This window comes from Mytilus galloprovincialis, chromosome 7 (assembly GCF_965363235.1).
Source record: "Mytilus galloprovincialis chromosome 7, xbMytGall1.hap1.1, whole genome shotgun sequence".
NCBI lineage: Eukaryota > Metazoa > Mollusca > Bivalvia > Mytilida > Mytilidae > Mytilus > Mytilus galloprovincialis.
The window spans coordinates 79,973,891-80,095,786 of record NC_134844.1 but is presented as its reverse complement, the minus strand read 5'-3'; the positions used below and the strand labels follow the sequence as shown (position 1 = coordinate 80,095,786).

General features: G+C 33.1%; 3 protein-coding genes across 4 annotated transcripts in view; 1 reads left to right on the top strand and 2 right to left on the bottom strand.

Moving 5' to 3' along the window:
- Positions 1-444: 444 nt before the first annotated feature.
- LOC143083775 (CD9 antigen-like) lies at positions 445-27,710 on the bottom strand. Its single transcript, XM_076260093.1, has 8 exons — positions 27,302-27,710; positions 9,791-9,991; positions 8,667-8,741; positions 7,885-7,983; positions 5,643-5,732; positions 5,315-5,398; positions 4,084-4,145; positions 445-3,578 (listed from the first exon to the last, which is right to left on the bottom strand). The coding sequence occupies exons 1-7, from the start codon at positions 27,365-27,367 to the stop codon at positions 4,086-4,088; spliced, it is 675 nt and encodes a 224-aa protein (XP_076116208.1). The 5' UTR covers positions 27,368-27,710; the 3' UTR covers positions 445-3,578; positions 4,084-4,085.
- Positions 25,312-68,754, top strand: LOC143083771 (MAM and LDL-receptor class A domain-containing protein 1-like). Of its 2 annotated transcripts, none has more exons than XM_076260085.1 (17): positions 25,312-25,460; positions 32,906-33,064; positions 34,793-34,990; positions 37,705-37,857; positions 39,380-39,538; positions 39,697-39,891; positions 53,852-54,013; positions 54,365-54,508; positions 55,134-55,331; positions 57,412-57,573; positions 58,485-58,628; positions 59,080-59,336; positions 59,886-59,997; positions 61,427-61,626; positions 65,872-66,032; positions 67,062-67,258; positions 68,670-68,754. In XM_076260085.1, exons 3-17 carry the CDS (start codon positions 34,801-34,803, stop codon positions 68,714-68,716), a joined length of 2,481 nt encoding a protein of 826 aa, XP_076116200.1. In that variant the 5' UTR covers positions 25,312-25,460; positions 32,906-33,064; positions 34,793-34,800; the 3' UTR covers positions 68,717-68,754. The 2 variants fall into 2 exon arrangements, with proteins under 2 accessions (XP_076116200.1, XP_076116199.1); XM_076260084.1 differs by lacking the exon at positions 25,312-25,460 and adding an exon at positions 31,700-31,803.
- Positions 68,755-121,711: 52,957 nt separating this feature from the next.
- Positions 121,712-121,896, bottom strand: part of LOC143083762 (uncharacterized) — an 18,196-nt gene continuing 18,011 nt past the window's right edge. Inside the window, exon 6 of the mRNA XM_076260074.1 lies at positions 121,712-121,896. This exon is cut by the window's right edge and continues 442 nt beyond it. The gene's annotated coding sequence lies outside the window, so the exon portion shown is untranslated.

The following is a 121,896-nucleotide window of genomic DNA, read 5'->3' as shown; positions in this document are numbered from 1 at the left end:
CAGCAACGTTTTAACTCACTGCAAATATAATGTACATCTTGACGCCATCATATAAAATTGACAAACCATGCACCGTATAAATACATTTGCAAATTAAATACATTTACAAAGTGACAATCTGATATGTCTACAACTTGATATCACACTATAAAGGATATGAATATGCCATCAAACGGTAAACATACTATTCGTTATCTGATACCAAATAAACATGTATACTTCAACATACGACCCGACCAGCTATTTTTTGCTAGCAAGTTAGACAAAATGAACAGACATATGGCATAACAGGATACAACAAACAACTTTTGTTATCGAACTGAAATGTATATTTCTAGTCTGTACTCATAGACAAATTTATCACAATTTGTTGCATTGCAGACAAATTGCAAACAATAGTTATAATCAACCTAAATTCTTCATTTATAACAAATAAAAACAATATATATTACAACATCCTTTATTGCATTCAAAAAGCTTCCCAGGTTGGGATGATGAAAGTAACAATGACTGGTACACAAAATATGCAGATGACAAAATAAAATAAATAATGAATGAGTGCAGTCCAGTAAGCAGTAAGCTTGTTTTTCTGCATTTTGAAAAAAATATACATTATGTTTGCATAAGATAAAGTATTGAAATGTATAAAGTAAAAACAGTTGTAAAAAAATAATCAACTCACATATACAAGAGTTAAACAAGTAAAATTTTTAAAAAAATGGTACATATTTTCAAAAATTTGCAAAAGAAAGCAAGAAAAAGCTAAGAACAAACGCCTGACAGAAATTAGAACATTCCACATATTTTAAATCCTTTTATTTATTTGGATGTTGGTAGGCCTGAATTTGTCTTGTATCATATATTAGTTAATTAGTTTTAAATGCTTTTAATTTCTTTTTAATTATTATTTTCTAAAAGTGCATAATTCATTAGACTGTTCAAATACGAAAATCATTGTAAACCAATGTTAATTCAAATACGTATAACTTTTTTCAGTTTAATTTCATGTTGCCAATAATTTCCGACTTTTAGCAATACACAAAGCATGCAGAACAAAAATAAACAAAACCTCACAATATGAACATGATCAAAAGTAGATTGAATATGTTTCATAAATTAACCCAAAGACATTTTGTTTTGTATCGTAAAATCTGTCATGCATGCCCGTTAGGTGTGGCATAATCAAGACTCTACAAGTTGGTAAAAATGACCTAATTTCTTGTTTTTAGGCTATGAATGTGCTTCTTCTGACACTTAGTTACCAGTATTTATTCGACGAAAAATGCATTAACAAAGTTCATTTTCTTTTTGATATGTGATTTCTGGAATTTACAGACAAACACCCCCCAAAAAATAACTCAAAAATGTTTGTTTCAATAATTCTTCAGTTGAATGCTTTTAGTCTAAATTATAAAAAAACAACTATTATCCTGACTAATATTTTTTAAAGATAAATGTTTATTATGGAGTTGATTGCAATAGTTAATTAAGATGCACAAAAACTTATTTGAGTTATTATCTTCTCGTGTTAACCTTTTAGAAGAAAACTATGATATTTAATAGAGAGAGATGCGTTCAGAATGATAAATTATCATCATGACAATAACCCAAACTGCTTGGCATTTATAGCTCATTGACAAAATATTACCAGCTTAAGATCGACATATCCGTCTACATTGTTTTCCTACATTCTTGTGAAATTTAAACAGACTTAGAAAAATTTAAATACTCCAAAATACTGTTGATGTGAATTAACTGGAAATTAAAGTGTTATCTATAACAACCCTATCTCCAACCTGGGACATTATGCAGATATATCATAAAATATACTTAAAATCAGCTTTAAATAAAAACTAGTAGCATACTTTGTGTAACTGTACACACTTGAATATAAAACTCCAGAATTAAACATCTAAGATCAAAATTGACAAATGCAGTGAAAAAGGTTTATATATATAATTATCTATATCAATCCATATAATCTAGTTAGAGATCTTTTCTATGAATTTGTTGTGAATTTAAAAAAATAAGTTTACATGGTGATTAGCATCTTTTTGGAACTCTACAAATCATCTACATGCATTTGTACCATTTCAAGATATAAACATATACTCCGGTTCCTTAATACATAGTCATATACACTTTCTTTTAAGAGTCACAGTAACCTATTTTGAAGATGGGTATTGGTTAGCTTCACTTTAAGTCAAATAAGATTAATTTACTCATCCTTTTTTGAGTTTTCATAATCTTGCTTATAAGCATGAAGGTTTGAAAATTACATTTAAATTTGGTTATTAATAAGATAAAATGCTGCCATACTTCAAGAGGTATGAATTATAAGTGTTATTTATGTACATTTCAAATCAGTATACAATGAACATAACTATACACAACCTTTATATTAAAAAAATAAGTGTGTTTGGTTCCAATATTTTGTTGGTTTTAATTCTGTTATTAGTTTTTATCTGAATCTTTTGAATATTTATTCAAAAACGAATTATTTGAAAATAAGCATTTTGCATATCAAAAGTAGCAACTGCATGATTAAAGAAAGTCAAATTCCTAGTAGTCTAGGCATATTTTCGAAAATCAAAACCAAAACATGTTTTAACAACATCCTAACAAAAAAATATTCATCCAATGTTGAAATGCTATTTTAGTGTATAAAAAATAATTACCCACGGACTATGTAGATACTTAAATGGTTAGTCAAGTTCCAAGTATATATATCCAAAAGCAGTTGAACCGTTGTCTTAGTTATGTACATCAACTAGTGCTAAATATATATATATATATACAAAAAGTACAAAATATTATTGTACAAACGTAAAAAAAAACTGCTACATCATGTACATGTATACATATAAAATAAACGAAGCACTTACACATATTCATACAATTTTTACAGTGATACGATAAAAAATCTCATTCAACTAGAAATACTCAACAACATGAAACTGCCCTTTGATATTTCACATATTTTCATATACAGCAGAACGTTTGATAGACTGTAAAATGGCAAGAACTTTTCATATTGTTAACACCAACCAAAAAGATCGATAAAACGACAGATGTGAAAAACACGAATCAGTTTAAATCTATTTTCAAAATTCAGAGTAAAAACACAGTTTATACTAAAACCAGTGTCATTTTGAAACTGAAATATATCTCAATCAAACGATGACTGAGACATAAGCTAAACATTTCATCTGGTGTAGCTATGGTAATTGTATTCAAAATTTGATTTTTTTTTATATATTGACATTTCATCACCTTGAACAGGTTATTTTTCTGTATTACATATAAACTTAAACCCAAATAAGTTCTTTGTGTGAATAAAACAGATATACTAGAAAAATATATATTTTTTTAATTTCATACATGAAAGAATGAGATAAAGAAAAGTCTTGCCATTTTTACAACAAAAAAAAATTATTACCTGATTTTATAAAAGGTATGTATACATATAATCTACTTAAAACATTTATATTTCAAAAGGCAACAGTATTACAGCTAAACTTTTTTTCTGAATATTTCTGTCTTTCCTTTTTCTTTCTGGTTGGCTGTTGTTTTTTTAACTAAAACAAACGAAAAGATAATTTGAACGTATCATTTAAGAATACATTAGAAATCTCACTACACCCAAAGTGGCTTCATAGAAGTTGTTTTCAAAACTAGTAAAAGATTCCCGAAAATTTGAAGGTTTTAGATTGATACAATAATAATGAAAATCTGGATTACAAACTTAACATTATAAGAATATTTCCAAGAATTCCAGAATTGGTAAAGTGATGATATAAACATAAGAAAAGAAGCAAAATTTTAAAGGTACAAACAGAAATGTTAAATCTTCAGGATTATTTTCAGTGATATTTGATGACATGTAATATTGGACTACATGAGGGTAAAAATGTTCACCACTTTACATAAGGCTTAGTTAGGACTAACATACAAGACAATGATTTAAACTAAAAGGCAAAGTGCTTGTAAAAACTATGGCACCAATACAGTCAATGTGTTCTGTTGAGGTGAAGATTTCATGTCTAAAGAAATGAAGCTACCCAAAAAGACATGTATACCAACCTTTATGCGTGGATATCCCTGACAGCACAACACAGAATCATGGCAAACACCATTCCTAAGATCTGTAAATATACATAAAATGGAATGTTAAACATCAAATTGTAAAAAGACTTGTAGGGTAGCTTAAAAGTTGAGCAGGGAGTTTACAGGTCATATGAGTTTGCAGTAAGTTTGTTTTAATGTTGTGCAACTGCTCTGTAAGATTTATATCTCTTTAATGTTAAGTGCTACCTATCTTTTGAAAACAGATAATTTCACCTGTGAAAAAATGTTCTAATATCACTCCCCATACAACAACAATCGTTGCAAGACGTTGCATGTGACGTTTTATAGTCAAAATAAAACGAGATCCCCTAGAACGAGATCATAAAGTTCCTATTTTCTACTAAATTTACATTTAAAGATAATGAAATCAGGGTGTATGTATTAAAAAGAACCACTAACACATGAAGAGAACCATTAAAGACATGAACCTACAACCATAATAACTCACTCCTTCACAATTCACAAAGGACAGACATCTTATGAACTAAGAAACTGTTTTTCAAAGTCAAACAGGGGCCTTGGTGGCTGAGTTGTCTTATTAATCCAACTTCTGTATCATTAGCCTGTCAATATTTATGTTTCGAGTTCGAACACCACACATGGAATGTGTATCAACTCTAATCTTAATTGAGTCAGGTTCTCATTTTTTCTGTCGAATGTCGTAGTTCTCTCAAATCATTCTGGCTTCATCCAACCGTAAAAACTGACTGCCACGAAATGGCCAAAGGTGCTGAAAGTTATGTATACCACCAATCAATCCATCACAGTTAAACTGATCCCACATGAAATATGATCTCTTGTATGGGTAAAAGTAAACAGAATGTCCATATACCATTGTTGTTTCGAAAAAAATGATCCAGTAAATAATGGTAACAGTAGTATACCACTGTTCCATAAATCCATAAATCGATTGAAAGAAAACAAATATTGGTTACAACAATAAACCGAGTGAAACACATGAGCTATAACAGGAAAGTAATGAACCAACAGAAGCATTGAAGTGCTGAAACAAAAACAAACGTCAATGCAACATAAAAAGAAACATACTATTTAATAACAGCTGCCATATTCCGGACATTTTAAGAAAAAATATGGTGGACTGAACCTGGTTTAATTGCTAGCCAAACCTCTTGCTAAATGGTAATGTTATAAATCTAATGCAGTGATATCGGATAGAAATACCAACCAAAATAAGTGCTATTCCGAACAGTACACCTGCTACTACAACAAAATTCTTCTTTATCCATTCAGAAAATTTGGCAGTACAACCCTGTTAATAAATAAAGTAGTATTACTGAAAAACAATTATCAAATATGAAATTAAAATTTATTTCCTATATTATGCTAACGAAGTATTTATATTCTACACAAAAAAGAAGCAATAGATGCTTGCCTAAACAGAAGAATATATGGATGCCTTCTACAATGAAAATTAATAGAAACTTGTTATTTAATACTCTTTTATAAAAGAAATAAGAAAGGTCAAATATTTTCAACCAATTTCAAAAGCTTACCGTAGTATCAAATGTTTCTTCACAGATCATTGGATGAGCACATGATGTTGGTGAATAGTCTCTCAAATCGTCAGCTCCACAACATCGGAACTACAAAACAAAAATGTGCAATTTAATAAGCCATTTTGTGACAGTTTTATGGCATGTTTGTTTGAATTGTGATGTTTAAACTACTTTCTTTTATCTCCATGTCCCGGAATTGTCATCTGCTATTTAATATTCAGTCTATTTATATTTTCATAGTCTGCTAGGTGAACAATGGATACAGTTACACATCTTCTATCTGTGTATGTATGAGTGATTTATAAAATATCATTATAGCTTGTTATGGCAATATATGGTTGGGAGTAATAATATCTAATGTTTAACTTATAAATTTCTAACAGTATAGATCTACATAATTTGTATGACGTGTTATGTTCTTATCAACCTTAATTTCATACAATACTGATCAATACTAGAACACACCCGCGAAATCGCGGGCATTCAGAGCGTGGTTGAAAGTATGTAAAGTGTTGTAAGAAGATTTAATGACTTGAGAATTTCAGGAATAGGTACATGGGACAGGAAAATATCTTTTTTATCCCTTCTTCTTTATTCAAAAAATTCCCATTTTTTTTTTGTTTTCTATTAATTACAGTGTGAACATATATTTACTATATTATGAACATGCAAGTCAGGAGCCTGTAAATAGTGGTTGTTGTTTGTTAACGTGTTTCATATTTGTTTTTCGCTCATATTTTGAACATAAATAAAGCCGTTAGTTTTCCCGTTTGAATTGTTTTACACTGTACATAATTACGGGGCCTTTTATAGCTGATTATGTGGTATGGGCTTTGATCATTGTTGAAGGCCATACGGTGACCTGTAGTTGTTAATTTCTGTGTCATTTTTGTCTCTTGTGGAGAACTGTCTCTTTGACAATCCTACTACATCTTCTTTTTTTGTAATCAATGAAATTTTGTAAAAGATTTAATGAGTGGAGAATTTCAGAAAATGTATCAAAAGTCAAAGGTACCTTGGGACAGGACACATGTTTTCTAGCCCGGCATCTCCTTTTTTTCCCAAAATTCCCCCTTTTTATTTTCTATTAATTTTAATAACACATGGATAATTTTAACGCTTAAATGTATATTATGTACATTCATTACTATAAATTGCATATTTGTTTTTCGATAAGGCCTTTAGTTTTTTTACATTGTCATTTCATGCGGGCCTTTTTATGGCTGACTATGGGGTATGGGTTTTGCTCATTGTTGAGGGCCGTACGGTAACCTATAGTTGTTAATTTCTGTGTCATTTTTGTTTCTTGTGGAGAGCTGTCTTTTTGGCAAACATACCACGTGACATCTTCTTTTATTTATTGAAATCAATAAATTTTTGTAAAAGATTTAATGAATTTCAGAAAAGTATCTAAAGTCATAGGTACATTGGGACATGACAGTTGTTTTTCTAGCCTGGCTCCTCCCTTTTTCCCCAAAAATTCCCCTTTGGTTTCTAATTATTTTAATAACACATGGATAATTTTAGCGCTTATCTGTATAGTAATGTACATTCATTATTATAAATGGAGTGTATTTGTTTTTTACTTTCAATTCTCACTTTACTAATCGATCCACGGGCCAACGGTCATTGATATATTATACAGTCTATCAATTAATAAACTCTGTGACCGCTGTGGATAGTTAACCTGAAAATGATATCAAATAGAAAATACTCTTTATTCGTAGTAAATGTATGTTCAAAGTATAAAGAAAACGCAAACCGGAAGTCTAATCTGGCTTAAAATTTCGTCCAATGTCGGAATAATATCAGGACGCTTTTTTTCTCGTTTTTCTCCCAAAATAACTCAATCTGAATAATCATATGAATGGATGACAAATACGACTATGCCATGTACCTGTAGGACATAGAGGCATGATGCTTAATTTATTGTGGAAAGAAGAGAAGCGACACACAAAATGAGGTCTTATCGTTTAATAGTATAGATGTGTACATAAAAATTAACATGTAGTTTTTTACATAAGTTGATCGTTCATGTTCAGACTGTTATGATTATCATATTGTAGAGAATGTGCCAGTATTTGTTACGGCAAATAGTTATCTTAAAATCAAGTGACTTACATTTGACTTAAGACATTGTAAATTTCACATGACTTAAATTTTATGATAATGTTATGATGTATTGAACTATCGAAGCATTATGTTAACATTTTGAATAGGATGTTACGTCATAACTTACATTTTCCTGGATCACTTGCATGAAGTTTGTAGCTTCCTCATCGCCATCACAGGTGCCTTTAACCTTCTTCTTTAGAACTTCGGAGACTACATTTCGGAACTGTGGATATAAACAGGGTTTGAAAATAATGCATTATCATGTATGAACTGTTTAAACATGACGCAAAAGGCAATGTCACATACAAAATCATTAAAACCCTGTGAAGATAACTTATTTTTTGGTAATCATCCCAACCTCCAGCATGTCAAGTGATATTAAAAAAAAAACTTTGATAATTTTCAATGTGTTTCTCCCTTTTCAGTGATATCATAGAAAGACGAAAGATACTAAAGGAATTTTGAACCTCCTCTGTCGAAAACAAATTGATAACGAATTTTCCTTGTGACGGTAACATTTTGAAAATTGCTTTAGGTGAGTTTTCGCCTTTTGCCATAGCCGATCATTTTGTTTAATTATACCTATGGTATCTTCTCCTCTTTTATAATGTATATTTACAATTCTACACAGAATTCAGTCGTGGATGACCTCATAATGGCTAGATATATCATCATAGACATTCAATTTCATAACATAGTTCACAGATCATGTAAAAATAGGAACAAGTTAAATCAAATTCAAATAAACCATTTCTTCCAATATTAAAACAACCTTCAACATGGCGTGTTCATTTTTTTTAACAAAAAAAACATACGTTTTATTACATAAACTTTAATTATGAATTTATAAGTGGTGTGGTTTTTAAACTTATGCAAGCCAACATAAATGTATTCTATCAAGCTTACCCCGTCTTTGGCAACTATCATATAAATTCCTATTCCCAGTAGAGCACAGAATATGATAAATAGACAGGCGAAAAACTGAAAAATCAAATATAACGTAGATATTACTTTTAAGTCTAAAAAATATTTCAATATTAAGCACATTGTTTTATGGCATACATTTGACGTGGCTCAGTACTTGTACATCCCGTCGTTGCTTTATTGTGCTATGGTAATTTTTGTCTTTCATTTTTTCTTAAATGCTGTCTATATGACCTGTTTTGTTTCTTTGTTACAAATTTGTTTGTTTTTACACTGATTACGATTATGTTGAATGTTGTTCCCCTATTTTGACATCTTTAACCTATTATGTCTCTTTGTTTTGTTAACAGATCGTTGTCAATATAATGGAATTTTATGCGACTGTCATACAAGTGAGAGGTTAGCTATATAACCAGGTTTAATCGATCATAATAAAATGCCTGCACCAAGTCAGGAATATGTCAATTGTTATCAACTCGTTTGAACATGTTGAAGTGTTTGAGCTTTTGATTTTACAATTTGATAAGCGACTTTCCGTTTCGTATTTTCTTCGGAGTTCGGTGTTTTCCCGATCATTAGATCTATTTGCAATATAAGATCTGCTTATAAATAGATTGTATCTTAAAGGTCCATAAGAATTCTTATCGTGCTTTTGTTTAGTTAATACTTCAGATTAATACGTACATATGTGCTTCCCGGACATAAGATATATTAATTGTACAACCGAAAAGCTACGATTAAAACAAATAAATGCATTTAATACAGATGCTATATGATTCGTAAATTTATCTATACAATGGTGACTGTTGTGATATATTTTACTTGACTATCTCTCTTTGTTGTTACACGTGATTTCATTGTAGCCTAGGGTCAAAATATCATCTTTAAGATGAGCAAGACAGGATCCAAGGACAATATGTCTTGAGATCGATCAGATCTCTGTTGACTTAATCTTTCTTGCATTGTTTCATCGGCTGTTTTAAATTTTAACAAGTATTTTCTAGTTTAAATGTTTTCGATTTGGTATTTTCAATTTGGTAGTAGTGTTTTTGGGTTTTGCAAAGTAATGTCACTCATTATTGTTTCTCAGTTTTACAAATACTTACCAAAACTAACATTATCTGATTTTCCCTGATAGCTCCACAACATCCTAAAAAGCCTATCACCATTATTATAATGCCAACTACTATAACAACATAGGCTGCGGTATAAAGAAGGGAAAACTCGTCTACTCCGTCGGTGTACTTGTCAAACTCGTCATCAACTAAAATCCATATTCCAACTCCTAACATAGCACATCCTAGTAACTGGAAATTAAATCAAATTGTAAATAATAAACAGTATAAAGCTAATAGGCTAGTCCTTTGTCATACAATGATGACAATTGTGAATAATTAAAATTTGGATTTTAGAAAACGTCATACAACCAAAAAGGTTATGCCTATATGTATAAGTTTTCTTTACCCCCTTTCGTCCAGTCTAAGTGTATTTCACACGAAATATCATTACAAAGATACGGACCTGGAAATAGAAATTTGTCAGCTTAAGCCTTTATATAGTCATAACTCTGTGTGTTTTTTTTAGCAATGTATACTCCGTGAAAGCATGTTTTGGGAAAAGAACACTGCATGTTATATAGTATGAAAGGTTTTCCCCCACGAAGACTGGTAGTCAATTTACTTGTTTACATCGTGGATCTGTGGCTCACGTACACGTGTTGAGTATACTATATACTATATCATTTGTGAAAAATACTTTCATCGTGGACATAATATAAAACTTCAGCAATGACTGTTCTGCACTAGGATGGAAAAGATTATAAGATTGATCGCCTTGTTTGAAATTGTTTCCATTTTGTAATCTTTTCACTTCCGTTATCAGTTTGAAATCGACAACTTAGCATTTTAATGAATTAGGTTTTTTAAACAGTATTTTTAAATAGCTGATGTAGGTTGATAAATACGAATCGCATGCATAACTTGTTCATGATACTATATTATCATATGCTAAGTCAAAAAGGATTTTGCCAGATTATTTTGTACTTATATCACAATAAGCGAATTTTAGTCAATCAATCGGTATCGTGTAATTGAACGTTAGTGGTGGGAGATTGAATGGAATTTGATGGCTTCCTTAATGGTTAAGAGATGCAAGAGACCATAGGCATCAATGCCAACATCGTAAAAAAGCGTGATCACTTGAGTATGTAAAGAATAGTACAATCAAACACATGAAACAAACCAAAGTAAAATCATATACACTTGTGACAAAGAGGAAACAGAAGATCGGTTACGACATCAAAAACAAATAAGAGCTATGAACATGAAAGCGACAAGGTGTAGACTTATTTAAACTGTGATTTCGTCGCTGGGCTTCCAAAATGTTGTAAATTACAAATTTTTCAAGAAAAAAATATCTCACAAACAGGCTTCGAAAATTTTGACAAAATGCATGCTTCCAAACTGTAGTATGTGAACTTAAACATTTTTGTAAATAGCAGTGAAATAAAAACTTTGACATTTCTGGATTATCCGAGAACTTAAATTATTTTCACAGAAATAAATAAATGTACAATTATTTTATTCCCAAAACCATTATACAACCGTTTTCAATTTTTCATACAACTTTTGGAAGCAAACTTACAAACAACTGACATTGGCAATTTTGTAATATGTCTTATTTCAAACGTTTTGATTGGTCTAACTGTATGCTATTTTGTAATATCAAAGATTTCCTCCCGCCCAGATCATTGGTGTCAAAAAGCATTTTTAGCCAAAAAAGTCATATACAACATTTTGGAAGCCCATTCACCATTCATACTCTTAAAAGAAACCATCGCTTTAACAATCAGTGTTTACAATTGACTTTTTCATCAGCAAATTAATTAACATCATATTAACTTCATCATGTTCATTCTGATTAATTTACCATGTGATATCCATGTTGTCATAGTAACAGTAAATAATTAGACAGAAATATGGCAGACTGATATGTCGAAACAGTTGTTATCAGTTGTGTAAGAAGATAGTTATACCATGGAAGTATTATATCTTACTTCCATCATTATACACTAAGACATGTTCATGCTATAAATATCGAAAGATACATTCTGTCTAGAAAAAATCTTCTTGACGTTCAACTTTCACGCAAACTTTTAAAAAAATCGTCCGGTACTAGTATGTGGTTTAAAGTTTTTGTTACAATATGCTTAGTGGAGCAAACACCAACAAGCATTTACCATCTGAAAAATAAAAGGCAATGTGTTTTATACCGTTTCGGATTTTGTTTGTGCTTGCGTTGCTCGGTCCTGAGTTTTCTATAACGGTGGTGTTTTTGGGGACTTGTTGGTCTTCCGTCGTCTGTTTTTGTAGTGGAGTAAGTCTTACTTATAATAACGAGTTTCGAATGCATCTTTGGTTTCCATATTTATATCTTTTTGGGGGTATAGGTTACATGATATATACTCGGTTGTATAATCAAATGTACTAGAACACACCCGCGAAATCGCGGTCATTCAGAGCGTAGTTTAAAGTATGTAAAGTGTTGTTGGAAGAATTTTGTAAAATATTGAATGACTGGAGAATATCAGCAAAAGTATCATACTAGTAAGTCATAGGTCATTATTTCCAAAATTCCCAATTTTTGGTTTTCTATCAATTTCAATATGAACATACATTTAGTATGTTATGAACGATTTAAGTAAGGAGCCTGTAATTCAGTGGTTGTCGTTTGTTTATGTGTTACATATTCGTTTTTCGTTCATTTTTTGTGCATAAATAAGGCCGCTAGTTTTCTGGTGTGAATTGTTTTACATTGTCAGTTCGGGGCCTTTTAAAGCTGAGTATGGGGTATGGGCTTTGCTCGTTTTTGAAGGTCGTACGGTGACCTGTAGTTGTTAATTTCTGAGTCATATTGGTCTCTTGTGGAGAGTTGTCTCAACATGGCAATCATACCACATCTTCTTTGTTTTTTGTAAAAGATTTAATGACTGGAGAATTTTAGAAAAGGTATCAAAAGTTCACATGAATATTTATAGCGCTTATCTAGAGTTGTCTCAACATGGCAATCATACCACATCTTCTTTTTTTGTAATCAATGAATTTTGTAAAAGATTTAATGACTGGAGAATTTTAGAAAAGGTATCAAAAGTTCACATGAATATTTTTAGCGCTTATCTGTATATTATGAACATTCATTACAGTAACTATATAAATATAGTGTAGTAAGTTTACTAATCGATTCATGGTGGTCATTTGTATAGTATACACACGTTAGTATACCGACTCTCTCTCTATTTAATAAACTCTGTGACCGCCGTAGATAGTAAATTCTAAGTTTACTAATCGATCCATGGTGGTCATTGATATGGTATACAGGCTCTCTCTATTTAATAAACTCTGTGACCGCCGTAGATAGTAAACTTGAAAATGATAGCAGATAAAATTCTGAAAATACACTTTATTCTTTGTATATGTATGTTCAAAGTATACAGAAAAACGCAAACCGGAAGTCTAATCTGACTTAAAATTTCGTCCAATGACGGGACAATATCCGGATGCCTTTTTTCTCGTTTTTCTCCCAAAATAACTCAATCTGAATAATCATATGAATGGATGACAAATACGACTATGCACTGTACCTATAGGACACAGAGGCGTGTTGATTAATTTATTGTGGAAAGAAGAGAAGCGACACCCAAAATGAGGTCTTCTCGTTCAATAGTATAGATGATTGCATAGCAATGCTTGAGGGCACAAATAAATAGCCAATGTTATTTACAATCTTGAATATGTTGAACATATTGGCTTTTTAAAAACTGAATGAATTCCGACAATCTTATGACATGTCTATTGTCCAGAAATTTTCAATTTAAATAAATGCGGATAAACATGATAAAAGTATCTATCTATCTATCTATCTATCTATCTATCTATCTATCTATCTATCTATCTATCTATCTATCTATCTATCTATCTATCTATCTATCTATCATATTTTAACAAAATGTCTATGTACATATGTATGTTTAGTTCAGCATTATGTCTTAAGTATGTTATTCAACTGATTTGAATAAATTTTATCCCTATCATGCCTATCGAAAAACACATTCTAATCTTTCATGCTTGCATGGCCTAATTTATTATATCTTCTTACTTTATTTGGGCGTTTTAATACAAAAAATACTCTTATCAAAGTTAATAAAACACTATCTTAAAATGTTTCGATACACATGATAACATTTGTGCTTGATTCTAGGTCTCAAGGTTGTTTCATCATGTTATGATTTTTATAAACATGAAATAGTATATGTAAGTTGTTTTTATTTACAACTCTTTGACACAGCCGGGTCTGATGTTAAGGACACACGTTGTAGCTGGTATAAGAAAATCAATTACATGAATATAGAACGGGATTTTTCTACAATGATCGTTTCAGCCCCTGTGCTTTAATATATCTACAAGTTGTCGATCTTATTGCATATATGAGAGTACCAAGTAGAGACTATGGTTATGACTATAATGAACTCTTTATCTAACATGGTTGCATATACATATGTATACTCTGACTATGGAACACTAGATGTGTGCTTCTATAGGAATGGATTAAAGCTGTGTGGAAGCAGTAAAACAGTCCCTGTGTTTGTATGCCATTATATCTCAAGTTATATTTTGTAGCATGGAAGTTATATATGAAAGAGAGTCAATATGATACTTCCGTGGTTGTAGTAACGGTTTTAGCTTGTGAGCGAGTTGTCTTATTGGAAATCATCAAGTCTCCTAATTTTATATTGATAGAATGGTTAAATGCTCGTCTGATTATTATATTGTGCCATGAATAAGTAACCCAAATCCTTCCTTTCCAATTAAGCCTACATTTCTTTGTGCACTTTACATATCTAACTAAGCTCTTATGAATATGATGAAAAAGTTATTATAAAACAAATGATTCCAATAAGCTCTCGCAACAAACTAAATCCGATACAATAAACAATAATAAAGTTGTTAAAATTCTACAATCTATGTATAATTAATTTCGCAAGGCTTCATTGATCGCCTAACAACTCTGAGTCACAAATGCTTTTTATAGGAAGAAATGATTAAAATAGAACCACGGCAAGAAATTGGAATGATAAATATTGTCAATTGAGGCACAACTCGCATATTTATTATTGGACGTTGTAAAACAAATCTGTTAATCATGCTATGCTGATCAGTTCATAAATAATCTCGTCTTGTCCGATCTGCTTTTATTGAATGATGAAATTCATTTCGATAAAGCATGTTTTAAGCCATTGGCCCATATGGGCGTAAAGTGCTTTTCAATGAAGATAAAGAATCCAATGGCAAACATTTCGTGCATATTCGTTTCCTTAAAAAATAAAGATCCTTTAGCTTAATTTCTTACAGCAGTGGTATCATTTTTGTTCTTTTATTGAACATGTTGAATGCAGATCGAAAAGAAACCAGTGACAAATATTTCATGGATATTTATGACCAATCATATCAATTTAAAATGAGTCAAAATATCGTTAAAGATAGCAGTTGAACTCATCTAAAACGGGCATACATTATCATAAAGCTGGGAAAATAGGAACTTTTTTTCACTGGTCAAATTATGTACATAAATATCAATACACATTCATGTAAGCGTTGTGTGCATTCTTGTAAACAGTGCACATATTTCTATGCATCTTGATTGAAAATGTGTAAATCTCAGCCAATGATTCACTTCACTGGATTATACTAATGGTAGTACATCTATGTGACATCCTCTCTATTTATAAAGATTTTTGTTATGTTTGACTACACAAAAATCTTACACTTTATACCGAATTATCGCGTTATGCAAATAAGACCTTATTGAATATTTAAGTACTAATGCAGTGATACGTGTATGATATAAGATCGTAGGCGTGAAATATGAGGGTCTTCATCACTTTAATGTATAATTGCCATAAACGGACAAGGCTCCGTGTTGAAGGCCGTACTTTGACCTATAATGGTTTACTTTAACAAATTATGACTAGGACGGAAAGTTGTCTCATGGAACTCATATCGTATTTTCTTATAATTATTGATAAAAGAGAAAAAATTACTTTGTACTTTAAAAAATCAAGTTATTTTTGTAATTACGAGCTATTAAACGTACAGATGGCAAAAAGCAATCAACAAATGTTAAAGTACATATAGCGTGTGTAAGTCAGAGTAAACTGTATACCTAAAGTATTTGAGGGAAACCAAGAACCCAAATATTTTATATACGGGATATGACCACTTACATAATTGCTTTGTTAAAATTGCTAACACCAAACGCGTGAAAAGATATCTTTGTATTGTCCAATATGAATGATATATACATGTATGAAACCACGCATTGTGTTTTGTGATGTTTAACTATACCTCCGATAACGTTAACTATTTTATGTTTTTCTTACATATGATTGAAGGGAATATATGGAATAATATAGTACACATAAAACAGCTACGAAACAACACAAAATAAACGAGGCATAGTAGCCATGATTTTAAAACAATAAAAAATCACCCATATCGCCATAAATATAAAACTAGGACACACCCGCGAAATCGCGGGGAAATAGAGCGTATGTAAACTGTAAAAAAAATATACTGACTGAAGAATTTCAGGAGAGATATCAAAAGTCAAAGGTACTTAGGGACTGGGCACATTGTTTTGCCCTCCCCCTATTTTCTAGGACACACCCGCGAAATCGCGGGGAAATAGAGCGACTGTAAACTGTAAAAAAATATACTGACTGGAGAATTTCAGGAGAGATATCAAAAGTCAAAGGTACTTAGGGACTGGGTACATTTTTTGCCCTCCCCCTATTTTCTAGGACACACCCGCGAAATCGCGGGGAAATAGAGCGACTGTAAACTGTAAAAAAATATACTGACTGGAGAATTTCAGGAGAGATATCAAAAGTCAAAGGTACTTAGGGACTGGGCACATTTTTTGCCCTCCCCCTATTTTCTAAATACCGATTTTTATACCTTCTGTTTTTCTGTACTCTATGAACATGCATATATACTTTAATTACTATACAGAGAATTTCAGGAGAGGTATCAAAAGTCAAAGGTACTTAGGGACTGGGCACATTTTTTGCCCTCCCCCTATTTTCTAAATACCGATTTTTATACCTTCTGTTTTTCTGTACTCTATGAACATGCATATATACTTTAATTACTATACAGAGAATTTCAGGAGAGGTATCAAAAGTCAAAGGTACTTACATATATATATATATATACATCAGTGAACGCCCCCCCCCCCCCCCCCCCCCCAGATGACCATTGGAATTTATAGTAAATTATAACAAATACAGTTATTCATAGTAAATGTATGTATACAGAATTATATCCGTAGTGACCGCCGTTGATAGTAAACCATTGGCGGATCCCGGATGGGGGGGGGGGGGGTCGTTGAAAAATTTTTGTTGATTATATGGGGAATCACTGAAGCATGAGAGGAACGCCCACCCCACCCCTTTTAGGTCAGTCAGTGCCCCCTCCCTTATGAAAAGTTCTGGATCCGCCACTGTAAACTAATTGATAGTAAATAGCAAATATTCTTCATTTTCGTTTTCCTCCCAAAATAACCCAAACTGAAACACTTAAGCAAGTATGATAAATGCTAGAACTCAAAATGATAGCAGAAAGCAAATTTATATACTTTATTCATAGTCTTTGTATGTTCAAGGTACAGAAAAGGAATTTATAGTAAATTATAACAAATACAGTTATTCATAGTAAATGTATGTAAGTATGTACAGAAATATATCCGCAGTGACCGCCGTTGATTATAAACCATAGGCGGATCCCATGGGGGGGCCTGGAGGCCCTGCCCCCCATTTCGTTGAAAAATTTTGTTGATTATATGGGGAATCACTGAAGTATGAGAGAAAAGCCCACCCCACTCCTTTTAGGTCAGTCAGTGCCCCCCTCCCTTATGAAAATTTCTGGATCCGCCACTGTAAACTAATTGATAGTAAATAGCAAATATTCTTCATTTTCGTTTTCCTCCCAAAATAACCCAAACTGAAACACGTAAAGCAAGGATGATACATGCTAGAACTCAAAATGACAGCAGAAAGCAAATGTATATACTTTATTCATAGTCTTTGTATGTTCAAAGTACAAAAAAACACAAACCGGAAGTCTAATCTGACTTAAAGTTTTGTCCAATGACGGGATTCATTCTTTTTCGTTTTTATCCCAAAATAACCCCAACTGATGGACGACAAATGCGACTATACATGTTACCTATAGGACACAGAGATATGATGATTAATTTATTGTGGAAGGAGGAGAAGCGACACCCAAAATGAGGTCTTCTCGTTTAAAAGTATAGAAATAGAGTTATTATTCTGTGAAATTATAGTCTGACCGGTAGGACAATCTTTACAATCAATTTTATATAAAAGGGGGATATTTATGTTGTCAATATTGCGTAGCCTAAAGCCTGGGAGAAACATCAACATATTTTATGTAATATCTATTTTGATGTCTGATAACAATATTATCCTGTATATTTACTTATTACATAATATCATACCGAGATAATCATAATAAATCTGACAGATCAATCATATTTCTCATCTTAAGGATAGATGATTGTTTGTAATATAAGATAACATTAATGTCATAAAAGAGTTTTAGGACAATAATCTACAGGAAAACGTATATACTGTTAAGAGTATGTTCCGTTTGAAATATTATTGGATACTTTGTACAACATTTACAATCTGACAATAACTTTCTTTCCTCATTTGATTAATTTCGAAACACTAATGTACATCGGCAATATCAAGGTCTTTCCACTACATTAGGAAAGACCTTATTGTTTTTCTATATCTATATTTAAAATTGTTCGATAATTTTTAACCCAGTATTTGTCTATATAATTTGGAAGCTTGGAATTATGTCCAACTTGTTTCACAGGATTTACAAGATCGACAGGCATATATATAGATAATCAGATTAACTGTAAATGATTCTTGTAACGTTGAAACAAACGTGGATTTAAAGATCTTTAAAGACACTAAGGACATACTGTAGTGTCCTTATCATACTGTAGTGTCAAGAAGCAGGTTAATCTATAAAAATTTAAGTATATTTAATAACAAATTTCCTATATCAGTAGTGGTAGGAAACTGCAAGCTTAAGACCTAAATGAGCTGACCTGAATTTCGTATACGAGGGTTTGGATGGGGTTAAATGATTAGAGAATAATGCCCTTAAAAAATGAAGATTAGAGAATAACGGGCAAAAAAAATAAAGATTAGAGAAATGCGTGGTCTAAAAATATAATGAATATTGAATGATTAATAAAAGAAAACGCTAAAAATTAACTGCTAACAGAATTTTCCCTTCTTAAAATTTAAAGAAAATTATCAAAATTAGCATTGTAAAAATATGATTAAAGTGAAAACAAACTTGGTAAACCTTTTTTGGTTTCGTGATAGCAGACTATAGGATTCAGTCAATTTGAACTGGTTTCCGATACTTCAACTCGGACTTTTAATTCAGTGGCGGATCCAGAGGGGGCGTAGAGGGCGAATAAAACATCTTTTAGTCATTTTGAAATTCAAATTACAGAAACACATTGCGTAGGCTGAGGATGACAATCGTGACACCTTCAAAGCGACACAGGATTTAGCAAGAACATATTGACTTCTATTTCGCTATTCCACCAAACAGAAAGTAATGCTCTATAGACTATTACACTCTCAAGAAAAAAAAGTTCCACAGCAATAGTATCTAACTACGGAAACATGTTTAACCCCAAACGCCCCAGCCTATTTTAAAATAATATAGCTGAATAATGATCCCCAGTCAGCATAAGCTCTATATAGATTTAAAGTCGTAAGTACGAACCATTTGATTTGAGGAGACAGTCTTAGATATTTGAGAGAAAAAAAATTAACTCTGATTTTTGCCTTAAACAAAAATTCTAGACGCAAAACAAAAATCTTGTCCATATTTTTGCTATTAGAAACGAAAATTCCCAACAGAATTATTTAGCATTAAATGAACATGATGAATAAAAGCGGGCATATTTTTTTGTGGCAGGGGTTTTCATGTCTGACCGGAATGTCTGTTTCGCCGAACTGATATATAGAATACTTTTTTCAAGACCAGACTGCAACCTGCCTGCTGGGTGTGGCCTTTATGTCTTCATTTGTCGGCCGGCATTTATAAATTCGTTGTCATTTCAGACTCATTCTTAGCCTTTGATTGATTTGGAACCCTTTATTTCCCTTAATGTTGTTGAGTGAAACATATCAACCAAACATTTCAGGGCCGTAACTACCTATGAGGCAGGGGAGGCAACTGCCTCCCCTGAATTTTCTACAACAAATTTTTTTTTTTAAATAATAAAATGAAATATTGACAATATGTACACGAAGAACTTGAATTTATGATATAAGCAACCTAAGTTTACAGTTTTAACAGTGTTCTCATGATACGTGATATATGTCATTTTCCGGATTTTTGATCGATAGTGAACCGTTTCAGTATTTGTTTTATTTTATTTTTTCGTGTGGCCTTCCGTCTGTTATTCAGTATTCGTACTAGAACACATATATGAAACTTTGCTTTCGACAATTTTGAATAAAACTTAACTATTCACATTTATTTAGGGGCTCAATTAAGCAGAGGAAGTTCCCTTTGTATTGTGAATCGGCTGAATCAGCTGTTGGATCATTTTTTTAACGTCTCCCGATCGTACGAGAACATTTTGATCAATGCCTTAGTAGTTAAACACTCCCATTCGTTGTAGCAGGGACTTTCTATACTAAGTATATACTAGTATAGAAACTTTCAAAGTCCTTGGTTGTAGTTATATACATGTCTGTTCAGCTTTCAACAATATTGAAATTCAAGGTCCTCGATAAAAAAGATATCTTGCGTTCTATGATATCGCTTTATATGGGTTTTTTTTAACTTACCAGTTTGATTTCTAACAAAAATATCTTTAAATACAGATGATAATTGTTTGCATAAAAATTACTTCCAGGTTCCAGCAATACTGATGTTTCTTAAAGTAAGGAAATCGAAGGAAAACGGGTCATTTTAGCCACTGATTTTATTGAGAAAAAATTCTGCGGTCACAATGTATTTAATGTTGATTCTTCAGGGCCGTAACTACCTATGAGGCAGGGGAGGCAACTGCCTCCCCTGAATTTTCTACACCAAAATTGTTTGAAGTAAAAAAATAAAATATTGACAATATGAACACGAAGAACTTGAATTTATATTATAAACAACACAAGTTAACAGTTTTAACAGTGTTATCATGATACGTGCTATGTCTGTCATTTTTCGGATTTTTGATCAAAAGTAAACCGTTTCAGTATTTGTTTCATTTTTTTTTTCGTGTGGCCGTCCGTCTGTTATTCAGTATTGAGGGGGTCAGTATTCCAGAATCCGTATGAGAACACATATGAAACTTTGCTTTCGATAATTTTGAATAAAAACTTAACTATTCACATTTATTTTGGGGCTCAATTATTTAAGCAGAGGAGGTTCCTTTTGTATTATGAATCTTTTAAGATATCGGAAATTCGTTACCGGCTGAATCAGCTGTTGGATCCTTTTTTAAAGTTTTCCGATCGTACGAGAACATTATGGTCAATGCCTTAGTAGGTAAATACTCCCATTCGTTGTAGCAGGGACTTTCTATACTAAGTATATACTAGACTAGTATAGAAAGTCCCTGTTTAATGTTATATACATGTCTGTTCAGCTTTCAACAATATTTGAAATTCATTATCCTTGATAAAAAAAAAAATATCTTGTGTTTTATAATCTTGCTTTATATGTTTTTTGAACTTACCAGTTTCTAAAAAAATATCTTTAAATACAGAAAATACAGATAATAATTGTTTGCATGAGAATTGCTCCAAGGATCCAGCAAAACTGATCTTTCTTAAAGTAAGGAAATCGAAGGAAAACGGGTAATTTTAGCCATATCATTTGAGAAAAAAATCCACGGTCACAATGTATTTAATGTTAACAATTATAGGTCAGAGTACAGCCTTCAAGACGGAGCTAGCCTTGACTGATCACGAACAGCAATCTCTGCTTGTTTTTGCATAAAAGTTGCTTCCAAGTTCAAGCAATACTGATGTTTCTTAAAGTAAGGAAATCGAAGGGAAACGGGTAATTTTTAGCCAATGACTGAGAGAAAAAGATCGGCGGTATCAAAGGAGGCTCAATCGGCGGTCCCCAAACCCCTGCCTCCCCTGAATTCGAAACCTAGTTACGGCCCTGCATTTAGATAAAAATTGCTTCTTTGTCTTTCTTAACTCTTGTCGGTCGTATTTCAAATTCAATCGAATAGCCCAGCGTATATCTTGTTAACAACAAGAACTCTGTGAGTTTATTCTAACTTAACTTACAACAAACGTGCGAGAATTTTCCATGCCTATGTTTTACTGACAAATCACACATTAAATGTATCAGTACATAGCTCTTGGATCCAAAGGGAGATACAGCATCTAAAATGTCCAACCCTTACACCTTACCAGCAACTACAAAATATGCATGCCCCACACCAGGAACCGTTTAAAAAGTGCATATTTCACTTATTTAATGTTTTTAGTCCTAAAAAGGGGCCAAAACAAAATTTCGCCTCGCTCCGCTCGGCGATCTTTAGAAACTACGACCCCTCTTTCAATAAACCTGAATCCGGCCCTGTTTAGGTATCAGACCACCAATTACTCCCTCCAATTTAGAACGTATAGTAGTCCTACTTTGACACAAAATAGTGCTTTTGATGTCATTGTTTACTTAAACTAACCAACAAATTTGCAGAAATGAAACTTTTGGTGAAAGGGAAATATATTTAGACCATTTTGAGCCAAAATTCACTTGTCTATGAGTTTGCATTAAAAATTCAGGATTAATGCGCTACATAGTACACTAATTTAAGATTTCCAGAAAACCGGGAGTTATTTTGGTAGTACCTGTCTTTTCAAAATCAGAAATTTGTTACAAGACTTTAAACATTGGTTGAAAATTGGCATGTAGGAAGGTGATACATGTACAATTCAGGATATACCTGGTTTCCTTGAAGTTAAACTTAAGATAAAATATTTAGAAAGCTGTGAAAATTGCAAAATTTGGTTGAACAGATAGGGATTTTTAATTGGTGGTCTGACACCTTTATAGCTGACTATGCGGTTGGCTTTTATTCATTGTTAAATGCCGTAAAGTGACCTATAGTTGTTAATTTATGTGTCATTTGGTTTCTTTGAAGAGTTGTCTCATTGGCAATTACACCACATCTTCTTATATGTAGTCAAAATCACTGGAAAGAACTGATGAGAATTTGGACTTGTTACTTCAAAGAACTAGCCACAGGCACTTGTTTCTATCCATAGGAAGGTCGACTATCCATATAAATAAATCTATGCCTATGGATAGAAACAAGTGCCTGTGGAACTAGCACTTTATTCATGCAGAACAATACACATCAACACGTCATTGTTGAGAAACAAATGAAAGCCTTGCTGTTGTTTGGAAATCACCGTTCTCATTCATTTAAAAGAATGTTTTTTTACTTTTTTTTTAAAGATTAAAGAAAATTGGGGAAAAAATTAGAGAATAATGCATAAAAAATCACTTTTAAAGAATAGACTTATTTTTTGAAGATTAGAGAAAAAAGGGGTGAAAATTAAATGTTTACAGAATAAACCCCCCCCCCCCCCCCCCCCCCATTCAGACCCTCGTATACGGACAATAGATCATAAACCTTTACCTTTTTATTACTGATTGCGCCATCATAAAAAGCAGACAGCCGATTTAAATTTCGAAGTTGTATGACTCCATTTATATACAAGTCCGCACTAAACTACCCTATAAATTTAGCTTTATCTTAATGCCTTTTATATTGAGTTAAATTCCCCATTGTAAGACTCCGACAAAATTTTGTTACAACATTATACGGTTCAGTAAATCTACATAATAAAAATCTACACAACCTGTTTTAAAATATTCAATACCTCAATCGATATCGTAGTAGTTCTACAATCATGCACACTTAAATCAATTAATTCATTACTATAGCAGTTACTATGAGATTTTTATCAGGAAGATGGAGACATCAAATACATCCGGGACCCTGTCCCTGTTATCAATCGTGTGTTGTACGTCTTCTTTGATATCGTTCCAAGCTGATAGAACAAATGTACTATAATGAGCAATACTTTATTGTATTTGCCAGCATCTTGTTTGAGTCATTCCAGTTGGGAACACGCAGAGGGGAGGAGCGTAGATAGTTAACAACTCAATATAGCAATACAAGGGTATTGGATATGTAAAGGTTTTAAATGCATGAAATGTCATGCAAAGTTAACCCTTCTATGTATAAAGAAAGACGAGAAAGCAACACAACTATGTTTATTCCAAAAGTAAAGCTGTGCGACACATTTTTACAGACGAAAGCGAAGGACAGACTTAAGCACAAATATTGCATTAACCTTAAATTGGGCAGTTGGTATTAAAAAAAAAAAACACCTTTAAAACTCTATATAACAACTAAATTTACAAAAATATGGCTTTGCCCATATCATATCACAAGCATATCTTTAAGGCCACAGGTAGCAGAAGGAAGTGTTTTCTTTTACCGTACAGGAATAGAGCCTGGTTAGGAAAGATCCGGGGTGAGAGATGAATGTGTCTTAAACAAAGCTGTAGATAATTTATGCACTAGTTTTTTTTACAAATATTTCTTAATATACATTTGCTAGAAAGGGTCGTGGTCCTTTGTTTACGGCCAGATGGGAAATATCATACCAAGTTTAGTAGCATTGATCGGCTATGAAATAAGTCATGTAACCAGTAAGATTTTCACCAATGCTGTTTTCAAAATGTCCTTGTGTTTTCAATGGACCTATCATCTTTAATGTTTTCATTTTATTTCTTGTTCATTTTCTAACGAGACAAGGTCCGTTGTCACCTTACATCAAAATTTCAGACCAAAATAACAATGTACGCCTTTGCATTCTTGGTCAATTGTGTTTTTTTTTTTATTATTAACTTTAATGAGATCTATACAATGCATACGTCTCTATATCAACATTTCGGAAGTTAGTACTTAGCTGTGGAATAATATGCGAAAAAATATATCTAACAGCCTAAGAATGTACTTGAGTTAAGTTATTTAAACTAAGAAGCCAAGCATTAAGGTGAAATACATACACAATCCTTTCTGTGTATGCATTTTGAATTGGTTGTTAGAATTTAAGATTCTCCTTCAATCTTATTGAAATATATAGATCTCTGTAGTATAACGAAATCAGAGAGATCGGTGTAGTATCTATAATACTAAAATTACGAGGTCCAATTTGTCAGCCGTCATCACGTAAAAACGACGAATCACAGAATTCAACTTTATATATAACTAATATAGTACAAAGGTGTAGATTAAAAATTACACCACTCCAGGACCTTTTGTTTTCCACGTAATTAATATTGCCAATAATTAAGAAGTTCCGGGTCGAGTCCGCTACCGATACCAATAGTATATTCACCTGTTACCTATTACCTTATCTGTACGTTCCGCATCTGACAGGAGCACCACCAAAAGTTGTATTCAGGATTAATATGCTATATACACGGGTCGTAACCACAGGGTTGACACTACTAAATTGTCAAATTGTTACCTATTGTAGTATTTTAATCAGTAAGACTTTCTAAGATAACAATACGAATACTGAAAATCTGGACTAAAAATAAGGCGTATACTGAGGTACGTACAGTTTTCAATTTGTTAATGGGCATGACGTAAAACAGCGAAGCAAAGAATTCAACTTTATTTATAACTAATATAGGACAATGCTGTTGATTAAAAAATACTCCATTCCAGGACCTTTTGTTTTCCAAATAATTAATATTATTGTTTCAGTTCGACGGGCTCAAACAGAAAGACTTGAAAGCACAGAAAAACTGTGTATCTTATAATCGGCATGACTTTATCAGATGACAATACTAATACTAAAATAAGGCTTGCGCATAGTTATATACTTTAATTCAGTCATGGACCCGTGATATCACGGGTGTGTTCTAGTATATATATAGCGTAGTTTAGCGAAATCAGAGATCTATATTTGAATTAGATTGGATTCTCCTAAACATTCATTACTGTAATGTTTACTGCTTGAGTGTTCAATATCTAGTCAGTGCCAAATATTACATGCTTTCATATTCACAACAAATAACCGAGCTCTTTCGCCAAACCTAAGAGGTACGTCTTACAGTCTAAGTGAAGAAGAAAATTTGGAAAGCCAACAAGCTACACGTATCTATATATTGTGTTACAAATGCAATTTGCAGAAGCATATGAACATGATTGCGTTATTGATAATATCATCACGTAAAGCCAAATTGAGACCCCTCTTCACAACTTATGCATGGGTCAGCCTAAAAGTACAGACATGACAGATAAGCAGATTATAGACAGATAATTGAAGGAAAAAACACCATTTCCTATTTTTGCTGAACAAAGTAATTTGCACATAAAGATGAATAAACCGATTACGACAAAATTCTGACATAATTGCCTAGATATAATTTCTGACAAAAGGAACTCGCCCTTATCGCCTGAAACAAGATACTGACACAGAGATGTCGGAATGTATTTACATCAAAAGAACATACTAATATGCTCCAGGAAATCTTATTAAAAATGTATACACATTAAATATATATACATATACCATACGTACCGATGTTCTCATACAATGCCATTGTATGAGAACATACTTCTGTACGTGCAAATGGTATACATTACTGCAAGATGTTTTATCTTATTTAAGCCATTAAAACAATCAATTCAAAAAATCCTTCAACTATCCATTCCAGAGAGTAAAAGTTATCATTTTAATAGAGTACAGAAATTAAATAAAAAGCTTTTATTTTTTGGATTATAAAAGTGTATACGTGTAAGCTAACAATTACGAAGAATAAAACCCCACTGTTAAGTATTCATGATATTGCACATCAATATATTTTGTTATTATCCTGCTTATTGTTCAAACGACTTTTAATGTTTATTTATGAATAACCGATTAAATGGATGGTCTACACCCATTTAAACTTTTAACACTAACACGCAAAGAATTTTCGCAGAGGCGTAAAGATTTACGTTATCGCCAATTTATCAATCAATTTAAAGATTAAAGTATATATATACGTGCTGTAGTTCTGAGCGTTTATTATTTACTCAGGACCTCCCGTCTAGAGCCTGAAACGCATTCTATGTGTATTCGTGCAGGATTCCAATCTATTTATAAAGCCAGAAAATAATCAATGACTCGGCCGATCAATATACAAGCGATATCTTCATGAACAATTTCCCGCCATGGTTTTCCAATGAAAATGGCGAATGTAGGTCATATTTGTTTTGATATTAAACTGGCTATGCCATTTTTTTCTTTTGTTCTAACCTGAAATAGATTTATAAATAAATATCACAAAATAACGTTATAAAGAATAATGCAAACAAATTTTTAAAGGGCATGCATTTAAAATGATATGCCAGGTTTCTTTCCAGCTTCCAGTGTATTAGAAATATAACGTATGTATACATACCCAAAATAAAAAGTTAAATCCAAACATTAAATATTTAATGCACGTATGACAACTTCCGAGCGGCATGATTGCAAATTTAGTCTAAAATCCTAAAAAATGGATAGAATAACACACACTAACTCCTTGAAAATATATCCCAGCTACCTGTGTAACACGATCAAGCGAAACGTTCTCGCGTCAATAACTACGGGGATTCAGAGCCATAACACTGGTGCAGATCTGCGGTCAACAAATACACACCGACGCAAATGCTTGTTAAATGTTATCATAAATAATTATGGCAAAATTATAATAGTGAAGTGAACTAATAGCTTATGAATTATGCAGATCTAATCTCGGCAATGTTACACTTATGATTCAAATTTAGAATTTATGTGTACAGTTGTATAGGCGATACAAATCTAATACATATTCTCATGAGGGTCTTTAATCTTTCAAATATATCTGTTATTGTTATTAATCGTCTTGTTAATATATGAATATATATAGTACATGTACATAATCACACAAAACTACATGTACATGGATTATGTACTAAAATGACGTAACCTAGGCGTATCAAATGTCTTTACCTTACATGGAAGGAATGAATTAAAGGTGATCTAATTATAGTGAAAATGTAAGTGTCTATTGTCCACTAACAATAGATTTGAAGAAAGTGAAAAACAGACAGAAGAACATTTCATAGTCAATTTAAATACGATATATTGACTAATATATTATGTTCAACAACAGCGACAAATGTTTCAGGCATAATCGGACATACGACGGTTTGATATTCACGAATACTATTCTTCATACGTATCTAATTTTAATAAGATTGTCTACCTTCATACAAAATTAAACAATGCTATAATGCTACATGGTACTTGTTGCTTTTGGACCCTCTATTCCCTTGGGAACAAATATTGTCACAGTGAATCCAGATCTAGAAGATGTAATGTTTCAGAATATATTTTCCGTTTGGGTCGCATCTATTCGACCACCCTTGCACTAGATTGATTTTAACGTTCTATCTCTCGAGGCAACAGTCCTATCTCTCGAGGCAACAGTCCTACGGAAAGATATGCCACAAAAGAGTGTATTACTCCTTTTTATTTCATTTAATTTGGTAAACTGTTCCATATTTGAGAACCTGAATATGTAAATGTTTTCCAACGGAAAGATATGCCATAAAATACTTGATTCTGAATCCTAACCAACCAGTCTTCATCTGGCTTATATAATATAATGATTTGAACCTAGCGCATACTAACCAAAAAGAACGCCAGTGAGTAAAACACCGAATCCTTAAAAAAAACTATTGCCAATCGCTGTGTCTCTCGATAGGAAAACACTATAAATATCAGTTGAAAAAGGCAAAAATCCTCAGATGGAGACATATAAAAATAAATAGAACAAAGACACAGAGTAGACGTGGACGTGTACTTGTACATCCCAAAAACAAAAAGACACTTGTTACAGATTAGATATTGCAGTTACTGAAAGCTCATTTAAAGTCAATAAAAAACGAATAAAAAAATCAAGCATTTAAGACAAAATTTAATTAATTTTCAATTCGTTCTCGTCCTGCTACTGCGTGAAATATTAGTTCTTGAAGTTAAGAAAATAAAAATCAATCTAAGGGGAAAATGGTGCGATTAACATGATCTTCGTAAGAATTTGCCTAAAATCAACGTCGATATACAGTGACATTTTCCATGGAATTTGGTAAAGATATTTCGATAACAAATTCATAAAAAAATCTATTCAATTTCCTCAATGAATCAGCGAGAAATAGAACAAAGAAATTCTTCATTTTATTGAATTATTCAACATGACGATACAGTTGACCTAGGATACCTCGGATTTACCGGTTTCTAATGGTCGCCATAGTAACACGGTTTTCAAATCGGATTGAATTCTGTGATTGTCTGACATTATGAAATCCACCGATCGTTATATACAATCAAATATGTCAAAAAAGTTTTGTTTTAAAAACGTCAATAATGTTTAACGTCATGCATGCATTGTATGCGAGACGTAGATGAGGTCCCTCATGGGGTGTCCAAGTAATCACATAATCACATTTGTTTTTGACAATATAATCACATAATCAAAAATTCAGTCCTAGATTATCAAATTATCAAATAATCATGAAATATTTGGTCTGGTAATCAAATAATCACTATAAAAACTGCAACGTAATCAGTCGCATAATCAAATGATGAGGAGGCCCGTAGATATGTTCAATAAAGCAAGTGGGTTAGAGTTACACGCTCAATATATAAATGTGAATGAGCTACCGGCTCATCATTCAAATGTACATGTAGGAGCTCCAACCTCAACATGTAAATGTGACTGAGCTCCAACCTTTTGCAGTTTAGAGCTATCTCGAGTATGTTTTGTGCGTCACTCTTTCATAGTCTTTATATTAGAAGAATCAGATGTTGGTTGTTGGTATATATATAAAAAAGAAGCTGTGGTATGATTGCCAACTCTCCACATGAGATCAAAATGACACAGAAATTAACAACTATAGGTCACCGTACGACCTTCAACAATGAGCAAAGCCCATACCACATAGTCAGCTATATAAAAGGCCCCGAAGTGACAATGTAAAACAATTCAAACGAGAAAACTAACGGCCTTATTTATGTACAAAAATAAACGAAAAACAAATTTGTAACACATAAACAAACGACAACCACTGAATTACAGGCTCTTGACTTAGGAGAGGCATATACATACAGAATTTGGCGGGATGAAACATGTTAGCGGCATCCCAACCCTCCCCTAACCTGGGACAGTGGTATAACAGTATATCATAAGAACAAGCTACATACAAATCAGTCGAAAAGGCTGAACTCATCAGATCGACAAAATACAAGAGGTCGAAGCCGGGTACTTGTACATCCCAACACCAAAAAGACACTATATAGATACATATCTCAGTGGTGGATCCAGGGGGGGGGGGGGGTTCCGGGGGTGCGCACCCCCCTTTATTTTTGCCGATCAATGCATTTGTATCGGGACATATGTTTTGCACCCCCCCCCCTTTGCCCTGGGTTAGCACCCCCCCCCCCCCCTTTCGAAAATTCCTGCATCCGCCCCTGTATCTGAGAGTACTCGCAGTTAACTGACAGCTAGTTTAAAGCCACTAACAACTGTAAGTTTGTTGTAGGTATTGTCAATTTTAAATACATCCATTGTTGTATTGTTTGATATCTTTTGTTAACCCTGTTACATTATGATACTATTAAAACATTTTCCTCTCTTATAACGGAGAAGAAGGGGCATTGTGTTTGGTTCATGACAGGAAATACTTATACCATGGAAGCAATATTTAAAATATTACTTCCATGCTTATACACACCTGGCACAATAACAGGATCAACAATGCCTATAGTCTATTGTTGATATTAAAACAAGGAGATGTTTTTGTTATATGCATTTCTTTTTGTATCCATCTGATGAGTTATGACTTTTTCGACTGATTTTTATAGTTCGTTCTTATGTTGTTTATATACTGTTACACCAATGTCCCAAGTAATTGGAGGGTTGGGCTCCGACTTACATGTTTAACCCCGCCTCACTCTGTATGTATGTGCCTGTCCCAAGTCAGGATCCTGTAATTAAGTGGTTGTCGTTTGTTGTTGTGTTACATATTTGTTGTATGTACATTTTATTCTACTTTAATTAGTCCGTTAGTTTTCTCGTTTAAATTGTTTTACATTTGTGACTTCGGGGCCTTTAAAAGCTGATATCGGTATTGGCTTTTTTCATTGTTTAATGCCGTACAGTGACTGATAGCTTTTAATTTTTGTGTCATTTGGTCCCCTGTGGAGAGTTGTTTCATTGGCAATCATATCACATCTTCTTTTTTAGATTCGACGTAACTTGTTAAAAGTTAAAAACATCCTTTTGTTTACAATGCATATAAAAGTAAATTCACAGATAAGTCGACTAATTTGAATCTAACTATTTCTGACATGTATACTATGGGACATGCAGAGACCTCTGTTGTTCTCTGAACAAACATCAGTTTTTAGATGATATTTTACATGTCTCAATGGACGCATATATACACGTCATACTTTCATTATTTTTTATTGAGATCAGTAACCTCAGCTGAAATTATACATAAAAATTCACGTCCCAATTAGAACTTTAACTAAATAATGTCCAATGATTTTTTTTTTTAGAAAAAACATTAATGTTTTGTAAAAAGTGGAAAAGTTTTTATAGAAGTTTATCAACTATGGTAAGTTACAAGCTATTGACATTTTGGAGGTGAAGGTGTCCTTGAAAACATTGAGAACAGTCTAACATAATTTATATCGACCCATGAACTAATATTCAATAGTTTAATAAAATACAAAACATATAATGTATCAAATATCATAGAAATTACAGTATGTCGTGATCACCTTCCCGCCATTGTATTTTTTCCAAACTTGACAATATGGACATGTTCCTTTTAATACAACTAATTGGAATAATATCGGTGCTTTTGAATATTGGTGGGTACATCTTATAATAATGTTTACTCATATTACTAAAAAAAAAATCAGAAGAAAACCAATAGGTCTTTCCACGGAAAAGTGGAAAGACCTAATATATGCAATGGTTTTATACTCTAAAACAGCTCAAATTATTTAATTGTTGTTTCTGAAAATGCATGAAATATTTGCCACTTGAGAGAACGTAGACAACAGTATTTGAACATGTAAACATATTTTACATGTCTTTGAACGTGTATGTATAGAGTACATGTAAGTACTTCCTCTGATGAAACACAGTTATAATGCTTAATTTGTTTGCTTCTAATGATATTACAATGGTGCGGTTGTCTATTTGATGTTTGTATTATATATACTGCGGGGAAACCAATATGATTAATTTATTTCAAGCGAATGAATAACAAAATGAGACGAAGTACGTACATAAATAAATATAAGCTTCACATGACCATTCATCATATGTGTTTTGTTTACTTTTTTTCAATTCAATTCAAATTCAAAGTTTTATTGCCATATAAACTTTACAGTTTGTGACATATAACAACAACAAAAACAAATAAAGACAATAACTAAGTAACTCAATATATATACACAAATTCAGGTAAATATTAAAGGGTCCCCTGTCCTCAGTTCAATTGACTTTTTTTTATAAAGGATCCTAGTTTATTCACTTGTGTTGGTGTTGATGGGTATATATATAACTTTGTCATTGTCAGTAAGATTAGCAAATGAATTACTTTCTCTGTTAATGCAATTAAAATATGTTAATCTAATATTTGAATTATGAGAACAATTTATTAAGAAATTTTTTTAATGAAATCAATTAGATCTACCCTCCTTAAGATGTATGGTTTAGAGACGACAGTACGAGATTTTCAGAGCTCCAAATACACAGGGTCATTAACATTACAAGTGAAACAAATTCAATTTTTCAAAAACAAAATTCTAATTAACGATAATAAGGAACTTTTGATCCTAAGAAATTCAACTTTTAAATTGTTTTAAAAATAGTTCAATAAAGTGATGTTATTTTGAAAGTTTCTGCATCACTAAAGATAAGTTCATCAAGTCAATACATCACGTGCATTATCTTATTCTTCAGTTGATCCATGTGTTTCGACACCGTGTACATTCGAGAACTCTAATATATGTGGTTATAAGCAGGATAAAAAGGATGATTTTGATTGGACAAGATCAACGGGGGAAACTCCATCGACAGACACAGGACCTGACCACGATCACACAAAGAAATCTGATAAAGGTAAAACAATTAAACGTGTAAGACATCAACCCATCCACACAAGTACATAGGAAAAGCCTGATAGTCAGCTACAACCAAGAAGATCCAGAATTGGCGTTTTTTTATATAGATTGGACCGTTGGTTATCGTGTTTAAATGGTTTTACACAAGTAATATTTTGGGGCCCTTCATAGATTGCTGTTCGGAGTGAGGCAGAGTTCCATGTTGAAGGCTGTACCTTGATGGTTTACTTTTATAAATTGTGACTTTGATGGACAGTTGTCTCATTGGTACTATTACCACATCTTTTTATATCTATATATAAGTCTCATATTAAATCGATTAACATTAACATGTGTAATATAAATCTCAGTTTAAATCTCTAGAATTTTACTTTACTACAGTGACCAAGAGACTTGCAATTCACAATATTGGCTCCATTACTAATGAAGGGGTCTGTTTGATATTTTCCAGTATATGTATATGTGTTTTCATAGACGAGGCTCATAGAACATCTTAAGACACAAACAACGACTGTTATTCTATATCCTACAACTTTAAAACAGCTTTACGTAATTATAATCATATACTTTCAGTTCGTTACACGCAAATAATTACATTAGATGTATGTTTCATTATAATACTTTATTCTGATTGGCTAACTGTACATCACTAGTTATTCCGGAAACAGTTGCATTGCTCAATACAACTTTTCATTCATGATAACACGTGGACCAACAATAAAGTGCACAGGTGAATTAAATAACAAAATATATAAAATTCGTGTTTTCATGATCATAGCTAAAAAAATGTAATTATAAGTATTGAATGCTTCTTTTTGTAACTTTATAGGGTTGTAAAAGCGTTGACCGTGTGCACATTTTTAGAATGAAGCGCTTCCGCGCTTCATACAAAATGTACTTCGGTCAACGCTTTTACACCCCAATAAATTTACAAAAAGAAGCATTCAATTCTTAATTACATGTATCTACAGTATTCGGATATTATATATCCTGTATTTTGAAGCTGTTCATTTAAAGTGAACATGAATAAAAAGGACTGTGAGGTATACTTGACGGTAGATGCTAAAAGTGCTATACGGACGTCAGGCATATATAGAGTATTGTTTTCCTAATCAAACAGCAACTCAACAGCACAATTAAACATTGAAATAATTTTTTTTTTTTATATTGAATAAAATTGAGAAAGGAAATGGTGAATATGTCAAAGCGACAACCACCCGACCATAGAGCAAACAACAGCCGAAGGCAACCAATGGGTCTTCAATGTAGCGAGAATTCCCGCACCCGTAGGTGTCCTTCAGCTGGCCCCTAAAATATGCATAATAGTACAGTGATAATGGACGTCATACTAAACTCCGAATTATACACAAGAAACTAAAATTTAAAATCATACAAGACTAACAAAGGCCAGAGGCTCCTGACTTGGGACAGGCGCAAAATTGCGGCGGGGTTAAACATGTTTATGAGATCTCAACCCTCCCCCTATACCTCTAGCCAATGTAGAAAAGTAAAAGAATAACAATACGCACATTAAAATTCAGTTCAAGAGAAGTCCGAGTCTGATGTCAAAAGATGTAACAAAAGAAAATAAATAAAATGACAATAATACATAAATAACAACAGACTACTAGCAGTTAACTGACATGCCAGCTCCAGACCTCAATTAAACTGATTGAAAGATTATGTCTTCATAATCTTTCAATTATGTCTTCATGTCTTCTTGAAGGTTATTATATGCATATCGAGACTTCAAGTCCGCGACTTCAAGGTGATAAAGCCCGACTTGTTTCACTTGAACAAACCTCATCGTCGTCTGATCGATGTGTCACATTTTGGTATCACATGTACGGACAAGATACTGGTACTCTCAATGTTTATCTACAAACTAATGGCATCACTGGGAAACCAGTCTGGAGGAAAAAAGGTAAAGCTGTCATTTGTAAAGTAGGGATTCAGTAAGATCAGATATATGTAACTTCTTCTTTGTCTGTTCTGTGGAAGAAAAAATAACGTTGTTACCTTACTAAACAATAACATATTTTGGGTTAATTTGACCCCTTCTCGTAGTAACAGATTCGCCTCGATTGCGGATTGTCGTGAATTCAAAACACGGGTGGTTAGAAACTAAAGACTTTAAGATTAGTATTTTCTGCTCTTCCGCTTAAGCAGTCGGAATAATGTGCCTGTGTAATGCGGGGTTCACACATTGCCTATTATTGCTCCTGTTTGAGATCAGACAGCTATAAGACACGAAAAGTGAAAAAGTCGGATCACTATCCTCAATTTTCTGGAATGTCATATCATTGTCTGAACGCAGTCGTTTAAGTTAGTAACAGATTCCTACGGGTCGGAAGTGGTCCGGGTAGTTCAGCGAAGCACCAGTTAGGTGCGTAACATTCGGGGAAACTCAGCCGATTTTGTCTAGTCGGATTGCAAGCGTGACTATGTCGTGACAGATTTTGCGGTATTGGATCAAAATCCTAACAGTGTTCTTTGTTTCCTGGACGGTGTCCTGTGGAACGGGAATGATCTGGAGAAATTTTTCATTGCTGTTTTTCTGCCGATTGAGTCAAGATTGCATCCAGATCTTGTCGATTGCGAACTTCTTTGTCGAAACCGTTTCGGAACAATCCCGTTATTAATACGAAATTCGTAAAGAATACCCAAGTCAGAGTCAGGACAATTACAGAATACAATACGACTGAGACCAGACAAATCCGTTTATAAGGCGATAGAGCGGACCGTTATAGGATTACGTTCGGACAGTACCTGATCATCCCGAGTTTGCAGACAGTTTTCGAACGGATAGCTTCCGTCAGCGTCGGTTCACTGTCTGGCACTGTCTGATCTTTGTCGGATTACATTCGATAGAATCGGGACGCAGTCATGACAGACTCGGTCGAATTTTACCATGCGAAAGATACAAATCGAATCAGAAGCGGATAGAGAACGGGGTTATCGGGACAAATTCGCTTGGAAACGGTAGAATATCTACGCTTTCTGAACAATATCTGATTGTTGTCGTGATTAGATTATATTTTTAAAAATTTTAATTAAAGCTTGTATATCCATTTACGGTTCACAGGATCTTGATCAGACTTTTGACAAATTTTAATCGGGAATTGTCCTTTCAAGGACGGCAGTAAAAATCGTGAATGTGTGACACCAACTTAAGGTGATATGCGAACTGTTGCCATGTGAACTGTGACGTTAAAATTATATATATATTTTATATTTATACTTAAGAAATAATTCATGGGGGCTTGAATATATCGTGATTTTACCACGGGTTGGCCCTTTATGACAAATATTTTACCCCTGAGCGATAGCGAGGGGTAAAATATCGGCATAAAGGGACAACCCGTGGTAAAATCTAGATATATTCAAGCCCCCATGAATTATTTCGATTCTGATAGGACACATACGGCAATTCTTTTGGATCGAAGCGCTCTAGGTGTAGGCAAATATTTGCCGTTCCCATAAATAAACGCACTATTAAACTAGCGTAAAAGAACGGAGCAAACTGCATTAGTGACATGCTTAAACTATTTAAAATAATGTATTTAGACAGTTTTGGATGAATTTGAATGACAATTTATTCAATTCTAATATGATGTACAATAAAGGGCTTTTGCCACATTTTAAAATCATTTGTGTATGTTTCCTTGTGATGATTTTCGTATTCACAAGCGTGTATTTTCCCGTAAAATGCTTACATTCTAACGTCATTGTTCTATGACGTCGGGTATCTCATTCATAAAAAAGCATATGACGTGGGAGTACAATCGGAACAGCACTGGCAATATATTCATATTTTACCACGGGTGTGTACTCAAAGCGTTTGAAGGACGTCATGTTAGAATATGGTTTAACGTGTTGGTCGTGTACAAAAGACGGTGAATATTCAAATAACATTATAACGTCCTCGTCCGGAACATGCATGTTAATTTGCTACTGGACTTTGAAAGGAGACAAAAGAACGAGAGGGACATTCAAACGCATAAGTCGAAAAAAAAAACTGACAACGTCGTGGCTAAAAAAAACCCAGACAAACAGACAAACAATTAAAAAAAATCAAAGCCACAACACTTAAGATACTTAAAACTGAGCAACACGCAGCATTCATCCACCATCATTATCAAAGTTGCACCGTTTTGTAAATTTCATCTATTGACGGTTGTAAATTGATATGCATGATGGGTGTCTTAGCTTTGCTTTTTTTCATGTTTAGGCGATAATTTATGCTAAATATTGTTAGCTTTAGAATGTTTTCAAAAAATCATGGTTGGAATGTAGACGAGCTATTCGCTTAAATCAAAATTCTGACATATAAAATATGACAGATATTCTTTGGCATTTATTATGTAACCAATTTCAGTGTGTACTTGTTTCTGCAATAATCTTCTCTCGAGACAAACTGTTGGAAAGGCATAGCCGTAAAGCGTTTGCAAGTATAACAGAACGCGCCGAAACAGCACAGGGAAACACAAAATGTAAAGATAGCACATTTATATTTCCCGACATACATGATCAGGCAGTTGTCATTCATTATGGTGTTAATGTTATTGATCTAAAAAGATGTGATAGCTCCGTATGTTGGACTTTTGTATATATATTTGACTTTTTCTCTTGAAACAGGTGAACAAGGCAACGCATGGAGGTTGGGAGAATTTGATATCCCTGCCAAGTCTGGTCGTGTTTCGATAGTGTTTGAAGGTATCAGGGGTCTTGGTTACCGTGGCGATATTGCATTAGATGATGTTGACATAAAGAAAGGACCATGTTCACCGGGTAAGTACTGATATTCAATCAAATAGACGAAAACAATATGCAAAGGTTTAACATTGTGCTGTAAAACCGGAAAACGAAATTATCACAAATTCGTAAACTGATATTAACAACACCGAATTTACTTACGTTTTAACACCATTATTCTTTAAAATTTGAAAACAACTTCACTTGCATTTAAGAATCAGCGGCGGCGTCAATCTGAAGAAACATAAGATGCGTTATAAGAATACTTATCGGTCGCCATTTTCACCTTTATATTTTTTTCCTTGAGCACTTACATTAGATATCTTCTTTGAGAGTTGATTTCGTCGACTCTGTCTGTTATATTTTAACACGAATGCTGTAGCAGTATTTGAGTACCCTTCCAGCACACCACAGTTTTTACCTGAAAATTTTCACTTACTGTTTAATTTGGTTTGATATTTCTATGCGAAGTGTTTTATTGGGGTTTTTTTTCAGTTCGCCTTTTTTCAATTTTGACATGATGTTGATGTCCACTGACAATTGGATTTTAATTGACCCTTTTTTTTTATTTTACTGCTTTTTTTCAGCTCATACAAAATAATAACAACAATTAATGCGACTGCATTATTTGTGTTCACTCAATCTTTAAAAGGTATAAGAAGGCACCTCCGGGTGCGGGAATTTCTCGCTACATTGAAGACCTGTTGGTGACCTTCTGCTGTTGTTTTTTTTTCTATGGTCGGGTTGTTGTCTCTTTGGCACATTCCCCATTTCCATTCTCAATTTTATTTTATACATAGTATTTGTTGACTCCCTTTTCACATATTTTATTTACTTTTAAATTAGTTCATTATTTATTAATTGTTTATTAACATTAAGGAACTCCAATACTCACTTATACACTGTTATTTTTCTTCTTCTTAGAAATTGCTTGTTGTATTAATTGGTTCGATTGTTGTTTCATAAGCATTCGTTATATTATTTTTGTTTTGTTTTGTTCAACTGTTTATGTTTCAACATGGTTGAAATTCAATTCACATTCAAATTGGTCAATGTATTTTATATTTGTTTGTTTTCAGATTGTGACACAGTGATGACAGCTGTACCCATATTTTGACTATTTTACCTTTTATGTCTGTTTTGTTCACGCATCATTGTAAACATAATGGAAGTTTGATGCGAATGTCATACAAGTGAGAGGTTTAGCGCTATAAAACCAGGTTCAATCCACCATTTTCTACATTTGAAAATGTTTGTACCAGGTCAGGAATATGACAGTTGTTGTCCATTTGTTTGATGTGTTTTGTCATTTGATTTTGTTATTTGGTTAGGGACTCTCCGTTTTGAATTTTACCCTGAGTTAAATATTTATGTGATTTTACTTTATATTGTTTTCTCTTGGAAATTCCAATGATGGTGGAAGTTTAGAATTTTCGACCGACCGTGCAAGGGCTGTATAGCCAGTCAAGATCGTTAAATTTTTTTTGGAATGGCTATACAACCCTTGCTCGGTCGGTCTGAAATTCTAATGACAACTTATCATTTGTTTTATTCACAGGAAGTAAGAAGAAATCTTTGTCATGTGATTTTGAATCATCCAATCTATGTGGATATACAGAGGACAAAACAGATGATTTTGATTGGACAAGAACGTCTGGAACAACCCCGTCACCAAGTACAGGTCCGTTAAATGACCATACAGTCGGATCCATTGCAGGTAAACAACTTAGTTGAAAGATGTTTTTGGGTATTTCTTTATTTATGTTTTAACTTTTTTTTTCTGTTGTAGTCTTTGCTCATGAATTTGCAAACGATATTTTTGATTAAAACTAAATAATCATACAACTTATCATTTTTCTATCTTTATTAAAACAGGACACTATATTCACATTGAAGCATCTGATCCACGACAACTCGGTAACAAAGCTCGGCTGATATCTCCTGTGTCTCTCCCTGCGGAGGAAGGATGTTTGCAGTTTTGGTACCACATGTACGGGTCACATATAGGAACTTTAAATGTTTATGTGAAATCAAATGGTCTGCTAGGAATCGCTGTTTGGAGCAAAAAAGGTTTGTTTTGCAGATTAATAATACCCATTGTGTACAGAAAAATCATAACATATTTAACAAGTAAAATCCACCATCCTTGCTTATTTGTTTATGATAATTGTTAAGGTCAGGTTGATTATGGTAAGTATAAATGAAATACTCCAGAAATGGGAAATAATATAGAACTCGAGTAGTGAAGAAGTTTACATTTATCAATGTTAAACGCCGATTCTTTTAATAAGGAGAGGAAACATTTAATGGTCTTAATTTATTTTCATCTTGCCACAATTTATTTTATATTTCATTTACATATTATTATACACTATTTCTTGTAATATCAGGTTATGACCAAATGAATCCATGACCGTACTTATAATGTGTGTGTGTGTAAAACATGATATCCTGAGGATTCAAAATATCCTGTACGAAATATGGGCGTCAAGTTGGTTACCTATTCCCTATTCCCTATTCGTTACCTATTCCCTATTCCCTATTCGTTGCCTATTCGTTACCTATTCCCTATTCCCTATTCGTTACCTATTCGTTACCTATTCCCTATTCCCTATTCGTTGCCTATTCGTTACCTATTCCCTATTCCCTATTCGTTACCTATTCGTTACCTATTCCCTATTCCCTATTCGTTACCTATTCGTTACTTATTTGATTTTTAATATCCTTCCCCCTTTTTAATTATGGCATGGAATAGTTTAATATGGCTGCCGTTACCATGGAAACGGCACAATTGTGAAAAAAATGAGTTTTTGGTTTTTGGTGAACTGTTTGGATATGCTTCAACTCAGAATCATCATATTTTAAAACAATGTAGGTGCCCACTATATACAGGTGTTGGATGATTTTGGCGATCATTGGAACTACTATGTTGCCATGGAAACTACACCAAAATTTTCAAAATTCTAAAAATGCTCAAAACTTCATGAAACTTCACAGTAATGATGAGCAACATTGGAGTTGGAATTTCCAAAATAGGTCTTGTTACCATGGGAACAATGCAAAAAGGTCAAAAATTTCAAAAATAAGAATTTTCCGCAAACTGGATGAAACTTTACAGGAATGGTAACTGGCATAGGCAGAGTTGGATTTTGAAGTTAGAATTTTCAAAATGGCCGCCGTAACCATGGAAACAGCAAAAATATCAAAAATTCAAAATGTTCAAACTTAATGAAACTTTGCAAAAATGTTACTAAACATCTGTAGATGCTCTCTTTGACTTTGGAATTGTCAAAATGGCTGCCGCTCACCTGGTAATAGGGGGAAGGGGTGCCTTCCGTTATTGCTAGCAATTACAAATCTAGTTGTTAATAGTCTTACATATGGTAATAGTTCTGAATTGGTTGAGGTAAAATGATCTTTTTATGACTTATTTATATGTGTTTGTGCTCAACCGATCCTTTTACTTCATGTTCGATACGCATTTGTTCCTTACTTGTTTTTTATACGTTCTACCTTTTAACTGCTTTATGTCCGTATGTTTGAAGATGGATCTTGGTTCGACGGGATGAAATCACCGTGTTAGCGCTTGCTAAAAAACGAAGATGTGGTATGATTGCCAATGAGACAACACTCCACATTAGACCAAAATGACACAGAAATTATCAACTATAGTTCACTGTACGGCCTTCAACAATGAGCATAGCCCAAACCGTGTAGTCACCTACAAAAGGCCCAGACATGACAACCTCATACAATTCAAACAACAAAACTGACGGCCGTATTTCATATACAAAAAAATAAACGGAAATATGTAACACAAAAACAAACGATAACTACTTAATTTCAGGCTCTTGTCTAGGGACAGGCACATACATTTTTTTACTTACATAATGTGGTAGAGTTAAACATGTAAGCAGGGTGTACATCGTTTCGGAGCATGCTATTACCTTGTTTAATTCGTTCCATCACTCGCTTATAATTCGCTTATAATACGTGTATCTTACGTTGCACCTTTTAAAACATGATTTTCAATTGTTTTGTTGTCTCTGGTGGAAGATTTGGGCTCTTAGAGGTGATATAACTCTATAAGTGCATTTGTATCCGTTCCAGCGGTCGGATAATACCCTGTTAAATATTCGTTACTAATTCGCTTTTAAAAAGTTTGTTGTACGTTGCACCTTTTAGAAAAGGATTTCCAATTGTGTTCATATCTCTGGTGGTAATAATGTGTTCTTATAGATGAAATACCCCTATAAGCGCATATGTACTCGTTCCAGCGATCGGTTAATACCCTGTTACCTATTCGTTACCTATTCACTTATAGTACGTTTGTTGTACGTTGCACCTTTTAGAAAAGGATTTTCAATTAAATTCATATCTCTGGTGGTAACAATGTGTTCTTAGAGATGAAATGACCCCATTAGAGCGCATGTACCCGTTCCAGCGCTCGGTAAATAACCTGTTACCTATTCGTTACTTATTCGCTTTTAATGCGCGGGGTATACGGTGCACCTTTAAATAAATCGTGTTTTAATTGTGTTCATGTCTGGTGGTAACAATGTGTTCTTATAGATGAAATGACCCCATTAGAGCGCATGTACCCATTTCAGCGCTCGGTAAATAACCTGTTACCTATTCGTTACTTTTTCGCTTTTAATGCGCGGGGTATACGGTGCACCTTTAAATAAATCGTTTTTTAATTGTGTTCAGGTCTCTGGTGGTAAGAATGTGTTCTTAGAGATGAAATTACCCTATTAGCGCGCATGTACCCGTTCCAGCGCTCGGTTAATACCCTGTTACCTATTCGTTACCTATTCGTTACCTATTCGCTTATAATACATTTTTTTATACGTTGCACCTGTTAGAAAAGGATTTTCAATTATGTCCAGGTCTCAGACGGTAACAATGTGTTCTTAGAGATGAAATGACCCCATTAGAGCGAATGTACCCGTTCCAGCGCTCGGTAAATCACCTGTTACCTATTCGTTACCTATTCGCTTTTAATGCGCGGGGTATACGGTGCACCTTGAAATAAATCGTGTTTTAATTGTGTTCAGGTCTCTGGTGGTAAGAATGTGTTCTTAGAGATGAAATTACCCTTTTAGCGCGCATGTACCCGTTCCAGCGCTCGGTTAATACCCTGTTACCTATTCGTTACCTATTCGTTACCTATTCGCTTATAATACATTTTTTTATACGTTTCACCTGTTAGAAAAGGATTGTCAATTATGTCCATGTCTCAGGTGGTAACAATGTGTTCTTAGAGATGAAATTACCCTATTAGCGCTCATGTACCCGTTCCAGTGCTCGGTAAATAATCTTGTTACCTATTCGTTACCTATTCGCTTTTAATGCGCGGGGTATACGCTGCAACTTGAAATAAATCGTGTTTTAATTGTGTTCATGTCTGGTGGTAACAATGTGTTCTTAGAGATGAAATGACCCCATTTGAGTGCATGTACCCGTTCCAGCGCTCGGTAAATAACCTGTTACCTATTCGTTACTTATTCGCTTTTAATGCGCGGGGTATACGGTGCACCTTGAAATAAATCGTTTTTTAATTGTGTTCAGGTCTCTGGTGGTAAGAATGTGTTCTTATAGATGAAATGACCCTATTAGCGCGCATGTACCCGTTCCAGCGCTCGGTTAATACCCTGTTACCTATTCGTTACCTATTCGCTTATAATACATTTTTTTATACGTTGCACCTGTTAGAAAAGGATTTTCAATTATGTCCAGGTCTCAGACGGTAACAATGTGTTCTTAGAGATGAAATGACCCCATTAGAGCGCATGTACCCGTTCCAACGCTCGGTAAATAACCTGTTACCTATTCGTTACCTATTCGCTTTTAATGCGCGGGGTATACGGTGCACCTTGAAATAAATCGTGTTTTAATTGTGTTCAGGTCTCTGGAGGTAAGAATGTGTTCTTAGAGATGAAATTACCCTTTTAGCGCGCATGTACCCGTTCCAGCGCTCGGTTAATACCCTGTTACCTATTCGTTACCTATTCGTTACCTATTCGCTTATAATACATTTTTTTATACGTTTCACCTGTTAGAAAAGGATTTTCAATTATGTGCATGTCTCAGGTGGTAACAATGTGTTCTTAGAGATGAAATTACCCTATTAGCGCTCATGTACCCGTTCCAGTGCTCGGTAAATAATCTTGTTACCTATTCGTTACCTATTCGCTTTTAATGCGCGGGGTATACGCTGCAACTTGAAATAAATCGTGTTTTAATTGTGTTCATGTCTGGTGGTAACAATGTGTTCTTAGAGATGAATGGCCCCATTAGAGCGCATGTACCCGTTCCAGCGCTCGGTAAATAACCTGTTACCTATTCGTTACTTATTCGCTTTTAATGCGCGGGGTATACGGTGCACCTTTAAATAAATCGTCTTTTAATTGTGTTCAGGTCTCTGGTGGTAAGAATGTGTTCTTAGAGATGAAATGACCCCATTAGAGCGCATGTACCCGTTTCAGCGCTCGGTAAATAACCTGTTACCTATTCGTTACCTATTCGTTACCTATTCGCTTATAAGACATTTTTTTATACGTTTCACCTGTTAGAAAAGGATTTTCAATTATGTGCATGTCTCAGGTGGTAACAATGTGTTCTTAGAGATGAAATTACCCTATTAGCGCTCATGTACCCGTTCCAGTGCTCGGTAAATAATCTTGTTACCTATTCGTTACCTATTCGCTTTTAATGCGCGGGGTATACGCTGCAACTTGAAATAAATCGTGTTTTAATTGTGTTCATGTCTGATGGTAACAATGTGTTCTTAGAGATGAATGACCCCATTAGAGCGCATGTACCCGTTCCAGCGCTCGGTTAATACCCTGTTATCTATTCGTTACCTATTCGTTACCTATTCACTTATAATACGTTTGTTGTACGTTGCACCTTTTAGAAAAGGATTTTCAATTGTGTTCATGTCTCTGGTGGTAACAATGTGTTCTTAGAGATGAAATGACCCTATTCGCGCATATGTACCCGTTCCAGCGCTCGGTTAATACCCTGTTACCTATTCGTTACCTATTCGTTACTTATTCGCTTTATATACGTTTGTTGTACGTTGCACGTTTTAGAAAAAGATTTTTACTTGTTTTCATGTCTCTGGTGATAACAATGTGTAATCAGAGATGAAATGACCCTATTAGCGTGCATGAACCCGTTCCAGCGCTCGGTTAATACCCTGTTACCTATTCGTTACCTATTCGTTACCTATTCACTTATAATACATTTGTTGTACGTTGCCCCTTTTAGAAAAGGATTTTCACTTGTGTTCATGTCTCTGGTGGTAACAATGTGTAATTAGAGATGAAATGACCGTATTAGCGTGCATGTACCCGTTCCAGCGCTCGGTTTATACCCTGTTACCTATTCGTTACCTATTCGTTACCTATTCGTTACTTATTCGCTTTATATACGTTTGTTGTACGTTGCACTTTTTAGAAAAAGATTTTTACTTGTATTCATGTCTCTGGTGGTAACAATGTGTAATTAGAGATGAAATGACCCTGTTAGCGCTTATGTACCCGTTCCAGCGCTCGGTTATTACCCTGTTACCTATTCGTTACCTATTCACTTATAATACGTTTGTTGTACGTTGCACCTTTAGAAAAAGATTTTTACTTGTGTTCATGTCTCTGGTGGTAACAATGTGTAATTAGAGATGAAATGACCCTATTAGCGTGCATGTACCCGTTCCAGCGCTCGGATAATACCCTGTTACTTATTCGTTCCTTATTCGCTTTTAATGCGCAGGGTAAGTATACGTTGCACCTTGAAATAAATCGTTTTTTAATTGTGTTCATGTCTTTGGTGGTAACAATGTAATCTTAGAGACGAAATGACCCTATTAGAGTGCATGTACCCGTTCCAGCGCTCGGTTAATACTGTAAACCAACTTAATTTCGCGAGCGATTTATTTTCGCGATTTTCGCGAGTAGAAAAATAACGCGAAAATAAATCGTCGCGAATATGTAAAACTTGGATCTTTCCTTATTAAACTTCATCAAGTAAATCAGAAAATCGCGAAATTAAATAGCCGCGAATTGGTCAAGAAAGGGTAAAACGCGAAATAAAGTATTCGCGAAAATAAGTTGGTTTACAGTACCCTGTTACCTATTCGTTACTTATTCGCTTTAAATACGTTTGTTGTACGTTGAAATCCTTTTCTAAAAGGTGCAACGCACAACAAACGTATTATAAGTGAATAGGTAACGAATAGGTAATGAATAGGTAACAGGGTATTAACCGAGCGCTGGAACGGGTACATGCGCGCTAATAGGGTCATTTCATCTCTAAGAACAAATTGTTACCACCAGAGACATGGACACAATTGAAAATCCTTTTCTAAAAGGTGCAACGTACAACAAACGTATTATAAGTGAATAGGTAACGAATAGGTAACAGGGTAATAACCGAGCGTTTGAACGGGTACATGCACGCTAATAGGGTCATTTCATCTCTAATTACACATCGTTACCACCACAGATATGAACACAAGTGAAAATTCTTTTCTAAAAGGTGCAACGTACAACAAACGTATTTAAAGCGAATAAGTAACGAATATGTAACGAATAGGTAACAGGGTATCAACCGAGCGCTGGAACGGGTACATGCGCTCTAATAGGGTCATTTCGTCTCTAAGATTACATTGTTACCACCAGAGACATGAACACAATTAAAAAACGATTTATTTCAAGGTGAAACGTATACTTACCCCGCGCATTAAAAGCGTATAAGGAACGAATAAGTAACAGGGTATTATCCGAGCGCTGGAACGGGTACATGCACGCTAATAGGGTCATTTCATCTCTAATTACACATTGTTACCACCAGAGACATGAACACAATTGAAAATCTTTTTCTAAAAGGTGCAACGTACAACAAACGTATATAAAGCGAATAAGTAACGAATAGGTAACGAATAGGTAACAGGGTATTAATCGAGCGCTGGAACGGGTACATGCGCGCCAATAGGGTAATTTCATCTCTAAGAACACATTCTTACCACCAGAGACCTGAACACAATTAAAAAACGATTTATTTAAAGGTGCACCGTATACCCCGCGCATTAAAAGCGAATAAGTAACGAATAGGTAACAGGTTATTTACCGAGCGCTGGAACGGGTACATGCGCTCTAATGGGGCCATTCATCTCTAAGAACACATTGTAACCACCAGACCTGAACACAATTAAAACACGATTTATTTCAAGTTGCAGCGTATACCCCGCGCATTAAAAGCGAATAGGTAACGAATAGGTAACAAGATTATTTACCGAGCACTGGAACGGGTACATGAGCGCTAATAGGGTAATTTCATCTCTAAGAACACATTGTTACCACCTGAGACATGGACATAATTGACAATCCTTTTCTAACAGGTGAAACGTATAAAAAATGTATTATAAGCGAATAGGTAACGAATAGGTAACGAATAGGTAACAGGGTATTAACCGAGCGCTGGAACGGGTACATGCGCGCTAATAGGGTCATTTCATCTATAAGAACACATTCTTACCACCAGAGACCTGAACACAATTAAAAAACGATTTATTTCAAGGTGCACCGTATACCCCGCGCATTAAAAGCGAATAAGTAACGAATAGGTAACAGGTTATTTACCGAGCGCTGGAACGGGTACATGCGCTCAAATGCGGTCATTTCATCTCTAAGAACACATTGTTACCACCAGACATGAACACAATTAAAACACGATTTATTTCAAGTTGCAGCGTATACCCCGCGCATTAAAAGCGAATAGGTAACGAATAGGTAACAAGATTATTTACCGAGCACTGGAACGGGTACATGAGCGCTAATAGGGTAATTTCATCTCTAAGAACACATTGTTACCACCTGAGACATGGACATAATTGACAATCCTTTTCTAACAGGTGAAACGTATAAAAAAATGTATTATAAGCGAATAGGTAACGAATAGGTAACGAATAGGTAACAGGGTATTAACCGAGCGCTGGAACGGGTACATGCGCGCTAAAAGGGTAATTTCATCTCTAAGAACACATTCTTACCACCAGAGACCTGAACACAATTAAAACACGATTTATTTCAAGGTGCACCGTATACCCCGCGCATTAAAAGCGAATAGGTAACGAATAGGTAACAGGTTATTTACCGAGCGTTGGAACGGGTACATGCGCTCTAATGGGGTCATTTCATCTCTAAGAACACATTGTTACCACCTGAGACATGGACATAATTGAAAATCCTTTTCTAACAGGTGCAACGTATAAAAAAATGTATTATAAGCGAATAGGTAACGAATAGGTAACGAATAGGTAACAGGGTATTAACCGAGCGCTGGAACGGGTACATGCGCGCTAATAGGGTAATTTCATCTCTAAGAACACATTCTTACCACCAGAGACCTGAACACAATTAAAAAACGATTTATTTAAAGGTGCACCGTATACCCCGCGCATTAAAAGCGAATAAGTAACGAATAGATAACAGGGTATTAACCGAGCGCTGGAACGGGTACATGCGCGCTAAAAGGGTAATTTTATCTCTAAGAACACATTCTTACCACCAGAGACCTGAACACAATTAAAACACGATTTATTTCAAGTTGCAGCGTATACCCCGCGCATTAAAAGCGAATAGGTAACGAATAGGTAACAAGATTATTTACCGAGCACTGGAACGGGTACATGAGCGCTAATAGGGTAATTTCATCTCTAAGAACACATTGTTACCACCTGAGACATGGACATAATTGAAAATCCTTTTCTAACAGGTGAAACGTATAAAAAAATGTATTATAAGCGAATAGGTAACGAATAGGTAACGAATAGGTAACAGGGTATTAACCGAGCGCTGGAACGGGTACATGCGCGCTAATAGGGTCATTTCATCTCTAAGAACACATTCTTACCACCAGAGACCTGAACACAATTAAAAAACGATTTATTTCAAGGTGCACCGTATACCCCGCGCATTAAAAGCGAATAAGTAACGAATAGATAACAGGTTATTTACCGAGCGCTGGAACGGGTACATGCGCTCAAATGGGGTCATTTCATCTCTAAGAACACATTGTTACCACCAGACATGAACACAATTAAAACACGATTTATTTCAAGTTGCAGCGTATACCCCGCGCATTAAAAGCGAATAGGTAACGAATAGGTAACAAGATTATTTACCGAGCACTGGAACGGGTACATGAGCGCTAATAGGGTAATTTCATCTCTAAGAACACATTGTTACCACCTGAGACATGGACATAATTGACAATCCTTTTCTAACAGGTGAAACGTATAAAAAAATGTATTATAAGCGAATAGGTAACGAATAGGTAACGAATAGGTAACAGGGTATTAACCGAGCGCTGGAACGGGTACATGCGCGCTAATAGGGTCATTTCATCTATAAGAACACATTCTTACCACCAGAGACCTGAACACAATTAAAAAACGATTTATTTCAAGGTGCACCGTATACCCCGCGCATTAAAAGCGAATAAGTAACGAATAGGTAACAGGTTATTTACCGAGCGCTGGAACGGGTACATGCGCTCAAATGGGGTCATTTCATCTCTAAGAACACATTGTTACCACCAGACATGAACACAATTAAAACACGATTTATTTCAAGTTGCAGCGTATACCCCGCGCATTAAAAGCGAATAGGTAACGAATAGGTAACAAGATTATTTACCGAGCACTGGAACGGGTACATGAGCGCTAATAGGGTAATTTCATCTCTAAGAACACATTGTTACCACCTGAGACATGGACATAATTGACAATCCTTTTCTAACAGGTGAAACGTATAAAAAAATGTATTATAAGCGAATAGGTAACGAATAGGTAACGAATAGGTAACAGGGTATTAACCGAGCGCTGGAACGGGTATATGCGCGCTAATAGGGTCATTTCATCTATAAGAACACATTCTTACCACCAGAGACCTGAACACAATTAAAAAACGATTTATTTCAAGGTGCACCGTATACCCCGCGCATTAAAAGCGAATAAGTAACGAATAGGTAACAGGTTATTTACCGAGCGCTGGAACGGGTACATGCGCTCAAATGGGGTCATTTCATCTCTAAGAACACATTGTTACCACTAGACATGAACACAATTAAAACACGATTTATTTCAAGTTGCAGCGTATACCCCGCGCATTAAAAGCGAATAGGTAACGAATAGGTAACAAGATTATTTACCGAGCACTGGAACGGGTACATGAGCGCTAATAGGGTAATTTCATCTCTAAGAACACATTGTTACCACCTGAGACATGGACATAATTGACAATCCTTTTCTAACAGGTGAAACGTATAAAAAAATGTATTATAAGCGAATAGGTAACGAATAGGTAACGAATAGGTAACAGGGTATTAACCGAGCGCTGGAACGGGTACATGCGCGCTAAAAGGGTAATTTCATCTCTAAGAACACATTCTTACCACCAGAGACCTGAACACAATTAAAACACGATTTATTTCAAGGTGCACCGTATACCCCGCGCATTAAAAGCGAATAGGTAACGAATAGGTAACAGGTTATTTACCGAGCGTTGGAACGGGTACATGCGCTCTAATGGGGTCATTTCATCTCTAAGAACACATTGTTACCGTCTGAGACCTGGACATAATTGAAAATCCTTTTCTAATAGGTGCAACGTATAAAAAAATGTATTATAAGCGAATAGGTAACGAATAGGTAACAGGGTATTAACCGAGCGCTGGAACGGGTACATGCGCGCTAATAGGGTAATTTCATCTCTAAGAACACATTCTTACCACCAGAGACCTGAACACAATTAAAAAACGATTTATTTAAAGGTGCACCGTATACCCCGCGCATTAAAAGCGAATAAGTAACGAATAGATAACAGGGTATTAACCGAGCGCTGGAACGGGTACATGCGCGCTAAAAGGGTAATTTCATCTCTAAGAACACATTCTTACCACCAGAGACCTGAACACAATTAAAACACGATTTATTTCAAGTTGCAGCGTATACCCCGCGCATTAAAAGCGAATAGGTAACGAATAGGTAACAAGATTATTTACCGAGCACTGGAACGGGTACATGAGCGCTAATAGGGTAATTTCATCTCTAAGAACACATTGTTACCACCTGAGACATGGACATAATTGACAATCCTTTTCTAACAGGTGAAACGTATAAAAAAATGTATTATAAGCGAATAGGTAACGAATAGGTAACAGGGTATTAACCGAGCGCTGGAACGGGTACATGCGCGCTAAAAGGGTAATTTCATCTCTAAGAACACATTCTTACCACCAGAGACCTGAACACAATTAAAACACGATTTATTTCAAGGTGCACCGTATACCCCTCGCATTAAAAGCAAATAGGTAACGAATAGGTAACAGGTTATTTACCGAGCGCTGGAACGGGTACATGCGCTCTAATGGGGTCATTTCATCTCTAAGAACACATTGTTACCGTCTGAGACCTGGACATAATTGAAAATCCTTTTCTAACAGGTGCAACGTATAAAAAAATGTATTATAAGCGAATAGGTAACGAATAGGTAACGAATAGGTAACAGGGTATTAACCGAGCGCTGGAACGGGTACATGCGCGCTAATAGGGTAATTTCATCTCTAAGAACACATTCTTACCACCAGAGACCTGAACACAATTAAAAAACGATTTATTTAAAGGTGCACCGTATACCCCGCGCATTAAAAGCGAATAAGTAACGAATAGGTAACAGGTTATTTACCGAGCGCTGAAATGGGTACATGCGCTCTAATGGGGTCATTTCATCTCTAAGAACACATTGTTTCCACCAGACATGAACACAATTAAAACACGATTTATTTAAAGGTGCACCGTATACCCCGCGCATTAAAAGCGAATAAGTAACGAATAGGTAACAGGTTATTTACCGAGCGCTGGAACGGGTACATGCGGTCTAATGGGGTCATTTCATCTCTAAGAACACATTGTTACCACCAGAGATATGAATTTAATTGAAAATCCTTTTCTAAAAGGTGCAACGTACAACAAACGTACTATAAGTGAATAGGTAACGAATAGGTAACGAATAGGTAACAGGGTATTAACCGATCGCTGGAACGAGTACATATGCGCTTATAGGGGTATTTCATCTATAAGAACACATTATTACCACCAGAGATATGAACACAATTGGAAATCCTTTTCTAAAAGGTGCAACGTACAACAAACTTTTTAAAAGCGAATTAGTAACGAATATTTAACAGGGTATTATCCGACCGCTGGAACGGATACAAATGCACTTATAGAGTTATATCACCTCTAAGAGCCCAAATCTTCCACCAGAGACAACAAAACAATTGAAAATCATGTTTTAAAAGGTGCAACGTAAGATACACGTATTATAAGCGAATTATAAGCGAGTGATGGAACAAATTAAACAAGGTAATAGCATGCTCCGAAACGATGTACACCCTGCTTACATGTTTAGCTCTACCACATTATGTAAGTATGTGCCTGTCCCTAGACAAGAGCCTGAAATTAAGTAGTTATCGTTTGTTTTTGTGTTACATATTTCCGTTTATTTTTTTGTATATGAAATACGGCCGTCAGTTTTGTTGTTTGAATTGTATGAGGTTGTCATGTCTGGGCCTTTTATAGGTGACTACACGGTTTGGGCTATGCTCATTGTTGAAGGCCGTACAGTGAACTATAGTTGATAATTTCTGTGTCATTTTGGTCTAATGTGGAGTGTTGTCTCATTGGCAATCATACCACATCTTCGTTTTTTAGCAAGCGCTAACACGGTGATTTCATCCCGTCGAACCAAGATCCATCTTCAAACATACGGACATAAAGCAGTTAAAAGGTAGAACGTATAAAAAAACAAGTAAGGAACAAATGCGTATCGAACATGAAGTAAAAGGATCGGTTGAGCACAAACACATATAAATAAGTCATAAAAAGATCATTTTACCTCAACCAATTCAGAACTATTACCATATGTAAGACTATTAACAACTAGATTTGTAATTGCTAGCAATAACGGAAGGCACCCCTTCCCCCTATTACCAGGTAAGCGGCAGCCATTTTGACAATTCCAAAGTCAAAGAGAGCATCTACAGATGTCTAGTAACATTTTTGCAAAGTTTCATTAAGTTTGAACATTTTGAATTTTTGATATTTTTGCTGTTTCCATGGTTACGGCGGCCATTTTGAAAATTCTAACTTCAAAATCCAACTCTGCCTATGCCAGTTACCATTCCTGTAAAGTTTCATCCAGTTTGCGGAAAATTCTTATTTTTGAAATTTTTGACCTTTTTGCATTGTTTCCATGGTAACAAGACCTATTTTGGAAATTCCAACTCCAATGTTGCTCATCATTACTGTGAAGTTTCATGAAGTTTTGAGCATTTTTAGAATTTTGAAAATTTTGGTGTAGTTTCCATGGCAACATAGTAGTTCCAATGATCGCCAAAATCATCCAACACCTGTATATAGTGGGCACCTACATTGTTTTAAAATATGATGATTCTGAGTTGAAGCATATCCAAACAGTTCACCAAAAACCAAAAACTCATTTTTTTCACAATTGTGCCGTTTCCATGGTAACGGCAGCCATATTAAACTATTCCATGCCATAATTAAAAAGGGGGAAGGATATTAAAAATCAAATAAGTAACGAATAGGTAACGAATAGGGAATAGGGAATAGGTAACGAATAGGGAATAGGGAATAGGTAACGAATAGGGAATAGGGAATAGGTAACGAATAGGCAACGAATAGGGAATAGGGAATAGGTAACGAATAGGTAACGAATAGGGAATAGGGAATAGGTAACGAATAGGCAACGAATAGGGAATAGGGAATAGGTAACGAATAGGGAATAGGGAATAGGTAACCAACTTGACGCCCATGTACGAAATCACTTTTAAAAGATTTAAAAAAAACATTATTCTGAATATTGATTTGGGTTGATAAAGCATCAGATTGATGTTAGAATATCTTAATACTTATTACTTTCAAATTATTAACGGTTTACAGGCAATAAAGGTAATGGGTGGATTCGAGGAGAATTCCCACTTACAAAAATCAGTGGTAATTTCCAGATCGTGTTTGAGGGAATGCGAGGAACTGGATATCAGGGCGATATTGCAATTGATGACGTAAAATTCATGACCGATTCTTGTGCACGTAAAAGTTCAGGTAAAGCAGATAAACCGATCTAACTGTTTTGTTATTGTTATTTGTAAAGAAGAAAATGTCATATATCAGATTTATTTAAGTAATATCGATGCATTGGTATCGCATGTCCTACTTCTTTTGTTAAGTCAATTTAACTCCACAATTCCTTTAGTGATTTACCAATAAGTTTTTTTTATAATAGCGCATACAAATTGTTTCATGGTATGAACCAGTTTATATTACTCAGTACAACATAATCGCAAATTTTCAGTAATTTATAAAGAAAACAGTGACTATGAAGAAAATAATTAATTAAAACAGAAATACGCAATATAACTATTTATCTTCAATGATTTTTGTTCTGTTTTAAAGTAAATTGTGATTTTGAGAGCTCGGATATCTGTCAATTCGAGCAGGACAGTTCAGATGATTTTGATTGGACGAGACAGACAGGAGAAACTTCGTCTGTAGACACTGGACCAACGAACGACCATACATACAAAATGGAGAACAAAGGTATACATATAACACTCTACTATCGATGTTGAATTGTGTTCTACAAAACAAAGTAAAGAAGCGATGTTTATCAAAATAGTTCCAAGACATATCAGAATAATCTTATGCAACATAATCAGAATAATCTTATGCAACATAATTATAATAATCTTATGCAACATTCGCTTATCGTGCTGATTTAATTATTCAGATTTAAAGCAGTTGAACGTTAACCTTTTATCTCTTCTTAATCCATATTCTTGATTTTATAGCGAAATACTTTACATTGGACCTTCTCTTTTTCCTTTCAAGAATATGCTTATACTTTTTTAATGACAATCCAGCATTGTAACATGAACTTCATGAGGAAAATTAAATGATTGGTTTTTTTTTAATAATCCTTTGAATGTTCTAGAAATATGTTAAGTAAATTGAGTAAGAAAACTAGATCGAAATACTAATACTAACCAAAAAGTGATAAATGTACAGATCTTGAGTGTGCCTTCAGTTTTTTGAATTCTAAATTAAAAGTATCCAAGGGTAAAACATGTTTGATAAGGTTTGTTATTATCGCTTACACATTGTTGTCAATATAATGAAAATTTAGGCGACTAGCATACATTTTACTAAACCTTTCGCTCTGCAGGGTTCTTTATGTTTATTGAAACATCAAGTCCACGTGCGACAGGCGATATCGCTCGATTGATGACACCAGAACAGCCATCCCCATCATCGGACCTATGTGTACAGTTCTGGTATCATATGTATGGACAGACAATTAGCAAGCTTAATGTCTACTTGAAACAAAAGAAAAATCTAGGAAATTCGATATGGTCAAAAACGGGTATAATAAAGTTTAGGGCTGACAGATAATAATATTTACTGATGGTGCCATAGCCGATGGCATATTTCAAATATCATCTTTATTTATTAATTTGTTGATTAACTCATAAGAAGAAATTGAATTGTTATCATGATTCCAAACCTGTATCAAAAGTTAGCCTGGTACAATGTTGGCCTGTAGAATACATTATAAGCTACATAAAAAACGGATTATACAAATAGGAATTGAAAAGATTTATCTATAGAAACAGACATGCATTGTCCTTTTGCCTTTCTGAAAGTACATTCGAAACAAACCATTGCTTTATTTGTCATAATTTCAAACAAGAAATACATTTAACATAACCACTTTCACATTCTCTGATCTTTTAATTTATTAATTTATTTTTATACGATGTTTACTTACAAAGAAATGTTTCCTGTTTTGAATGGTATTACATAGAACTAATTGCATAACAGTGTGGTCGACAGTAAAACGTTTGTAGGTTGTAACTTGTTTGTCAACGGCTATGATTTTATGCTCACCCAGTCTGTCAGAGGCCTTCCAGTGGGGATTGAAATATTCACTTGTTACACATTCCGATACATAAAATGAAACTTTCTTTTTACAAAGCTTGAAAGGAATTTGTTTTAAATATTTATTATAATCATCACATACAACCGTGTCATTTATAAGAATAATAATGTTCAGAGATGATATTATTTAATAATAATAAAAAAAATAGGTTTATCCATTGTAAAAAAACCTATTAAGTTGATGGGGTTAATTAACAAAATATCTCATTGATTAAGAGCACAACTACTTCTACGGTGTGATCATTTAAGAATGGCCTACTATTTATTCAATGCGTATACATGTGGTTTTTGTTTGTGAAGAGTTCTGGATAATTAAAAAATCATTTGATTTCTTTGTTTAATACCATAAAACGATTCATTCTTTCAGATATTTGTCACTTTGCCTTATCTTCAAGTCCAACACAATTTCTCACGTTTCTTACAAAACTTATATTCTTGTGATGTATTCTTTTGTTGAAAAAAAAATGTATAGATATAGATAGATATAGGAAGATGTGGTATGAGTGCCAATGAGACAACTCTCCTCCCAAGTAATAATTCATAAAAGTAAACCATTATAGGTCAAGGTACGACCTGCAACACGGAGCCTTGGCTCACACCGAACACAGGCGCTTGGGTGCTGTTCGGTGTGACAGGCGTTTGGGTGTATGATACAGATTTTTTTTTTTGATTTTTTTTTTGCTGATTAAAATATTCAATTTTCTATATTTATAATACATATCTATCACTTCTGTGCATGTTTCACCTAGTTTCGAGTGTTTAAAACGACCCAGAGAAAATACCCAATTTTACTATCCATACTAAGAAACTAGTATGGATAGTAAAATTGGGTATTTTATCTGGGTCGTTTAAAACACTCGAAACTAGGTGAGACATGCACAGAAGTGATAGATATGTATTATAAATATAGAAAATTGAATATTTTAATCAGCAAAAAAAAAAATCCCCAAAAAAATTCTGTATCATACACCCAAGCGCCTGTGACACCGAACAGCAAGTTATAGAGGGCCCCAAAACTACTAGTATAAAACCATATGAACTACATAAACAGACGACATCATGCATTGTAACTTTTAAAGCCAATTAAGTAAAAAAAATAATCTGAAAGAACGTGCGATATCATATTAGGAAAATTGATGGTCAAACCATAACAAAAAATCAAGTAAAGAATTTTAAGTATTCAACCTTTATAGCTTGCTGTTCGGTGTGAGCCAAGACTCCGTGTTGAAGGCCATTTTTATTTATTTTCAAATTACAAAGGTTATTCCTGATTAGTATTTTTAATTATTTTATTTAGGCGTTTAGAACCTTTGGTGACCTCACAGTTTAAATTTCTATGATAAGTACGTCGTGAGCAGTGGGCATTACAGACGAACGTTCACCTAATTTTCCCCAGTCAATGAATGGCCATAGCTACACTGTTATGAATTTCATACTAATCTCTGTGCAATGTTTGTTTCATTTCTGTGGATCAAAGACCATTGATGGGTACATATTTTATATAGGTGACCAAGGAAAGAAGTGGTTACTGGGAGAAATTGAAGTGCCTGCGAACTTCGGTGCATTTCATATTGTCTTTGAAGGTGTTGTAGGCTCAGACTATCATGGGGATATTGCAATTGACGATATTCATATGAAGCAAGGAGGTTGCTATTCTGGAAAAAGTGGTATAAATACATATACATATGTCAAATCTCGTATCATTTTGAATAACACATCACCTTGATATTTCAAAGAGTCCAATAATTTCGGATGTCCTTGATAGATTTAAATAACAATTTTTATCCAATTTGATTATTTTTAATTTTACCATTACATTGTATGGAAATAACGTGTACGCTCGAAAAGATGTTCAGTTTTTCTTTTATGAAAAGTTAATCAATAGACCATTTTCGAGTTTGTCCATCTCCGGAAAAACTCGTCTATTATGCGCGCCTTTATGACGTAATTTACAAAATAGAGGGGGTCGCCTGTATCACTGCACTATTAACGTTCATCAAGCGTCTTAGTGGTCGTCATTGTGCAGGATAATCTAGATATAATGTTTGTTCTGTTGGTTCTTAATGACAATTCCATAATGACAGCAGTGCTGATTGTCAATTATCAGAATTCAATTTGCTGAATAATTCATGCAATATAGATAATAGTTTTAAAACCATTGGCTCAACATGGGAACAGAAGTGACGATGCCCCTAAACGCACGAAGAATTATGTTTAATCAAACCATGGTTTTTGACGGAAATGCGTCGAACTCGAAAGGTGTCTATTGCATGTGATAATCTTTGAAAGCAATGCCAGGTAAGAATATTTGACAAAGTGGATTATTGGCAGCAGTAAATCATGTTTGTTCGAAACAATATTACACAAGAAAACGAAAAAGTGCGTTATTATGTTCCACGTGTGCATATCAAAATTTAATTGATCAACTATTGAGTTCGAAATAACACCAAAAAACAGCCTAGACACAAAGATCCTTTAAATGTAAAAGATACTTTTGTAGAATGATCTGATGTGTATAAGTTTATCAATTTATTTACATGTAAGCTATTTTAAATATAGTTTGATACTATAACAATAGGTAACTGTACATTCGAATCTGGTCTCTGTTCCTGGACAAACGCCGTGGGATCAAATGATGATTTTGATTGGTCGGTTGGAATGGGAGGCACCCAAAGGAAAGACGCAAGTCCTTTTGTGGATCATACATACCACAATAAAACTGGTAATTGCTTTCTTTAGAGTTTCAAATTACCATACCCATTCCACACAAAACAAGCGTCGGAACACTAATAATTCTTATTTCTGATATCACCTATTCTGTGTATTAGTAACATTGGAAAGTACTGTTTCTGTTATAATACTTCAAATGGACAGTCAGAGAAAATGTCGAGAGAATTTCTTCATAGGGATCACAATACGTATTAGATAAGTTCTTGCACAAATATTAATGAATGCCAGTTACGTAAACACCATGACATCTACGGGCAGTTATGAATCAGTAAAATTATAGATGATTCATTCTAGAACATATTGCCTTAATTCTTAAAAAAAGTGTCTGATGTTGAAGATGTAAAATGATAGTCATGAAATAACATTATTGAAATCATATTTTTGTGTTTAGCATGTTTACTCTCAAAATTAAATCGGTTTAATGTATATTCGCTTGTTTTAAGGAAAATATCTTTATACTGAATGCTCACCACCCCAAAGTTTAGGGAACATCGCCAGTATACGAAGTACAAGGCTGGCACCTACAAATGGAACATGTGTTAGTTTCTGGTACCATATGGATGAAGATAGTATTGGTAAACTCTCTGTGTCAGTACATGTTAAAGGATCTAGATCTCCAGTTATATGGGAACTCAAGGGCCGACAAGGACAAAAGTGGAAGCTAGGTCAAATTTCAGTAGCCAGTGCTTTACATTACAGAGTAAGTGTATACGATGAAATGATATAGGTCTAAGTATATGTTTCATACGTGTGTTTGGATAGCGTATTATCTCCATCGTTGTCCGATGTGGTAATAAAAAAATACAGCATAGATACCCTGATTTACATTTGGTACTCGATGACGCATGAGTGACGTTCCATTTAAAAGAAGGTAAAATAACGTGTCGATTGGGAGAGCATATCAGAACGTCCCGATTACCCGGTACACCGAACAAAGTACTTAATATCTAAGAAACAGATTTTTTTCTTCTCTATTTTAGAATGCATTCTTACTTTACTGTTTTTTTCAAAATTATCAGTCAATAGATGTTTTAAAGGGATCACAAGTCCTTCACCTTTCTTTTGATACCTTTACAACTAAACTATTTTCAACATATTTTATATTTACACTAATACGTAGGAACTTTTTTTCTCTATTTGATAGGGAATGCATGTCAAAACTTTCCAAAAAATATAAAAAAAATATAAAAGAAATAAGAGAACTTTGCAAAATTACAAAGCTAAAATTTATATTACTTTTTTGTTATAGATTCTGATAAATGTAACCTGTAGTAAAGGACTCAAAGGAAACATAGGTATCGATGACGTCACAATAGATAACACCCAATCGTGTTCTGTTCTACCAAAGAAAGCTGTTAAAGGTAATAACTGTTTGTGATCTGTATTGTACATGTTCCAGACCGTATGAGTATTTGGACCGTACGCGTACGGTCTGGACCGTATGCGTACTTTTTCATAATACTCATACGGTCGGACCGTACGCGTACTTTATATTCTAACTATTTAAAAAAATCACGCTAATCAACTCTGTTGATCTTTTGTATTTAGCATATCAATCAGTTATACATTAACTGAATTATGATCACTGAAATTGAAGATATCTTAAGTAAACATAATTGTTGGACCCCCCCCCCCCCCTTTTTTTTGGACGATCAATGCATTTGTATGGGAGCATATAGTTGGAACCCCCCCCTTTTCTCTGGCCGTTGGAATTTCCCTTTTTAAAATGGCTGGATCCGCCCCTAATTTTTAATTGTAAAAAATATTACGTTACTCGTTGTAGCAAGTGTCACCTTGGGCGAGTGTACCAACATAAGATTCAGAAATAAATTAAACAAATGTTTAATTTCAATTGTTCGTTTGTTCAGTTTATCCATCTAATTGTAATAATAAAAATTTGTAAAACTAAATTTAAAGATTGTGATAAATTGTTTAAATATAACCCATATGATCCAATCGCATGTATGGTCAGCTCGTACTGGACCATACGCGTATACTCATACGGTTCGACCGTACGCGTATGGTCGGACCGTACGCGTACGGTCCAAATACTCATATGGTCTGGAACATACATAAAGGCAACAGTGGTATACTGCTGTTTAAAACTTATAAATCTTAATTTTAAAATCCAAAACTCTGGGTTACAAACTAAAACTGGGGGAAACGCATCAAATATAAGAGGAGAACAACGATAAAATAGAGGACAATGCTGAAGGAAATTATAATCTTGGATTTAAATTTCTTTTTTTAATAAATAAAACAAGAGGAGAAACTACTTTTCAAATGGCCTCATTTATATCTAGAAATGACTAAATATGTATCCGATTGATAAATGGCTAGCAGTTTTTTTTTATAAGAAATAGATATAATTAACAAAAGTTATAAGTCTCGATTATTCAGAAAGAACATCAAAGACTCACGTTAAGAAGTGATACAACAACATATTTCGGATGCTTGCTGGTAATTGCTTACATCCCCTTCATTTGAACTATGGTGAATCGTTGTCTCATAAGCAATCATACCAAATTTTCTTATTTTTATATTTTAAGATAAGAAATAAAAATTGCTGTGCCAAAAAGTAGTTAAGGTTTGTTGTATACGCAAATGTCGTCTCCATAAAACTCACTAGTTGCGAATCAAAACAATTGAAAGAACAAACCTATTCTGTAGTTGAATATATGTTGATATAATTTTTTAAACGTCGTTCTGAATAATTTGAACTAGTTAAGTTTGAAATGTTAGAATGCCGATGTAATATAAACTTTTAACAATGTTGAACAATAACTTCAGAATGGCATCTGGTATTCCTTGGAAAGAGTGGCAATGGTGACAGTATTTATGACAAATGGAGAAAACAAACACCTTCACTATGTACAATATCTAAAAACTGTTTACCCGAGAACGAAGATATATCAATATTCAATGTCAAATCCAAACATCACCTGAAGAGTCCTATTATTGATAACTGGTCTACATCAAACATCAAACAGGTAGTTTATCACTGTTATTGTTTGCTGTTCTTGTATGTACAAGACAGTAAACGATAACCATATGATAATTGAATGTGTAATACATATATTTTTAACAAATTATCTAAAACAAGTATATATTTTATATATCTTTGTCATTTATCGATGATACGGGTTGTTTAACATGGTAGACTGTAAACGTTATATAACCTGATTTCAATCAAACAAATATTTCTGTGAAATGTATAGGGCTGGCTTTTCTTTTGAAAAAGGATTTCATCCTCAAAACAACATAACAACTCTGTAAATCTTCAATTAATTCGTCCCTTTTAATCTTAGTAGTGCACCAAGGTTAAAACAAATTAAACCTTTAACAGACTTATTTGGAAAGGATATACAGATATAGTTACGATACTGTTGTCAAGTTATTAAGGGTAGCATGTTTTGGTAATAATAGAGATTCACTCATAGGGTCTTTGAATCGGAAATAAACACATTTATACTGAAACCAGTCGTTGGTAGGATACGGGTTATGTGCTTCTCATATATTTTATGATGGTATGACACTAAAACCCTTACGGGAGGGATTGTACTTGTTTTTCATACGATGAAGGCGTGATCTTTCAATCAGTTTAATTGAGGTCTGGAGCTGGCATGTCAGTAAAAACTGAAAATAACACGTTCGATAATTCCATTCCTTTGTTCATTTATGTATCATTGTCGTTTTGCTTAGTTTCTTTTGTTACTTATTCTGACATCGGACTCGGACTTCTGTGCGTATTAATGTGTGTTTCTTTATTCTACATTGGCTAGAAGTACATGTATAGGGGGATAGTTGGGATATCACAAAACAACACGTTGAACCTAGCTGCATTTTGGCACCTTCACAAGTTAGGCGGTTCTTGCCTTTGTTAGTCTTGTATGTTTTTTAATTTCATTTGAGCTTTTCACATCACTTGGCGTCCGTCGTCGTCGTCCGTCGTCGTCGTTAACTTTTTACATTTTGAACTTCTTCTAGAGAACCAGTGAATGGAATGAAACCAAACATGACATGAATATTCCTTATGAGGTGCTGATTGAATGTTGTTACTTTGTAGCCGGTCCATCATCCAAGATAGCCGCCAGCCGGGGACTTAGTTTAACAAAGGTCCCTATGGGAAATACATACAAATGACTTCTTTTAAATAACCACTGAATGGAATGAAACCAAACATAGCATGAATGTTCCTTATGAGGTGCTGACCAAGTTTTATTACTTTGTAGCCGTTCCATCATCCAAGATGGCAGCCAACGGAGAGTTTAACATAGGTCCCTATGGGAAATGCATACAAATGACTTTTGTTAGAGAACCACTGAATGGAATGAAACCAAACATAGCATGAATGTTCCTCATGAGGTGCTGACCAAGTGTTGTTACTTTGTAGCCGATTCGTCATCCAAGATGACCGCCAACGGGGGACTTAGTTTAACATAGGCCCTATGGGAAATACATACAAATTTTAACTTTTAGAGAACCACTGAATTGAAGAAACCAAACATGTTTGTTCCTTTCCTTTTGAGGCGCTGGCTAAGTGTTGTTACTTTGTAGCCAAATTATATCTTTTTATGCCCCACCTACGATAGTAAAGGGGCATTATGTTTTCTGGTCTGTTCGTTCGTCTGTTCGTCCATCCGTCCGTTCGCCCGTCCGTTCGTCCCGCTTCAGGTTAAAGTTTTTGGTCAAGGTAGTATTTCGGTCAAGGTAGTTTTTGATGAAGTTGAAGTCCAATCAACTTGAAACTTAGGATACATGTTCCCTATGATATGATCTTTCTACTGTCCGCTGAACATAGAAAATGATAGTGCAAGTTTCAGGTAAAAGTTTTTGGTCAAAGTAGTTTTTGATGAAGTTGAAGTCCTATCAACTTGAAACTTACTACAATTTCATGGTCCACTAAACATAAAAAATGAAAGTGCGAGTGGGGCATCCTTGTACTGTGGACACATTGTTGTTTTATATAATTTCAAAAAAACCAAAAAAGTCAGGTGAGCGATACAGGCTCTTGAGAGCCTCTAGTTATGTTTTGGAGTTTAATGTGACGTCCATTACCACTGTACTAGTACACACTTTTATTTAGGGGGCAGCTGAGAACCACAAACAGCTGCGGGATTATCTTGGTAGCCTTCTGCTGTGGTCTGCTCTGTGGTCGGATTGTTGTCTCTATTTTAATAAATAATTACGTACACGAATTTTATGATCTGTAGTTTTCTAGGTATGATCGAAGACGTGAAATAGACACTTGTTTCTGGTTAAATATTAAAATAAATAGATGTGGTATGGTTGATATGAATAAACTATCCTAAAAATTTCAAATCAAGTGCATGTAAGTAATTATTGGTTCGGTCTTTATTTATGAGAAAAATCCACATCGTTTAGTTAGCTATAAAAGGCCCCGAAATGAAAAATATGATGCAATGCAAAGACCGTTTGTAAACTTCACGACTTGAAAAATATGAAGTGAGATAAAGCTCGTGTGTAGACTTCACTATATCTTTTATATTATTTGTCGTTAGGCTTGAAGTTTCTGACTTTGTACAGGTGCAAAAAAAATGGCGGGACAACCTTAGATGTATTTTGCACAACGTTTTTGGAATTTTGGTTCTTCAATGCTGTTCAACTTTGTACTTGTGTGGCTTTATAACTATTTTGATCTGAGCGTCACTGATGAGTCTTATGTAGACGAAACGCGCGTCTCGCGTACTAATAGTTATCAAAGGTAATTAAATAAGCCTGGTACCTTTGATGATAATTAATTAAACAAGACTAGACAAGACAAGACAACTACTTTTAAATGTCTCACCACTTGTTATATTAAAATATACAGATTTTTAAAACACAAGTTGAGAATAAGAACCACTCTATAAAGAGTTATGAGAATCTATGAAACAATGTTTCTTAAATTATAATACAAGTACAAGTAAACTATCATGAGTATAAAACAAATTTTCGCTTATTTAAAATTTCATAGCAGATTTGGAATTATAAAATGCAATATTTTCATTTGAAAAAAGAAATATAAACTTTTCATAATCTGACATATGTAAAAAATTCTCATCAACACTACTAGCATGGTTAAAAATAACATTACGAATATCTGAATATACAGAACAGTTTAACAAAACGTGTTTTTCATCTTCAAAGTCATCAGTAAAATCATAATCTATTTTCAATATCAAAATTTTCATAACGACCAGTTTCCTTTCTGATGGGTGCTACACCACATCTTAATTTTGCTAAAGCACTCCTGTATCTACCTGGTATATTAAAAATCTAACATGTTTGTGTTATCTTAACCATCCCCTATACCTCTAGCCAATATGAAATAAAATAAAACAAAGCAAAATGCACAATAGAAATCAGATTAAAAGAAGTTTGAATCCGATGTAAGAATATGAAACAAGTAAAAAATATTCAAATGTCAATGATTGTCACGAATTCATAAAAGAGGGGCGAAAGATACCAAAGGGACAGTCAAACTCATAAATCTAAAACAAACTGACAACGTCATGGCTCAAAATGAAAAAGACAAACAAAGCACACACGACACAATATAGAAAACTAAAGAATAAACAACACGAACCCCACCAAAAAAATATGGGTGATCTCAGGTGCTCCGGAAGGGTAAGGGTAGGAGTTAAACGTAGACAGATAAATAGTTTTTTTGCGATTTTTTGTTGTTATTGGAGTGGTAGGCGGCTTACTTATATAGTCATTGCGCCTTAAATTAATAAAACATAGATACTTTGTACATGTACACTTAAATTCTTATATTTTGCCTTTAATAATTTATATTAAAATGTGATGGCAACCTTGACTGTGTTATAGTTGAGTATACATATGTGTATTTAAAAAACCATGAAAACAACTGAACATTTGCTATAGTGAGATTTAGTAGACATTGTGAAATACTTTCTATGCTTTTGGAACCTTGTTCAGAACAGACAATTGCGGTAAATATCTCTTAACCCTATTAACATATAAGATATTTACCTCTGTTTTGCAACACAAACAAACCTTATCTTTAAATCGTATCATTAATCTAGTCTCCAGAATGACATTGTACATACATTTAAATTTTTGAAGCGTTTAAAAACTGTGAAAACAGCAAATATTCTCCGTTCCTACTAGATATCTACGGAAATTACAGTAAAGTTTCATTTTGATGGAAACGAACGGGAACAAAATGAAGGAAATATAAATTAATCAATGTAATAAAATATTTACAGGTTAAATTAGAGCTGTACAAGAAGAAGGTACTAGTCATGTCTATGATATTTGACGGAACCAATACAAATAACATAAACTGGTTCTCTTCCAAAAACTTGATTAACAACAGTTTCGATGATTTGTATGGTGACGGTTGCTTTTTTAAATACCAACTAAATTCGTAAGTCATTTCGTCAATATTTTATATTCTATTCGAGCGTAAAACAATGTTTAGGAGATCATAAGCTTATAATCCATAAACTAAATTAATCAAAAGAAATTATAAAATCTTGATGACAAATTAGAGCTGCATACAAAGCGCTACTTGCTAAGATCTTCTTTACGTTATGATATTTTTTAGAAAGAATGCTTTATAAAAGCTGTTGTTTTGAGATTACAAGATACCACCCCTTTTATTACCTAAACATAAAAAAACACGTCTATGAAGACAGTGGTAAGTTTCCTCATTGATCTTCTAGATTAGTAAGTAAACAAAATTAATATGCAATAAGATATAAAGTAAATTTGATTTTACAGTAAAACCCAATTGAAAACCCAGTTGAAACTGCAGAGTGTGTTGCTCTTGCTGTGTTTATACAGTAGAATGTGTTCCTGTGCTATTGATGTGTGTCCTTATATTTTTCAATTATGGGTGGTTTGCCTGTGATATAGCTTGCTGTTCGGTTTGAGCCAAGGCTCCGTGTTGACTTATAATGGTTTACTTTAATAAATTGTGACTTGGATAGAGAGTTGTCTCATTGGCACTCATACCCCATCTTCCTATATTTATTGTACCAAAAACCAAATCATCTACATAAACATTGATATTTTATCTTATTGAAACATATTTGCAGTGTGTGCCATTAACAGTTTTATATATATATATTTAAGATTCATTTTGTTACATCTCGTGATCAATTTTATTTGGCAATCGCCAATGGCAGTCAGCAGGGTTTAAGAACATCAGTTGTTTGACCTGTTAGTCAAATGCGTTTTGTTTAAATATACTTTTTCACTTTTTTTGTTTTTTGGAAAATGTTTGTTTGTGCTGTATTTAGACCCTTCTACAACGAAATTTGTTTTACATGCACACGTATAAAAATTGCGGTTTTTATCCAACGCAATCATAGGTTTGAACGTAGTTTTCAATTAAAACTTATATATATATTTATATTATGAATCCAATTTATTTGGCTTTTTTAAACTGCAGATGGTACGCGTATTCGTTCATGACATTCCAAGATGGCCACCCATGTGATACCTATGCCAAAGGATGGTTTGCTGTCATTGATAAAGAATATAGTTCTTCCTCATCTTATCCTAGCACTTGTTTACATATGAAGCAACAACAGTACCCGGTGTTTGCTTATGCTGAATATAACCACAAAACAAAGTGGGTTGACAAAAGTAAGCATTTGGCAGGAAATGTATCCTTCATGAATGTCCATGAAATTAAATGTATAAATACCCTGAATGAAAAACATATATCATTTGGAAGTCATGGTATATCGATTTCTTAACCTATAGCTGTACAATTTAACCTAAGTGAGTGCAACCCGAGTATAAATCTCAATAACGGAAAATTATACCATAGCTATCCATGGTATAATTTTCACAATTATACCATGGTTTTGTTGTATAAGGTATTCAAAAGAAACAAACTGTCAAGACCTGGCCGCGGCCGCCTGAATATTTTGATAGAAACAACAAAGTCAGTGTGGGGCCACTAAGCTAAACTGCCCGCTTTGCACCAGCTGGAATAAATGATTGCTTAGGGTGGGAATCGAACCCACATACACCAACTCTGTTGTCCTATGTTTTAAATGAACCAAGATTCGCTCCCAGAACAAACAAATACAGTTTAAAACTATGTTGATTTTCGGTTATTAAATGGTAAACGTTCTATAGGCTCCACTGTTACATTTACATGAATCACATCTAACCGTTTGTTTGGCAAGGCGGGTTAGTTTTTAGGGGATGGAGGGGACAGGAAGCACGCCCCTTTTAAAGAACTTAAAATATGGTAAACAAATAACCTATTTAATAGTATTTTCATATGTTGGCTTGCTTTACCCCCACCCCCACTATAAAATTGTTTGATCCACACCCGTTTTATTAAACACTGCTGACATCTAGACTTTTAATGAGTTTTTTAAGTAAACAAACAAAAATATATGAAATACACAATTTTTAACAGCGAAAGATGCAATAGGTTAAAACAGATTTTTCATATTTTTTGGAAATATCTGTGGTGTTTCGTAAATTATACCATAGCTTTTGTTGAAACCCCGCCCCGGCAATAACCTCACGAGACAAAGTTATTGCCGGGGGTTTCAACTTCGTCTCGTGAGGTTATTGCCGGGGGTTTCAACAAAAGCTATGGTATAATTTACGAAACACCAGAAATATTTCCAAAAAAACTGTCCAAAAGATATGAAATATCTATAACTTGCCTTGATACTTTATTTAAATTTTCTCTGTTTTGTTAAAGTAAGATTTAACTTTTAATTGCAGACTAACTGTATCTTCTCATTTTCAGTTAAAAATAGAATAAGTATTTAAGTTACTTGGTCGCAAAAGAACATAAAAATGAAAGAATATAGCATCAAACAATTTCTTTAGAAACATATTAACTCGCTCTAAACTCAAATAATATCGATGCTTTTTTCTATTATCCTGGTTAATTTTTTTGTTTCCCGAATTTCAAAAGAGTTAGGACAACGAATTAGCTTCAATGGCAATATATATAAGAATTACGAACTTAAAATAAGTACATCTTTATGAATCATGGTTTAATATGGTTTAATACATATTTCAGGTTTTGGTTTGGCAGATACCTTGGCTATTATGGTAAAACGGATATAATTTGTCATCGAAGGAATTAAATAAAGAATCACCATGAACTATTGCATTTAACTTTTACTACCTTACAATGTTGCTGACTCCAATTCAAATAAATTTCATTGAATTTAAATTGATTTTAGAAGCATCGAATTCAGAAAGCATTATTCGCATTAAGGAAAACATCGCAATCATTTCTCAATTTACAGTAGTTCAATTACTGAATCGAGCCTGTTAACACTGATGTTGTGATTTCGGCCCCCCCCCCTCCTACGTGCAGCTCCCGTACGTGCGACTCTTATCTTTCTTGACTTGGGTTGTCAGTTCCTACCAAAGGTAATTGGTCACACCAATAAAAACTGGCTGCCGTGAAATATCCAAATATACTGAAAGTGGCGTTTGACACCAATGAATTAATCAATTAAATAATTAAACAGATTAAGAAATAGTTAATTCATGTCATGCTTTATGCTCAAAGAAAAGTGTAGACATTATAGTTTTTTTTATATTTATTCATACAGAGCGTTGTCGATGTGTAAATTATTGACAACAAGCATGTAGGACAGAAAGTCATAACGTATAGACACGCGAATCAATGAATGTGTTTGTAGATAGATGTTATTGTCTTCTGTTAGATTGTTCCTTTTAAAATTGATACACGATGATGACTGCTGTACCCATATTTTGACAATTTAATTATTATGTCTGTTTAGTTTACGCATCATTGGAAATATAACGGAATTTGACGAGACTGTCATCAAAGTGAGAGGTTTAGCGCTATAAAACCAGGTTTAATCCACCATTTTCTACATTTGAAAATGCCTGTACCATGTCAGAAATATGACAGTTCTTGTCCATTCGTTTTTGATGTGTTTTGTCATTTGATTTTGCCATGTGATTATGGACTTTCCGATTAGATTTTCCTCTGAGTTCAGTATTTTTGTGATTTTACTTTTCACAAGACAAAAAGTCACAGACAAAAAAATACGGACAAAAAGTCATTTCTTTGGACAAAAAAAAAATTGAAATTTTTTTTTTTAACTTAAAAAATGTATTATATATAAAGCAACTTTGTTATTAAAAAATGTATTCAATAGATATCAATAATGATAAAATCATTGTCATGAAAACTAAATGTCAAAGTAGCTTGGTACATAAATAGCTTCGAGGTGCCAATACTCTAGTTCAGGGAAGCAATGCACATGTGCAAGATCGATCGTGATTTTGCGTTATCGACTAATTAGATACGAGATTTGATAAACTGGGGGCATTATCAGTTTATTGATTTACCAGATCGGCATCGTTATTACTGTAGTCATATGCATAATCTATTTTCACATGCTAATATAGATACATTACAATGAAAATCTAAGTATCTTTCAAAACCAAATACTACTTTATATCGTTTATAAATACAAAGTTTGTTACATTCTTCTAAAGCTGAAGATTCCACTGACATATTAAAACAGACTATTCTGACCGTTATGTTATTGTTAGATATATGTAACCTGACTTTGAATGTTACCTTCACGCAAAAATGGACAGATTCATGCTGTGATGTTCACTTAGCAAATCGTCTGTATATTCAAGAAGGTACAGGTGCTATTTCATTACCATATCTGAGGAACTGATCTTAGGTCATAAAAATAAAAGTCAATCAACACCTAGGCCATATGGTATCATAAAGTTTTACCTTAAACTATTAATCTCACCAGGCGACAGTTAGAGACAATTTATATACCCTTAATAATCGTAATCATGTTCTGACAGTTAGGTACCATTAAAATATATGTTCAAAATGCTAGCCCTGATTGCATGCGTGTATTTACATAAATGTTTTGTGCTTAATTCAAATGCATCGGATATTGACAATTTTTGAAAGGAGGGGGAGATGGGTCGTTCAGCATTTTATTTTGATATATTGTGAAGCATACATAATATTGTATACAGAACATCTGGTTAATTCCAATATTAATTACATACTTTTAATGCACAGTACTGTCGTATATTTATCTTTGTGTCAGAAAATTCACGTCAGTAGGTAGAAAAATGATACTAAATGCGATTTTTTTTGTTATACTGCAATTACTATAGAAAAAAGACCCCCCCCCCTAGACAAAAAGACAACAATTATTGTCGTCTTGTCGAAAGCAAGGAGGTCTTTAAGATTTATGAGTGAAATAGCTGCCTACTTGGATCTTTTGACAAACATCCTTCTTTTTGACAAGTTTCGCGAAAGCGATGCTAGGTCCCGTCGTCAGCATTCACGCCGACTAATTCAGCATTTAGGTTCAGTCTGTGGTTAAAGTTTTGTTTTACATCAAAATCGTTGTCAAACATAATGGAATTTCGGGAAATTGGGAGCTTCTTTCAAAATACAGTATCCAGGGCAAAATTTTGCAAATATTTATTTTCATTTTTCCGTAGTTTACTACTAGATGGACTTCGTTTTTCATGAACAGTTGATTTCATGTTTTCTCTGAAGTAAATTTTTTCGTGCAGTCGTCAATAACCGTTTTGTTTAATCGTCCAGTTGCAAGTTAAATGCAAATGTTTTACATCAAAATCGTTGTCAAACATAATGGAATTTCGGGAAATTGGGAGCTTCTTTCAAAATACAGTATCCAGGGCAAAATTTTGCAAATATTTATTTTCATTTTTCCGTAGTTTACTACTAGATGGACTTCGTTTTTCATGAACAGTTGATTTCATGTTTTCTCTGAAGTAAATTTTTTCGTGCAGTCGTCAATAACCGTTTTGTTTAATCGTCCAGTTGCAAGTTAAATGCATATTCATGCAGGTCAAGATCATGATACTGATATATGAATGTTGAAACTATTTTGTTCTACATTGCGCTGGACTTTCACTCGTGTGTTCAAAATGCAACAGTCAGAGTAAAGACATTTATATATCTTATAAGTGGGTGCGGCTTTTTTGCTAAGATTTTAATTCCATTTGACGATCTGTATAGCTGTTTGATTTTATGGGAACTTTATATTTTTATTATGGTTTGAACAAGGAACGTATATACTGTACCAAGGTTTAACGGTCAGATTATTTATACAATATTGAAAACATAACATGATGTTTATTTTTTATTGAATACATCGCATAATATCATTCATTACGACTATGTGTTATGACCAGCAAAAACTTTTCAAAAAGCTCCGTCTTACATGACAATCATATGGTTTAGATTATTTATCTATATTCTCCCGAAAAAAGGCTAAAGAGAATAAATTATGTAGTGTCACCATTGTATGCTATACTCTTTTGGCAATTAATGCCATTACGCCAGCATGTTTCTGGAAATTATTCTCTATCAACAAAAATTATATTTCTGCACATAAACTTCATAGTTCTTAACAGCTTCCAGGGACTTGAAGGACCTCGTTCCTTCTATATCAAACATTTCGTTTTGGCTTTTTGCAAGCAGTAATTTCAATTTTCTTTTCCAATTTTCTCCCGTAATTTTTAAACACTATGTCCCGAAATTTTTCAAAATATTACTTATTTTACTTTATTACACATAAACATAAACAAACAAAAAACAGATGACACTCAACGACTTCACAGGTAAACGGGAAATCGACAGGCGTCCTAATAAACGCCTATTAAACACCGAATATTGATGTGTACCATATATGACTTTGCCCCCAGTTCAACCAAATCTCGTATATTCTCGCATGAGTTTTAATTAAACGCTTGACCCACTCAGAATTCTAGGTCGCGAACAAGCTTTCCCTGAACTACTGTATTAAGAAATATATCCTTTGAATGAATGAAATTTAATAAATCTATCTTATGAACAATTTCATAAACTTGAAATTACCGGCGTTTTGCATCTGCGCCGATCTGCATTTCATTTGCGCCAATTTAGTTTTTCATTTGCGTCGGTAAATTACAGTTGTATTTTTTTTTATCATCATAGACCTTTTTCGTTAGCCAGTAGTACAAATGTTATGAATTGTTGGTCAATTGGGATAGCTATTTATCAATGCCACTTAATTTGTCTTTATACTCTTGTGCTCAGCACAACAAACTGGGTTTTCCTGCGTCATTCTGAGACAGATGAAAACGACAACAATCTATTCTACATTGTGGAAAAGCATCCATAATTGTGTTATGCATTGCTTGTTCAAAGACATATGCATAACCTCGGCCACAAAGGAAAGTTGTTTTGACAGCAGAGTTCGCAAATTATTTTTCACATCACTTCATAACACTGTTCGTCTTTCGCTGGTGAGAGTGCGTAAATAAGAGAAGTAGTTTCCATTTTTATACGCCCGTCTTTTAGACGGGACGTATTATGGTATACCGTTGTCCGTCCGTCCGTCTGTCCGTCCGTCGTCCACACTTCGGACAATAACTCAAAAACACTTTCACCAATTTCCATGAAACTTAAGTGAATTATTTATATTTATTGACGTAAGCTCCCTTTCGGTTTTTTTTAAATTTCAGATTTTAAGTTTTGGATTTATGGGGCTTTATTCATAAAAAACGGGGGATTTTCAACACTTCGGACAATAACTCAAAAACACTTTCACCAATTTCCATGAAACTTAAGTGAATTATTTATATCTATTGACGTAAGCTCCCTTTCGTTTTTTTTTAAATTTCAGATTTTAAGTTTTGGATTTATGGGGCTTTATTCATAAAAAACGGGGGATTTTCAACACTTCGGACAATAACTCAAAAAGGCTTTCACCAATGTCCATGAAACTTTGGTGAATTGTTTATATCTATTGATGTAAGCTCCCTTTCAATTTTTATAAATTTCAGATTTTAAGTTTTTGATTAATGGGGCTTTATTCATAAAAAAAAGGGGGATTTTTAACACTTCGGACAATAACTCAAAAAGGCTTTCACCAATGTCCATGAAACTTTGGTGAATAGTTTATATCTATTGATGTAAGCTCCCTTTCAATTTTTATAAATTTCAGATTTTAAGTTTTTGATTAATGGGGCTTTATTCATAAAAAAAAGGGGGATTTTTAACACTTCGGACAATAACTCAAAAAGGCTTTCACCAATGTCCATGAAACTTTGGTGAATTGTTTATATCTATTGATGTAAGCTCCCTTTCAATTTTTATAAATTTCAGATTTTAAGTTTTGGATTTATGGGGCTTTATTCATAAAAAAGGGGGGATTTTTAACACTTCGGACAATAACTCAAAAAGGCTTTCACCAATGTCTATGAAACTTTGGTGAATTGTTTATATCTTTTGATGTAACAAATAATACTTAATAAAATCTGATGAAAACATAAAATTTGTAAAATCTTTAGTTCAATTTAAAACATTAAATTTCTTGTAAAAAATAGGTTCCATGAATGTCATACGTTTGTACTATTATTGAATGGTTGCAAGAGAAAGCACATTAGCAGTCCCTGAGATACTAACTGTTCCCTGAGGCATATATCATTTTAGGATAACATTTTTACTATCTAAGCTATGGATAAAAATCAAATACTGTTTTTGCATATAGGATGTTTTACTCTTGTTAAAATTGGTTTGCAATTGAAATCACAAATGATACCTTAGCATTGCAGCTTTTTTAAAGAGTTCGGTTTCGGTGGAAGGGTTGAGCGCAATAAAAAATGTTATAAAACATAACTAGTCTACAATAGCACATAATAAGTGAACAAGTGACAACATGAAAATCCTAACATGTGACTAAATATTCCTTAAATGTTAAAGGGTGTCATTTTATGAAAAAATAAGGAAATCAAGTCTCCTAAACATTTATCAATATGATCATCTAGTGAATATTCTAAACAATAAAAAGGTAATAATCATTATCCACCATATTAAGCACCATTTGAACAACTTTTGCATACATCTTTGTATAATTTAGTATGGATTCCTTACTGTGTTCAACAGAATCTAACTATGAGCAATATACCCCAAGAAAATTACCTTCTTTCAAACTACTATAAAATTTGGAAATCAGCCATAGAATTACTAAAACCCATAATCATATATCACTTTCCTTATATTGCTTTGAAGACTTCTATGTTATATGCCAATGTTAATGATATTTGTTTTTATGCTAAATATTGAAAAGCTGAACTAGGTTTAATCATCAGTGTCTTCTTCACTGTAATCAATGTCCTCATCATCAGAAAAATCGAAGGAATTAAATAAAGAATCACCATGAACTATTGCATTTAAGTTTTACTACCTTACAATGTTGCTGACTCCAATTCAAATAAATTTCATTGAATTTAAATTGATTTTAGAAGCATCGAATTCAGAAAGCATTATTCGCATTAAGGAAAACCTCGCAATCATTTCTCAATTTACAGTAGTTCAATTACTGAATCGAGCCTGTTAACACTGATGTTGTGATTTCACCCCCCCCCCCCCTACCTGCAGCTCCCGTACGTGCGACTCTTATCTTTCTTGACTTGGGTTGTCAGTTCCTACCAAAGGTAATTGGTCACACCAATAAAAACTGGCTGCCGTGAAATATCCAAATATACTGAAAGTGGCGTTTGACACCAATGAATTAATCAATTAAATAATTAAACAGATTAAGAAATAGTTAATTCATGTCATGCTTTATGCTCAAAGAAAAGTGTAGATATTATAGTTTTTTTTATATTTATTCATACAGAGCGTTGTCGATGTGTAAATTATTGACAACAAGCATGTAGGACAGAAAGTCATAACGTATAGACACGCGAATCAATGAATGTGTTTGTAGATAGATGTTATTGTCTTCTGTTAGATTGTTCCTTTTAAAATTGATACACGATGATGACTGCTGTACCCATATTTTGACTATTTTATTTATTATGTCTGTTTAGTTTACGCATCATTGGAAATATAACGGAATTTGACGAGACTGTCATCAAAGTGAGAGATTTAGCGCTATAAAACCAGGTTTAATCCACCATTTTCTACATTTGAAAATGCCTGTACCATGTCAGAAATATGACAGTTCTTGTCCATTCGTTTTTGATGTGTTTTGTCATTTGATTTTGCCATGTGATTATGGACTTTCCGATTAGATTTTCCTCTGAGTTCAGTATTTTTGTGATTTTACTTTTCACAAGACAAAAAGTCACAGACAAAAAAATACGGACAAAAAGTCATTTCTTTGGACAAAAAAACACTTGAAATTTTTTTTTTAACTTAAAAAATGTATTATATATAAAGCAACTTTGTTATTAAAAAATGTATTCAATAGATATCAATAATGATAAAATCATTGTCATGAAAACTAAATGTCAAAGTAGCTTGGTACATAAATAGCTTCGAGGTGCCAATACTCTAGTTCAGGGAAGCAATGCGCATGTGCAAGATCGATCGTGATTTTGCGTTATCGACTAATTAGATACGAGATTTGATAAACTGGGGGCATTATCAGTTTATTGATTTACCAGATCGGCATCGTTATTACTGTAGTCATATGCATAATCTATTTTCACATGCTAATATAGATACATTACAATGAAAATCTAAGTATCTTTCAAAACCAAATACTACTTTATATCGTTTATAAATACAAAGTTTGTTACATTCTTCTAAAGCTGAAGATTCCACTGACATATTAAAACAGACTATTCTGACCGTTATGTTATTGTTAGATATATGTAACCTGACTTTGAATGTTACCTTCACGCAAAAATGGACAGATTCATGCTGTGATGTTCACTTAGCAAATCGTCTGTATATTCAAGAAGGTACAGGTGCTATTTCATTACCATATCTGAGGAACTGATCTTAGGTCATAAAAATAAAAGTCAATCAACACCTAGGCCATATGGTATCATAAAGTTTTACCTTAAACTATTAATCTCACCAGGCGACAGTTAGAGACAATTTATATACCCTTAATAATCGTAATCATGTTCTGACAGTTAGGTACCATTAAAATATATGTTCAAAATGCTAGCCCTGATTGCATGCGTGTATTTACATAAATGTTTTGTGCTTAATTCAAATGCATCGGATATTGACAATTTTTGAAAGGAGGGGGAGATGGGTCGTTCAGCATTTTATTTTGATATATTGTGAAGCATACATAATATTGTATACAGAACATCTGGTTAATTCCAATATTAATTACATACTTTTAATGCACAGCACTGTCGTATATTTATCTTTGTGTCAGAAAATTCACGTCAGTAGGTAGAAAAATGATACTAAATGCGATTTTTTTGTTATACTGCAATTACTATAGAAAAAAGACCCCCCCCCCTAGACAAAAAGACAACAATTATTGTCGTCTTGTCGAAAGCAAGGAGGTCTTTAAGATTTATGAGTGAAATAGCTGCCTACTTGGATCTTTTGACAAACATCCTTCTTTTTGACAAGTTTCGCGAAAGCGATGCTAGGTCCCGTCGTCAGCATTCACGCCGACTAATTCAGCATTTAGGTTCAGTCTGTGGTTAAAGTTTTGTTTTACATCAAAATCGTTGTCAAACATAATGGAATTTCGGGAAATTGGGAGCTTCTTTCAAAATACAGTATCCAGGGCAAAATTTTGCAAATATTTATTTTCATTTTTCCGTAGTTTACTACTAGATGGACTTCGTTTTTCATGAACAGTTGATTTCATGTTTTCTCTGAAGTAAATTTTTTCGTGCAGTCGTCAATAACCGTTTTGTTTAATCGTCCAGTTGCAAGTTAAATGCATATTCATGCAGGTCAAGATCATGATACTGATATATGAATGTTGAAACTATTTTGTTCTACATTGCGCTGGACTTTCACTCGTGTGTTCAAAATGCAACAGTCAGAGTAAAGACATTTATATATCTTATAAGTGGGTGCGGCTTTTTTGCTAAGATTTTAATTCCATTTGACGATCTGTATAGCTGTTTGATTTTATGGGAACTTTATATTTTTATTATGGTTTGAACAAGGAACGTATATACTGTACCAAGGTTTAACGGTCAGATTATTTATACAATATTGAAAACATAACATGATGTTTATTTTTTATTGAATACATCGCATAATATCATTCATTACGACTATGTGTTATGACCAGCAAAAACTTTTCAAAAAGCTCCGTCTTACATGACAATCATATGGTTTAGATTATTTATCTATATTCTCCCGAAAAAAGGCTAAAGAGAATAAATTATGTAGTGTCACCATTGTATGCTATACTCTTTTGGCAATTAATGCCATTACGCCAGCATGTTTCTGGAAATTATTCTCTATCAACAAAAATTATATTTCTGCACATAAACTTCATAGTTCTTAACAGCTTCCAGGGACTTGAAGGACCTCGTTCCTTCTATATCAAACATTTCGTTTTGGCTTTTTGCAAGCAGTAATTTCAATTTTCTTTTCCAATTTTCTCCCGTAATTTTTAAACACTATGTCCCGAAATTTTTCAAAATATTACTTATTTTACTTTATTACACATAAACATAAACAAACAAAAAACAGATGACACTCAACGACTTCACAGGTAAACGGGAAATCGACAGGCGTCCTAATAAACGCCTATTAAACACCGAATATTGATGTGTACCATATATGACTTTGCCCCCAGTTCAACCAAATCTCGTATATTCTCGCATGAGTTTTAATTAAACGCTTGACCCACTCAGAATTCTAGGTCGCGAACAAGCTTTCCCTGAACTACTGTATTAAGAAATATATCCTTTGAATGAATGAAATTTAATAAATCTATCTTATGAACAATTTCATAAACTTGAAATTACCGGCGTTTTGCATCTGCGCCGATCTGCATTTCATTTGCGCCAATTTAGTTTTTCATTTGCGTCGGTAAATTACAGTTGTATTTTTTTTTTATCATCATAGACCTTTTTCGTTAGCCAGTAGTACAAATGTTATGAATTGTTGGTCAATTGGGATAGCTATTTATCAATGCCACTTAATTTGTCTTTATACTCTTGTGCTCAGCACAACAAACTGGGTTTTCCTGCGTCATTCTGAGACAGATGAAAACGACAACAATCTATTCTACATTGTGGAAAAGCATCCATAATTGTGTTATGCATTGCTTGTTCAAAGACATATGCATAACCTCGGCCACAAAGGAAAGTTGTTTTGACAGCAGAGTTCGCAAATTATTTTTCACATCACTTCATAACACTGTTCGTCTTTCGCTGGTGAGAGTGCGTAAATAAGAGAAGTAGTTTCCATTTTTATACGCCCGTCTTTTAGACGGGACGTATTATGGTATACCGTTGTCCGTCCGTCCGTCTGTCCGTCCGTCGTCCACACTTCGGACAATAACTCAAAAACACTTTCACCAATTTCCATGAAACTTAAGTGAATTATTTATATTTATTGACGTAAGCTCCCTTTCGGTTTTTTTTAAATTTCAGATTTTAAGTTTTGGATTTATGGGGCTTTATTCATAAAAAACGGGGGATTTTCAACACTTCGGACAATAACTCAAAAACACTTTCACCAATTTCCATGAAACTTAAGTGAATTATTTATATCTATTGACGTAAGCTCCCTTTCGTTTTTTTTTAAATTTCAGATTTTAAGTTTTGGATTTATGGGGCTTTATTCATAAAAAACGGGGGATTTTCAACACTTCGGACAATAACTCAAAAAGGCTTTCACCAATGTCCATGAAACTTTGGTGAATTGTTTATATCTATTGATGTAAGCTCCCTTTCAATTTTTATAAATTTCAGATTTTAAGTTTTTGATTAATGGGGCTTTATTCATAAAAAAAAGGGGGATTTTTAACACTTCGGACAATAACTCAAAAAGGCTTTCACCAATGTCCATGAAACTTTGGTGAATAGTTTATATCTATTGATGTAAGCTCCCTTTCAATTTTTATAAATTTCAGATTTTAAGTTTTTGATTAATGGGGCTTTATTCATAAAAAAAGGGGGATTTTTAACACTTCGGACAATAACTCAAAAAGGCTTTCACCAATGTCCATGAAACTTTGGTGAATTGTTTATATCTATTGATGTAAGCTCCCTTTCAATTTTTATAAATTTCAGATTTTAAGTTTTGGATTTATGGGGCTTTATTCATAAAAAAGGGGGGATTTTTAACACTTCGGACAATAACTCAAAAAGGCTTTCACCAATGTCTATGAAACTTTGGTGAATTGTTTATATCTTTTGATGTAACAAATAATACTTAATAAAATCTGATGAAAACATAAAATTTGTAAAATCTTTAGTTCAATTTAAAACATTAAATTTCTTGTAAAAAATAGGTTCCATGAATGTCATACGTTTGTACTATTATTGAATGGTTGCAAGAGAAAGCACATTAGCAGTCCCTGAGATACTAACTGTTCCCTGAGGCATATATCATTTTAGGATAACATTTTTACTATCTAAGCTATGGATAAAAATCAAATACTGTTTTTGCATATAGGATGTTTTACTCTTGTTAAAATTGGTTTGCAATTGAAATCACAAATGATACCTTAGCATTGCAGCTTTTTTAAAGAGTTCGGTTTCGGTGGAAGGGTTGAGCGCAATAAAAAATGTTATAAAACATAACTAGTCTACAATAGCACATAATAAGTGAACAAGTGACAACATGAAAATCCTAACATGTGACTAAATATTCCTTAAATGTTAAAGGGTGTCATTTTATGAAAAAATAAGGAAATCAAGTCTCCTAAACATTTATCAATATTATCATCTAGTGAATATTCTAAACAATAAAAAGGTAATAATCATTATCCACCATATTAAGCACCATTTGAACAACTTTTGCATACATCTTTGTATAATTTAGTATGGATTCCTTACTGTGTTCAACAGAATCTAACTATGAGCAATATACCCCAAGAAAATTACCTTCTTTCAAACTACTATAAAATTTGGAAATCAGCCATAGAATTACTAAAACCCATAATCATATATCACTTTCCTTATATTGCTTTGAAGACTTCTATGTTATATGCCAATGTTAATGATATTTGTTTTTATGCTAAATATTGAAAAGCTGAACTAGGTTTAATCATCAGTGTCTTCTTCACTGTAATCAATGTCCTCATCATCAGAAAAATCGAAGGAATTAAATAAAGAATCACCATGAACTATTGCATTTAAGTTTTACTACCTTACAATGTTGCTGACTCCAATTCAAATAAATTTCATTGAATTTAAATTGATTTTAGAAGCATCGAATTCAGAAAGCATTATTCGCATTAAGGAAAACCTCGCAATCATTTCTCAATTTACAGTAGTTCAATTACTGAATCGAGCCTGTTAACACTGATGTTGTGATTTCACCCCCCCCCCCTACCTGCAGCTCCCGTACGTGCGACTCTTATCTTTCTTGACTTGGGTTGTCAGTTCCTACCAAAGGTAATTGGTCACACCAATAAAAACTGGCTGCCGTGAAATATCCAAATATACTGAAAGTGGCGTTTGACACCAATGAATTAATCAATTAAATAATTAAACAGATTAAGAAATAGTTAATTCATGTCATGCTTTATGCTCAAAGAAAAGTGTAGATATTATAGTTTTTTTTTATATTTATTCATACAGAGCGTTGTCGATGTGTAAATTATTGACAACAAGCATGTAGGACAGAAAGTCATAACGTATAGACACGCGAATCAATGAATGTGTTTGTAGATAGATGTTATTGTCTTCTGTTAGATTGTTCCTTTTAAAATTGATACACGATGATGACTGCTGTACCCATATTTTGACTATTTTATTTATTATGTCTGTTTAGTTTACGCATCATTGGAAATATAACGGAATTTGACGAGACTGTCATCAAAGTGAGAGATTTAGCGCTATAAAACCAGGTTTAATCCACCATTTTCTACATTTGAAAATGCCTGTACCATGTCAGAAATATGACAGTTCTTGTCCATTCGTTTTTGATGTGTTTTGTCATTTGATTTTGCCATGTGATTATGGACTTTCCGATTAGATTTTCCTCTGAGTTCAGTATTTTTGTGATTTTACTTTTCACAAGACAAAAAGTCACAGACAAAAAAATACGGACAAAAAGTCATTTCTTTGGACAAAAAAACACTTGAAATTTTTTTTTTAACTTAAAAAATGTATTATATATAAAGCAACTTTGTTATTAAAAAATGTATTCAATAGATATCAATAATGATAAATTCATTGTCATGAAAACTAAATGTCAAAGTAGCTTGGTACATAAATAGCTTCGAGGTGCCAATACTCTAGTTCAGGGAAGCAATGCGCATGTGCAAGATCGATCGTGATTTTGCGTTATCGACTAATTAGATACGAGATTTGATAAACTGGGGGCATTATCAGTTTATTGATTTACCAGATCGGCATCGTTATTACTGTAGTCATATGCATAATCTATTTTCACATGCTAATATAGATACATTACAATGAAAATCTAAGTATCTTTCAAAACCAAATACTACTTTATATCGTTTATAAATACAAAGTTTGTTACATTCTTCTAAAGCTGAAGATTCCACTGACATATTAAAACAGACTATTCTGACCGTTATGTTATTGTTAGATATATGTAACCTGACTTTGAATGTTACCTTCACGCAAAAATGGACAGATTCATGCTGTGATGTTCACTTAGCAAATCGTCTGTATATTCAAGAAGGTACAGGTGCTATTTCATTACCATATCTGAGGAACTGATCTTAGGTCATAAAAATAAAAGTCAATCAACACCTAGGCCATATGGTATCATAAAGTTTTACCTTAAACTATTAATCTCACCAGGCGACAGTTAGAGACAATTTATATACCCTTAATAATCGTAATCATGTTCTGACAGTTAGGTACCATTAAAATATATGTTCAAAATGCTAGCCCTGATTGCATGCGTGTATTTACATAAATGTTTTGTGCTTAATTCAAATGCATCGGATATTGACAATTTTTGAAAGGAGGGGGAGATGGGTCGTTCAGCATTTTATTTTGATATATTGTGAAGCATACATAATATTGTATACAGAACATCTGGTTAATTCCAATATTAATTACATACTTTTAATGCACAGTACTGTCGTATATTTATCTTTGTGTCAGAAAATTCACGTCAGTAGGTAGAAAAATGATACTAAATGCGATTTTTTTGTTATACTGCAATTACTATAGAAAAAAGACCCCCCCCCCCTAGACAAAAAGACAACAATTATTGTCGTCTTGTCGAAAGCAAGGAGGTCTTTAAGATTTAGGAGTGAAATAGCTGCCTACTTGGATCTTTTGACAAACATCCTTCTTTTTGACAAGTTTCGCGAAAGCGATGCTAGGTCCCGTCGTCAGCATTCACGCCGACTAATTCAGCATTTAGGTTCAGTCTGTGGTTAAAGTTTTGTTTTACATCAAAATCGTTGTCAAACATAATGGAATTTCGGGAAATTGGGAGCTTCTTTCAAAATACAGTATCCAGGGCAAAATTTTGCAAATATTTATTTTCATTTTTCCGTAGTTTACTACTAGATGGACTTCGTTTTTCATGAACAGTTGATTTCATGTTTTCTCTGAAGTAAAGTTTTTCGTGCAGTCGTCAATAACCGTTTTGTTTAATCGTCCAGTTGCAAGTTAAATGCATATTCATGCAGGTCAAGATCATGATACTGATATATGAATGTTGAAACTATTTTGTTCTACATTGCGCTGGACTTTCACTCGTGTGTTCAAAATGCAACAGTCAGAGTAAAGACATTTATATATCTTATAAGTGGGTGCGGCTTTTTTGCTAAGATTTTAATTCCATATGACGATCTGTATAGCTGTTTGATTTTATGGGAACTTTATATTTTTATTATGGTTTGAACAAGGAACGTATATACTGTACCAAGGTTTAACGGTCAGATTATTTATACAATATTGAAAACATAACATGATGTTTATTTTTTATTGAATACATCGCATAATATCATTCATTACGACTATGTGTTATGACCAGCAAAAACTTTTCAAAAAGCTCCGTCTTACATGACAATCATATGGTTTAGATTATTTATCTATATTCTCCCGAAAAAAGGCTAAAGAGAATAAATTATGTAGTGTCACCATTGTATGCTATACTCTTTTGGCAATTAATGCCATTACGCCAGCATGTTTCTGGAAATTATTCTCAATCAACAAAAATTATATTTCTGCACATAAACTTCAAAGTTCTTAACAGCTTCCAGGGACTTGAAGGACCTCGTTCCTTCTATATCAAACATTTCGTTTTGGCTTTTTGCAAGCAGTAATTTCAATTTTCTTTTCCAATTTTCTCCCGTAATTTTTAAACACTATGTCCCGAAATTTTTCAAAATATTACTTATTTTACTTTATTACACATAAACATAAACAAACAAAAAACAGATGACACTCAACGACTTCACAGGTAAACGGGAAATCGACAGGCGTCCTAATAAACGCCTATTAAACACCGAATATTGATGTGTACCATATATGACTTTGCCCCCAGTTCAACCAAATCTCGTATATTATCGCATGAGTTTTAATTAAACGCTTGACCCACTCAGAATTCTAGGTCGCGAACAAGCTTTCCCTGAACTACTGTATTAAGAAATATATCCTTTGAATGAATGAAATTTAATAAATCTATCTTATGAACAATTTCATAAACTTGAAATTACCGGCGTTTTGCATCTGCGCCGATCTGCATTTCATTTGCGCCAATTTAGTTTTTCATTTGCGTCGGTAAATTACAGTTGTATTTTTTTTTTATCATCATAGACCTTTTTCGTTAGCCAGTAGTACAAATGTTATGAATTGTTGGTCAATTGGGATAGCTATTTATCAATGCCACTTAATTTGTCTTTATACTCTTGTGCTCAGCACAACAAACTGGGTTTTCCTGCGTCATTCTGAGACAGATGAAAACGACAACAATCTATTCTACATTGTGGAAAAGCATCCATAATTGTGTTATGCATTGCTTGTTCAAAGACATATGCATAACCTCGGCCACAAAGGAAAGTTGTTTTGACAGCAGAGTTCGCAAATTATTTTTCACATCACTTCATAACACTGTTCGTCTTTCGCTGGTGAGAGTGCGTAAATAAGAGAAGTAGTTTCCATTTTTATACGCCCGTCTTTTAGACGGGACGTATTATGGTATACCGTTGTCCGTCCGTCCGTCTGTCCGTCCGTCGTCCACACTTCGGACAATAACTCAAAAACACTTTCACCAATTTCCATGAAACTTAAGTGAATTATTTATATCTATTGACGTAAGCTCCCTTTCGGTTTTTTTTAAATTTCAGATTTTAAGTTTTGGATTTATGGGGCTTTATTCATAAAAAACGGGGGATTTTCAACACTTCGGACAATAACTCAAAAAGGCTTTCACCAATGTCCATGAAACTTTGGTGAATTGTTTATATCTATTGATGTAAGCTCCCTTTCAATTTTTATAAATTTCAGATTTTAAGTTTTTGATTAATGGGGCTTTATTCATAAAAAAAGGGGGATTTTTAACACTTCGGACAATAACTCAAAAAGGCTTTCACCAATGTCCATGAAACTTTGGTGAATAGTTTATATCTATTGATGTAAGCTCCCTTTCAATTTTTATAAATTTCAGATTTTAAGTTTTTGATTAATGGGGCTTTATTCATAAAAAAAAGGGGGATTTTTAACACTTCGGACAATAACTCAAAAAGGCTTTCACCAATGTCCATGAAACTTTGGTGAATTGTTTATATCTATTGATGTAAGCTCCCTTTCAATTTTTATAAATTTCAGATTTTAAGTTTTGGATTTATGGGGCTTTATTCATAAAAAAGGGGGGATTTTTAACACTTCGGACAATAACTCAAAAAGGCTTTCACCAATGTCTATGAAACTTTGGTGAATTGTTTATATCTATTGATGTAACAAATAATACTTAATAAAATCTGATGAAAACATAAAATTTGTGAAATCTTTAGTTCAATTTAAAACATTAAATTTCTTGTAAAAAATAGGTTCCATGAATGTCATACGTTTGTACTATTATTGAATGGTTGCAAGAGAAAGCACATTAGCAGTCCCTGAGATACTAACTTTTCCCTGAGGCATATATCATTTTATGATAACATTTTTACTATCTAAGCTATGGATAAAAATCAAATACTGTTTTTGCATATAGGATGTTTTACTCTTGTTAAAATTGGTTTGCAATTGAAATCACAAATGATACCTTAGCATTGCAGCTTTTTTAAAGAGTTCGGTTTCGGTGGAAGGGTTGAGCGCAATAAAAAATGTTATAAAACATAACTAGTCTACAATAGCACATAATAAGTGAACAAGTGACAACATGAAAATCCTAACATGTGACTAAATATTCCTTAAATGTTAAAGGGTGTCATTTTATGAAAAAATAAGGAAATCAAGTCTCCTAAACATTTATCAATATGATCATCTAGTGAATATTCTAAACAATAAAAAGGTAATAATCATTATCCACCATATTAAGCACCATTTGAACAACTTTTGCATACATCTTTGTATAATTTAGTATGGATTCCTTACTGTGTTCAACAGAATCTAACTATGAGCAATATACCCCAAGAAAATTACCTTCTTTCAAACTACTATAAAATTTGGAAATCAGCCATAGAATTACTAAAACCCATAATCATATATCACTTTCCTTATATTGCTTTGAAGACTTCTATGTTATATGCCAATGTTAATGATATTTGTTTTTTATGCTAAATATTGAAAAGCTGAACTAGGTTTAATCATCAGTGTCTTCTTCACTGTAATCAATGTCCTCATCATCAGAAAAATCCTCATTTCTTCATTCGTAGAAAAGGCCTCCTCATCATCAATGAAAGCTTTATCTTCATCATCAATGAAATCCTTACTTTCATCACCTACTTCCTCATTTAGATCATAACTTTCAGTAGAGTCACTTTCACCATCATCACTTTCCCTGTTATCTTCTTGCTGCCCCTCATTGTCATTGTAGTCTTTTTTGCCATTTTTATACGCCCGTCGTCTTTCAAACAACGGGCGTATCATGCGCTAAAGCGCAGCCCTTTATTATATCTGTGTGCAGTATATAACTGATACAAGTATTTCGGACAGCACTTAAAAGTTCCACCTATAAGTATTGCAGACATATCATTTAAAGACATTAAAGACTAAGATGTGTAGAAAAAAGTTATACCTTTCTCGCGATCGTTTTCACTCTCCTGTGTTAAACGGTAAATGCAAAAGCAGCAAATATAAAATCGGCGGAAATGAAAAAATAAAATAAGCACAAATGAAAGAATGAAAAGTTTAAAATTCGGTGCAAATGCCATACGCCCGTAAAACACTATATATGTAATAAAAAGAAGAAAAAAAATTCAAGATCTTTTTCATATATATTCGAATAATTGACAACACATTAATTGTGATGTGCTGTCCTCTGACGTTCTGTGCGTTTACTGTGTAGACATATACTTCTAAATATATGTATACCGATCGGTATTGATGGGTTAATTAGTGACAAATATAATGAACAACCGACATGTAATGTGAAAGACAAACAACCTTCTTGTTGTGGTGAATTTATGTCTATATAAAAAACGTAAAATGAGTCATAAGTATAAGTCTATACATCCTTGTGCCAGAGTAAAAATCATTAAACAGTAGTTATGCAATTTTTAATACGAATTATCCTGTATAATAAGTCTTGTAATGTTATCCGGACATTCATTTTAAGCTTTGTTTTCATTATAATAAAAGAGGTACTAAAAAAAAAAAAAACATGTTTCAATAATTTTGAAATAAGCGTTGAAAAACGCAAAAAACAGATAATTATCTGCACTTAGGTATCTGTGGGAATATTCTTTTAAGTTTCCTTTCAGTTTCACTGATATGTTTGTTGATTAACTTTAAAATCGCTCAAAAGTCCTTCACCAGATTAGGTCTTAAACAATGCTTTATCTTCTTCACTACAGTAGCCTTTTCCTTAGCCACTAGAATAATGTGAATAGTAGTAAAAGAGGGAGAGTCAATCTCATAGTTCGAAAATTAACTGACAACACAATGACTAAAAAAGAAAAGACAAACAGACAAATAATAGTCTACTAGACACAACATAGAAAACTAAAGACAAAGCAACATAGAAAACTAAAGTCACAATTCAATGTATAACTTCAGATATGATTTAATTTGTATATGAGTCAAGAAATTATTTTCAGTGAGACATTCATTTGATTGATATATTTAAAAATTAATAAAATAAACCAAGCGGCTTTTGAATCTTTCAATGTAACATTATGTATAAGGATATCGATATTCATGTGATTTTTAATCTAACTATACTATCTACTGATTATAGTACAAATATTGAAATACTATTGTATTGATGTATTATGGTTCAGTTGAATACGCTAGTACTGTCAAAAATGATTATCATTTTTATGTTAGTTTTGTGTGTTTGTCACGGATTCTTATTAGACGGAAAGACGATACCACCGCCGACGCCGGGATCTGTAATGACGGATGAACACTATAAATTTGTGATGCAATTTATATTCCAGGAAAGACAATCGCGTCTGAAACTTGAGGAACAAATGAAGCAGTTGCAGCAACAGCTTTATTCGACACAGACCGATTTAGAGAATAAAATGAATGCATTAGATCATTGTTCAATGGCGGAAAGTAATCGCGTATCCGGCTTACTGAATAGGACAAACTTTCTTGAAGACAAAGTCAGCGTCCTGACAAAAACCTCTGACGCAATTAAATTGCAGAACAGTCAGCTTCAACATGAAAATGTTCAGCTACGAAACGATACAAAACAGTTAGAAAATGATATGTCTAATTTGAAGAAACTACAAAGAGTTGTTGATTTACAGACAATGGCGAATTTACAAAACCGTACAAACCATCTAGAACAAGAGATTCAGGGGACTAACAGCCGGCAAAATTTAGTAATATCTGAGGCAAATGCGAGGAAACAAGATTTTATCGCACTGTTTCAAAAACTGCAGACTATGGAATATGATGTTGGGAAAACACTTGATACACTGAATAATAAAACATATGAAACTGAAAATCGCATGCATTCACTTGAGGCTAATTTTCAGTCCACTAATGCAAATGTTCAGAAGAAACTGGATGCAATATCTAATAGAGGTAAACACATGCACTTGTCACTTGCAGATGAGTTAACGTTGTGTTTTCTATGACTTGCACAAATATTTTATGTAATCAGTCAAGTTGTACCAACCCTTCACATCTCGTCTATAAATGAAAAATTTGATTCTACACTTTCCGTTACAGCTTCATAAGTATTAAAATCGCGGGGAGTTTGAGTCTCTGGACTACACTCCTCTTATATACTTTTAATCTATAAAGACCATGTCATGAACAAAGATTGTAAAAAAAAATCACACGTTCAAGAATATAAAACTTCAACTAGTTTTCCAACAGGTAATCGACTTTCTTTTATATTTTTTTTGCACGGGGACTAGATATAATTTCAATAGACAGGTGGATAGAAAGTTTTATAAGACGATTTTTTTTATTTGCTACCCGTTTGCGGAATCTAATGTATCTATTTAGGATTGAACTTTTCTAGGCTGCATTTTTAAAATCTTTTTGTTGTCAATGGCTCAATTCAGTTGTTCGGCTTCGTTTTAAAATAAATAAAGTATAAAATTATGATAATAATTGGCATCATTCACAACATCCTTCAACAATGAGAAAAATTATATCTATAAAGCACAGGCACTCGTCTCAGAATTTTCCCACCTATATACATGTACCTTTGTTATATAAAGAAATATAGGAATTTCTTTTCTGAGACAAGTACCTCTGCTATAAAGGTATAAAAAGAACGCAAAACAATCAAAACGTGAAGTAATAAAAAAAAGAAAAGAAAAGTAACTCATATAACCTCATAATATAATAAAAAAAATCCTGTAATATTTGGATGTTGGCAATTTGCTGTTGAAAGGGGCATTCAGCTACCAAATGCATGACTTTCTAATTGTTCAATGGAAGACTATACACAAAGCATTAAGTTGTTATAAAGCAGTCCCTATTCGTGTGTAATCCTGATTAAGCATCATATAATCAACCGTCGGCACGACCTCCGAAAAAACCCTTTTTAATTATAAATATAAAATGAAAGGTAAAAACAGATATAAATAAACAGGAAAGCAGTAACCACAGTATAATGTCGGTTTTCTTGACTCTGTATTTTCATTTCATAATATAATAAAAATTATCTTTTACTAAAAAATGAAAGTTATACTTCATAGCATGTATACGTGGTTTTTTTTGTATACTTTTCTAGTGTAACCCTTTCAACTGAGTTCGTTCCAATCACTGGACATGCTAAGCACATGCTTCAACGGTTTCAAATATATATTACGTAAAAGGTCTTGTGCATCTCAATGATGTCGAATTTATGTCTTGTAAGAAAAATTTATTAGTAATTTTTTTTTTGTAAGTTTTTCGTTTAAGAGAATTGAACCGAAATAATGCTAGTTTGAAGCCCAAAACACGCCACTTTAATTTTAAAACTAATACTGTCAAAGACATACTATTATAGGTCGTATCTAAAGTAATGGTCCTTTTACTGTTGTGAAAATGATGAAGATAGATTCTAAAATCTACTACTTACATATTTGAAATTTGAGAGAGTTGATATGTTTTATTTCTTCAAATATTTTCCTTTTTTGTTTTTTTTTTAACTTATTTTCATCAATAAAAATGTCATTTCAATGCTATTTGTTGCATTAAAAGGCATTTTGATGCAAAATTTCAACTTTCACAAGTTCCTTTTTTAGTTTCGCAACGAAGAACGTCTATGATCAAACTAATTTAGTTTTAATCTAGAAAATATGCCATTTATTAGTATTCAGAAAACCCACAAATGCGAATGGTTCTTCTTAAAATTTTGTTTATACTAATATATAAATACTAAAAAATTACCCATCCTTTTTTCAAAAGTGCGGTATTCTACGGAAGCCGATAAGGGCCATTCAAAAAAAATATTATGTCGTAATTACGACATAGCATGTCGTAATTTCGACATAACATGTCGCAATAACGACATCACTTTGTCGTTTTAAGTTAACGACATGTATAGCTATGTCGTAATATAAACGACATCGCTATATATATAAGGGAAGATGTATCATGATTGCCAAGAGACTAAATGACACAGAAATAAAACAACTATAAGTCATCATAATGCCCCAAATAATTAGAAAAGGCCCTGTATAGTCAGCTATAAAAGAGGGACGAAAGATACCGGAGGGAGAGTCCCCGAAATGACAGATGTTTAATAATATAATTCAAACGAGACAAATAACGGTTTTAATAATGCACAAACAAAGACCGAAAAACAAATATGTAACACAGCAACAAACGACAACTGAATTACAGACTCCTGACCGCTATGTGATAATAACGGCAACCTTTTTAAAACTTTTCACTTTTTGAAGAGATAGGAAATTCAAAATGCTCCCTCTGGTATCTTTCGTCCCTCTTTTATAGCTGACTTTGCGGGGGCTTTTCTAATTATAAGGGGTATAATGATGACCTACCGTTGTTAATTTCTGTGCCATTTAGTCTCTTGGCAGTCGTAATACATCTTCTTTTATATTAAAGTGATGTCGTTATTACGACATAGCTATGTCGTTAAAACGACATAGTGATGTCGTTATTACGACATGTTATGTCGAAATAACGACATAGCGATGTCGTTATAACGACATGTTAGGGACTGTTCAATATTTATCAGATGGATGGGTCGGTGCAAAATGGGGCGGGGCAAGCACTTTTTTGTGGAAATATTTGGATGGGCAAGAACTTTTTTAAAAATATTTAGGGGATGGGCCAGAACATATTTTATAGCAAAAATTTTGCTATCAATTTTATTGGTTTGTAGGATATTTCTTTTGCGGGCACTCAAAACATGTCTCAACAAACTGGTAGCTTGGCTCATTTCTGTCAATTTTAAGGATTTAATTAAGGAATAAAAAGCTAGAATTTTCTAAACAGACTATCTTTTAAATTATTTTGACCATATAGAATACCAAATTGTTTAATAGTTTGGTGTATTGCGGTAAAATTTATGGATTTAAGTAATAGGTAAGAAAAAAAAGCTCAAATGTTTAGATAAGGCTAAATTCAGATAGTGAACTTTAAAACTTTTTCAAATCAACTTGGATTTTCCTAAAACTCTACAGTTATCTCATTTGTATATTGATCTTATAGAAAGCCAGGTTGCTTGGTAGGTAGGTGTATTGCTGTTAAATTTATAGATTTAATTAATAGGTAAGAAAAAAAAGCTCAAATTTTAAGTTTAGGCTGAATCTAGATAGTCATCTTTGATTTTTTTTATAACTTTTTTAAATCAACATGGACTTTTATAAAACTCTACAGCTATTTCATTTATATATTGATCTTACAGAATGCCAGGTTGATTGGTAGTTTGGTGTATTGCTGTCATTCTTATGGATTTAATAAAAAGGTTAAAAAAAAAAAAGCTTACATTTTCAGTTTAGGCTATTAAAATCCAGATAGTTATCTTTAAATTTTTTTATAACTTTTTCAAATCAACATGGATTTTCATAAAACTTTACAGCTATTTCATTTATATATTGATCTTATAGAATGCCTAAATGTTTGGTAGTTTGGTGTGTTGCTGTCATTTTTATGGATTTAATAAAAAGGTTTAAGAAAAAGCTTAAATTTTCAGTTTTTGGTTATTTCAAGATAGTCATCTTTAATTTTTTTCATAACTTTTTCAAATCAACTTGCATTTTCATAAAACTCTACTGCTATATCATTTTTATATTGATCTTACTGAATGCCAGGCTGTTTAGTACTTTGTTTTTTTGCTGTCATTTTATGGATTTAGTTAATAGGTTGAAAAAAAGCTACAATTTTAAGTTTAGACTAAGTTCAGATGGTCACCTTTCATTTTTTTTATAACTTTTTCAAATCAACTTAGATTTTCATATAACTGTACAGCTATCTCATTTATATATTGATCTTAAAGAATGCCAAGTTGTTTTATAGTTTTGTGTAAAGCTGTCAAATTTAGGGAATTAATTAATAGGCGAAAAAGGCTGCATCATTAAGGTCAAAAACATGTCTGCCTATATTTTCTAAAAAAGACCATATTAAATTTCTTTTTTGAAAAGTAGAATAGATAAAGGGACATTGATATTTGAACTATAAACATGTTCTGTTAGTAGGACAATAATAAGTAATTCAGTATATGATAATATGTTTACTAGTCCAAGAGTTATTGTCCATTAATTTAAATTATTTCCTTTATTTTAAATCAATATTGTATTTGAGGCTGTACATATAAAATCAAATCTGTACATGTATATTCATACTGGTTTTGAAAATCAATAAAATGTATGGTTCTGATACACACATAGATATATACATATAGAATTAACTAGCACATTTTAAATTTTGTATAAAGTCTATTCTTTGATTTCAAGACATAAAAATTTAAAACTTAAAAATAGAAAAAGAAGCTAAATCATTTTTGATTGTCTTTATAGAGTTTTAGAGGGGCAAGGACTTTTTTATAGATTTTTTTAGATGGGCAAGGACTTTTTTCAGAATTTAAAAGGATGGGCAATAACTTTTTTAATGAAACAATATTAAGAATGCACCGGCCCATCCATCTGATAAATATTGAACGGTCCCTTATGTCGACATTACGACATAGCGATGTCGTAATAACGACATGTTATGTCGAAATTACGACATAATTTTTTTTTTGAATGGCCCTTATCGGCTTCCGTAGTATTCGACTATCTTCAGACTTCATAAAGCTATATTATTTTGAATTTAAATCAAGATTGGAAGAGCTTACGAAAATTGCCCTAAAGTGTGAATAACTTTATTGAAAGTTTGCTATGACCTCTTTGTATTCGCCACGCCTCATTATTAAAACATTCGTGAAGGTTCGGTTTTAAACTATAATCAATAAATCATTCACTATTTACCTTTATTTCTAACTATCTTGTGTTTTTATTGCCATATTCACAGCATCACCACCACCTGGATTTGTATCAGCTAGCGGGGTTATACCATTTAGAATTTTAAAGACTAACTATGGCATTAACAGTCTTTCATCTCTTAGGAACAACGGGATATTTACTGTTGAAAAAGAAGGATATTACCTTATTTCTTGCTTTGTTAATACGAACACTCCTAATGCAGATTTTGATATAAAGCATAATTCGACTATTATAGCGTCAGCAACAAAACATGGTGACAGTGGTTTGGAGACTCATGCAGTTACTATCACCGCTTATTTAAATTTCCGTGATACAGTTAAAGTAACAGCGCGTGTTACCATGTATGTAGACTCAGCTCCTGATTCAATGTTTACTGTGATGCAAATAATCTAAACAACTTTAAAAATAGCAATTACGAACAGATAGACAGCATTAGTGTGGTATTATTTTGTTCGTCTAGTTTGCTAATCTTTTAAGGAACAAATGATGAAATATTAGATGAAAACCAAAGAATATCTTCATTAAACGTACTGGTTATTTGATAGAAACTTATTATATATCTAATTGGAATAAAAAGGTAGTGCATATGTTAATATTTCAATAAGTATTCAAAAACTGAAAAAGATTTTATGAAGATGTAGAATGTTATTTAGTGTCTTTTTCGAATAAATATCGCCGCGATATAGCCTTTTGTGCCAATGCGGCGTAAAGAACCAACAATCAATCAATCGAATAAATAAGTTTGAAAATATGTGGAACAATCAGAAACTCTTGATTGGACACTTGTGAAGTTTAAATTTTGACAGTTATTTTTGAACAATCAGAAATCGTGTTATTAGTATAGTTATTTTAACAAACATCTTGCACAAAATTTCAGTTTTTTTAATTATTGTATATTATTAAGAACAAACATTTGCAAAATATAAGATCGATAATTATTTTCATTTACCTGTGTAAAATTTGACGTAATGTTTTTCAAAGTTGATGTCTTTCTAAAATTGTTTACACAGCGGTATGTTACTTTTACTTTAATTATTCATCCCTTATTTTTTATTAACTTTGTATTTACATTGTACAGCCCGTAACAGAGTAGTGATCGAATTGGCGTTTCTTTACCGTCAGAATAAGTTACGTTATCGACAAACTTATTTCAGAAGTGACATAATTTAATTTTCTTTATCGACAAAATATTTCATGTCCAACGTGTAAGTTTTCATTGTTTAAGTCGAAGTTTTTTTTAACACGGTAAAACATTTTTTATAATCAACCTCTGTCATTGGAATTTTTATTTTAACGGTAAAGGATCAAATACGGTATCTCCGAAATTTCTATCATTTGTTACGAGGAAATCATTATTCAATCGAACATATGTCTTTGTTCATGAAACATATTATGAAATACAAAGGAGTTGAAATGATCAAATACTTTCGAACTGACGGAAACAAAAATACATAATCTAGAATGTGTGTTCTGTCATAAACAATGGCTTGCCTTCGTCTTGCGAATCGACGAGATCATGTTACATGTAACTGATCTTAGCTGTAGAAACAGTTGGTGCGACCTCGATAAAATCTTTATCAATTTAATATAAGAGATAAATATTCATGATTACTAATGATAATGAATTTATTGGAGTCACATCCACTGTTTCTACTGTAAACATGAACTCGTCGGTTAGTGCAATGAAGACACTTTTAAAGATTGGGATTGTTGGTTTATTCTTTACACCTTCGAGATATCAAAATTATTTCAGTGTTTATTTAAAGTTAAATTTATTTTCAAATCTCCTCTGTTTAAAATTGTCGAAACTTCCGTTTAAGATTTCTGTGGTAAACTATCTATTCTATAGTTGGATCATTTTATAATAAATACCCTTTTGTACAAGAATACTTTCTTTATAGAAGTATAGATCTGCTGGTTATAGATTTTTTTTATAACTTTCATTATTGTGACGACGCGCTATGAAATTCAGATTAATTTATAAATGAAGTTGTATATAAATTTTTGGTCATAAACACAATGCTCTTAAACTTTTGACTTGTTTGGCTTTATAAATATTTTGATATGAGCGTCACTGATGAGTCTTATGTAGGCGAAACGCGCGTCTGGCGTATTAAATTATAATCCTAGTACCTTTGATAACTTAAACAGTTCGACGAGTGCGTCAATGTTACAGTAGTCTGTTTACTGTAAGTTACTAAGCTTGGTCTGATTCATCTGTCATTTATGGAAACTAATTCACCACTTTCTGAGACATTCATTTTTATTTCACCATCAGACATGGAGCTACATTTGTAAGTAAAGGAAAACTCTCAAATTAAAGAAATTGGACATGATATACTGAAACTTTCTTATAATCAATTAAACGGCTGCTTTTCTTAGATATGTGAGTTTTCATGGTCAAACTTTTTCATTGTTAACGGACATTTTGAGATTTTTTATTGTAAAAAAAATGGTGTTTTTTTTTAGAGAAATCAACATTCAAAATTTAGAACTTCATGAACATGTACAGGAAGCTGAATTATTGCACATCTATGTACTACTTAAAATTGTACTTCGATCTGTTGCGTCCTTAAAATGTTCTGACCTTCCTAAGATTTAATGTACGGAAATGTTTCGGTAAAATAAATTCAAATCCGAATTGAATGTTTATGACACACAAAAAGAGAAACCAGAATCTCTTGATGACCAAACGTATGTACACGTTGGGGCGATTTAGAGCTTTTCAGAAGGAGTGAGATTCCACCCTTGTTGTAAGCCTTGTGGAGACCTCTAGATTTTTAAATTCCCTCCGTTTTTCTCATGGATGGAGTGTGGTCTCTCTGTAAATTACCCCCATATCTTTTCATTTTCCTATTTACCGAAGGTTCCAGGTGAAAATTTCCATTGGATCATATCTGTTAAACTAAATGTACAAAACAGGCTCAAGAAAAGGCGAAATTTCTTTTTCAAACCCGAACTAGAAATTCATTTTTAGCTCACCTGGCCTAAAAGGCCAAGTGAGCTTTTCTCATCACTTGGCGTCCGGCGTCCGTCGTCGTCCGTCGTCCGTCGTCGTCCGTCGTCGTAGTTAACTTTTACAAAAATCTTCTCCTCTGAAACTACTGGGCCAAATTAAACCAAACTTGGCCACAATCATCATTGGGGTATCTAGTTTAAAAATGTGTCCGGTGACCCGGCCAACCATCCAAGATGGCCGCCATGGCTAAAAATAGAACATAGGGGTAAAATGCAGTTTTGGGCTTATAACTCAAAAACCAAAGCATTTAGAGCAAATCTGACATGAAGTAAAATTGTTTATCAGTTCAAGATCTATCTGCCCTGAAATTTTTAGATGAATCGGACAATCCGTTGTTGGGTTGCTGACCCTGAATTGTTAGTTTTAAGGAAATTTTGCTCTTTTTGGTTATTATCTTGAATATTATTATAGATAGAGATAAACTATAAACAGCAATAATGTTCAGCAAAGTAAAATTTTCAAATAAGTCATCATGACTGAAATGGTCAGTTGACCCCTTTAGGAGTTATTGCCCTTTATAGTCAATTTTTAACCATTTTTCGTAAATCTTAGTAATCTTTAACAAAAAATCTTCTCCTCTGAAACTACTTGGCCAAATTAATCCAAACTTGGCCACAATCATCTTTTGGGTTAGTAGTTTGAAAAATGTGTCCGGTGACCCGGTCATCCAACCAAGATGGCCGCCATGGCTAAAAATAGAACATGTGGTAAAATGCAGTTTTTGGCTTATAACTCAAAACCCAAAGCATTTAGAGCAAATCTGACATGGGGTAAAATTGTTTATCAGGTCAACATTTGTCTGCTCTGAAATTTTTAGATGAATCGGACAATCCGTTGTTGGGTTGCTGACCCTGAATTGTTAATTTTAAGGAAATTTTGCTGTTTTTGGTCATTATCTTGAATATTATTATTGAATCTGATAGAGATAAACTGTAAACAACAATAATGTTCAGCAAAGTAAGATTTACAAATAAGTTGACATGACCGAAATGGTCAATTGACCCCCTTAGGAGTTATTGTTCTTTATAGTAAATTTTTAACAATTTTCATAAAATTGGTAAATTTTTACTAACATTTTCCACTGAAACTAACGGGTCAAGTTCATTATAGATAGAGATAATTTTAAGCAGCAAGAATGTTCAGTAAAGTAAGATGTACAAACACATCACCATCACCAAAACACAATTTTGTCATGAATCCATCTGCTTCCTTTAATATTCACATAGACCAAGGTGAGCGACACAGGCTCTTTAGAGCCTCTAGTTTGTTATTATCTTGAATATTATTATAGATAGAGATAAACTGTAAACAGCAATAATGTACTGCAAAGTAAGACCTAAAAATAAGTCAACATGACTAAAATGGTCAATTGACCCCCTAAGGAGTTATTGTCCTTTATAGTCAATTTTTAACAATTTTCATAAAATTTGTAAATTTTTACTAACATTTTCCACTGAAACTACTGAGCCAAGATCATTAAAGATAGATGATTGTAAGCAGCAAGAATGTTCAGTAAAGTAGGATCTACAAACGCATCACCATCACCAAAACACAATTTTGTCATGAATCCATCTGTGTGTCCTTCGTTTATGATATGCACATAGACCAAGGTGAGCGACACAGGCTCTTTAGAGCCTCTAGTTTTTTTCTAATAGAGCACCTTACATTATCGTCAATGAGTTCAGGCATGTGAAAAATTGTATAAAATCATACACAAGAAAGAAACCCTGAACAGGCTTTTAGCAATAATTTTTACCTATTTAATATTAAGTAAATATTAACATGTACATGTATTTGATAAAGTACAGATATAACAAAGAAACTGCTCGGTATATGACGTAAGAGTACACTTTTTACTGCATGCGTAGTCGGGTTTTCACTACAAGGACACTTGTAATCAACTACGCGTGAAGTATGAGTACAGAATCGTCCCATACAGGACATTTTCTATGTTATCCTAGTATATTATCCGACAGTTAAGAATAGAATCTGGTCAAATTTTGAAGTTGAACATGTGGGAATTTTTGATTTTTGCCACGGACCATTTAATTTTAATGGAGGAAGGAGCCTGCTAGATTTTAGAAAACAATATTCTGACCCTGATTTCGACTTAAAAAATCTGCTGTCTCAATATTTTGTCATATGAAAAAAAAATTGTCAACAAAATTTTCCTGTATAAACTGTAATAGAAAACAGAGAAAATGTGCCCCCGCCAAACAGGAAGTAGACGAATGACAGACCTGAAAAGGGGACACACGGTACAATTCACCTTGACAAAGCTTCAGACCAAATATCATTTACCAATCCGACATACACAAGCCGATATATATTTGACAAAAATTTTATAGACCGGACGTACAGACGTACAGACAAGGGTAAATCTTAATGCCCCTGGGGCATAAAAATCTGATCAGCGAAGCGGTTATTTAAATATTCTGAGATATATAACTATATACCCCCCCTTCCCCCTCCTGAAAATCAAATGTTTCGTGCCTTAGCAGATGTGTGTTAGCACTAAGTTGTTCAATTATGTGTATTTCGACAAAAATTGGTAAATTAACACCAGAGATTCCTTTGTTTGATCGAAGAGTTTTCTTGCTTCAAGCTGAATAATTCACTCCGTTCTACATGGAAAAAAAGATTTGAAAACCAAAGTTCCGGCGGGCTTTTTCACGTAAAAAGGAAATAATACTGTCAAGACGTCCTTCCATAAATCTTTTTTTTTTTGTTTTGACTTTGAAAAAATGACTACTTTTCGCCCAATCGAAATGGTACATGGACATATTTTGTTTCATATTATTAGAATTATTTTCAATATTATCGGTATTAAACTTGATTATGGACACATGAAAGTTTGTCAGCATTGTCAATCTTTTTAACGTTAAAGTACCAATAGTTCGGTCACTACTCAATTAAGTTTGTCGATAACGTAGCTAATTTTGACGGTAAAGAAACATCAATTCGATCACTTCTCTGTTACGGGCTGTATCAAGATCACATTTATTCGTTCAGTGTATGTTCATTTGTGTTACCAAGGTTTATTTATTGAGTTAAGCCATTTCAATTGATATTTTATAGTGTGTCTTTCTATATTGTGATATTACACTATTGTTTCAGACAAGGAAGAGGTTTGGTACCATTTAAACGTTCAATCCCGCTGCTATTGTTTGCAGCTGTTAAAAGTTAAGAATCTGATGTTCAGTAGTTGTCATTTGTTGATGTGTTTCATAAGTGTTCCACGTTTTTTAAATAGATTATACCGTTGGATTTCCCGTTCGAATGGTTTTATCCAGAATCTTGAGAAAACCATTTAAAGTCTAATCACATCATTGAAATATAATATCTCAACATGTATTGTTTTTTTTCCCCAATCCACATTGGTACAAGGATAATACCCATGGTCTGATATTGGTCAGTGCGAAACTCTTTATTAATTTGTTTATCAGATATGAATGGTTTTTATAAAAAAAAAAAAAGAAGATGTTGTTTGATTATCATGCAATAACACAATTTTCTACAAGAGACCAAAATGACACAGAAATTACCAACTATAGATCACCGTACGGCCTTCAACAATGCCCTTATCGCATAGTCAGCTATAAAAGGGCCCGAAATACAATGTAAAACAATTCAAACTAGAAAACTAACGGCATAATTTATGTACAAAAATGAAATTTGGAACAGGCATATGCGTAGAAAATGTGGCGGGGTTAAAATGTTTGCTGGATAGTGCGAGTAGGGCATTCGCGTACGATGGACACATTCTTGTTATTCTTTGTGTCAATATGTCTTAACATAATGTATATAGCTGAAGACGTGTTAGTGTCGTCTTGATGTCGACAGATATCTTAGTCACTGGGTTGCTGCCTCAAAACCGCGTATACATCTCTTTTTCATATTGAAATACATGTTACGTGTAACCAGATCATAAAATATGTATATGGGCGTTTTTCAATAAAAACGTACTTTCTTGTCCGAGCCACTTTAAAAAAAAAATGTATTTGATCTTTGCAAGTAATTTTTTGTGCAGTCAGTACATTGAATTAGATTTAACATTTTTAGGTAAAAAAAACCAGTTTATTTTTTAGAAGGATTGATAAGATATTGATTCCTGAATGGTCCAAAACAACCAAAATGGGATGTCCCTTGACGACCTGTTCAACATTCATACTCATACAACATATTTTGATAAACAGCTTTTAACATAGGATTTTTAATTTCAGAAGGTGTGTCCCTGACAAAATCTCCACTACGAAACGAAGTCGTTAAAATTTGCTAAAAAACAGTTTCATAAAATCAATGTAATTTTTGTTTGCAAGAGATATAAACATTAGGGTCTTACAAAAGAAGTGATGCTTTTATAACGGCAATTAAATTGTTGGTAAGAAAATTGAGCACATCAAATGGACCAGAGTGGTACCGTATTTTTGTAAATGTCCACTACGAAACGGGTCAAATCTCCCTCAGTATCTGGTTTTAACATGAAAACAGTCAGTCTTGTTACAATTGCAATATAGGGGTTGTGGGGAAAAAAATTAAACATGTGAATATGTACCCTACGAAACGGTCACCTACGAAACAAGTACGGGAGAAAAACGTTTCGTAGTGGACACTACCACTACCATGCAGTCTTTTTTTACTCTTTTTTCAATTATATTCGTGCAAAACAAATAACAAGGGTTAGTTTCATGTAATTTTTATTATGTTTTTATTAACATAGAATAGGGCTGATGTCAACTACGAAACTTTTTGTCCACTACGAAACGGGTTTGTCAACTACGAAACGCATCAAAATGTCCAATACGTAATATGAGTTGTACCTTCATATGTGAAGTACTGTCTAATCTTTATCGATAAAAACGGTTCTCCAATTCAGAAAAAAATGAGATTTTTCTAGTATATAAAGTAAACAAACTGAAATGTCTATAGGAAACATTTAAAATTGAAAAAATATGTGTGTTAAGAAGCAGTTTTGAAATATCATTTTAAAGAGTATTTAAGATTGCACTTTTTGTTTTCAAAAATGTCTATCCTGGAGGTATTCAAAATAACTCTTGAACTTAAATTTTAGACAAGTTGATTTTCCATTTTTTTTTTAGGTCTGAAAGGAACGCTTTTATTGAAAAACGCCCATATATATAAAAAAAACATCCATTTCTGAAATGAATGTCCTTGTCTCGTGCATAGGCGTTGGTAATATTCCTTGACGTACTTTGTGACTTTGTAAAGTGTTATTCAAAAAAAAAAATAGAAATTGAGTAAATTTGACGTTTCCTACGATAAGAGCCCCACTTAAATATTTTAAGTATTACTTATCTGATATTTATGAAATTAAGGACTTGACGTTATAAAAACATTAAGAACAAACACATCTTTACATTTTCATTTTACGATTTTTAGACAGCATTCTACGGAATTATTATAGTTACATTTCTTAGAATTAAGTACATGAACGATTCACTATAAATCTTTGAAAATTTTAGGACATACATACCTTTGATTTTGAATTTTATTTTCATGATTTATGCAAGTGCCAAGATTTATATCAGTACGTTGCACCAATACTGGACAACAGAGGGGCGCCGCTAGTTGCAATAGTGGATACATCTAAGATCAGTTCACATATTATCCAGTCAATAGAAATGCCATTACGCAAAATAATTAACTCTACTATTAAATGCAAAATTAACGAAGAGCTGAAAGAAGACATAGTTTCGGGTAAAGTTTTGAAGGACGTAAAGGGTCAGCTGGAAACATTACAACGAAAAATTGACGACTTAAATGGAGATCATAGGAACCGATTTACTGAACTTAAGCAGGACATTGTGATACTACGGGAAGACATTGGAGGGACCTTAACTCGTGAAATTCTTGAACAAAGTAAAAATTTAACAAATTTGGTTGATACTTAGAACACAGATCTCGATGAAAAGATGAGCATTTTAACTTCAAATGTGGTTCTCATGCAGTCAGGACTACAAAAGAACATTGATGAAAATATTGGAGATAACCGGAACCAATTACTTGTCGTTAAACAGGACATTGCGACATTAAGGAAAGACATGGAGGAGAAAATTACTAATAAAATTCTTGAAAACATGAATAATGTCAATACATATGGACGACAAAAATTAGGAATTTAACCAATAATGTTGACATTTTGCAATCAGAAACAAAGGAAACTATGTTGTCAATTAATAACGAGATTTCAAATTTAACGGAACAACTGGGAACCCTTTTCAGTAGATTAGATGCGCCCATTTCAAATGTACAAGAATTTACTCTAAACAAAACTGCAATGCAGAGTGATATGAATAAAGTAAGGTCTACAGCTAACATCAATAATGGCAGGTTAAGAGTCATGACTCTAGGCTGAACGATTTAAAGGCTAAGGTTGATGCCATATATTCAAGAGGTAAGTTTACAGGGCAATATAAAATAAAATGTAAACTCTTTTTCTGTGATACTTAAGGAAGCTGGCTTGTCATGTTTTGGATTTTTTGTCAGATTTTGGGAATCTTCTGGTTTTATCTATTTGAATGCCTTGAAAAAAAATTGCCCTGTGACCCCCAATTTTCGTTTTGTGAATCTCTCACATGTATAATGATAAGCCATCTGTAAAAGTCTTATAAAATTTTAATTATTTTTATGCCCCACCTACGATAGTAGAGGGGCATTATGTTTTCTGGTCTGTGCGTTCGTCCGTCTGTTCGTTCGTACGTTCGTCCGTTCGTCCGTTCGTCCGTCTGTCCCGCTTCAGGTTAAAGTTTTTGGTCGAGGTAGTTTTTGATGAAGTTGAAGTCCAATCGACTTCAAACTTGGTACACATGTTCCCTATGATATGATCTTTCTAATTTTAATGCAAAATTAGAGATTTTACCCCAATTTCACGGTCCACTGAACATAGAAAATGATAGTGCGAGTGGGGCAATCGTGTACTGAGGACACATTCTTGTTTAATAGTGTTTTAGAACTTAAACTTGTCAATGATAAAGCTATAAAAAGTCAAGAGAGAATTGTTTCCCGCCAATGGCTAATATCTCGAAAACAAGCACGGTGACCTATACATATATTTTGCTCTTTGGATTCCTTTGTTTATCCCCTATCAATATAAACTACTGTTTTGAAAAGTTAATTATTTTGAAACTGAGAAGCGAACTACCTTAACAATGTATTTACATATTTTTTTATACAAATAAAATAATTGAAACATTGCAAGTAACTTAATTGAAAATAAGTATACTAATATATAATATGCAAAATATATTTATAATTTTCTAAGCTTTCTCTTGTTTGCATCACGATTAATAGTTGGGTATTTTTCAATGTGACAGAAAGCCATTGAAAGTGGTATATAAATATATGTTTTCATAAAAGGGAGAGACCACGGAACAATAAAAGTTGCGTCGTAGAAAAAAATAAACGACACCATGGAAGGATCGAAACCTTTATTCGAAATGTCCACAAAACACTTCATAGAATTAACACTTTGCGGAAAAGAACACAGTCTACTTAACATCTAGTGTTTTCACGGTAATACCTTCTGCTCTAAGAGATTTTGTCGATTTTCTCATGAATTCTAAATGTTTTGTGTCTGTTTACTATTGTCGTGATTGTTTTGTTATTCTATGTGTTGAATATATAATACTTAGTTATCCAATGAAAAAAGTCATTCGTAGTATTGTTACACACCATACTACTCTGTCCTCTAGACTGTGGTTAAGAATTTGTTTAATGGAGCTTCGTTGTTTGTTATCTTCTTATAAGAAATCCTTATATTTGCAACATTGAAATTAATCTTACTTTAAAAATAACGTTTTCTGACATAATAATTGTCATTTTGTGTAATATTTATATGGTCTAATGATGCATAAATTAAATATAAAGTAAGCCACTATTGACATGCAATCGATTTGAAGCATACATACGCAATAACGCAGTTAACTCATATCATGATGCAATGACTATTCATATAAAAACATTTTTTCCAGCTTTATACACAGCTTCGCCAGATAGTGGAACTATATCAGGCTACGATGTGATAAAATTCAAATATATAAAGACTTCTCATGGAATCAACAATCTATCATCTATAAAGAACAACGGGATATTCACTGTTGAAAAAGAAGGATTTTATCTTAATTCCCGCTTTGTTAACTCGAAAACTTATGATGCAGAGTTTTATATAAGGCAAAACACAAATAATATAGCATCAGCTACAACACATGGTGACAGTGCTTTAGAGACTCATGCAGCTACTGTTATTGCTCATTTGAAAGTCGGCGATACAGTTAGTGTAATGCCGCGTAGTCATATGTATGTAGACTCAGCTCCTGATTCTATGTTAACTGTAGTGCAAATAATATAAACAGTTTATATTAATCGATTACGCACATATAGTTTACTTTATTGCGATTTTATTTTTAAATATTTAAATGAAATACTTGAGAAAACCAAACTATACAAAGCATGTTATAGGCTTTTTTTTCCAGATGAATGATGTTTTAATTAAACAGAAGAGTTTAAATTTGCATTTTCATACAATAATAGCCAAACATATTCAATGTCAGTAAACATAGTCAGGAATGTTCAAAGTTGTCGTTTGTTAATGTGGTTCATAAATGTTTCTCGTTTCTCGTTTTTTTTTAATTGATTATGCCGTTGGTTTCTGTTTGAATGGTTTAACTCTAGTCATTTTTGGGGCCCTTTATAACTTGCTGTTTGGTGTGAAACAAGGCTTCGTGTTGAAGACCGAACTTTGACCTATATGGTTTACTTTTACACATTGTGACTTAGATGGAGAGTTGGCTCATTGGCAGTCATACCACATCTACTTATATCTAATTTAACTCTTCTGAACCATGTATTCATAAATATGTCAATAAATGTCCAAAGAATTTCACGTACATAAACCATCCATATAGTTTTGTTCATATGAACTCGTTTTACTGTTGCCTCAATTTAAAACAAATAAATAATTTATTTATTTATTAAGAAATGAATATTTTAACACCGAATTGTTAAAGGCAAACAATACAAATATATACACTGCATATAACTATAACACAGGAAACCAACAAGCTCCACAAATAGAAATATAAGTATATATAAAAAAGAAGATGTGGTATTATTGGAGACAACCAAATAACACAGAAATTAACAACTATGTGCATGTCACTGTACGGCCTTGAACAATGAGCAAAACCCATACAGCATAGTCAACTCTAAAAGACCCCGAAATGACAATGTAAAACAATTCAAACGAGAAAACTAACGCCCTAATTTAAGTACAAAAAATGAACGAAAAACAAATATGTAATACATTAATAAACGACAACCACCGAATAACAGGCTCCTGACTTGGGACAGGCACATACATAGAGAATGTGGCGTGTTACATGTAAGCGGGACCCCGCCCTAAACCTTGGACAGTGTTGTAACAGTACAACATAAGAACGAACTGTAAAAATCAGTTGAAAAAGACAACTCATCGGATGGATAAATTAAAAATACTACAAATACCATTTTGGTTATGTTGACTTATTTACTAAACTAAACTACGAGTTCAACTGTTGTCTGATTTGTTTTAAAACTGATTTCAAGACAGATAGATCTTTACCTGATTAACATTTTACCCAATTTAGATTTGCACCAAACTTGCTTTAGTTTCAAAGATATAAGCGAAAATCTGAATTTTACACTTTTATTGGCTTGAACAAGCTGTCAGTAACTGCGAGTACTCTCAGAGCTGTACTTGGTGTCTTTTAGTTGTTGGGGTGTACAAGTTCCCGGTCACGTCTTTTCTGCATGAGCTTTTATCCATCTGATGAGTTAAGGCCTTTTAAACTGATTTCTATAGTTCGTTCTAATGTTGTTCTGTTACACCACTGTCCCATGTTAGGGGAAGGTTGGGATGCATGTCGTTTTAACTTTTACAAAAACGTTTCCTCTGAAATTACTGGGACAAATTTAACCAAACTTAGCGACAATCATCATTGGGATATCTTGTTTTAAAAATGTTTCCGATACCCGGCCCGCTAACCAAGATGTCCAACATGGCTAAAAGTATAATATACGGGTAAAATTCAGATTTCGGCTTGTATCTCTGAAACTAAAGCATTTAGTGCAAACCTGAATTGGGTTAAAATGTAAATCAGGCAAAGATCTATCTGTCTAGAAAATTTCAAACAAATCGGTTATTGATTTGGGGATGTACGGCGGTCGGTTGGTCGGGAGGTGGGGCAGTCGGGCGGTCGGGCGGGCGGCAACCAAATGTTGTCCGTGCATTTACATGAACCGTTCAGCCAAAGGTTCCCAAATTTTAATATGTTGTTACTGACTTAAGAATTGAATGCTTCTTTTTGTTACTTTATTGGGGTGTAAAAGCGTTGACCGAAGTACATTTTGTATGAAGCGCGGAAGCGCTTCATTCTAAAAATGTGCGCACGGTCAACGCTTTTACAACCCTATGAAGTTACAAGAAGAAGCATCCAATACTTATAATTACATGTTTAAGCTAGGATCACGAAAACAAGTTTTTATTTAATTTACCTGTGCACTTTATTATGGAACCTCGTGTCATCATGAATGATAAGTTTTATTGTGTGATACAACTGCTTAAGGAATAACACGTGATGTGCAGTTAGCCAATCAGAATAACGTATTATAATGAAACATACATCTAATGTAATTATAACTAAATGAAGGTCAAGTTCAATAATGACGATTTTGGCTTTTACTGTTCAGGAGTTATGGTTCTTGAAAGATTGAAAAATGGCGTTTCCAGTCGTGTGCGTGCATTTACGCATGAACCGTTCAACCTAAGCTTTTCAAATTTTAATATGTTGGTACTGATGGCAAAATGGAGGTGAAATTTGATATTTACGATTTTCACTTTCACCGTTCATCAATTCAGTATGGTTTTTGTGATGTTGCCAGTACACAAATATTAATGCTGTTTCTATAATAGTGGGAGATATTATGGACATAATTGTGCAAATCGTGATACAAGCATGAAATTTGGTATAAAGGTTAACTAAATGATACTTATAAAAAATCCGCTGCTGGCCAGAAAAAATAATCATTTTTTCAAGATGGCCACCACACATTTTGAAAATGGCGTCATAACAAATTAGCCAATATTTGTTAATCCTTTGAAAGGTGTGTTATATGTAAAATCCATTGTTAGATTTGATAAAAAGAAAATGACATTTCATAAATAACGACTAGACAATACATTAATGTAACTTAAGGTGACTTCCGGTTTCAAAATGTCGGCTAACGAGTCAAAAATTTCGATTTTTTTTACTTTCAAGCAATTTTACAAGGGGTTTTAATCCTTGAAAGATGTGTTATGTATAATTCAATGTAAGATATGATAAAACGTTAAAAACAGCTCCTTAGTACAACAAAACAACACATAACTGAAGAAAAATAGTGGTTTCCAGGTCCAAATTAGATGCAAATACGTAAAAAATATTTTAATAATTTTCATCAACTTGACAAGTAATAATACAAGCATGAAATACAAGCATGAAATACAAGCATGAAATTTGGTATACAGGTGGACTAAACGATAATTATAAGAAATCAGGTGCTGGCCATAAAAAATTTCCATTTTTTCAAGATGGCCACCGATCATTTTGCAAATGGCGTCATATCCAGTTGTAAATCTTTGAAAGTTGTGTTATAGGTATAATCCAATGTAATGTTTTATTAAGCGTAAATTACAGTTCCTAAAGTACGGAAAAACAACACATAAATGACAAATTAGAGTGATTTCCGGTTTCAAAATGGCGGCAAAATTTTTGAAAATGTATTTTTTTATAATTTTCATCAACTTAACAAGTGATATCACATTCTTTGTTAAGATTAAATGCCTAGTTTTGTAAGAAAGACAGGTTCGTCATCTTAAAATTATCGGACAGTAGCCAATAACAAAACTCGTACAAGGAAGGACAGAACGGTAGCATTTACAGTCACCAACACAACTGGATTTTTCGCCTCCTCATTTCAAAAGTTCCCGACAGGAGGATGCAACTTTAACGGTAGCCGAAGAAGTCCTCGATTTTTTTCTTTCATCCAACCCCAGTGCTCATGAATTGGTACATAAATCAGGCTGAGCCCAAACTTATCCTCCTTGATACGCTGCTCTTTGGATGTGCTCCGAAAAAAACCCTCTTGTAGGCGGAACTACATCACAATGCCGCTGCTTCCTGGGTAAAAATTTACGTCGTGCCTCGTTAACAGCAAATAGTGATGTTGTTCTGTCATACATGATGCAAACAAATGCTTCTTTTATGTCCTTGTATGTGTCTTTATACTTCAGCAAAGAAATATGTACGTCCCTTACATGTTGAAATACTTCCTATGTCATCAAAACTGACCTATTCCCTTAGTGTCACATGCACTGAATATATGAATGAAAAGAAGAGTAGCTACACGAGGATCAAACGCATTTGATATATCACGTACAGGAAGCCATCAAAAGTCTTCATTCCTGCCAAAACCTATTCACAGTTTGTTCCACCATATTTTTGGAGTGCTGCAATTCTTAATACTACTACATCTGTGTCGGTGCTACCTTAAATTACCATCCTACAACAATTTTCATAATCAGGCCGAACATGTACAAACATTCGTATATCTGCTTCTCCATGCTTACAAGGGGTAGCTGGAAAGTATCTCTACAGAAGCATTTCTGTCGGCAAGACACTTGAAAAATTTCGTTTCGTTGTCATCTTCATAGAGAAAACTACTCCAGAACCCAACTTTTGTCTTCTCACATCTAGCCTTTCAATGATTCATTTAGTAAATCTAACACAATATCTACTCTTGAATACTTATCGATGCAAGATTTTATTTAAGGCCGTATAACACAATTGCAAAATCATCCAATATTGATTCCCTACAAGGTGGCCTGGAATTAACCATTGCTGCTCTATCAACGATAAATGCGTCAGAATTTGGATCTGCAAATTACAAAATGTTTCAAGTTTATCCATTTGCACCGATTTAATACCACTGTTTAAAATGACATCCGAAGACAAAAACGAAGGAGCAGTTTGTCTTTATGGATTAAGAAATATTCCAATCAATTTGTCCACTGCGACGAAAAATAAAAGTCTAGAAAAGATATCTAAGAGCTCTAGCTTTCTTATTTACAAAAACGTTTACAGTTTTATTTTACCGACATAATAGGAGTTGTTCTTTTTAATCTGGTTATAAGAAACCGGTTCTCCTTCGTTTTGTATTTGCTTCAAACGATCTTCAAATGATTTGCCTTTGATCTTTTTAAAGAAACCCTTGTGTGTTCATTAAGTCGTTCATCTATTATGGAATGCCTCAAACCACTAGATCTTGCAAATTTATCTGATAGTCTACTGACTTCTGGTCTAGCTACCATCAATACGTTTTAATGAGGTCTTCGGTTAAACCTATGACAACAAATCGCCCTTTACAATTGCATTATTCTGTTTTAGTCTGATCAATTGTGTTATAAGAAAAATATTTTCTGGTCTTACGTACAGTAAAATGATCATTTTCAAGATCAATTGCCACCTGTGGGTGACTTAAGAGAAGGGAAGCCATATCTCGGAGAAGGTCGGTCGCGATCGAGAATATGTTACACGATCAAGACCTAAATGAATACAGTATCATGCTTTATATGGACTGTTTGTACAAAATCTGACTCATGAAATAAGCATACTACCAAATTGACATTTTCTTATTTTATAATTGAACGCCAGGAATTGAACTGTGGTAGAGATGACTATATTTTCTTACGCCAGTCTATCAAATCATTGAACGTCACAGAGTCATGACATGATTATAATTTCTGTGTTTAGCTTTCTTAAGCCGATATATACCTTTCAAGCTAAAACACATAGAGTTATCTGATGCGCGTGTCTAGTCCTAGGTACATTTGAACATACATACAAGAATATGCCGTTCTAGGTATTGCAATAATGGTTTTAGTGAGGACACATGTATGAGGACACATGATACATGTGTCCATCTACCTTCACGTAATATATCACCCAGAATTTTATAACAAGTCATTTCAATGTGAAATCCACCTTACATGACGATAAACTTATCTTCTCTGTACAAATCAGGCAATTCCCACTGAATATCCATTACCAAAAGTGGCTGATCTGCCGTTACTAATGATGTTTTTCTCGTTTTAACCACATTTTCCGTCTTATCCATCAAATACCTGATCATTGCAACTGAATTGGCTTGTTTTTAAACAGTGGCATCATAGATTTTACACTTACTTGCTTTTTAGAGTAATGAGATGAACTACGATTTATACCAGTTTGCCCTGGTAGTGCATACAAATCACTCATTATGTCTATAAATAGTTTGCGCATGCGCAAACTTGTTAAATCATGTGTGTCATAACCTTGAAAAATGTTATCAAACCAAATCATAATATCATTGAAAATCCCAAATCACTTATTTTATAGTAAATAGTTAAAATATTTTTAATGAATTTTGTTACATTTTCGCGCATGCGCAAACCCTGTATGTGTCAAATACTCATGTCTAGTGAATTTTTCACATGTAAAGAAGGTAGCTACCAAACCTGACAGCTGTTTTTCACTAAAAGAAGGTAAACGAAAAGTTTTCCAGAAAAAATCAATATTTTCAAACTGAAAAAACAGCCATTTTAGAAAACGGCGGTGGCCATCTTGAAAAACTGATTTTTTTTAATGGCCAGCAGTTGTTTCTTTAAAAGTATATAATAATGATGCTTTGTGGTAATTTTCATGCTTGTATCATCATTTGCACAATTCCCTCGATTTTGCCTGCTAATATCTTCCACTATAATAACTCATCTCACTTATGCCATTAACAATAATAATCAAAATGTTACACTATTCAAAATGGAAAATAAAATCATTGTTTCCTAATTTCGCGTTAAAATAATTGTGGATGGGGTATATAGAATGGGCAAATGGGCAGAATAAAAGGGCTAAAATGAAAAAGAGAAAAATTAACAGGCAAAAAAATAAAGAATAGAAAATAATGGGGTGCCTATATTCATAAAGAGTAGAGAATAACATGCAAAATTTATAGAGAATTAATTAAAAAAAAAAACCTAAATAAATAAATTATAAAAGGATTCAAAAATTAATTAACCCCATACTCACATTAAAAAATAAAATTAGGAACAGTATCAGAAATTTCCTTAAACATTTTCATTCTAGAGTTATAGAATTGTGCAAATGTTTTGGCGAAATAGAATTTATCTTCAGTAAATATAAAAGAAGACGATGTGGTATGATTGCCAATGAGACAACTCTCCACAAAGAGACCAAAAATTACACAAATATAACAACTAGAGGTCATCGTACGGCCATCAACAATGATGAGCTTTAGCTGTTTTAGTATATATCTCAACGTTCACTGATAGCTAGCGTGCTGTTATGTATTCTTAATTTTGACATTATATCAAAGTTTAATATAAGACATTTTTCAAAATTACTTACATTACTTTAAAATTTTATATAAGAAGATGTGGTATGAGTTCCTATGAATCAACTCTCCATCCAAGGTGCATTTTTTAAAAGAAAACCGTTATAGGCCAAAGTACGAACTTCAACACTGAGTCATGGTTCACAAAGAACATCAAGCTGTAAAGGGTCCCAAAAATGACTAGTGTAAAACTATTCAAACAGGAAAACCAACGGTCTAATCTAAATAAAAAAACGAGAAACGAGAAGCATTCAAGAAACACGTCAACAAACGACAACCACTGCAGATCAGGTTCCTGTCTTATTTCCATTAATAGAATTCTCAACATAAAAAAAACAATTTTTCTAAAATGTAATGTTATTTTCTGTAAGGTGCTTTGCTGATGTCCAAAGTGTTCTGTTTTTCTTTTACATTTATAGTAAGACTAACCATAGATGTAATACATGGGTAATGGGTATTACATCTATGGACTAACCAAATTCTTGCAGAATCATATAGACATAAATTGACCCGGAATAAACATAAGGAGCATTCCTAATTCAGCTATATTATGTCTTCAAACCTATTTGAAATTTGGTTAGAGGTTTTGCTGATTTTATTGTCATAAATAAGAGCTGATATATTACGGTTCTGCTTATATATTCCCTCTTTTAGACGGAAGTCTGTCAGTTACGGGGAATTTCAAATATAGAGCTAATTTAATTTGGAAAAACGAATCTCACTTCGCACTTAGAAAAATTTTCAGGTACTTATTATAATAAAATAATTTACATTATCAAACGAGTTTTAAGTCTGAATTCATTTTGCAAAATTTATAAAAGAAATTATATAGAAAACATCTTAACATTTAAGTGACAATGAAAAAATTACATTAACTAATTTTAATTATTTAAAAAAACCTGGATTGAGGAAATTTTTAAATAATTAAATTTATTGATTCTGTACTATTTGCAGGGAGATAACTCTATATTATTTCTTTTTATCCTCCTACATAAATATAACTTGTAAGATCTCAAAAAACTAATATTATTTTAACCCAATGACAGTCGCAGATATATATATATATATATATATATATATGTGTGTGTGTGTCTGTCTGATCCTGCGGTTGTCATAAGACATGTGTCATAACTTTGGTTTTTAAAAAGTAGGTCTTTGATAATTGCTGTAAATATATTTTTTTCACAACGTTTGATTGATGCTGTATGATAGACTAGTTTTATTGATTTAAATGACCATTATAACATCGTATAATAGCGCATACATTCATATTCAGACTAGCATATCAATGATCATATCAATTTCCCTGCATATGTGAATCCCCTCATGTAGACGGAAGTTTGTCAGTTTGGGGGATTTCAAAGATAGTAAATTGCTGGGTTGGCAAATTGTGAAAAAAGGATTCTCTCTTCGCAATCATGGGTCCGAATTAGGAACTTTATGCTTTTAATAATTAAATTTACATCTTCAAACAAGGATCAGTCTCTTTCTGTTTTACATTAACGACCAACCAGAAGGTCTACACTGCCACATGATACTGCCACAGCTAAGTCTCTTGAGATATTGTTCAAGTATCTTCAAGTCTCAAGTGGCCAAAACCCCAAACTGAATCAACAGAACAATTGGAGTCTATCCTGTTTTGTTAACCTGTTTTCAATCAAGTGCAACTTGATAGAATATTCATCATGTTGAATGTGGGTAGTATTTGGAAGAAGATATTATCAGATAATAAATTATTTAGGGGCATAATATTGAAAAATATTTATTCAGTGAAACTGCAGTCAAATCCCCCCCCATAAAAAAATATAAAAGGGGGTGAAACAACATAGCACTTATGATGATTGAAGGATAGAAATCCTCATTCAATTTTTTATTCAGTAAAAGACCATTATTCTACTAATTGCCAGGAATTAGGGTCACAGTGGTCTCACCAATAATTTTTGACTTGATCCAGATGTAGCATAGGCTTGTACCTGGCCAGTTCAAACCAAAGACTTGAAAATTGTCATTTGCTGCTTCCTTGCTAAGTTCATATAGTTTTTACATGTCTTCCTCCTAAATAAGAATTTATTATGGCCATCCTCTTCGTCCTGAATTTGCATTAAGCTTGCCACTGGATGTCATTATCTTCATTATCCTCATTTGGAATTAACATTAAAATGAGACAGAACTTGTCATGAGGTAATCAAAACTGTGTTTGTGATTCTTAGTGAGAAAGAATTGATTTTGTTGAATCTTATCTTACATGTTGTTCTATAGTGTTGCCAATAGTGGAATGTAACCTTACACAAATTTATTCATCTTTACCTGTTTTATATCGATTTCTATTGCTTTTGCTAATGTTTCTTGTATTGCATAATTGATATTTTATTTTAATATATATTTGTGTTGTTCTAGCAGTTGTGGTCTTTTCTATCTCATGTCTAGAATTACGGATTTCATTTCAAACTTAAAATAAGGTTAGAAAATAGACACTTGACAATCTGTTATTGCAACATTTTGGTGGTGTTTGTAATGATCTTAAGTTTCCTAAGTGATGTTCTGTTGTCTGTTAGTTGTTTTGCCCTTTTGCCTTATTGTGACCATAGTGTTGTCTGTGGACTGTTGTTATTTGTTTGCCATCTGCCACCATATAAGATGTGGTGCAATTGGTAATGAGACAACTCTTCCCAAGAGACCAAATGACACAGAACTTCACAACTATAGGTCACCATACGACCTTCAACAGTCAGCCTAAAAGAGGCCTCGAATTGACAAATGTAAAACACTGCAAACAAGAAAAACAAACATGGTTTCCTTTGTGGACTATTGTTGTTTGTTTTTCTTCTTGCCACCATAGTGTTGTCTGTGGACTGCTGTTGTTTGCCATTTGCCACCATAGTGTTGTCTGTGGACTGTTGTTGTTTGCCATTTGCCACCATAGTGTTGTCTGTGGACTGTTGTTGTTTGCCATTTGCCACCATAGTGTTGTCTGTGGACTGTTGTTGTTTGCCATTTGCCACCATAGTGTTGTCTGTGGACTGTTGTTGTTTGTTTTTCTTCTTTCCACCATAGTGTTGTCTGTGGACTATGGTTGATTGCCTTAGTGTTTATCATGGACTGTTGTTGTCTGTTTGCCTTTTACCTTCTTACTGCCATTAAATTGTCTGTCTTACTTTTATGTTTTTAGATATCCCTCTAAATATATTTCCATCCTTTTTTAAGGAGTATAATTACTAGACCAGTACAGTTTTTAAAAGAAAATTTTATTTACATTGCTGTGCGTGGTATAAAAAACCCCAAAGAACTTGGAAAAATCATTTAAAAATTTTAAAAAGTAAATAAAGATCTAAATAATTAGAATTTTTTATTATAAGTAATATAAAGTAGTCCCTGGTCATTGCCATGGAAACATCACAATGTAAATTTTATATGACCTGTTATTGGTGAAAGAGTTGAAACGAACAGAAAAAAAAACATTTGCCATTATATATCAAGAACATTTCAGAAGTATAATAAATATAATCAAGCAAATGACAACAATAACTTACATGTAATCTGTTGTTTATTATCTATAAGAAAGAGTATGGCCGAATAAAATCAAATGTGAGTTGTATTTTATACATTACTGAAATAAAGGGTTATAGAAAGTTATAATTTTTTTTAAATTCATTATTTGAAATACCATCAAATATACAAATATCATCTTGTGAACTTAAAGTGCTAACTTCCAAAAAGTAATGAATGTTTTTAGGTAGTCTAAACCTTGTTTATAATTTTATTTGGCCTATTCATTGTTTCTATCTGAAGACGGTTTTTGATTTCATTCAAAATTGGTTATGGAAGACTTTATCAATACATTTAAAAATGCCAAGTACAACATAAATATATCTCAAAAAGTTTAACAATTTATATATGAACATTGCAATGTAACTTATAAATAACATCTGCCTTAACAATATATATGTAAAAAAAACTTCAACAATTAAGAAACAAAGGGAGATAATTGTTCATTATTATCTCCCTTACATTACAAATCTATGACTACAGTTTTTAAAAGTATTCCCATTCTTATTTCTATTCTTGATACTTTTAATTTGATTTCAGTCCAAAAATTGTCCACTCTATTTGAATTGTAAATGTATGGTGGTGTTTTTTTATATGACTGTTTTCTTGTAGATTTTACTGGTCATTTAGTATCAAATCCAAGCTGATTCAAGAGATCCAAAACTTAGAAGTTGGTAAAATATATAACATACAGGCAGACAATAAAACCTCCCATATAATCTTTAAAATATCAAATAACACATTTTAAATAAATAATACATATAACCTGACTATTTTCAATTTTTTATTAGAATATTTATTGTAATGGGGGCAGGAAAAGGCAATTTGTGTCAAAATACTTGCTTCAAGTGAAAGATATGTAGTTAATTCTTAAAAGCAATAAGACTGCACATCTTTAACCCCTAATTTAAAAAATGTGCAATATCTAATGTCTGAGAAATAACTGCAAGAGACATATGGAACACACCGACTAGAATAGTAATAATATTTCAATTTCACAAAACTTTTAATACTAATATTAATACACCACTATAATCATCAACTTCTTATTCTATAAAAAAAAAAGTAAAGTAGTGGAATTGCATGTTCATTTGTTTTGCTTTCTTTTGAACAAATATTTCTTCAGGTTGAAAGATTTTTTTTTTAAATATGATAAAAAATCAATTATGGTAGTTTTCTGTATATGTTTTGTATATACATGTATTTACTGAAGCATAATATTCTTCTTCAGCTCTTATGTTATATATTGGTTTTATACAGCTAATCTCTATAAACTTTTCCTTTTTTTTAAGTTTGATGCCATTATGATTGCATTTTGTATAATGGTATTGATAGAACTAACATACTTTTCTTATACTGTAAATTCAGAAATTATTGCCTGTATTTATTATTGCGATTATGTCATTTTGGACTCAAATGCGATTTTTATTTTTGCTATATTGAGAAAAATCCTGTTTAATTCATATAAAAAAGAATCAAAATGGGAATTTAAAGTTTTTCAATTATATTAAACCCTGTCACATGTTTCACAATAATAAAAACATCACAATAGTTTCTGAATTTACAGTATATAAAAACTTTCCTGATCCGGTTACATATTTCTTTCCCCCTGGCAAGTTATGTCAGGTTCAGATAAAGTTATGTGCTTAATAAAACTTTTTTGTGGTGAGGGCAAATCTATATAAAATTTCTAATCAGAATTTAGAAATTTAGGTAGCAATCAAAGATATTACATTGAATTACATTTAGAAATTGTACATAGAAAATAAAAAGGACTACTATAACATAAAGTAAAGCACAAATTATTACAAATATTTAACTAGGGACTAAATATGTATTTCTAAAGAGAAAAAACTTTATGAATGAATACATTACAAGACATAAAAGATTTTTCTAGTTAGACTTCTAGAATATCATTATACTGAAACTAAATGTGAAAAATGCTAGATTAATTCATTTACAAACAAGAATGTGTCCTAAGTACACGGATACCCCACTCTCACTATCATTTTCCGTGTTCAATGGACCATGAAATTGGGTAAAAAATCTAATTTGGCATTAAAATCAGAAAGATCATACCATATAGGGAACATGTGTACTAAGTTTCAAGTTTTTTGGTCTTCAACTTCATCAAAAACTACCTTCACCAAAAACTTTAACCTGAAACTCCCACTTTCATTTTCTATGTTCAGTGGACCGTAAAATTGGGGTCAAAAGTCTAATTTGGCTTTAAAATTAGAAAGTTCATATCATAAGCAACAAGTGTACTAAGTTTCAAGTTGATTGGACTTCAGCTTCATCAAAAACTACCTTGACCAAAAACTTTAACCAGAAGTGGGACGAACGGACGAACAAACAGACGAACGAAGGCACAGACCAGAATACATAATGCCCCAAAGTCCCCACTACTATTGTAGGTGGGGCATAAAAAAGAAACAACTATGTCATGAAACATATACAGCCAAATACACAAATACAAAACATACATGCATTAAAATATCACATATTCAAGAGAAAGCACCGATATTGATAAAATGAGACAAAAATATGAATTAAAGAAAACGTGTACAGTAATGAAAAGAGAGGATGAGCACTTCATACAACAGAGAAAACTGAAAATGAAAGTAAGAGGCAACAGTTTTTATGTATTATAAAATAATTTAGGACAAGAAAGTGAAACTTTGGTTTTTAAACAACTGTGTTTTTAATAATTTTCATGGTTTAGGGATTGTGAAATCTTTCATACATGTGCAAAATAATTTATTCAATAAATATTTTATGGGAGATGTGTAACATTCATAAAAAAATATGACTGTTGCATACAAACAAACAAATTCAGCCAAATAAAATACTTAATAACCAATATTTAATATCAAGAATTTACATTTCAAAAGCAAGGATATTATCTGTAAAATCGTATGCATATTGCGTAAACCAATATTTATTGTGCAGCATATATTCTATAATCTGCATTGCTTCTGAATAAAGTATCATTATTATTATTATTCAGTCAACTTTCTAAGCATTTTTCTATATATCTGATTAGAAATGGGTTTTGTTTGCTATCAACAATAAAGGCAATATGATATAATAAATATAACACACCTACACTAACAAAACATAATTCAAGAGGTTGATTGATGTCCAAACTTTTTGAAGAATTAATCATTCAATTTAAGGAATCATTATTTTAATTTTAATGACTTTATTCTTCAATGTTATATTTTTTGATACTGGTTTAAATCAATATGAATCTAATTCAATAACATTCCTTTTTTTACAGTAAAATCCTTGGCCTTCGTTGAAAACAACAAATAAAATGTCAGTTCCCAAGATACTTTGAGTAGGGTGAAATTGCTGGATGATATTCATGTTTTAAAATTTATCTTATCAAAACAATGTATTAAAGAATTCCTTGACACTTGATTAAAATCTTTAAAAGGAATTTATGCCATGTAAGAAAAATTGCACTTTGTCCTTGTGTTGGCCTTTCAATTTTCAAACTATTGATGGTTTTAAAAATTTTAATATCCACTATTGGGGTTTACCATGCGAGACCTTAATGTGTAGTGTAAAGTCAATAAATAACCCCATAGGTATGATATCGACTAAACATAAAGAAAATTGACAAACCTGCTTGACAAGAAATATTATTCATTTAAAAACTAATCTTTAAAGTCATCTTTTAATGAACACTTGGTCACTAGCTTACAGTGGGTACTACATTAATCCAGATAGTTGGTCAAATGTTCCAAGGGAGATAATTAAAATATCTTTACCATATCAAATCTATTATCTCCCTTTGAGTTTAAAATTAAACCAGATGCTCCGCAGGGCGCAGCTTTATACGACTGCAGAGGTTGAACCCTGAACGGTTGGGGCAAGTATGGACACAACATTCAAGCTGGATTCAGCTCTAAATTTGGATTGTGATTAAATAGTTGACACAGAATGAATGTGGTCTAATGAACTTAAAATATTTTTTTTGCCTTTGAGCAATTCACTATGCTGTTGAATATTAATCCTCTCAAAAAAACTGTTTGAAGAAATTTTCTTTTTATTTATGAAATATGAAATGAGAAAAATTTAACCCCCACCCCCATTTGTTTTCACATCCCCCTTTCCCTTTTTCCAAAACAGATCTCAATTCAAATTTCTAATGGAGTTTGCAACAATAACTACTCATTTAAATACATCATAAAATATTAAAATGTAAAATAAAGTGCTTGTCATCACTGAATGGTAAAGATTGTTTTAATTTATCAGTTGGAAGAAAAAGTGAATATACATTGTATATTGTATAAAACAATGATTTAAGTTGATTCAACTACTATTCTGGACAAAGAAAGATAACTCCAATTGAAATATTAATTATATATCTGTATTGTATAAAACAAAGATTTAAGTTGATTCAACTACTATTCTGGACAAAGAAAGATAACTCCAATTGAAATTGCAATTAGATATTTCTTGCTATGGCGCAATACTGAGTAATTGAAAATATTTGCTATTGGACAATACTGTGCAATTGAAGATTTCTTGCTATTGCGCAATACTGTGCAATTGAAAATTTCTTGCTATTGCACAATACTGTGCAATTGAAGATTTTTTGCTATTGGTGAATACTGAGCAATTGAAAATTTCTTGCTATTGCACAAAACTTAATATAATAATTTTGGATCCTGATTTGAACCAACTTGAAAACCGGGCCCATAATCAAAAATCTAAGTACATGTTTAGATTCAGCATATCAAAAAAGCCCAAGAATTCAATTTTTGTTAAAATCAAACTTAGTTTAATTTTGGACCCTTTGGACTTTAATGTAGACCAATTTGATAACGGGACCAAAAATTAAGAATCTACATACACAGTTAGATTTGGCATATCAAAGAACCCCAATTATTCAATTTTTGATGAAATCAAACAAAGTTTAATTTTGGACCCCCATTTGGACCAACTTGAAAACTGGGCCAATAATAAAAAATCTGAGTACATTTTTAGATTCAGCATATCAAAGAACCCCAAGGATTCAATTTTTGTTAAAATCAAACTAAGTTTAATTTTGGACCCTTTGGACCTTAATGTAGATCAATTTGAAAACGGGACCAAAAATTAAGAATCTACATACACAGTTAGATTCGGCATAAAAAAGAACCCCAATTATTCAATTTTTGATGAAATCAAACAAAGTTCAATTTTGGACCCTTTGGGCCCCTTATTCCTAAACTGTTGGGACCAAAACTCCCAAAATCAAACACATCCTTCCATTTATGGTCATAAACCTTGTGTTTAAATTTCATAGATTTCTATTTACTTATACTAAAGTTATTGTGCGAAAACCAAGAATAATGCTTATTTGGGCCCTTTTTTGGCCCCTAATTCCTAAACTGTAGGAACCAAAACTCCCAAAATCAATCCCAACCTTCCTTTTGTGGTCATAAACCTTGTGTCAAAGTTTCATAGATTTCTATTCACTTAAACTAAAGTTATAGTGCGGAAACCAAGAAAATGCTTATTTGGGCCCTTTTTGGCCCCTAATTCCTAAAATGTTGGGACCAAAACTCCCAAAATCAATCCCAACCTTCCTTTTGTGGTCATAAACCTTGTGTTAAAATTTCATTGATTTCTAATCACTTTTACTAAAGTTAGAGTGCGAAACTAAAAGTATTCGGACGACGACGATGACGACGACGCCAACGTGATAGCAATATACGAGGAAAAATTAAAATTTTTGCGGTCGTATAAAAATATACTGAACAAGATTCTTTCTGCCCCAACATTTATATTTAAGCAGATGTTTAGCTAAGGTTTTAAATCATCTTGACATATCTATTTAGAAATGTGCATTTGGATTGTAAAGATAAATTTCCTAAAACAATGCAAAAATGTACAGTAGTAATTACTACAAAGATTTTTAACAAATTTTTTACAACTTAAAAGGAGGAAAACTGGAAAGATAAATCTGATTAAAATTGTACATCCTGCAACATATGGTTTTGTAAAGATCAAATTGAACAATCCTTGATATCAATTACTTAAAATTCCTCTGTAAAATGAGATAAAAAAAAATAATATATTAACACAATGTACAATCTAAGGCTTTTATAAATATTTGTTCATTCTAACAAATAATGAAAAGACATAAATATAACTGAACAAATAAACATCTATAGCTTTATATTTTAACTATATCTGGTGATAGTACTACACACAAAAAAACAATATATATATATATACCCTTGTGTCTTTTAACAATA

What these genes read in the sequence shown, in the direction of transcription:
- LOC143083775 (XM_076260093.1), bottom strand. Translation starts at nt 27,367, where the DNA reads ATGCCGCTCGGAAGTTGTCATACGTGCATTAAATATTTAATGTTTGGA. An exon ending in TGCAAGTGATCCAGGAAAAT is followed by an intron (nt 5,733 to 7,884) that starts GTAAGTTATGAC and finishes TTTGTTTTGTAG; the next exon opens with TTCCGATGTTGTGGAGCTGA. An exon ending in AAGAAACATTTGATACTACG is followed by an intron (nt 5,399 to 5,642) that starts GTAAGCTTTTGA and finishes ATTTATTAACAG; the next exon opens with GGTTGTACTGCCAAATTTTC.
- LOC143083771 (XM_076260084.1), top strand. Translation starts at nt 31,746, where the DNA reads ATGGACATGTTCCTTTTAATACAACTAATTGGAATAATATCGGTGCTT. An exon ending in ATCGGTGCTTTTGAATATTG is followed by an intron (nt 31,804 to 32,905) that starts GTGGGTACATCT and finishes CTTATTCTTCAG; the next exon opens with TTGATCCATGTGTTTCGACA. An exon ending in CGCTGTTTGGAGCAAAAAAG is followed by an intron (nt 39,892 to 53,851) that starts GTTTGTTTTGCA and finishes AACGGTTTACAG; the next exon opens with GCAATAAAGGTAATGGGTGG.